This window comes from Syzygium oleosum, unplaced genomic scaffold (assembly GCF_021117445.2).
Source record: "Syzygium oleosum isolate NSW1041296 unplaced genomic scaffold, Sole_v2.1 Sole_v2.13, whole genome shotgun sequence".
NCBI lineage: Eukaryota > Viridiplantae > Streptophyta > Magnoliopsida > Myrtales > Myrtaceae > Syzygium > Syzygium oleosum.
Window position 1 is genome coordinate 4790084 of NW_026607497.1, and position 139803 is coordinate 4929886.

Below are 139803 nucleotides of genomic sequence, written 5' to 3' on the forward strand. Positions count from 1 at the left end.
CGACAAATCATGGCCGAAATGCACCGGTGGTGATCCCTCTTCCCCTTTTCCTCATATCGGAAATCATTTCTCTTTTATCTTTTTAATTTCCGGAAAATTTTGGAAAAAAGAAACGAAGAGATTAAAGAATTGAAAAGATCTGACCGACCCGAACCCCTCACAACGCTGTTGCGTGCTGTGCACACCTTATCGTCCCCGCGGTTCTCCATCAAAAGCCGAGAAAAGAAGAAGAAAAGGAGAGAAAGAGAAAGAGAAAGAGAAAGAGAAAAGGAAGGAAGGGGGGGGGAGGTAATGTGTGGCTGCGATTCCCGGAGATGGCGTGGGGAGGTTGGGCGAATTCGTGGGGATTTTGTTTAGGGCTTTTGTAAGTGCGCGTCGCGATGCTCCAGAAGCCGGTATTCCACGACCTACCCACCCACCCACCACCACCTCCGCTGTATTGCTAAGTAGCCCTCCTAGTCCTAGTGGCTTTTCATCCGCGTTTTGATTTGGTGGAATTGGTAGGCTGGTTTTGGTGTCGCTGGGGCGGGGATGAGGATGGCAATGTCGTGCCACGTCCCTTTCTGATCCAGATCTCGCTCCGTTGCGACGTATTTTCTACTTTTTTTTTTTGTAAGAAAAGAGATAGAGCCCGGAAATTACGTCGTTACTCTCCTAAGAACAGAGGAAGCAAATCTATCAGCGGGCTCTCTAATACGTAATTATCACCCCCATTGTTGGGTTGGATAACCCAATTTCGCCGGCCTATCTACATGTGCATTTCCCTCCCTGAAATTATGGAAAATCTTGACCCGTCGAAAATACTTGAGCATGCTTCTAATATGAGAAATGAGTGTGTCGCCCAAAATGAAGCGACGTAATTTATTTCCGAAGCAGAGAAATGGATGCTTGCGAATTCGCTTCCCAAACATATCTACCATTGTTTGTCTAGTGAATTTACTCAGATTATGTCAAGACGTGTAGCTTACTTTACATATTTTACTTTGCATAATGAGATCGATGATGCTTTTATGAAAAGAATTTTCCCTAGTAAAGTGGATCTAAGATAAGTTCACATCAATCGACTTAGGCTTGGCCTAATTAGCTACCCTCGCATTTGGACAGGGCAGGTACATATTTCGATCCCTACCTCTTAGGCTTGAGGGTGTGCCGGTGTGTAGAAGCTAGCAATTGCAAAAAAAGAGAAAGAAACGGGTAATGTCACAATTAGTCATTATTATTAACTCAAAAATCAAAATCATTCTTCTTACTGTTCTTTTTTTACTTTTCGAAAATCGCTCGGCTACTTTTTAAAGAACGTCAAGAGGGTTATACTTTTTTCTTTTGATGGTCGATTTTTGCCGACATAGACCGTCTGATTATTGACTTGGACACACTTATACACATGTCGAGCTATGACTTGCTCAATTTACGTGGCACCAAATTGGCACCACGTCAAGCAATATAAGAAAAAAAAACAAATTGAAAGAGAGAGAGGGAGAGAGATGGGTGAGTCCATTACGACAACCATAACTACCAACTAAAGCTCTAAGCTCCCGGCCACCGGGGCCATTCATGCTCAAGCTCGCGGATGCCATCGCCTACTCAAGCTCTTGACCATGGCCGCTCAATTTGAGCTTGTTGCAACCATGGCAACTTGAACTTTGAGCTCGATGTGATCATGGCCGGAAGATCTTTTCGAGCCACGAAATTCAAGGCCATGGCCACTCGAGCTTCGAGCTCGCGGCCCTGGCCACTCAGTTGGTGGTTGTGAGGTGGTACAAATAATAGTTTTTGCATTGTTGTGGTTGTTAAATTTTGTGAGTGTTTGATTTAGTATGATTTGAGGAAGAAGAAGAAGAAGAATCTGTAGGGGAGAGAGAGAGAGACAGAGATACAGCATTCAAGAAAAGCAAAAGAATACCACGTAAAACGATAAAAAGGAAACCAAAATCCATGCCCAAAGATAGTTGACGCCAAGTCGGCAAATTTCCATCGCCGGACCCAAATAAGTACCACCGATGGCACTTGACGCACCCATTCTATAGGCGCTTTTTCAGCCCGTTCTAATGTATGTAAAGTAAATCCGTCAGAAATCTGCACAATTCGAAATGAGCAAAAATTGCAATTAGATCACGAGCAGAGAAATTTCTCAATAGTCATCGGTCCCAAACTTTTCACGTTAATACTCGTCGTAATAACTTCGCACACAAGACTGATGATTGCGGGCAATTTCTTCTTTATAGCGTGAAATTAGAGTATTGAGTGTATTTTCCCCTATTGAAGTCAAATGGCATCACGTACAAAAGATTATTTCTTGGTCCAAAAGCATCGTCAAAGCAAAAACCATCGAACGCAAATGCTTAATCATCCAGTCCCGGTCATGGATAAAAGCTACACGAATATAATTCACGAGCAATCATCGTGTCTCCAACCTTTAAAATGATTAAGGATCACGCCTAATTCCAACTCAACAAAAGGGTCTTGGAGAATATTGTAAACTCCACAAATCATGACTTGACAGCAAAAATCCGCACCAAACACCTTCCCCAGCAAAATTTCAATCGATGGGCGCTTTCAGATCCGAGCTTCTTCCCCTTTTTCAACCAGAAAAGAAGCAAAGAAAATAAAAAGAAAATTTACTTTGATAGCGATATAACCCACTTCACATATATTCCCGACCTATGAAACAACCCCCATCAACTCGGTTATATTTTCAGTCGGTCCATTATTTCGACACGTTTTCTATGACATACATGAAGAATTATGCCCAATCGTGCATTTGCACGATCGAATAGTAAATGTTCAATTCAGTGTCCCGATATCTTATAAGACCTTATTATATACACGTCGAAAACAAGTAAAGTAATCGGAACACCTAAACTAGCGTACATCCCCATAGATGATAGAGCTTGATTTATCGGTGGATACAACTAGCTAATCAAAGGATGGGGACCAAGAAGATAACTTTGTCGCTTTCTTCCGCCGTTTCTATTTTAACTACGACCCAATAAATTACGAGTCCATTAATAAATAAATAAAAGGAGGACATGAAATGCACCGAACAAGTAGCCCGTGAAGCGAAAGTCTAATACGCGAACCCCCATACTATGCCAGCATTCGGACACGTGTATTTTGACATTGATTGGCATCCCATTGCTGGCTTCGCTCGCCAACCAGCTATCCATCCTGAATATGGCCCATTACCATATCGACAACAAATCATCCTTCTTCTTTTGTTTTTTTTTTGGTTATTATAAAGCACGACCCCGTTAACGAATTTTTTCTCGGGGTTATTATTAAGCGTGTTAGGGCACGGATGAAAACCATTGTCTTCCTCGGCCCTGTTTCTAGTGAAAAATAGACTTTTCTAATTTCAATTCCCCGGACAAGTTTCTGAACAGAAAGTACACGAAACTTCTTTTCCCAGAAAAGAAATTGGTTTGTTAAGTTATTCTTAAATTTCTATTTCCGACGACAGTGAGGGCGAGTAATGAGAGAGTCGTTATTACCGTTTTCAGGTTCCAGAAATATCAAAGTAAAAAAAAAAATTTACTTCTCAATTATGTTCCGAACCTATTTTCAAGAACAGAAAAATAGAATAATAGGGAAATAGTTATCATTCATGCCGTTAATTTCTATTTTTTTATTTTATATTTTATTTTGTCTAGTGCGAGAAACATCAAAATTTGTTTTTTTTGCTTTAAATTCGTTTGTTCAAGAAGTGTTTTGGAGGCAGCGTAAGTAGGAACTTTCTGTCCACAAATACAACGACAAGAAAAAAAGGACGAATTCCGTCTGCCGACCGGTCGTCTTCCCCCCCCCGCCCCCCCTTGCCGGTCAAAAAGAAAACCGCAGGAGGCCAGCACAGCTTTCGGGAACGGGGGGCGACGGACACGTGTCGGTAGGCCGGGGGCGGGTGTCCTCTTTCGTTTTGGGAAAGCAAGCGATTCTCGAGCGGCGCGAGCCATTTTTGAGCCGGACGGAGGGAGGGACGGCCCCGTAGATCCCGCGCTTTTGTCCCGCGGGTTACCCGGTAATGCGTGACCTGATTCTCCGGGGCGTTGCCGGTGACCCGGTTCCGTTAGGCCAACCACATGTGGCCAATCTCTAATATTTTGTATGCTCTTGGGCCAAATCAACATTCGGCTTTTTAAGTGCGAGATGTGAATGCAAGTTCCCTCCTTTTTTTTCTAAAGGAAACCCTCCATTCCAACAAAGTAATGAGAATATTACAAAGAAGAGTCACTACCTCTGGGGATATTATTAAAAAGAAAAGGAAGGAATAGTTTCTGCTCGATGAAATGTCCGTTTTGCCAGCCCGTGAACGACGCTATTTCTGATGTGTGCGGGTCTCACGAGAAACTGCGCCGCGAGTTGCTGCGGACTAGAGAGCAAGTGTCTGAGACGACGGGGCGAATGCTCTTATGGAAAATACCCTTTTGTTGAATGGCATCGATTAACGCTTTGCAATTACTTTAGAAAAATCGCGTTGTGGATATCGAGGGACTGAGCAGATTTGCAAGCGAGGAGAAGAGCTGCCGGCTGCAGTTGCCACTCCTGCTGGCGAATTCCATCTTTTGCGTCTTGTCCATGCTTGTACAAATCGAGCTTCTAGCCGATTGTGCAATAATACCAATGGCCCCTTTATTTATGTTCCAAGTGATGCATCTACGTTAAATTTCTTCTTCTTTTTTGTCAACAATCTACATTAAACTTCAACTTTTGATTTAACGAGGGAATCTAGGATCACAGAATTGGGTCCAGCTCAATCGATGATCATGTAAATTTCTCATGAGATCCATATAATTAACGGATCTATTATGATACACTTGATCCAATGCTTTTGAGTCGTCCAAAATCCACTCATGGAAAGGGCAGGGAATTTAAGGAAAGCATTGAGGCTACATTTGGTCATCTTGACATTTTTACCAAATTGGATATAACTAAGATAAGATTCTATCATTCTAATAACCTATATATTGTTTGGCAAATGTTCATGAATGTGCATATACATTACTCAAATTGGTGGTGTACAACGGATATAACTGATTGAATGTAGAATATAACTTTCCTTTTGAGATTTCGAAAAAAAAAAAAAAAGAAGCTAAGGCATGGGTCGTAATAGTGTTCACATCACTCCCCAAGCTTGGTGTGACCACCTTCGATCGTGCAACACTTACTTGGCTGCTAGTATCGGTTTCAAGATTAGATCTCATATCTGCAGTGATTGAGCACAAGAAATAGGCACAAGGTTGCCTCAACGACCAAATCCCAAATCTGAGGTTGGCCAGGTGTTGTGGCGGTTGCGTAACCAGCGTCGACATGACTGAACAGTGACTATGCAAGGTCACACAACCGGGGGGAATGTGGTCACATAGCTAGCATCGGTGGCATGACCGGCACCAATAGATCACGAATCTAAAGAGAGAGATAGAACAAGCAAAGCGGTCGCTGAGCTTGTCGAATGACCGTGACCACCGTCACCATGGCACTCCCGAGATGGCAACCGCCGCACTTGTGGTCACCATTCATGGCGGAATCCACCATTCTCTCTCCTTCTCCCTCTTTCTTCCAGGACATGGCTCGGTTTTTCTTTCGTGTTCTTTTTTTCCTATTATTTTCCCTTGATTGTACATATCCTTACCGGGTGTATCCCTATAATATAGTGTTACATCCGATTCACCCAACATGCCCTAATTAATTAGCAGAAAGGGATTACAGCGGGGCAAGTCCAATAGAGCATTTAACTGGTCTTTCAAAACTTAATAGGGTTTAAAGTTCGGAACGAATTTTCTATGCTGAGTCACGAGACTATTCGAATACCAGCGACAAATCCGTATAAGTGCGGAACGAGTTCAAGATTTCTTGGGAATAACTCGGAAAATTTGAACATGAAAGACATTTTGCCATAGGATTTTCAACCGCTAGAAGAGTAAGTATCATCTGATTCGTCCGGTTTGGCGAGATTTCATCGCGTATTGCGGTCAATATGAATTTGGTTGCGCGCATCATGTTCATCATCAAAGTAAATATTCATCACGACAGATAGAGAGCGAGAGAGAGAGAGAGAGAGAGAGAGAGAGGGAGGAGAGAGAAGTGCGGGGTGCGTATGGCGGGCCCACGTGGGGTCATTGGGTTGGCAAGTCAGAGATCTGTGGGGCCCACTTTCTGGCGTGATTGGGGATTTTCTTTTTCTTTTTCCCTTTTTTTTTTCCTTTTTTCACTTCGCAATTGAAGCGGCACGATGATGGATCGCAAATTGCGACCGTCTTTGTCCAAATTGACAACAAAAGCGAACATTATAGATGTGCTAATTCCTTAATCCGTCTTGAACACCGCTAATTTGTCTCCTTCCTTAATCTGTCCCCATGACAGAATACATAGAAAAAAAGTTAAAAATGCAGTCGGTCAAAGCTAATTACATCCATAAAAAAAAATATCATGAAAAAAAAGAATATGAGATCGGTATAGATTTCTTTCACATCAAATGCATAATCTTTCTACTAATAGAGATTTGGCCTTCAAAGGATTGACCGAGTAAATAAAAAGAAGGAGATATCGGTTATCAAGAATGTTGGAATGCTCGGGCTACAATAAGTTTGGAAAATGGGGAAAGTTACAAGCTTTAGTTACTAAATTGAAATGAAATGCTTCATGTTCACATTCTTTGGACCGTCTGAAATTGGAAACTGCATTAACGCACCTTTATGATTGTTTTTTTATGTTTTTGTTCCGAGGCATTAAGGACACTTTCGAACCAAGGTCCTCGACATTACTTGGATTTATATGAATTTGCCTTGGCATCGTGTTCGTAGGACCTATTTATTCGTAATGACTTTGCTATAGATACTTGATATATCGATATATGTTCAATGGCCAAATGAAGGGTTAGTAGCTAAAATTACTCTAAGTCTTTTCGAACTTTGTTTCTGCATTTGTGTTATGATTAATGCAAAGCAGAAAGTTAATTTTTACGTTTATCGTCAAGTACTTAAAATATTATTTGAATTTAAGAAATTATGAAAAAGATTGTACATGCATGCATATGTAAAATACAAAAAAAAATCAAATTACTTGCTCTATGAGATTCGAAGAAAAGTAGAACATGAAAAGCGAAAAATCGCTTCGAACAGATCATAATGTGGCGATCCAACAAAATAATACTTACTGATTTTTTGAGATGCACATTTAATGAATCATCATCACGGTCTGTGTCAAGGAAAGAGGGAGAGACAAGGAAATGAAGAAAATATTAAAGATTTTCACAAAAGGGGAAAAGGAGTGAAATTTCGAAATTTCTTTTTTTCGCCGGGTCCATTTTCCTTCATTGTTAACCTAAAAAAACAGAGAATCGGCCATATTCTCGTTCGCGAAAAAGAAATTCAGAAACTCGTTCGGCGAGAGAGAGAAGGAGCGAAAGGAACCAAATATAAAAAAAAACCAACTCCACGAAATTAAAAAAAAAAAAGAGCGAGAGAAATAAAAGAAAGGGAAAAGGAAAGTGGTCGGAGGAGTAGGTTGGTGGGGACAAGCCAAGAAGGTAAGGACGGTCGAGAGAGAAGAAGACCCGGCTGCAATGCAACAAAAGAAGGAGCCATTTCTCAACCAGAAGAAGACCCCCAAAATAAAAATAAAAAACGAAAAATCATTTTCTTTTCTTTTTTCCAAAAAAAAGAAGGAAGAAAGAGAAACTCTCCACCCCAAAGAAAAACAAATCGAAGCCATCTCCTTCCTTACCTTCCTCTCTCTATCTCTCTCCCCCACACCACACCCACCCACGAAACCAGAGAAAAGGCCAAAAGAAACCCCAAAAAGAAAAAAACGAAGGAAAGAAAAACACGTAAAAAGGCCCGAGAAACGAAGGAACAAAGAAAGGAAGAAATCACATAAATCCATCCCCCATCTCTCTTCGCAGAGAGGAAAGAAGCAGCAGCTCCGGCCCTTGTTGCTCTTTCCTCTCCCATCCACCCATCCATCCATCCATCCCAACCTCTCCGTCTTTCTCTCTCTCTCTCTCTCTCTCAGCATGATTCCGACCCGAGCCGCTGCGACGCCGGACGACGCCCCGGAGCTCGCCGGATCGGCCCCGAAGAGCCACCAGCAGCAGCCGCAACAAGAACAGCAGCTCGGCGCCGGCGAGCCCAAGTACAGGGGCGTGCGGAGGCGGCGGTGGGGCAAGTACACCGCCGAGATCAGCGACCCCATCAGGAAGGCCCGCGTCTGGCTCGGCACCTTCGCCTCCGCCGAGGATGCCGCCCGCGCCTACGACCTCGCCGCCGTCCGGTTCCGCGGCTCCAAGGCCAAGACCAACTTCCCCATCTCCCTCTACGAGGGCGGCGGCGAGGAGGCCCGCGCCCAGGCCCCCCCGCCTCCCCCGGCCCCGGCCCGGATCCGGCACCGCGGCGCGGTGCGGGAGGACCCCCAGCAGAGCCGGCGGGCCTTCCAGCAGAGGCCCACCTGCAGCAGCCTGAGCAGCACCGTGGAGTCGTTCAGCGGGCCCCGGCCCCCGCCGTCCGCCGCGATCGCGGCGCCGCCGCCGGCGGAGAAGAGGTACCGGAGGTCGCCGCCGGTGGAGCCGGAGGACTGCCAGAGCGACTGCGATTCGTCGTCGTCGGTGGTGGACGATTGCGGAGGGGGCGTCGAGGAGGGGTCGTCGTCGACGTCGTGGTTTAGGAGGAGGGGGCCCTTGCCTTTCGATCTGAATCTGCCGCCGTCGGGCGGGGTTGACCTCGACGGCGAAGATCTGCGGCTGTGCCTGTGAGTTGCTCGGCGGCCGTAAAGAACATCAAAGCCTCGTCTTGAATTTATTTTTTATTATTTTCTTCAAATATCCTGGTGGTATTCTCATTGCGGAAATGGAAAGAGATGTGGAATGCAAAAAGATGAGGTGGGGGTACGATTAAAGATGAAATGAAAAGAGAAAGTCTTTAAGCTGATGCGTATTGCTGGGCGATTTGTGCTTGAAAATCGACTGGTTCCTGTGGTATGAATATGGTGGATGTGGCTGTTTCATCTTCTTGCTTCTTCTGGGCCTATGAACTGATGCGTCTTTGCCGATGCCTGAAGGTTACCTGTGCATATGGATCTGCAGGGGCGGGGGATGTCTCTGTGGTCTGTCCCTAGATTAGATTAGCAAAGCGTTACTGCGAAATTTTTCATTTGTTTGGTGAAATAGATTCGAGTTTCGTGTTCTTGGGCATTCGATGCCAAATGGGTTCTTGTTGCTCGTCGTGGATAGAGGTCTATTGCGTTCTCCGATCTGAAATGTGACCAGATGGGATCGATTCTTGACAACCCCTTATACCAAAAACAAGAAATGGTGATGTTTTTTTGGAGTTCGCAAGTGTTGTATTTGCTTGCACTGCCTTGCCTTGCACGAGTTGCTCTCTGCTGATGATGTACCTGCAAATGGGTGGGGCTCGATGCGTGATTTCGTTCCGGGACGTGAATGCAGGAATTGAGATTCGGTCGGAAAGCGAGTTAGGGAAATTCGGATCGAACGTGTTTGGCTGTCGGTTGAGCTCATCGAACACGGTCGCATTATGCATTTGGCAAGACAAATCGTTCCGGAACACGTGGGATTGGCCATTAGGAAGTTCATCATGAGATGGAGTAGATTTCTGGGGAGGTCGTCTCTGGGCTGTTTTCAACTGAATTTCGATTTTGATTGGGGGCAGATGCCATTGCTGACACGCAAAATTTTGTTTTTTTTACATGGAATATGCTCAACGTAACCTAAACCCCAACACCAGTTTCCAATCCAAACGAGAAAAAGATCCCTCAAGAGTTGACCGCCTGGATGCAATTGCTGTTTCAGGTAAAATATAGTGTTTGCACAAAATTACTCGGCAGAAAAAAATGAAGTTGCTGATTTCATTTGGGAATTTAGCAATCTTTCTATAGCCCTTACAAAACTCAGCACACAGATTTCTTCTCTATCGATATCTCCGGAAGGCACACCAAACGCCAACTCCCGAATACTCGTTCACAGTCGTCGTTCCGACATGCCCCCCAATAAAAACCTTTTCTGTTTTTTTTATCATTCTTCTTTACGCTCGCGCGCTTAAAAGGTGTTACAATCAAGGTGCTAAAATTGCGAATTGGGTTGTGCCAAGAAGATTTCACGATGGGCATCGGTTCGGTTCACATGCGTGTTAGATAGAAAGACCGGCGAAGCTATGAGCAACAGAGAGGGAATAAGTGGCGGGGTGGTGGATGGTGGTGCCGGCTCACGGGTCACATCAATTCGCTCACTCGGTTGCCATGTTTGAATTGTGGACGAGGGAAGGCGCTCGGAAACCGGCTGAATGGGTCGTACTCGGGATCGACTTTTGCCTTACAATTTTTTTTTGGTGCGGGGGGAGGCGTGTCCGCGTATTCTGTTCTCCTTGTATTATTGTATTGGTTGCTTCCACTTTTGCTCGAGTGGGACAAGGCCCTTCTCTTTCGCTTCTTTTTGGAGAAGGCGGGGGGGGCTGAAAGATTCCAGTTTTGGGGGGGCGGGGTGGGGTGGGTTGGGTTTTTGAGCTTCGTGTTGATCGAGTGCTGCTTCGGCTTGGTGGGTTGGATGGGTGATATGATGTGGCAACTCTTCGGAGAGCGAAAGGTCATCCGGCATAAGGGGGGGGAACGTGGGTGGCACGTTTGACCACCCTCATTTGAGACCCCGCAAGACTTTGGAAAATGCATTGTGTGTTAGGTCATTATGATGGCAATTGGTGCTTATCGTCTTGCGGGAACAGATCGGGCCGGACCGAGCTAGAGCTAGAGGTAGAGTTGGTCAGGCCGGGTTTTCTCGTGTAAGAGTGCTACTCGAACCCCTTCATTTACCTCTTGAGATTGGGCGAACCTTCACGCTCGTTTTCTCATGTAACGCCTGGTTTTGTATACAGTTGTAAAAGAGAGGAATAAAGGACTCTGTCGATCAACATTCATGCTCAAAATTATTTATTAGCCAACAAAAGTGTGTAAAGTTATTGCCCATATGAATAATATCGGTTTTAGGTATTGTTTTTCAAATTTGATTGTTCTTTTGATATATCAACAGGTGTCCGAGACTTCTAAAGGTGAAGCCAAGAGAATGTATAAGTGTGGTAATTCGTACTCGAGTCTTGAGCGAGAGGAACGAACACGCTTATCGCTTGAGCAACCCATTAATCATGGGTTCTGGCTTCTTCTCAAGGCTGGCATATAGATGACTATCACTTATTATTATCAGCCGAAAAATTTAAGTCAACATTGGCAATTACGGGTGACTTTGCTTTGGTTAGTAAAAAGGCAGAAACAACTTTTTTTTTTAAATTTCTTGCTGAAAAAATATATCCAACTATTGGGGAAACAAATTATATCCGAATGTATGCACATTTCTTAAAGGGGGCGGCTAGCACGACCGTCCACTGCCAAATGACAGTGTAACGGTCCGAGGGTGGCCACACAAATTCATTCTGAGGAAGCTCGTAGACTTCTTAAAACGGTTTTAATTTTTGACTCTGTTTCCTTTTTTTTTTTTTTAACTTCTGTATTTCCTTATTGCAAGCTTATTTAGAGATAAAAATCAGAAAATGGCCCATAGAATCAATATTCTTGAATATGAAGAAAGAGAAAATAAACTAGACACCAAAATATAAATAGATACTAGTAGAAAAATATTATTAATTTCTAAAAAGAAATCGTTAATGCCATTAAATAGATTTATTAAATTTTTAAAGATGAAAATACGCTTGAAACGTTAGCTTTGCAACTAATAACAGACTCATTGTGCGAAGAAATGGCTCCTCAAACCTTTCGGTCAAATCAAATTGCTCTGTAAGAACTTTCCGGTGATCTAAAATTGAGATCAATGATATTGATTATGCATGAAATAGGAACGATTTTCTTGTATTATTTAAAGAAACAAATCAAACTAATAATATTCAAGAACATTGATTCCGTGGGCCCTCTTCTGATTTTTATCTCTAAATTCAAGCTTGTAAAAAGGAAACAGAGTCAAAAATTAAAAACGGTTTAAGAAGTCTACAGGTTCCTTCAAAATGAATTTGTGGCTGCCCTCCCGTTACAAATGTCATTCGGCAGTCGACGGTCATGCAAGCATTTCCCTTTCTTAAGGGTGCATACGAAGAAATTTCACATTCCGGGGGCAAAAAAGGGTAAGTTTTATTTGATGCTACTTAATAGTCACGTATAAAGAAATTTCATTTTCCCTCGGTGAGCTTGTTCCACGGCGACGCAGAACAGTTCGGGCCGTCGCTGAAAACGAGGGCTTTAAGGCCCGTTGTGAAGAGGCAACGGAGGAACGCTCTTGGACCGCGACGAACGTCGCATTTCGTACTTCGCAGGTCGTTTCTGCTGGCCCAATATGGAGCCGCAATCTTCTAGTCAACAGCACACTTCACATTCGTCATACCTCATGTCTCTCTTGTGCCGAACCTCCGGAGTCGCAAACACCAGACGTTGTCCAAAGACTCCAAACTTCATAGTTCGAGCGTGCCACTCGTTATCTTTCTAAATTATGGAAAGCATCGAGATGTCATGTCTCGATGCGTACGGGATGTCATGTCTCGGTGCACTCCGTACGCATCGAGTGACTTGCGATCCCGACACGGCGTTGCACAAATCGGCTCTCGACTTTTAATTTATACACTTTTCGTCGGCCATGAATTTCGTTTTTTCGAAACTAGTAGCGTAATCACATAATCCCGCCATGAAAGGGTGTTTGATTAGAGAGGCGATCTTTTTCTAATGTCTTAGAATATTTAAATATGAAACCACGCCTTCATCTATCAATTTAAGCTTTTAGAACAGTCGGCACTGGTTCCACGAAATCTCGCATGATATCAGACCTTAGGTAACTAACAAGTCTTGACCCAACAGTCAAGGGTTGTTGCTGCTTTGACCTAAACCCGATATATGAGGGGGAAATTGTTGGGGTTATCCCACATCAATTATAGAAGGGATTGGTGATCGCTTTATAGATGTAAGGGAAAATCTCATCTTTGATTTCTTTTAGCTAGTTTTTGGGGGTGAGAGAGGTCCAATACTATCCAAGTTTAAGCTTTTTAAAGCAGGCGGTCAGCCAGCCACAAACTCACACGTAGTGAAACAAACCGATTAGCAGCAGGTAAACTCAGGGAGACGATTTGGTTAATGATAGGTTTTCCTTTTGTTTTTTTCCCCGATGGACAAGTCACATGCGTCGGAGCCAGGCGGAATCCAATCTCCTCGCATATGCAAGCCACCTAATCGAACCTCGATCCCGCGATTCACAGGCCGCCACCTCCACCTCCGCCGATCGCCCAGCAACCCCGTTAACCCATTTTTTTATTGGAGCTTCTTCTGATCTCCCCCCGCGATGTCTTCATTTGTCTTGGGGCTTTGGTCGCGGCTGTTTTCCTTCGTCGTTTGTGTGCGTGTCATTTAATGTTTCGTTCGAACCGCCACCGCCAGGAAGTAACGTGGGGGCGGGCGCCACGCGTGGCGGTCTCCCATTGTCGGCCGCGACCGTGACTCGCGGCTCCTCCAGCGTACACACGTCGCGTGCCCCCGCGGGGCCCCACCTCCAGCTGGATCAGCATACGGTGGTGGCACGATGATTTGGATTCTATGAGAATGAGCTCTTTTTGCTTTGAGTGCCAACTCCGAAACGCATCATGGAATCATCGCAAATCTTTAATTTTTTTTTTTTCTATTTTTCGTTTTATTGCTTTTTTCTCTAAATAGATGGTTAATTGAAAACGTAAAGTGAAAGGAGAATCCGACCGGATTCGAAGCCTTGCGGAGCGGGAGGTAGAGAAACATGCTGAGTTTATCGACATGTTATTATTGCCTATACATGACGAAAAGGAAAGGCACCCTCACCCCATTTCTAGTCGATATGGTAGGTAAAAAAAAAATCTATTTTTTCTTTTAAAAAAACAGTTAGACCGGCTATATATACTAGGATTAATATCATGAAAAATCCAAACCGGTACACCTGTGATAAATTCACCAAAAACTATTTTTTTGATCACGAGAAATCCCAAACTGGTATACCTGTGACAAATATGCCAAAAACTAATTTTTTGACTACCAAAAACCTCAAACTGGTACATTTGTGACAAATTTATCCTCCGTTAGTTTCCATTAAATTGGATTAATATTACGAAAAATCACAAACTGGTACATCTGTGATAAACGAAGGGTAAAACCCCAAACCGGTACACCCATCAACTATCACGTCTTATCCAACTCAGCAATTTAAGAGTAGAATTTAACAGAAACTAACGAAAGGTAAATTTGTCACATGTATACTAGTTTGGGTTTTTTTGTGGTAAAAAAATTAGTTTTTGGTAAATTTATCACGGGCGTACAAGTTTGGAATTTTTTTGTGGTCAAAATATTAGTTTGGCGTAAATTTATTACAAGTATACTGGTTTAGAGTTTTCGTTGTATCAACCCTTAAATAAATGTAGCTCGATGCACATATAACTCAAAAAAAGTGTCCAAAGCAATAGATTTCTCCATGAGTTGGTCTATTTGGTCCAAAATCTTGTCATAGGTTCGCTCGACCTTGATCAGCATAAAATATATACCAAACTTGACAATAATGGCATCCGAAATTAGAAGAAAAAAAAATTGACCAAAAAAAAATTAACAGAACAAAGGAAAGAATCCGTGACGCGACACTTTTGCGCCACCACATATATCAACCTGAACCTGAACCCGAACGTCATTCAGAACCAAAACTCCGGATTTGCACATTTGTCTTGTCGCCCCCCGCTTCCTCGGAGGAGGAGAGTCGCCCTGTTCCCCGTCGCCATCCGCCATGGCAGACGACCGAGAGGCTCTGATCAGCAGCAACAGCGGCAGCCGCAACCGGAGCGTCACGTTCGCGCGCTGCGCCTCGCACCCGCAGGACGAGCTGCAGAGCTTCCGGTCCTACCTCCGGTGGATGTGCGTGGACCAGTCCGACGCGTGGTCCGCCTGCCTCTCCTGGTCCGTGTTCTTCGTCTTCGCGATCGTCGTCCCCATCGCCTCCCACTTCCTGCTCGCCTGCGCCAGCTGCGACGGCAAGCACGCGAGGCCCTTCGACGGCGTCGTCCAGCTGTCGCTCAGCAGCGTCGCGGTGCTCTCCTTCGTCTGCCTGTCGCGGTTCGTGAGGAAGTACGGCCTGCGGAGGTTTCTCTTCTTCGACAAGCTTTGGGACGAGAGCGAGACGGTGAGGAAGGGCTACACCGAGCAGCTCAATGTACGCTCTCGCTCTCTCTCTCGTGATTTCCGTGTCTGTGACGGTAATGACGTTCTTCTGGTTTCTGTTGCATCAGATTGCGATGTTTACCTTGATTAGCTGCATGCTGCTTTCGTGACATGTGATTAATCTTCCAATTCAGTTTTCCTTGATTTGCCATTGGAAATGTTAACGTATAATTGACCAGAGGATTCGCTCTAATTTTTGAACGACAGTAGTAATCGATTTTCGCGGGTTTTCCAACGCTCGTAGCTTCTGGAATGCGTTGCTAGCTGATGAACAGGGTGATGAGCATAAGAAGGTTCTAGGCCAACGCGATGGGGCCGGCGTTTCTGTTTTTCATTATACTAATCATGAGCTTCGATGTGTTTGACTGTAAAGTTGATAAGCATGAACTTGGACTAGTGTAGCATTACAGGATTGGTGGGGACAGATATCCATCAGCGAGGGAGAGAGAGAGAGAGAGAGAGAGAGAGAGAGAGAGAGAGAGAGAGAGAGAGAGAGAGAGAGAGAGAGAGAGAGGTGACGATCGATGATAGGCAAAGAGATCCCGTTATCTCCCGGCAACCGGGAAGTTACTGATGGATTCTTTTTATTAGATCAAGCTGATCATGTATCAAGAAAACAGCTCGCCGCCGCCTCGTTTTCATATGCTTAAATTGGCTCTGTCTGTCACAGTATGATGATAATGAGTATACATCGAGTGCCATGTTGGAGCATAGGGACTTTCGGGTGTGGTGTCATGTGATCTGATTCTTGCAAGAGCCTGGCTCGATTGAGCTGCACCTAAATCACTAGATTATAGGGGATCCACGTGAAGCCCACACGGTCCAACAGTTCAGATTCCTGGATGAACGGTTAACCAAATAAGTAAATATATATAATGCTGGGAATCTCGTACTTCTAATACTTGATCGAAGATGAACATATTATCTTGTCATCAGATGATCAAAACATCCAATGCAGCTCTCCACTAAGAAGGTTAAAACTCTTCCCATCTCTGGCAATCGGTGGGGCAAGCACTTATAATTCATATCAGAAGTATGTGTTGCCACCAATTAAGTACTATAATAGATGTGCAGATCTTATTTGATTCTCCAAGAGGAAATTCATTAATGTCAAGTCATCTGAACAAGCAGGGATGAATGAAGAGTATAACTTATATTAGGTTCAACTCACAAAAATTGCAGTCTTTCGCATGAGTTCAAAAATGAACAGAACACGGTGATATGGGGTTGGATCCCATAAAATACGATAGAAGAGAGAATATGTTAAATGATGGCTTGCAGGATTGTCAAATTTACAAGTATAATCAGCTGCACTTGATTGAATGTCTATTTTCGGTGATTTGTAAGCTCGACTATTGATGCTTTACATTCTGACGATCGTGTTGTGAGTTTGAGCATTGGGTTGACCTCACATCATCATAGAAACTTGGATGATCACTTGCTTGACATGAACTTTTCATGACCGTTGGAGTAAGGATCATACTTTTAGGTCTTTTCTCTAGAACAAATAGGAAAGGGGTCTAAGAAAGATTGCTCTTTGTCATATGGTAGGTTTTTGCTAGCTATACTGTTATGACATGCTAGATTTTTGCTAGCTATAGTGTTTTACCTTACATGTACAAACATGTCATCGTGTATGCAGAGATCATTGAAAATCCTCTCCATATTCGTCATCCCCTGCTTTGCAGCTGAGAGTGCTTATAAGATATGGTGGTATGCCTCAGGAGCCTCTCAAATACCCTTCTTGGGGAATGTTTACCTGAGCGACACCGTCGCTTGCATGATGGAGCTCTTCTCATGGCTCTACCGCACAATGGTCATTTTCTTGGTGTGTGTACTGTTCCGTCTGATCTGCTCTCTCCAGATCTTGCGACTGCAAGACTTTGCACAGATGTTTCAAGTAGACTCAGATGTGGCTTCGGTCCTATCTGAGCATCTAAGGATCAGGAGACACCTTCGGATCATAAGCCATAGGTACCGTGCGTTCATATTGTGGGCTCTAGTTTTGGTCACTGGAAGCCAGTTTGCCTCTCTGCTCGTCACTACCAAGTCCACTGCAGATGTTAATATTTTCCGAGCAGGAGAATTGGCTGTAAGTTCCTTACTCTGAACACTAAGAAAGGGGCTTCACAAACTCATTTGCATCTTTCTTGTTCGTGAGGAACTCTAATTCGGAGATAAATTTGCAGATTTTCATGCCAATTAAAAAATTATTAATTTGTGACATAATGAAATAAGTTTGTGCACGAGCACCTCTCTTTTAGTACTTTCCAGCTTTAAGCGTACTAAGTGGGGGTAACATTTGTATTGTACAGCTTTGCTCGATGACTCTGGTTGCTGGGCTCTTCATCTTGTTGCGCAGTGCAACCAAAATTACACATAAAGCACAGTCCGTGACATGCCTTGCGGCAAAGTGGCATGTATGTGCAACACTTGATGATTCTTTCGAGACAAACGATGGCGAGACACCGGTGGCTCAGGCTGCCCATGGCCAAGCCTTTCCTGTAAGCAGTACAGAATCAGATAGTGACGATGCTGGTGATGAGGAAGATGACTTGGACAATAACAACTTGATCCCAGCGTATGCTTATAGTACTATCTCATACCAGAAAAGAGAAGCCCTTGGTAAGTCCTTTTAACCCTTTACTTTAATTCGAAGAATGATTTGCTTAACCTTAACTTGAATGGAAGCATGTCCTAGTAATAATTTTGACAAATAGTACAAAAACGACTCTAATAACTATGAGTGGAAGCAAATATTAGTGCAGAAAGGCTTATCATCGACTTATTGACCTTTTGTAGTAACTGATCGCTTGGTAGTCCTTGTCATCCTGATATGGGGAGCTAGAATTCACCTGCCACTTATGTTGAGGTTGAGCGTAATTGTCGAATGAATGTCAAAGTACAGCGAAGAAATCTTTGACATTCACGATCACTGTATGGTTTTTGCACATTTACACAGTCGGCAGCAACAAAAGTGATGGTATCAAGGGACCATTATGTCCCCATTGCATATCTCATCTCACATTAGAATTGATGCTTTTAATAGAGCGCAGGATGGTTGTTTTGCTGACCGAGTTCCTTTCCTAATGGCAGTGAAATACTTCGAGAACAACCGGGCGGGGATAACAGTGTACGGATTCACGTTAGACAGGAGTACTCTGCACACCATATTTGGCATTGAGCTCTCCCTAGTGCTTTGGTTGCTCGGAAAGACCATCGGCATATCTTGAGAAAATCGAGCATTCGGGTTTAAGAGAAACTTATGCCGCACCAGTTGCAGCGCAGAGGGAGACCATTGGCATTATCTTGAGGAATGGAGCATTCGGGGTTTGAGAGAGAGAGAGAGAGAGAGAGAGAGAGAGAGAGAGAGAGAGAGAGAGAGATGTGCATGTAAAGGCGTTCTGTTCATTTTCTTCCTCCCTCCCTATTTCCGACCTGTAATATCCACCCATGTAGTCCGGCCTGTAATATCCACCTATGTAGAATATGATCATCTTATTACATTCTTTTTGTAATTTATCTTGGGTTTATGATCACGTGAGTTCAGCTCAATTGGGTGATGATTGTCCAATGTTTACTCAAGTATCATCTCATCGGAGATTGTTCGACGTTAAATTTCTGAAATTCTCACTTTGAGTTTCTAAACGTTTATTATTCGTGATCGATGAATCGATTGAAATGAATCCATTCAGGTAAACTCCATGTTCAATGGGGTATTCGATTGAAGCCCTTGCAGTTGCTTTGGAATCAAGTTAGCTTTGAAATCTGATGGACGAACCTTGAAAGTTAGGCCGTCAGAGATGACCCCAGCCTCCAGGTTATGGACTGCCCCGCACATGTTGTCTCCAGGGGGGAATGTTCTTTGTTGGGCTGTCTCCTGTTATCTGACATGGACATTTCCGAGGGATTTCATTTTCCGGCTTAACTAGTAACTCTATCATCGCAGCAAGCATGCTGTTGCTGCTGCGTTTTTTGGAAAAGTTCGAGGTAGGCGTGCACAGAAGAATCGGACCGAACCGGATGATTCTGGACAATTTTTCATTCCTAAAATTTAGGACCGATGAATATCAGCCCGATTTCCGATTTCGGTTTCAGACCGAACCGACAGACCCCTATCGACCCGACTCTTCCATTTTACGGTTCTAGTTCCACCTTTAGAAATGACAAATCTATCATTAGTTGGTTTTGCTGTGAGCATATGCACACGTGGTGTCCTTCATATCTAGTGGCCTTCACGCTCCGTTTCCTTCTTTTCATCTAAACCCATCCGCCCCTCCATGCACGAGGCGGCAAGCCCATTTTTTTTTTCTTCTTTAAATCCAAGGCCAGCCTATGCGAAAGCCATTAAAAAAAAACTTTTTCTTACTTCCACTAATTATTTCTTTTTCTCTTTAAAATTTGAAAATGAGAAGATTTTAATCCTATGTTTAGAATTCTGAGGCAACAAAAAAAAATTGTCTTGGGTATTTTTGGTGAATTAAAAGGTAAGAACTTTGAGAAATTTAAATGTGAAAACAGACCCGTCCGCGAGCCGACTCTCAATTAACCTCTAATCTCGCGAGCGCTAAACTGGCTGGCGCCGCCTCTCGCTGCGTGGGGACTGCGAGCGAAGGAGAAGGGGAAAGATGTTACCGCAGAGGATGAAGAAGGCCGTCGCCGACAACCCGAAGAGGCTCGCCAGCCTCATCGACCTCGTGAACCTGCCCTCCACCGTGCGCGACTTCGTGGGTCAGTCCCAAATCTCCCACCTCGGCTGCTTCATGCGCGTCTGGTCTCACATCAAGTCCAACAACCTCCAGGTCAGTCGCTCGCTCCTCCTGCAAGTACGGGTCTCCTGTGAAGGGAAGCACGTGCTAGCGTTCATTCGGTGTGTTGGACGACTTTCGGAACGAGTCCCTCATGTTTATCATGCGATTCGTGCAGTGAATTGTCAGTTAGGAGTTGGATTTGGGTCTGTTCGTCTAGGGCTTTGTCCTGTTTGAATTGGATGGTGAAGTCACTATGAACATTGAAGTATCTGGCTGTGAGTAGTTTTGGTCAGGGGGGTTAGTGTCCATGCATTGATCTTGATGAAGTTTAGCTATACTCGATAGTTTTCCTTTTTCAGGCGAAACTATTGCTTGCGAGCAAATGGGGTATTGGTGACTGACTGCGGGCAAGCAATTGTTTTTTGGGATCAAGCAATTTGCGTGTGACTGATCGGATGTGCAGCTTCTTGGCACTGCTTGAATGTGTAGAGAAACTTTGTAACGCGTTAATTATTCTGCCGAAATTGCCGCGAGTTTGTGCTGCTGAGTGAAACTTCGTCGCGTTTGGTGGTCGTTTTATCTGTTTTTGGAGTCCTGCTTTAATTGAGATTATGTCTTCGCTTGCGTGAGTTGTGCTGTATTGGTTATCTGAAATATGTGTCGATTGTTTCTGTGAGCAGGATCCTAACAACAAGAATGTGGTGAACTGTGACGAGAAGTTGAAAAGGATATTGTTAGGCAAGCCACAAGTTGAACTCGCTGAGCTTCCGGCCTTGGTCAAACTGCTCTTTCCGAAAGTGCCCAAATGAATTCATGAGGTTTATTCTGAGGATCCATATTGATCCCCTGTGTAATTGCGTCCTCTGTGGGCATTTGCCATTTCGTTCTGTCACTCCTATTCATGTATGCATGATGAAGTGGCTATCTCTTTCATGTGGCTTGAGTTTGAGCATCTGGAAAGTGAAGTGTCCTCAACTGGGGGGAACTTTTGTTTTCATAGCTAGCTTGACTGAATATGATGGCCCAGTTCAGAAACGTGCTCTTCGAAGAGGCGATTTTTGCATCTCTACTGAGACTCGATGTATTTGTATGGACCTCCTGGTTAAGTCTCTGCTATTTGTAGCTTGAGATTTTCGAGAAAAGATAAATATGAAGCCGAGATGTGCATAGGGTTCAAATCTTTGTTATGTGAAGATCCTGCAATGTGAGTCAATTATGATAGCAATGACTAAAAGCGAAGCAATTAGTCAGAAACTTCTCTAGTCTAGTTGTGGGGAAACATTAAGGGCTTTATGGGGGACAAAACAAATAAACGTTGAGTTTAATAGGTGAAAAGCAGGAATGCATTACACATTCAACTCTTAATACTTTCTAAGCTTCACAATTGCTGTATCTCGTGATGAACATTATGTGCCCAGAATTGACCAATATGATGGGTTGCATATGCACCGGATTTTGTGATGTCATTCGATCTTTAATGTGCGTGTAGATGCATTGATATATCTGGGCAACTTACTTTTTTAGTGTAATCGATGACTTTGGTGTATTCAACGTTCCTTGTGATGGCTCACTCTTGCTGCACATTGCATGTTTGTGATAGCGATATGGACCCAGTTCGTGTGTGAAGCAGAGTGAATCCATCCTGTTTCCATGGGGTGTGGTGACAATCTGAGTTGATTTAAAGCAGACATTTTCGTGAAAAGGGTGATTTTGGTGATGTAACCTAGCATCGTTGGCAACGGGAGGAAGTCAACTGGCTCGCATTTCTTTTTGTAAATAATCTCGATGGAGCTTTAGACTCAGCTTACTTAGCGATACCGATGGAGGATCTCTTGTCAATCTTTTACTTTGTTGATACTGTTTCCATCAAATGCATCTTTGCCGGTTTGGTTGCTACAAACTGAAGGTGGGAAATCTTCTATGGATGGTTGGTTTTGTGCAAACAAGGTTTATGTCTGTGTTTACTTAACGCATGCCATTCCGGTGACATGCAATGTTTGGCTCATTCAGCCATGTCAGATCAATTTTAGTAATGGTTAGCTGTTCTCCTGAAGAAGTATTACGGTAAAGCTCGACCAATATTAACATGAAGCTCTGTGATTCTTGGGGTTCTAATTGACAATCTTTTCGAGGTTCGCTTATCTCTAATTCTAGTCCATGGTATCGCCATTCCAAACCTAAACAGTTCATGCCGCTTTACCATTCATGAGGCGATCACATCAACATGCCATGTGGGACGGATAGATACCTCGCCTGGATGATTGATCATCAACTTGATCCCTGATCGTGCAATTAGCATTGAATTCATGCAAGAAATGGATTGGAGAAAGCAGGGGAAAACTTGTAAGGAATGAAGTTGTGTTGGGATGAGTTTGGTGTCTCCCATTCTACATTTGGGTGCATTATTTGGTTCGAATAAAAAGCGCATTCTGTTAGTAATGCTTTGTTTGAAATGAAAAGTTTACTTCTAGCCCCCAAAAAAAAAAAAGCCCGAATAGAAAGTGGAATCGAACCAAGTAGTTTTATGCTCCGAACTTCCTAAGTGCCGGTCCACTTCGCGGGTGCAATTGATTCCTAATTTGGTTTTTGTCTAGTAAGTCTCAAAACCATGGCAAATGAGGAACTTAATTCTTTCTCATTTACTTAATTCTTTTGACTAACCAAATAAATAGGTAAAGAAAGTAGTTTTCAATACATGGACTTTTCTATATGATAACGGAAGTGAAGTGGTTTTGGCAAATCCAATCTCTCCTTGTTAATTTTAACGGTGTCAACATGATCACCACGAAAATTTGTCATGAATTGTGCCTTTGATTTCTCGCTTTTTGAAAAAATGTAGCAGCTCGCATGATTTAATCTTTTTTTTAGGGTGGAAAACCCAAAAATTTTTTGAAAGACAATAGTGTTTGACACATTGATCCAAATATTACATCTTTATAATCTCTTCAAAATATAAGTAATAATTTGAGTTTTGATGAAAAAGCCAATAACTTTATGTCATTTTTTTTTTTATCTATCCTCTATCCAACTCTCCTCTCTTTCTATCTCAGACTTTTGCTCTGTCTCATACAGAGAGCAGAACTCGAACTCCGCACCAGCCCGCATCAGTGATAGTCTATTAATCGAATCTCGCACCAATCCGCACTAGTAATACTAGTGTCTTCATCTCCCAATCTCTTTATCAACAAAGCCGCATGTCTATTGGCAACTTTTTGTAATAATTAAATACATGCAAAATTGCGACGGCGTTTTTTCAGTTTCGTGGAGAGAAAGGTTCTGGAGACTTCCAACGGAGACGCAGCTAGCTACTCTTGGATATGTATAAATCCAAGTGGCCACCTCTTCTACTTGGCCTTGTCCCTCCACAACGCAAAGAAAACGACAACGTTTCGCACGAAGAGCAGTTTGATGATGTTCAGTTGGTTTTTTTCCTTAAACCCTCCGTTGTCTTGTCGTCCACGCACGTTCCGCTCCGTTCGAAAACCCCCACCGTCTCTCGTCCTGCACCGCTCGTTCCCTAGCAAAAGTTCTCGGCTTCCGGAATTTGTCCTTCAATCGGAGCCAGCAAAAATGTTGCTGTCGAGGATCCTGTCCCGCTCTTCCCGGAGCGCGAGCCGGACCGCCTCCCTCCTCCTGCCTTCTCCTCCTCCTCCCGGAACGCGTCCCCCGCCGCTCGTCTCCGATCAGTGTCGCCCGCTCGCGTGCGGTCCTCCGAGCAAGGTAACTCGAGAGAACCCGTCGGCGTCTGCGGCTGTTTTTTTTAAATGGTCTTCTAGTTTCAGTTCTTCGTGTGGCTTCCTTCAATTTCATTTGATTGTGAATTTGTCGCGCTTTTAGGATTTCGGTCTCCCTTCGTGGATTGATTGATTGGATTCTGATTGATTTGGAGTGGCGGTCTGTAAGTGGCTAGGGTACAAACTTATTGGTTATTGCGTTATTGGGTTTGAGCATTATGATACGGGACTCCATCCGCTCGCGAGGCTAAACAAACGATCGACTTCTTGTGTGCTTCATGTTAGTTGAGTTGCGTTTAGTCGAGCTCTGGCAGTGCCTTATCGACAAAGCTCAAGGCTGTCGTGGTTGAGTTGAGCACTGGGAATTTATTTTGTTAGTTGGGGTCGAGTGGTGTAATAATTGTCTCGAGTAAGGTTCGGTCGTCGTCCTTGTGTCTATTAATTGTTGAAGATGGCACCTTTAGATGGACGGAATTCTCAGCGTCTGTTTCAACTACTGGTTTTGTGCGCTTGTGCGACCATTCGATGTCCTCTATATTGCTCTGTCAGAGAAAAAAAGAATAGAAAGAATGGATCTTGTAGGATTCCCCAGAAATAGTTTGATTTCTCCTTCAGTGACATAAATCTCGAACTACCTGACATTTTTTTTCGAGTTGGTTTCACATCTAATCTTGGCTCCATCAGGCGGTACCCACTAATCAGTTCACCTTCCATGCTACTCCATTTCGGCAGTATGGAATCTCGTCATCTGCTTCTCCTGAGAATATAGAGAGGGTTTCAAACTCTGAGGCCACAAAAGCAAGTGGAAATGCTGAAAATTCGAATGGATCAGGAGATAGGAGTGCTGGAGAGTCGAAAGTGTCCGGCGAAACAGAAACATCAGGCACCAGATTAGAAGCGGCTCGTGAACCTAATAAGACGAGGAGAAAAGCTGCAAAAAGGACGGCCTTTTCAGATTCAGAATCGGAGGGTGAGAAGGAACTATCTATGGATGACTTGGCAAAACTTGTGGCAGAGAAGGAAGAACTTTTGAAGTTGAAGCACAAAGAGATTGAAGGAATGCAAGATAAAGTCCTTCGAAGTTATGCAGAGATGGAGAATGTGATGGACAGAACCAGGCGGGAAGCTGAGAATTCCAAGAAATACGCTGTACAGGTATGGTATACATGGTCATTGCTATCGACTTAACGTTTCACTAATTTATCATAAGTGGTACTCAAGAAGTTTCATTTGGAATTTTCTGCAGAATTTTGCTAAAAATTTATTGGATGTTGCAGACAACTTGGGGAGAGCATCCTCGGTTGTCAAAGAAAGCTTCTCTAAGATTGATGCAAAGGATGGTGATGGAGCAGTGCCTCTCTTAAGAACTCTTCTAGAAGGCGTTGACATGACGGAGAAGCAGCTTGTTGAGGTAGGCTTTTCTTTCTTTTCGAGGGGCTTCATTACAAAGCAACCCAACTGCACATATTCCGGGCTTCTGTGTGATTTATCCAAAATGAGTGCCACATGTCAGTATCTTCGTCGGCAAAGGAGGAGAGAACCCTTTCATTTAGACTCTATCATTTCCTCATGCTAAGATCTTGTTATGGAACAGTTCAGTTGATCTCTGCATAACACAACTGCTACTTCACTACCCAGCATGACATATGCTACTTCCACAGCAGTCTCAGGTTTATACATGTAGCTGAGGTTTACTTTTATTTTGCCAGGTATTTAAGAAACACGGCATCGAAAAATATGATCCTACTAATGAGCCGATTGACCCACATAGGCATAATGCAGTATTCCAGATGCCAGACAGTTCTAAGCCCCCAGGCACTGTTGCTGCTGTGCTAAAGGTATATTTCTCACTCCATTTCTCTCTTTTTATGTAGTGGTACTTTCTAATTGGAAAACTGTTTTCAGCAATTTTTTCCTGGATTTTGCATTTCTTTCTGCTCTGTGCCCCTACCCCTGCCCCAAATCCACCCAATGCATGTCATCTCGCAGACATACAGGCTGAAACAGGGAAAAAAGGGAGGTAGAAGGTTCATAGAAGGGAGTGAAAAGCCAAATAAAAGATGATCTTTTTCCTTTCTATTTGTTTCAAATGCAAGAAAAAGTATGATGTCTTATGAACTATAGTTGTGCTGCATTATATCGCTGGTTTCAGTTATTTTGCCTAAAGGAGCAGCAAATAAGATGTCATTTCTTAGCTTTAATCTTATGAGATGACCTACTCCATACTTACTGTAATTCTGGAATAATGAAGCAAAAACCTGAAATTTGTTATGAAAGGTTTCAGAGTTGACCTAGAAAGACCCTCACAACTTGAAGACCCAGTTGACTACGTCAAGTTTAATTTGCAATACGTTAAGCCTGTGTGTTCAGAAACTGAGTTACGAGCCTAATATGGTCAATGCTGAAGTAATAATCACTGCATTTTCTCATTGGCATCTTTGGTGGACTCTGTAGTTTGGTCCTCTATAGCCTAAGATGCATGGATTCTCTCTTACAAGACAAAGCTCAACCGTGGTTTTGGCAAGGATTATGCAATCGTCATAGCAAATACAGAATTATGTCCGACTATATATATGGTGCTATTATTTGAATTCCTCCCAGTTTATGTTTCAACAGTAGTCTCAAGCAGTCTCAAGAGGGCATTAGTGTGGCCAGACCAAGCTTATCATCTTTAATGCGTCCATATTTGACACTTAGGTAGCTTCGGTTAGGAATAGACTCTCCTGTTCTTGGTTGGGGCCAAATCAGTTTTTCCTCATGTCGCCAGTAAAATTATGCAGGAGACAGTCATCATTGCCTTGAGCCTAGTATTAGTTGTATAATGGCTCTATTCTATCATTATCTGGTTAGGTTGCCTAAGTAGTTATTTAGATTTTCATGTTGGGAAGGTTTGTTTTTAAAGATGGGGATAAAGCTGGTTGGTCAATTTGCTGTTTTAATGTTGATATATTTTCTTGCATGCTGCAGGCTGGTTACATGCTCTACGACCGAGTTCTTCGTCCTGCGGAGGTCGGTGTGACTCAAGCGGAGGAAAATGATGCAACAGCTGAGAAAGGCTCTTAAGCTTCTGCAAAAGCTTTAGGAGGCATGGGGTTTGTAGTTTGACAGGAAGCCTCAATCAATGTGGAGACACTTAACTTGATTACATCATGTCTGGAGCTTTCTCCTGATCGTTAGAGGAGAACGGACTTATAGGAGGATCTTGAATACAGTGCAGAGGATGTCGATTCATCTTTCCCCATTAACTTGCGGCATTACACAATTCAGTTTGGATATGTACGACGATATAATGGCACTTTCATGCCTCAAAATTTTGATACTTGTTACGTCAATAATCATACTATGTTGTGTTCAAGTGTGCTTGTGGTGTATTTTCTCGGAGGGTTGATGGGAAAAGAAATGGTCTATGGACCCAACGGAAAAGAAGGATCTGGATAATTAGTAATCGATCTGTAGTAGATAACAAACAATAACTCGTCCTCCTCTCTCATTTATATTGGGATCAGAAGCTTGTGTGCGAATTGGCTTGAACAGAATCAAAGAGATCTACGAGGAGAATGTTCGGCTGTCTTCTCATAGTTTGAATCACACAAATTGCAACTTAAACGTGCGATGCAGTTCACCCGCGTCATTTTTACCAGAAACTCTGCGAAACTAGTTCTTCATGGTTCTATAGCTTGTGGTCGAGCACATAATTTCCGTCATTTCTTGAGTACTTTCCTGATCTGGGTTCATCTTTTGTTTGAAATAGAAAATTCAAGTGTTTGGGCCAACGGACAGCATTAGTACTCGTTTTGCCACCAGCTTCCCCAGCACCAAAACGGCCATCATATACACAAGCATGTTCTCAATTCTGCCTACACAGTCCATCTCGATTAACTCTTCCGGTGAAGATCATCGGAGCATGGAACCAAAACTAATAGATCATTGATACCCACTCATGACATATATCACACTTCGATCGATCGATCGATCAAGAGAGATAGAGAGCGAGAGAGGAGCACATATTGCCCAGCAAAATATTTACAGGAGCAACTCGAGTATGCCTCGGTGGATTTATACATACTGACTATGCTACACCTACTAGATACAGATGCCCTAGATGTCAAACTCAAGCTATTATCTAGACAGGAAATCAGTTGCCAAATCTTACCCCATTACAACACAGCACAACAGCTTCTCACTTGCTGTTTTCCATCTCCCATCGAGTGGAAAAGCCTCATCCCATTGACCAGAATCCGCTCGTGGTTGTTTTCGGCATGGTTGTGCTCTTGTCTTCGACGTCATCATGACCATTCTCAGGTTCATCCAGAGACACACCCAAATCTAAACCGCCCTTGCTCGAATTCTGCAGAGAAGATCCATTGTTATTCATATTAACAACATCGCAATTTTAAGAATGTCACTATTTGGAGGCAAGAGCAAAGTTCTGCTAATCCTATCTTCTATGGTGGATGCTGGCAAGTAGTTCCTGGCTTCGTGATTAAGAAAGTATAGCTGGGTTTTCGACTCTAGATAAGGCACCAGCACTTTAAAGAAGTCTTGTTCTACATATAAAGCTAAAACTTCAACGCGCATGAGTTGGCAGGAAAAGAAAATGTGCTGTTTGTGTATTACTTTTACACTTTTCAAGTTACTGGTAGCCTTCTGATCCAAGTTCCCTTCTCACCCTTCATCCACTGGAAATAACTTCGCTTCATTTTTTTGGTAAAATGGGAAAAACACGGGTATGTATGTACGTAACTAGAATTGCTTAAATAATTTCAACTCCCAAAACTTATGCGACTGATCATCATTGGCACATGAGCCTACTTCCATGTGATTGAAATATGATTCGCTTGTCCCATCACTTTTTCTCCGTAAACAAGAGGATAACCTCTCAGCACTTCAATGTTTCGACATACTCAACATCCCCAGAGCAACACTCAAAATAACACAAATTCTCAACCCAACGCAATGAAAATTATGGCGACAGAGGGAACAGAAGGCCTACTAAAACAACAGTTTACTGTACATTCATTAATGGGAATCACCTTAATTTCTTTCTCCTCATCCTCAGAATGATCAATTTTCCCATATATATCGTCATTCTCGACCATAGGTCCACCAGTGCTTGGGTAGTTTTCACTTATTTTGCCTCCATCTGCTTTTCTTGCAGCTGTCTTAGTATGATCTTCAAGCACAGCAATCTATACAGGAAAGACAAATTAAGCAAACTACGGAAATAAAGATAGAAAAGATGCTGAATTGACATGCACGAGAAATCACCTTCATTAAAAACAGCGAACGTAAACATCTACATAATAAGCGATACCCAATATCATAATATTCTGAACCCAACTGACGTTTATAAGAAACCTCCAAGCCTATACAAACACCATAAGATCAAATACCCACAACGCGACTACTTCGAATCATAAACAAGAAGCCATTGAAACCTTTGAAGCAAAAGCAAACTTCCATTCCGCATATAAGACAGCGAGACCACACTTCCATACACAAATTTAAACCTGAAAATCATTGCTCTGAGTATCAACTAAAACAGGGTCAGAACAGAGCTCGTGTTCGATCGATTTAACACACCCAAGTTTTCACAAATCAAAGTCAAACTGCTTCCAAATTTTCTCCTGAAATTTACTAAAATTTAACAAAGCGACAACTGAAAGCAGGGCGAGTAGTACCAAGCTCGAAGCTTTCTACACAGTCCAAAATCATGGCTGCTAGGTAATTTGAAGTCGACAAAGCTTGTGCTCAGATAACGCACGACTTAAACTGTGGTTGCTACGAAGCCATGACTGAAAGCAGGAGTTGAGCTCACATGAAGCGCGACTTAAACCCTAGTTCTCAAGCAAGACAAACCCCACCAAGTCAACCATAACCCATCAAAAGGAAAAATCAAAACCTCGCTTCATCTTCCCGAAGAAAGGTTCAAATTTCCACAGTAAGAACACTTAAACCCCAGCTCCATACACACACGAACATGTACAAACGAAAGAGAGACGCGGAGAGAGCGAGAGAGAGAGAGAGAGAGGAAGAACGTACCGGAGTGTAGCGATACTTGCGCCTGGGGGTCTCCTCCGCCGAGCCCGAGCCGTCGTCGCCGTCGGGGGCGGCGGAGGCGCCGGAGGAGACGGGGGTCCAGCGGCAGAGGAAGAGGGTGGAGGAGGGGTGGTGGTGGTTGTTGGGCTGGAAGTGGTGGGGCTTGTGGTGGTGGGCGGGGGCGGCCGACGGCGGCGGCGACACGTGGACCCACCTCTTCTTCCACTTCCGGACGGGGCCGTTGAAGACGGTGGCCGTCGGGCCGTACCGGGAGGAGGCTCGGCTCAGTCTCGACCCGGCTCCTTCCATTCCCTTTTTTCCGTGCGCCCCCGGACGCTCGAAAACGATATAAAAGGAGAGAAAATTTCTGCCGTGCGTGCGGTGTTGCAGCAGCAGCGAAGGATCGGTTCTGATAAACAGTGAAAGAAGTTATGATGATAAAGTGTAGTTAGTTTATGACAGGCATTTAATCAGTTGCTTGATGCTGACAGTACTAACTAGCTTTTTCATCCACCTCGTACTATGAACACATCTCATTAACGAGTGTTTTCAAAACACTAACTAAAAAGCATTCGTATGCAATAGTGATATATTTCATGACGAGTATATTTCAATATCCAAAATATTTATCAGAGTGGGTTCTCACCCTCGAATTGGGAACCGGATTGAACGGGATCGATTCTTGACCAATGAAATCGAGAACTGACCCTGTCCATCGAGGAACTAGATTGGATTGAGCTAGTTGATTGCCACTTGCAAATTCATTTTTAGAGCTAACTGAAATACTTTATATATTTGCTCAACTCCCCAGATTAAAGTGAGTCTAAAAATGGCAAGAAAAGATGGGTTTTTCCTGAATATACGCAAATGTTCTAACAAGGAAAATCAAAAGAAGGATCTTTTCCAATACTAATGGGATATACAGGGAAAAGTAATAAAAAATTTCTAAACCTATTACATTGGTATCAATTCAATCTCAAACCTTTCAATTGAACCAATTTAGTTCTAAACCTTTTACATTTGTGCCAATTCAATCCACCCCACCAATTCAAGCCCGAAAATCTCTGATGTGGATATCAGAGGTCTTACGTGACACTGCCAACGCTAAAAATTTAAACCTTTAATCGAAGGGATGGTTTAATAATCAACAATCCAAAGTCTCTTTATGAAATGTAGCCCATTTGTTTAATTGAAAACTCCATGATGAAACAAAATATTTTCCATGGACATTTTTTTTTTTGGGTCTGAATCCATGGACATTATTTTCAAGAAAAATAATTAGTTTTCATATGTTCGGTGATTTAGGAAATATGATTTCTTTCTTATCAAAAGAGGAAGTCATTCTCCCCAATTTAAGCTTGTTCTTTTCGGTTTGTGGAAAACCTTTTCCGTAATTCGACAAGTTTTACACATCCAAACATCGAAAAAGTCAAAAAATAATTTCTCGAAAATAGATTTATTCGAACAAACCGACCCCTTGATGGCAACTCACAAAGGGAATGTAATGCTGTGGGGTTTTGACCCATGTGATTTGGGTTCAACACGTGTATGGACACACTGATTGGGCCCATATGCTCCAATAGATGGGCATGGAGGTTCTGGTTCGCCGTCAGCTTGGCCCTTCACTGTCTCATCTTATAAGGGAAGGAGAACAAATCGATCGGGCATAGACCTGTCAAATGGGTAGGTCGGGTCGGGTTTGGATCGGGTCATAAATTGTTCGATCCAAATTGACCCATTAACCCGTTCATTACCCATTTATGCGCAATGCAATTTTCTTGACCCATACCCGACCCGACCAACCCATACCCGATTAGACCCATAATTTTAAAACACTTTCATATTTAATTAAATATAACAAAATTCATATCCAAGCTGAAATGAGAGTGCGGAATGAGTGAGTGCAAGATTGAGTGAGGGCGAGAGAAATGCGTTGAGTTTAAATCAGTTGTAAACTCATTTATGACCCATTTGCGACCCATTTACGACCCATTTAACATCAATATAAAACTTCTACCCATTTATGACCCATTTACTAAATATAACTAACCCATTTTGACCCATTTATTAATATATGGGTTAAGAAATGGGTTTATGACCCATTTTGACAGGTCTAATCGGGCATGAGCGAGATTGTGTTCAACCATGCAATTAGGAGCTAATTTAGTATTGTCTATAGACTTGAAGTCTAATATTAAGAAATGACGAGGCATGCATTAGACCCACATGTAAGTACGAGTTTCCATGTTCTGCATCGTAGTTAGTTTCGTTAATCGCATCTTAATAGATTTCATTCGATATAGGATTGCTGGTCTGGTGTCCATGGGTCACATGCGTATTAATAAGATTTCCCTCCGCCGAGCCGGTAAATATGGATCCGCCGTAATACAATTCTAGTGCGATACGGTCAAGTTGTTTGATTGGCTCCTCACTTCGCTCGACTTATTTCCTCCTCTGTGACCGACTTAGGCATCGGAGGTTCCGAATCGAGTCACGTTCCGGGGACTTCTTCGCCTTGTGGTGTGCAGATTCGAGGCGTTCGAGGTCCATGATCGGCTGGATTCGCGCATCGACGACGCTGTCGGGTCGTTTTTGTGGGGATGTAATTGCGGGCCTTGTTCGTCCGACCCGAAGAAGCCCGACACGGTCGCAATTGCTGAGGTTCTTCAATGAACTGTCTGGAGTCTGGACTCCTTAGAAGCTGCAATAATGGGTACTGTTAGCAGTACATGGGCATTGTCCCTCCAAGGTGAAAAACGTTGGAACAGATAGACCGATGGTGAAACTTGGGTGTACTTTGCATCTACCTAAATTTAGCTGACGAATTGGAGACTCAATCAGAAGCTTGTTAGAAAGTTCAATCAAAAAATTTAAGCTGATAAATGAAGAAAAATCACATAAATATAAAGAGTATTTAAGATCCGATATCAAATGACGCGGGACAATGTTTCAACAGATCCCTTCAATTGCTGCCTTGGAATTGAGAGTTGCGCTCCACTAGCTCGTCACGGATCTTTATGATACATGCATGTATGGTCGGTCGTATTTAGGAATTACGATCAGAGAATACGCTCGGCGATTCAGGGAAACACAGAGTCAAGAGTTACCGAGTTCCATTCCGGAACGAAGACCTCACGGGACTGTCCTGTCACACATCTCGAGAGTCAGTCAAGCCAAGCGCTCGGCGTTCTCTGGTCTCCATTCCGAGCTTGACTCCAACCCAGGCATGGCCTACTCTTCGAAGGTAGGTTTCATTACGCAAGCACATCTGAATAAGCCATGGAAATATCTCACTTGACATAACTAGACATAACTAGATATAGTGCACAAAGTTTTCTCTAATGATTGCGTAGCAGCCTCATGGCACGTCTCAATAGCGCTTACGCGACAAAAAACATGTGACCCACCAACCAACCCAGTGTCTTAAGATCAACTATCTACATCATTCTCTTTCCTGGAAATTACGCATTTTCTTGAAAATAATCTTAAAAAAAATGAGGTGCAAAACGCAAGAATTGTAGCCAATCATATGCAGCGGGGCACGTGGGGCATAAGGTTTCCCTTCGATTTTTCAAAAAATTAGAAACTGCTCCGAAATTTTTTGAATCGAATCCACTTTGAATTTCAGGACATTTAGGTTGGTGTTGGAACGAATTAAAGAATGGGAGTGGAGGCCCATGTGTGTGGATCATGATAACACCTTAGCCAATGATCACGACCTTTTCATTTCGCAGTTAGCATCGTCATGGAAAGAAAAGAAATGCATGAGATCCCATTCCTCCTCGTTTGGCACGCCCCCGATGTCGACGTGCACGTGACCTCCTCCTCCCCGATCCGAAAGTACGTAATTGCCCCCCCGCTCCCTTTACCACTTCCCCTCCAATTTTTTCTGTATTTCTTTTTCCGACGAGAAAACGGCATAAATGATTTTTAAACTTCGATTCAACGTGAAATATGATTTTTGAACTTCTAATTTATTCAATATGGCTCACGAACTTTAGTTTATTGTGCAATATCATCTATAAACTTTCAATTTGTTTAATTTTGTTTTTGAACTTGAATTAATTGAAAAATAATATTGAACATTTTCATATAATTCAGAGACTAAATTGAACATGTAACAAAAGTCTAGGGATCACATTGAATAAATTAAAAGTTCAAGGGTTACATTACACATTGAGTTAAATTTTATAGATTATTTGTGTTGTTATCCCTTTTATATTCTTTAGCTAAGTTTGTCCCTTTTCAAGAAGAAGAATTAAGGAACGCAGATGTCATTAACATGTCTCTTTCTTGCATAGTCACAAAGTTGAGGGGGCTTCCTCTGCCCATCGAGATTCCTCTATCGCAACAGATGGTAATCACGTGCATTCTATTATAATTTCTTCTTCGCAAAGTATCGTAACATATAAATACTTAAAATTTTTAAGATCCACCGATGAGAATTGCTTATACTCGGTCTTTGATGATTGTCAAGTTTTCGAGGAATGATTACATAAGGAATTGCAAATGCTCCCCGAGTTTGAAATGGTATGCTGAAGAAATACCCCTCCGAACACATTTTGTTGCAAGGAAACGTCGAGTGGTTGGGAGAAGTTGCGGCGCCTCGCGACTTGCTATTCGGTATAAGTTTAGCAGATATAGACATATTATTTTTGTAAGATTTATATATCTCATCTCCTAACTATCGTATTGCACTTTTTTACCTTTCTCCCTTCTCTAATCGAATATTTTGCACCAATCAGTCTTCGATTGTATTCATTGTTTTTTGGGTTAAAAAGGCTAAACCATTAGTAGATACCCCGAATCAACTGGCTAACAGGCAATCGATTCTATTTTTACAGCTTCTTTAAGAGCTCGAGAACGGAGGTGACATATACCCAGTTTTAATCGAAGTGACAACGGTTAACTCGTGACTAATTTTCGCAATTCTCCATACGGCCCGTCATTCAAATGCCATCGCAACACTTCTTATTGCAGCACGAAGACCAAATTAGAAGATTAGGGAGTGCGCGTGCTATTCAAATGCTTGCCCCCATGCTGTAAAGCGCGCTTAAATTTCTTAAGTTGGATAGAAGACAATAGACATGGCACGATATTGATGCGCTCCCGCTACAGAATTGCTCTTAAATTATTAATTTAATGGAAAAACACGAATGCTTTTTCTTGGAAAAGGAAAAGAAAAAGGGAAAAAAAAATGGGAGAAGAAAAAGCGGAGAGGAGGAGCGGGGGACCAGGTCGGTCAAGTCAAACCATCGACGCTCCCGGTCAAAGCGGAGGGACAGACCGGTCAATTCTCTCCCTCCCCCCCACGCGCGGCGGTGTCGTGTCAATGTCCGTAATTAACCCGCGAGCCGCGGTCATAGTAATAAGATTACCTGTTCGTTTCTTGCTACATAGAACATTGGTTAAAAAGCCAAAAAAAAAAAATAAAAATTCCTAAACTATGCTGATTGCCGTTACATGTTTGCCTTAAACTTTTTTCTGCATCACTAAAAAACCCGAAATTTCTATTTATCTGACATATTTACTCTCCGCCAAAATTCTGTTAATGTAAATCGTAAAGAAAATGCCAATATGAAAGGCATACTGTAAACGGTGTTGACATGACTCATACGTGACTTAATTGAAATAAAAACGATGCCGTTTTTACTGAAAATTCATCTAACAATTTTACACGGGTACAAGCTTAGAGTAAAATAAGTCGAAACGATCATAATTTGAGATTTTTTTGTGGCGTTTTCCGATATATATATTTTGGCAAGACTCGTTATATTAAAGAGAAAAGAGTAGTTGTTGATAAAGCGACGAGAACATAGACCATCACATATATAAAAGGGCCCCACAACACACACTCTCTCTCCATCTCCCTAAGTCTCTTGCTCTCTGTCCTTTGTTTGCTTCCTTCGCTCTCTCTCCATCAACAGTGACTCTCTCTCTCTCTCTCTCTCTCTAGAGCCTCTCTCGCAGTAGTGTGACGCCGTGAGCAGCAGAAGAAGCGCTTCAGATCTGAAGCCACGAAGCTCGCAGGTTTCGCAGCTCCGAGGACGATCTGGGTAAGGCATTCCCCTCCGCTTCGCGGAACCCCTCTCTGTTTTGGCTCGCGTGCTGCAAATGCAGCTCGTCGTGCTCGTGACCGTGTCTGTTTTCGTGTTCCGTGCTGATTTTCAAACGACGGGCGAGATCCAAGTGACTGTGATGTCGTTTGCTTTTGCCTTGTCGGGTGAAATGTGGCGCTAGTGGTCTCGGATTGCTCGCTCTTTGCTAGCTGGTCGGAGTGAGGGTTTAGCTTAGTTACTGCTGGAGTGGAAGTCGGTGTTTGATATGGAGGGAGAGATTGATGTTCATGTTTTAGTTTGATCGTCGCGTGGGTTACAAGATAAATGTGAGCGAGTGAAGTGCGGCTGACATGGTCTGTGATTTGCTGGTAAAATTTGGAGGAGGAGGGGGAGGAGGAGAAGGAGATGGGTTTCAGTTGGATGTGGCTGGGAAATAAGAAAACGGAAAGCTATAATCTGATTTCTCCATACTTCTTATGGTTCTGCTATAAAAAAAAAAGGGAATGGAAAGGGAAAAGCAATCTTAATTCTTGCTTGAGTCGTGGTTGTTATGGTGCTCATATCATGCCTTTAGTGGAGATTGCGTGTGTCGTTCTGATGAATGTTTTTTCCCTGAAAAATGGAACCCGTATTTCTTTAAAGTTGAGATTTGTTAACCATCTATGTGGCGCAGCTAGATTGTGGGAGTAACGTGAATGGCGGTGGCGAGTGGTCGGGACCCTCTTCTCGGGGAAATTACTTGCGGTTCATTGTTGCAGAAGCTGCAGGTACTCTACTTTCGCAGATGCGCCTTGTTGGTTTCGATTCCTCATTGCCTATCGGGTACTTGTTCTTTGGTAAGAAGAAGCTCAGACTCACATGCTGAATTGCTTTAGGAAATATGGGACGAAGTTGGCGAAGGCGATGAGGAGCGGGATAAGTTGCTTCTTCAAATAGAGCAGGAATGTTTAGATGTGTACAAGAGAAATGTTGACCAGGCTGACAAGTCGAGGGCCCAACTTCTTCAGACTCTTTCAGATGCCAAGCTTGAACTCTCCAGTCTTCTATCAGCTCTTGGAGAGAAAAGCGTGGTCGGAATTGTGAGTAGCATGGCTGTATCCTTCTTAAGCTGGTTAAGAAAAGCAGTAACACTAAAAGCTCTAATATGCTGTTATTTCCTGTTGATTCACGCGATTATTTTGTGGTGTTACCTGCATTTTTGAAATCCCTTACGTTGTTTGGTTGGTATTGCAGCCTGATAAAGCTTCAGGAACAATCAAGGAACAACTTGCATCAATTGCACCAGCACTGGAGCAGCTTTGGAAACAGAAAGAGGAAAGACTTAAGGAATTCTCTGATGTGCAGTCTCAGATTCAGAGGATATGTGGTGAAATTGCTGGAAACTCGAGCGTCACTGAGCCAGCTCCTGAAGTTGATGAGGCTGATCTATCACTGAAGAAGCTGAATGAGTATCAAGCCCAACTCCAAGAACTTCAAAAGGAGAAGGTAAGAGCTCGGTTCCAGCGAGGTAGTTCATAGATATTCTTTAATATAGATATTGCTCAACCGTAGTTTCTCTTTCCCCTCGTCGCATCAAGTTGATGGGTTTTATCTGTTATATGATGCAGAGTGATAGGTTGCGCAAAGTAGTTGAATTTGTGAGCACTGTGCATGATCTATGTTCGGTCCTGGGGATCGATTTCTTCAGTTCAATTACAGAAGTTCACCCAAGCTTAAATGACTCCGCCAGTGCACAATCCAAAAGCATTAGCAACGAGACACTATCTAGGCTGGCTAAGACAGTATTAGCTCTTAAAGAAGATAAGAAGCAGAGGCTGCATAAGGTAACTATGTACCTTTCTTTCAATGCGGTATTTTTTAAACTTCTCTTCATGTTTGATTGTTGGACTATTGAGCATTGTCATTTGACAGTATGCAGCCAGTCGATTAGGAAAATTGAACTTTTGGTGATAAAATAAAAAAAAAGAAACTTCGCCTCAATATCACACTGTGGTGGAAAAATGTATGGCATATTATTTCTTCTCAAGGGAGGTTATTATTTTTGGGGTGAACTTCATTTATCGTCAGTTTACAGGTAGACTTCTGATACCCCTGATGGTCGTGGAAAAGCTGCAAGAGGAACTAGACATTTGTTAGTAAATCTCTATGGTTCTCCTCAATGTTAATGTGTAGTCATTGTCAATGAAAAGTCTATAGCATCTCTAACTCAAGTATTATTTCTCGATACATTCTATGCATCTAGGATGTGCCTACATCAATCTTCTATAGAATGAATGCATGCGTGTTGGATATTACTTAATAGTTTTGTAGCGTGCCTTGTCATTCCTTCTGTTGTTTTGACGAGATTCCATGTGTGCTGTCTTGTCCAATAAATTGAATTCAAAGTCTTAAATATGCCTATGCTCTGTGCAGCTTCAAGAATTAGCCACCCAGTTAATAGATCTATGGAATCTGATGGACACTTCCGAAGAAGAGCGTCAACTGTTTGACCATGTGACCTGCAACATCTCAGCTTCTGTTGATGAAGTAACTGCCCCTGGTGCTCTTGCTATGGATCTGATTGAGCAGGTATATGAAATTTCAATTTATTCCCATATACATATAATCTTCACTTTAGAGTATTTGATGGGTCTTAGCTCACTCACACTAAAATTACTCATTCCTGTGACTAAGGCCGAGGTGGAAGTCGAAAGGCTTGATCAGCTTAAAGCTAGCAGGATGCAGGAAATTGCATTTAAGAAACAAGCTGAGCTTGAAGAAATATTTGCTCGTGCACACGTGGAAGTAGATCCTGAGGCCGCTAGAGAAAAAATTATGGCGCTCATAGAGTCCGGGAAAGTTGAGCCTGCCGAATTAATAACAGACTTGGACAATCAAATTGTAAAAGCACGGGAAGAAGCTCTCAGCAGGAAAGAAATATTGGACAAGGTTGAGAAATGGATGTCAGCCTGTGAAGAGGAGAGTTGGCTCGAAGACTATAACCGGGTACTCTCTCTCTACCTATCCACGGCATGTGCATGCTTGAGTTTTCCAGTGATAAGACACCCTTCTAAAATCTCTAGTAGTTGCTCGGATAAGATCAATGGCCAAACTCATTGCATGAAAAGTCATTAATTTGTGTTGCTATAAACAAAAGCTATTCAACTGAATCATTTAGACTGTCATTGCATCTGATTGTCTAGCTTTCTAATGTTTCTCTTAGCTATTCAAAAAACTATAATGTCTGTGGGGTGCACCCCAGTATAGGAATTTATATTTCATTGAGAGCGAATCTCATTGTATCTAATCGGTGTCCTGGGTGGATTTTAATTGTCCTTCTGTCGTAAGTTATAACAAAGAGGAGAATATTGACTGAGAGTGGTTTCAGATATCTGCACCATGCTTTCGTTACATGATTCCTCCACTCACAAAATTGCCTTCGTGAGCAGGATGATAACAGGTACAATGCTAGCAGAGGTGCACACATAAATCTCAAGCGTGCTGAAAAAGCCCGGATCCTTGTCAACAAAATACCCGGTACTATTTATTTAAAGCAGCATGATGACTACTTTGGACAACAATCATGGGGATAGTAAGATTTTCTCTAAAGTGCACGTCTATATGTTAGAGAATGCATGTTAGATTTAAGTCTAGTCAAGATTTTCTTGCTGATTCTTAGATCTCTGCTTTTTCTCTTTTACCCAAATCAAGGAGGGTCTAGGATGTCCGGGATGGTGGGTCGTGCTCATCTGTGGGGGCAATTGACCCCACTGAAGTTCATGCATTCTTTAACTATATTCAGTTTTTCTCTAAGCAAAAAAGATATCACCTCAAAATTTTTTACGAGATGACCCATTTGACCCTGATTCCCGTAACAAAGAACTCCATTCTTTCTGATTTACTCCTACAAGAGAATACTACCAATGCAGTTATACTTATTTTATGTTTGATATATGATTACCTGTAATATTTTACACGCTTATAACATCTTTCTTGTTGTATGGCACAATTACATACAAATTATGTAGTCAAAACTTCATAAAATTTCCAACTCATTGAGAATACACTGTATAATTATTCCACTGAACCGATTGGCTGAATCCCCTGGCTCTGCCCCAATAAGGATGACGGCTGCTTCTCTTGTTCCTTGATCATTGTGAATTGAGTAGCGATGCTGTTGATTGCGACAAATTTCACTGAGGGGTTTCTAGATTTTGGCCTCATAAAAATGAAGTTAATATACTGATTCCTCTGTACTTAAATTTGACATTGTACACGACTGAAGTTTGTGGTGTCATAAGGGGAGATTTAAGAGTGATGCCTGTCAGACCCCATGAACAATAGAAACTTAAGACACTTCAACCAGATACTGAGATGATTGTCTATGTGCAGCTTTGGTTGATTCCTTGGTTGCAAAAACTAGAGCATGGGAGGAAGATCATGGCATGTCATTCACATATGACGGGGTTCCTCTCCTCGCCATGCTTGATGAATATACCATGCTGAGGCATGAAAGAGAGGAGGAGAAGCGGCGCTTGAGAGTAAGTTACACCTTAAATAAGATGGCTTGATCATGCATATACTTTTAGCTGATAAACCATTACACATGGCTTCAATATTAAATAAAAAACAAGCTCTGTATTTGCTCATCTGCTCTTGTTTGCTAGGTTTGGTTCCATTTTGAATCTTCTTGACTCTATAATCTGTACATTAATAGGACCAGAAAAAGTTCCATGAGCAGCAGAGCACAGAACAAGAGGCAATGTTTGGTTCAAGACCAAGCCCCGCAAGACCAGTTGGGACGAAGAAGGTTGTAGGCCCTCGTGCAAATGGAGGTGCCAATGGAACTCCTACCAGACGATTATCTCTGAATCCGCAAAATGGTAGCAGGTCGAATTCTAAGGATGCAAAAAGGGATGCTAGGCTATCTGCCCCGGCTAACTATGTTGCCATGACGAAGGAAGATGCTGCTTCACATGTTTCTGGCACTGAACCATTTCCACCATCTCCCTAGCCATAGAGATTCGTAGATTGTTCACCAATCGTTGTGCTAAATTTCTTTAGCTAGGATGTGATATGTGTAATATTAGCGAGTGACTTCAAGAGAGGACTCTGTTATAGAGCTGCGAATGGTATAATGACATCTTAAATTTTTTCATTTGTGGTCACATTTTGCAGGATACAATATTCTAGTCATGACAGTTCACCAGTCCCTGTTTCAGTTGGCACCGCCAACAAATTGGGCTGCTGTGAGCCTCTCCATGCATTTAAACGTCAATATGTGGTTGCGGGTACTAGTAGGATTTTGCTTATGCCTGAGCTTATGTTTTGTCCCCGACTCTCTTAGGAGCGCGTGTTTGAACTATTATCGATGTTTTGTCATCTTATTTTACTGATGCACAGAATATCCAACAATGTAACAAATATGTCCAGAATGGAAGTTGGCAATTTCTTTTCAGCTCGAACTCAGCATTCTATCAGTTCTTCCTGTTGAGCTCAGCTTTCGAGCTGTCATTCAAATTTTTCGACAGTTTGGCGTGTGTTGGTGGTGTTAGCAAGAGCATCCCATGATATAGGTCTCCCTTCTGAATGAGTGGTAGTACGTGTCATATCGAATGGGCCAAAATTGCAGCTACGCTACTCGACAGTAGACAACTGAGGCCTCATCTGCATCTCGTGCTCATGAAGTAATCTCAAGGCACGATCCTTCGTCTTCAATGTTACCGAAATGGGTCTATCTATGGAATAACTTTGTGTGCTCAGCCTACCTTTGAGTTTGTCACCAGAGATTGCGATGCAGGTCTTCTCCGGCATAGAGGTGGATGAGCCCAAGTGTCTTTTGTCTTCTTCCCCACAACTCCATGTATCTTTCGATGAGTTATCCCGAAGTGCTTACAATTCCAGTAGCTGACAAACTCCATAAACGATCAAAGGATCGATAATTACGAATGAATTCAAAGATGAAACCAACCCAAGATGGAAATTATTAGTTTTACGTGATTCACTCAAAAACCATGTTTTCGCACCGATGAGAACTAGGCCAATACTCCTCAATCCTTCCTTCTTGATGAACCCGTCTTAAGCGTATTATATAGTGTAACCTATAGATGATAATCACTTGCTCACAAACTCACAGTATCACGTACAATTTGACGCATTGCTCTCCATTGTGTGATCAAGAGATGGGAATTGGGCAATGTTGCTTTGGGCAACCATCAAGCCCTGAGAGATTACGCAAGGCAAGTGATTATAATAAGGAAGAAAAACACGGGGGTTTAGCAACTTCTGTCATTAATTCGATGAAGGACAAGTGCTTATTGAGCACGAAAAGGAGCAGCAGGAACTTCCATCCACTCAAGAAGCAAAATGAGCAAGAAATCATTACAGATGATCCCAATGCCAATGGGCAGTACACTACCCTTGAAGAATGGCTCTTGTCGTCGCCGGTCTCGGAGAAGAGCTCCGCAAATAGCGAAACCTACTTGCTCAAGCATTTCTCCAACAGGGTCCACCCGGCGTTGCTCGACCATATCAAATCGTCTTCAAATAGGCAGTCAAGTTTCTCGGAGGACAAATTACTCATGGAACTCAATGGTGAATTGGCGGACGGGTCGGGCGATGCGCGAGAGATTCCTCGTTCTTCCTCTGGCCGGAGCCAAAGTGAGAAGACGAAGAAGAGGGTCAGCTTCAGATTGCCAGAGAAGGATGAAATCATCATCTATTCTTCACCAGAAGTGGAGGGACATGATGCAAGTGATTGAAGCAGCAACATCACTCGGTGATAGAATTTGAATTTTCAGCCTATGTAATGACTGCCTCAAGAGACCCCCACTCTAGATGCGCGGTACTCTGCAGTGAGCACTTTCTATAGACTTGTGTTCTAACACAATGAGAATGAGACAATAGTGCTGTGCTGTTTACCAAAGCATTACTTAAGCTATGTTGGTAGCAACTAAAGGCCTGACGAATCATTCACATAAGAAGCAAAATAAGATCAGTGTTCCATTATTCACTTGGCATGGAATTAGAGGGAACACAGGGACACTAACACGCGCATATTATTTGTGAAGATAACTACAGTATGGATCAATATCACACAAAAGCACACAGACAATGTCAAAATGAAGGAAAGAAAGCTGCCTGCTTCTCTCACCGAGTCTCACTACGCAAAATGTTAGTACTTTAACCCAAAAGAGAGGCACAGAAAAGTGGAAAAAGACAAAAGTACTGAGAAATCCCAAATTCCCCTATTTTCAAGAGCCCTGTTTGTTTCTCTAAGCAAAGGATAGCGAAGCAACAATGTGAAAGAACTGTAGCTGCTCTAGTAGCTCCTTGGCGTGGCTCGTGGCTCGACGCTCGACCTGTAGGAACAGCTTCTCGCTGAGCCGATCACCAATGTGGGCATCGACTAGGACCCCGGCCACGCTCCGGCAGCTGGTGGCTAAGGCCCGGCCCACCTCGGCCGCGTCGTCCGGCTCGCTCACCACTAGAGGGCTCCCCCCTTTGAACACCTCGAGCTTGTCTATCGCGAAGGAGCCGTCGGCTTCGACTACTTCCTTGAAGTCCTGGAGGCTCGGCGCGTACACCGGAATGTTGAAGCTGTCGCGCTTTTCGCTGCTGATGAGGCCCTGTAATTACATCCATACTGGTCAGTTCTAAGTAAAGGCATGCAAAACAATTACCAAACTTTGATACGTAAATGGAACTTAATATGCCCAAGATTTACTGACGTTTTATTACATGAACACTAGTTATGGGCTTATACAATGCAATTTTATCAACAAAAATCTTCTTTTTTTCCGGGGGGACAGGAAAAGGATCATACTCGATGCATCCTTGCACTCAACCTTATCAACAAAATTTTCCTTACGATTCGTCCTTCGCATCGCAGCATCTTCTGACCGACAATAATCACCGTTGAACTAAATGAAACTTTCTTGTCTTGTTCCAGCACATGATCACGTTGTCGTTTGACTAAAGTTCTATCCTTTTCCTTTTTCGTAACAATGTCTCCAATAGTGGGTCAATGGTGTGGTGTGGCGTGGCCCGCCAAAACTGGCCTTTCGGATATGATATTGCAGGCCTTCTGATCAGCAGAGCTCCACAATCGGATCAAGATCAGATGGCCTACAATTCACAGAGCTAAATCATGGTCGCTGACATTTCATCATGCGGTCTCATGACGCCATGGCGACACCTAATCAATCACCATAGCCTTATTGCAGTAGTACTCAATGCACATTGCACTCCCAACTGTTCACACAAGCCCATAAGGAAAGCACGAGTTCGGATGTCGACGCGATGTTTTTCGATTACCTCTTGGACGAGATCGTCCCAAGCGTCTTGGAAGTGGGTCCCGAAGAGGAGGCCGGCCCCGCCTTGGTCGGCGGGGTCCACGGAAGTCCGGCCCAGACAGACGAGGAACATCGATCCGGTCCGCTTCATTTCTGGTGATCTTGATCTCAAGAAGCTCGCCAAATCAGCCTGGAACCGCTTCTTGTATGCATTTGCTGTGATCTCGCTCGCGCCGTGGATGAACACCCTCCCTTTGTTGTATGCTGGCGATCTCTTGTCCATCACTGCCTCCGGCACCTGTGTAGACGATCAAGTCATTTCTTTACAATCTTTATGGAAATGAAAATTAGGGGTTTATCGTAGTCGTTAGGGATTCTTAAGTGTGGCGCCGTGGTGGTGGGTCTTGCGCTAGCGTCACCCCGGGTTTGCGTCGCCGGCTGTCGGCTGTACGGCGGTTCCCGGGTCATAAAAATAAAAAAATAAAAAAATTAAGGGTTTATCTTGTTTTGTTCTTTGCAAAAACAAATAGAATGCATTTCATCCGGAGCATCGTTCAAAACTTGACCAACACATTACGTAGTTCTACAAAATGGTCTGAAACTTATCGATCAAACTTATGACCGCATGTCGTTTCGCGATCAATTCGAAGTTGCACTTCACTAATTCCAGTTCAAATGGCTGGGATTCAAAATGATGGAGGGCGATCGAAGATCTGTCTACAAAACTATGGATCAAAGCATCACAAATCATTTTTTATCAACAAAATGAAGAGGTCCAGAGGCTGACTATAGCAAGGCAGTGAAAGCATAATTAACAAATGCCTTTCCACTGTTTAGTTTCAGAGTTTGAGCCTGAAAGTCCAAAACTGCTTTTCCAACGTCGGCCCCGGTCGGTAGCATTTTGGTCCGATCCATGTGGGAAATCCTTTTCGAAGGCCGACGACTTCCAAGCTCTCATCATGACCTTTTGAGTCCCTTTGTCGTTTACCCAACCATCTCTCGTGATAAACTGATAATTTTGACGGTCGTTCAATTTTTCAATTTTTTTACATGAAAAGTCGCCAATTTTTCAAGTTTTGACCAGAAAAGTCGCAAATACTTGGCCGAAAAAAGGAGTTCATGTTTTGCTCATATAGTCTACTCACCGTCTAGAAAACGATATCATAAGCTATATAGAGCCAGCCATCAATGACTGCTTAGAACATCCACTTCCCATTTTAATTTCTTTGCTAATTAAGATGTTTCCAAAACAATCTTGTGCTTAAATTTAACAATTCGTAGGATCCTTTCGTGATTTTATTGTCCTAGCTTGTGCTTAACGCTAGTCATGTGTGATAATACACCGCAAAAGATAGCAAGTAATGCAGAGACGCACCTAAATGGAACTTAGTTAGAATATTTACAAGATCTTTACCTGAGAGAGCCAGTGCAAGGAAAATGCTGAATGGAACACGTTGACTGATCTCGCTGGGAACAGCCGGCGGTAGAAAGACCCGGGAACTCCGGCGGCGAAGTAGGAGCGGTGGTGGTCGGCGGCGAGGCACTCCTCCATGCTGCCGGAGCCGTGGGCGGCCAAGGGTGGGAGGAGCTGGAAGAGAGTGTTGAAGTCGTTGCTCGGAAGGTCGGAGAAGAAGGCCGAGAACTCAGGCGGCTCGATCCCGAGGGCTTCGAACCGCTTGGTGATGTGCTTGATGATGACGTCGACGATGTAGATGGTGTTGTTGCCGCTGGAGCAACCCAGGTCGACCACCACGAAGGGGACTTCTGGGGAGGTCATGAGTTGGACCCTGTCTAGGGTTTCTTCAAGGAGGTGAAGCATGGAACGAGCATGTATGGCCTGCATGGAAAATAAAACCTTTGTTCAGAGTTCATTCTTTTCTCGAAAACTTTCAGGAGATTAAAAACATTGGTTCCTTTTGAAGGTTGAATGAGTACTTTAGGCATTAATAAGAATTTGATGAATAGATGTACAAGGAAATCGGTCTAGCTCTCGGACCAAATGAAATTTTGCCGCTAAAAGCTCCGACTTTGTCGAGGAGAGAGGAGAGCTAGATCGATCTTGTTTTCTCAAATCATGGAGAGAGATCCGGTTTACGACACAAGATGGAGTTACGTGACGGCTTAGATGATCGGGAGAGAAGGAGATGGATATAACTAAGATGAGCGAAGTAAGCCAAACCTGAGCTTGGGAGTTATTAGCATAGCTGTTCTCTCCTTTGCCCCCTTTCATGGAGAGCAACCTCTCGAGCTTGATGTTCGAAATGACAACGTTGTCTCCCTTAAAATCCATGGCTAGAGTGCGTGATGAAGAACGTGATTCTTCGTTGATATATTTAGTTTGTTGAAGTGAGAAGAGAAGAGACAAGAGTTGGAAGAAGAGGCTGGTGAGGTTGATACTATATATAGAGAATGAAGAAGTTGAACTCCTAGGGTACGGTTAAATAGGGCAGGAAAGCTATCAGAATTAGGTTGTCGAGTAATTAGAAAGGACCATGGATCGTGGGATTTGGATCACTACAACATTAAGATGTTAATTAGTGAGCAAATCGAGGTTTTGACTCTAACATTCCTTTGTTTTGCAGAAAATGAGTGATTTGAAAATCGTTTTCCTAATAACGATTTCTTGTATATCGTCCACGAAAATGTTTAGACATAGATTGTTATCGATAATGAAAAGATTTTTCATTGACTAATTATTTCAAGTAATACAAACGATTATTTTTAGTAAAATATTTTTCAAATAATTTATTTTTCGCGAAATGAATGGAGACCCTACAATTGCTAAATTATGAGGCACTTAAATGCAATATGTTACATAATCATAATCAAACATTCTGTAATAAAATCTCATATTTATTTTATCTCTAGATCCTTTTGTACACCTTATCTAGCTTATCAATTTGTTGTTTTAATTGTGGTGGGTTAATGGATTAACGAATGTGAGTAAAAACGAGATACGTCTCTTCAGTTCATGTATATTTTAGATTCGTGTATCTACTTAATTCACGTATTTCTCGAGTTCATGTATCTCTTGGATTCGTATATCCACTTAATTCACGTATTTCTCGAGTTCGTGTATCTCTTGGATTCGTGTATATACTTAACTCACGTATTTTTCGAGTTCATGTATCTCTTGGATTCTTGTATCTATTTAATTTATAGTAATCAACTCTCACAAGAGAAAATAATTAGCACATTAAGACGAGATAACTAGAGAGAGAGAGAGAGAGAGAGAGAGAGAGAGAGAGAGAGAGAGAGAGAGAGAGAGAGAGAGATTATGGATAACACTTTTTTTTCATATGGGTGTTTATTTTGTAAGTAGCTTTTGTTGCAGTGTGATGGGATATACACGAAATCACACAGACATGGAGATCACATGCAGCGACAAGGCTGGCCCAAGATTGACGCCTGATATCCATCTCGAGACACTGTCTCTATCAATGATGTCTGTCCCCACAGAGAGAGAGAGAGAGAGAGAGAGAGAGAGAGAGAGAGGGAGAGTTAGGGTTATTACAGAAAAACACATAGATTTTTGGACAATTTTCTTTATAAATTCAAGCTCAAGTTTAATGCAGCAAAAGAAAAAAGAAAGGGTATGCAAATTAAACCAAAGAGGCCTTTGCTCTTTATCTGATGTTATCTAGAATTCAGCAAAACTTCGAGGAGGTGCTTAACAAGCTACAAATTATTAGAAAAGGGTGGTTTTGGCATGACCGAAAATATTAAGAGAAACTCAATAATGTTAAAGATTCGAGTGTCTAATATGATTCTATTTATAAGCTGCAGCTACATCACTCGAAATTTCAATTCTATATATCGTTTTTACTATCCCTAACTATTATGGTTATTTGGCATATCAGGAAATCATAAACTTTGTACATTATTAGCTTTTTAATATGTGGAAAAGGTGCCAATAGTATTCAGTGTCCCTATAACCGGTCATTCCAACAAGACGAATCGTTCAGTCTAGATCAAACACAATGCCGCCTATATGTTTTTCATTTATTTTTTGTCTTTTTGTCAGAGCAAAGCACTTACCCAGCAATAAAGTACGCTGGGTTTTTGTTGCATCTCAGTACAGGGACAATCACTACAATATGTGGGGGACTATGTCCTTTGTTTTGTCTGGTTGTGATTATTTCATCAAGAGGTGTTTTGAACGAAAACTTTTGCTGTGCGATTATCGTTTGAGTTTCGAAGTTGTCCCAAAAGAAAACCTTAAGTTTCAAAGGAACCAGAAGCATACAACAGCAGGGTTTGGCTTCATTGTGGACATATGTCATGCATGTACACCAGCTGTCTTCTGAAGCGGAGACGAGCCAACCAGCAACAAGACAAATGAAAACCAGCACCAAATGATTAGTTGCCCATTATGTTGCTGGGTCCTTTCCTATGTGCAATGGAACCGCATTAGATAGACCGCAGCCACACACACACAGAAGCCGTCGGCATAGTGTCGGCACTGGTGGAGGCCATGTGTGGTCTGAGGCACGACAGCAGCAGGGGCGACGGCGGACAACTGAGGATTAAGAGATAAAAGCGCAGGAGAGAAATCAACTCATTCTTGAACTTGTTGTGTCATATTGAAATGATATGTGTTGGAATTTGGTGAATGGGAAAGATGATGGGGGAAATCAACGAGGGTAGATGATCCTCATCCCTTATTTCTTAGTATATGCGATCGACTTAATTTAATGAATTACGTGCAAGAAGTATCTTATCGAGTGCAATTATGATGCAAGTTCCTTTACCTAACAGACAAATTGCCGGATTATCGGATATCAAGTTAGAGATAGATTGTGTAAACAGCCATACTTGAGCTAACCCGATTTGACAATGGCAAAGACGATACAAGCATACTATTTTTCTTTTTCTCCTTTACAAAAAAACGAGGTTAAAAGAAGAATAAGTATAGTATCATTGAAAGTAAATTACAAAAGATAATTGAGGATCATGTCGAAAGTCGCTCGCAAAGTGATTAAATGAAAACTATATACAACTTTATGTCACTAATAGTGCAGTTCACTAGTTGAACCTGAACATAAATTACGTTTGAGAAATGATTAAAAAGCTTCGGTTAGAATGGCTTTGAACCAAACAGTAAGCAAGCTTTTCTTCCCATCATCATGCTTCTTTTTTAAAGGAGAAAAGATCGTCCTTATGCAAGGACATACTGAGATCATGGGAATGGAAAGAGATCATATTCCAAGACAAACAGAGATGATTTAAATATTGCTTGATTCAAGTCATCATCCCAGAAATCAAGTTAAGTTTGTATACCTAACCCCCTTTTAAGTAGTAATTAGACTCCTAGTCTTTGTTGGATTGATGTTTGTGTTGAAAGCCACCAATCCCTCGAACAAGTTCAGCCCGTGTGACACACTTGTGTCCAATCACATGACAACCATTACTATGTCAAAAAAATTAGCTCTTATAACCTTCATCATTAGTGTAAATCACGGTAATCTAGCTTAATTTCTAATTTAGATTCTTTTCTGCATCAAACTTACTAAGTGCATGTTGTCGAAAAATTATCTTTATGCATGCGCTGGTAATCAATTGGCACAAGCATATTGATTTTAGGTTGCTTAGGCAATCGAGTAAATAGAAACTTCACAATACATCGGTCGATATCTTCTTTTTTACAACAGAAAATATCTAAATCCTTTGGTTCGATTAATCCCCAAGAACGCATTGAGTGAGGCTCCACCCATTGTGTGGATGTGGCCTTCGGGTCGATGGAGATTTACTTTGCCCTCATATCTCGTTTCCCGCAATACCGAAAAAGAAACAAAAAAGAAGAAGAAGAAAAAGGATCTTTGCTTGTAATTTCACGCATATAATCATGTTATCCTACCACTAGAGTGAAAAGGAAGTGATTGCATCACATGCTAGGAGGGAGGGGCCGTGGAGTGGAGAAAGAGCCAAATCCAGAGACCGGAGAGCACGATGATAAGAATATGAAATCAGCTTTAATTCACTCGAAAGACCCGGAATTCTGTTCTCTAAATGTTCTTTCGATTGAAGTCCACAACCCCTTTTCCCAGGGAAGTCCACGACGCCGTGATAGTCGCCGGTTCACGTGAATCTAGGCCGGACTGTTTCACCCCTTTAACGACCAACTACCCCTATAAAGACTATCATAGCGTGCTTTGCGTTTGTTGTATTGCCTGCTGCTGCTAACCCTAGCCATGCAGAAAGGTTAAAAAATGAGAGAGCTATGAGTCGAGTCAAGTCGGTACGTAGAGTCGCTTTCGGTTACCGTGGCGTTCCCGTGCTGTGTGTTTTTTTCTATTGAAATGATTACGGCCCTTGACATTGCGAGGTACTGTTTCATGATTTCGACCGATGAAGGTCTTCTTTGAATTTGGGAGAGTCGGAGAAGAAAAGTGGAGAGAAAAGGGGAGAAGAGAGAGAGAGAAGCTGGTGGAATGGTCAAAGAAGATGCTAATCATGCCCTTGTCCTTTAGCATTTTGTCGAGTGAGAAAAGATGAAATGTTTTGGATTTGGGAGGGTCAATCGCCTCGAAACAAGAAGAAAAAAGGCACTGAGGGCCTGTTTAGTAACCGATCAAATAGTGCTTGATTTCATTATTTTATTATCGAAAATAAAAAAAGAACAGAAATTCGTTTGGTAAATTTTTTATTCCGAGCACAAATTTATTCTTAAAATCAGTTTTGGTTGATTTTTGATTCTGGAAACAGGAATTAGAAATAGAAGATAATTTTTTTTTTCTTCTTTCCTGGCCGGTTCATCTTCTTTTCTGGTTTGTAGCCAGTGGGCCAGCGAGGGCTGGACCCTCGCAGCTTGGGTAACAGTAGCCCTCTCCGGCCTTTTCCAGCCCTCGCCTGAGCCGACGAGGGCTGCCCTCGCAGGCCATGGGCGAAGGAAGGAGAAGAAGAAAAAAAGAAAAGAAAAAAAAGAGAAAGAAGTATTAAAAAATTTAAATATTATTAATAAAAAAAATTTTTGTGCAGTTACTAAATGCATTTCTGTTCTTTTTTTATTCCAGGAATAGAAATTTTGAGCCGTTACCCAACGCTTTCAAATGCTCACAGATTGTTTCAGGGAACAAAATGAAAAAAGATTATTTCTGAGCAAAATTTTTTTTCGGAAACAAAAAAGTTACCAAACGCATCCTAAACTGTTGTTTCATTGTCGAGGGTTGTTCAGTTTTGGCCCTTGTCTTGGCCTAGACCCTCAAGAGCAGTCATGCCAAGTTGCCGACAAGTGAATTTTAAAGTTAAATGTTTCATATTGAATTGACCGAAGATGAATATGCAGTCTTACCTGCTCTTTTGGTTTGGAAATGGATAACAACTCCAAGCAAATTATGCTGCCGGATAGCAACATCAAACTTCGTGAAATCCAAATTTAATGAAACTACTTGGAGACTCATTTACCAAGAAACGACTAAACAGGATTTAGTAGATTGTGGTAGCTGTGTATGTTTACAACTTATTTGATTGCATATGTACTGACTCTCACGGGGGAGTTTATGGTGTAGAAGCTTGATAGGCGACTACCCGTCAATTTATTTGTGTCGGACCTATATGAAGAGTACGTAATATCGAGCAATTACATCAACCTATGCAAGATGCAATGATCCGATGTTCGCGCAATCAACGATAAGATAGATTTGGCTCCCGCGATCCACTTGGTCGTCCTTGTAAAATGTGGTCGTCGAGCAATATTCCGACCTCCACATAACTCCTTGCATGAAGATACAGTAGCTTCTCAATCTTTGGGAACCAAAAACGAAAAGAGAAGCTTCTAAGTGAAGCCCAGACATATTGGAGGCTTTTGGAGATCGTCTGGTGTGCCCTTGCTAGGTGGATTCACTACAATAGATCCATGATCTCTTAAGGTTGTCTATAACTATAGGTACATCGTATTAATTGTCCTAGACATTGTCTTATTCCGAGCGTACATTGAGCTGCTGTTCCACTTACCATTCATTAATGTTTGATTCTAGATTCGTGGGCAAGATCAAGCAAAGAGTTCGCCCCCGTGAGTGAAATCAAAGACAACTTTAATCTATAGGTCATAGCCATAGAATAGAAACTAGGGGAAAAAGAGAAGCTTTAATAGCCAGGATTATAGCCTATATAGCCTCTTGGCATGTACCGTTTATTTATATGATCGTTCTGGTACCAGGAGAAGCGTGGGACTCGTGCAAGGACTCATTGAAGCCGCGAAGACCCAGGCTCACAAAAAGGATTTGAGTTCATGCATCTGTTGAATTGCATTGCAAGACATTGTTACTACCCCGATACTATGCTTGAATATGAGGCAATGTTTGAGGTTGAATCCTAACGTATCGATGTTGAATAGCTCCGGAGAGCGCTCTAGTTCGCGACATTCTTGGTATTTGGCGAAACTACAACGATTGATTCACTTAAGCGCCGATTTTTGCCCACCGGTTTATAATGTTTAGTATCGCTGATGATTTTTATTTTTATTTTTTCGAAGAAGTTTTTACTTTTGCTCTAAGTGTGCTGGCTAGGATTGTAATTACTTATAAAGACCTCGCATGTTTAAAGGAGACTCTATGCACGGAAGCGAAATACACTCCATATATATAATTACAATAGAGTCTCCTTTTAAGTGTTCTCCAAAAAAGGGTGCCACCAAAGATTTAATATTATTAAAATACGCTTTGCTTATTGCAAAAAATAAAAGATTGTGATGCTTCTAGACATCATCTCAGTAAAATTAATAATTTACTTAATTGCGAAATTGAGTATTAATTTTACTTTCTTTTCTCCCATTACATCTATAATTCAAATTGTCGAATTAAATTTAATTGGTATTAAATTTTTTTTGCCTTTTATGATACATCTTTGTTATATATTTTTCATATAAGTCTATAGATCTACAAGTATATTCAACGGTAATACATATAGCCATCTCTAAATCATTCGAGAACAAATAACAGAATTTTTTTTGGAGCGTTACATAGAATTTTGTATAGTTTATACAAATTGTATGTACTGTAACTTTCATGGAGTTATTTAATTTAAGTTAATAGCATTATTATAAGACCGTGGACTTAATGGCATACTTCATTTTTTTTTCAATTATGATGGTAATTCTTGAATCAATTTCCATAAATATTTCCTACATTTATATAATTTTCAATAGATTTCTCTTTGTGGTTTGAATCTATTTAAGTTCACATTGATTGGTATTTTTCTTTTTTTTTCCTAAATTTTTTTCTGTTTCGACTTTTTTTTTTCCAACCATCTTCGAGGTTCAAATAAGGCTATTAATAAGAAAATTGATATTGAGACATGCATTGTATCTAATTTTGTAGCTTTTTTAATACAACGTTCCAACTAAGAGAATGAAGAATCCAAGTTACTAGACTTTCTAAACTATAATCTACATAATTTGTCAAACTTTTGTTCAAGTAGTCCAATACTATAAGCAACTTAAAGTTACAAAATTTGAGGAATTCCAGATAAAAAATGTATCATGCTATAAGGACAGGAGATGAGGAAATATAAGTACCTAGTGACTTATTGCACAAGAAATTTTGGGCTTTTTCAACTATACTAGGCTTTACCAATCTACGACATATATTTTCCCAACTGTACATGACCAAATTGCACCCTTCAAGAAGTGAAATAGCTGCTACAACTAAATCAAAACTGACGTCTTGTAGCTCACGTTGCTGCAGATCAGGATGCCCGAATCAGCATACCGGATTCTTGCATTCTTGAGAGCGAATCCATGAGGGAGTGGCAGTGGGAATCCCCTCATAAGGTGTAGGTTCACGTAAGGAACAACCACGGTTTTGATGACTGTCGACATTACCGTCTGCACAGAATGTAGTAGCAGGTGATTTCAGTGACAAGTTCTCCACTGGACCAGTAGAAGAAATCAATACACATAATGGGAAACATCCGTATTCATTGCAGCACTTTTAGATCCTGTCCTGATGTATTTACCGTGGCATTAACATGAGCAAATGCAAAAAGAAAGTCTCGATTTCTATGCGGGATGCCATGCCAGTCCTTAGATGAGACTGGACAAGCATGCACAACGACGTGAAGTACTGGTGCCCAATAACAACTAAGGGATTCAAACCACAGAAAAAGTTATAAAGAAGAGAATCTTGATGGCCGCACAAGCACCATGACTTTCGCCCACATGCTAAATAAGGTTTAGGCTTCCGTGATTGTTGACAGGATCCCTCTGTCGGTTCACTTTGTAATCTAAGAGTTTAAATTAATATACCTGAACCAGAAGCATGTGCAGATTACCAATATTGCTCCACTTCAAAGAGGCAGAGAGGTGCTCCACTCTAATGCTTCCAGCCAAATTATTCTGCAGTATATGTGCCGAACCCGAAGTATCTATCACCTGATTCAATAGGGAGGTTACTACCATCATTATTACAAAATGTTTATCATTTCCAACAAACCACTTGAGCCAAAAATAAAGGGAGAGAAAGAGCGACAGAAAAGGTCAATTCCTCCAAAATAAATCATAAGCTTATCAATTTCTGAATTTTATAATAGCCAGGATTTTGAATTATAGCGAGTGTCTAATTCAGGTCAATGGGATGACGGCTGTTAGCATCGTACAAACTCTTCTTTCATACTCTATGCAAGCTTAATCTCTGGCACCAGTTTATTTTAGGTGTTTCATAGCTTGAAAACAATAGCGAATTATAGCGAAGTCCATATTTAAGCACAACCACTATGACAAATTGACACAAGGATGCTATAGATTGCAAGAGTTGTTGAATCAACACACCAGTGAAACGCAGGCAACTGGTATGACTTCACCGGCATCCAGAACATCAACTATGACATCTGCGTAGATGGTAGCACCAATTCCCTGGTTAGTAACTTTTGTAAGAGGTGGAGCAGATACGGATATGTTAAGGTCCATGTCGTCATTTGGATACTGCTTGTACAATTGAGGCACGATGTGTTTCCATCCAGCCGTGTTCAGTAAGGCTTGATCTGGTATCTTGTCCACAAGCCAGTGCATATAATCTGCCTGACCGAAATAAAATAAAAAAAAGAAAACATTATCCAGTAAACCAACGACACCGATCAGCCTTACATAAAAGCCTAAACATACAAATAACCATATCAAGCTTTTAATCAGTTTCATTACTGGAAAAACAGGAAACAGAATGGGAACTTACATTGAAGTAGACCATAGATGCTGATTTAAGTACATTTTCATGTAAGGAAATCTTAATCATTTCATTGGCACCGGTGCAGGTAACTGAAGTGGTTTGTTGTCGGTGAGGATAGTTAGATGCAACGATCTCGTCTTCTGCTGTGAATAGTCCATTGACCTTGAAGTCAATGGAAGAATTACTCAACACTGGATCACTCACAAAAGTAACATTCAGAGAAGCCACATCACCAACTGGAATTTTGTTTGGAAGATCTTGCAGTAAGGCATCTAGCTTCAGTATTTCTTCCGTAATCTTCCTGGGAATAGCTTCCTCAACTGCCGATACTATTTTCCCTTGGAAAGCACCCACTACCCTGAGATTAGAGAAGTGAAGCAAACATAGTAAGTAGCAGGTTTCATGCAGTAACCAGAAAAAGGGCAGGTCCAAGCAAAGCTTTTACAGGCAATTTACAGAAGCAAATATTATTTCTCTAGACATGTAATCAAATCATTTTCAGTGTTGGCAAAGGCAAATAACTGTTAAATCATCTGTCAAATTACTGCAAAACAGGACTGACTTGGAGAAACCCAACCTTTTCAGCATAATATAACTAGGTGTGGGTGTCTCTCAAGTCATTAACCAATGCTTTTGACAGCTTTCAGTTCATTGAACACCACGCTTAAGTTTTCATGATTTGTTAACAATGTACTTGTTTTACCTGGAGAGAAATCAATGGGAGACACATGCTAACACTTTTCCATCAAAAACTCAAAGATCAGCTAGTGACCCCAGAAATAGTGGATAAATTATTAGCCATTGAAAATTCAGAGAGAAAAAAACTTATTCAACATGATTGCATACCCTTGATATAGCCAAGATGACCCACCATCTATTTTGATTGAGATGGCTTTCACATAGCATCCACATTCAAGGACAGATAGCTTTAGGAAACCACCCAGATCCTTCAAGTCCAACGTAAGCCCCACTTCCATATCTTTAACCTGTCATTTGCAGCACTTCTTAACACAATCTTTCACAGCATATTCATGATTAAAAAATGCCTAAGAATCAGAGAAACAATAACATGAACTTATAAAAGTTGTGCTGCAATTGACTGAGTATACTAATGAGAATGAAGCATCACATTCATAGGAAGCGAAACATCATCCCATTTCACAAGATTGACAAATCTTTTAAACTTCCATGAGATAAAAGACACAGAAATATGATGAGATTTTTACGACAAGCTTTCAAAGAGATTAGGAAAAAGAGAAGCCGGAAAAATTGAAGGAGAACTGAAGAAACTTAGTAAGCATCGGTTAGTCCTAACTGCATAGAATCATCGAAGTTCCAGATGAACTTCAGCACTTTCTGTCATATAAAAGCTTAGCTTACCCATCATCCAAGCAACTATCCCCGACTCAATCGCAGATATTCACAATGCCAGGTACAATATCCTCTCTTCATCATGTTTGAATATCATAAACTTTTCCCTTTCCTTTTGACTACTATGTTGGAAAAGCAACTGCACCCAGATCAACTTATGCTCTGGAATCTAATTAAGTTCAATATTAAGACTTTCTTTTCAATAAGCAAATACTCAAGTTAGACTGTCAAAACTGTTACTACTGTATAATCCAGCAATTCATCGAATTGTACAGAACAAGACTAATCAAAGAAGACATACTAGAACCAATAAAATTCAAGCTCATACTTCACTAATTCAACAAGAAATCGTGAGAACAAATTCAATAAGAGATCTTTACGGTACCTGCACAGAAGCACTACCTTCATCGGATATTGGTATAGGTACCAGCCACGTACTATAAGAATACTGCCAATTCATGCTCAAATTCGCAGTAGCACCAGAAGCTATTAGCACAATACCCTCTTCACCAGTCTTGACATACGAAGAATCTATCTCGACCCCATCGATACTGATGTTCCAAAGAACAACATCAACTCTGCCCACAACTGGGATTTTCAGATATTTCTCAATTTGTGGCAGCTTAAGCGGGATAATTGAGTACACCGCTCTGCGTATGAGCAAGTCTTTAGCAAAATCAAGACCCTTGTCGGACACGAGTGTAGAAATGAAGCCTTCTTCATTAGCACGGACCTGGGTACTCGCAGTACTCAAAAGAAGCGAAACAACGAAGAAGAAGAAGAAGAAAAAGAAGGACGAAACCTTGAGCTGTGATGAACAACACATGTTTGTTGATAAAATCAAGCTCGAAGAGGTGCCGCGGATTGAACAAGAGGAGTTTTTAGCACCTGGGTAATTGATAACGTGTTCATCGGGGACATGGGCAGAGAAAGCTTCAAAGCAACTGGCGGTCTGTTAATCAAAATATTGGCAACCAGAAAGAGAGAGAGAGAGAGCAAGCCAGAAAGGAACAGGTGGATTGGTCGATACAGAGGAACGGAATTCACATCCGTACAAGTTGCAAGAGAGTGATTGAAGTTTTTTGGAAGCTTGTTCATTAAAGTGAACAACAATCGGGATGAATCTCTCAGATATGATGAGCAACGACAACGAACGGGAGATGAGGCTGCGTTTACAGGGCGTGAAGTTGGTGATTGTGGAGAGGGATAAGATGAGACGGAAGCACGAGATTCGCATCTAGGGGGATAGAATCTCCCCTGTTCCTTTTCCTTCTTCTGTTTTTCAGGTTTTACGGCGGGCTTGGAGAAGAAGGTATTCGTACCTGCGCTGCGATAACATACCTAACTCTAGTGGAATTCTGCATATTTTAATGCTTCTATTCCTTAAAAAAGGGTCCATTTTTCACTACTTAGGTTGCTTTATTTCATTGAAAATTTCATGATATAAAAAAATAATTTTCATGAAAATAAATTTTAAGGAAAATAGTTAGTTTTAATTTATTTGGTGTCTATTAATAGGGAAAATGATATAATTATTCTTGAACTTTGGCTCAATGTGCAATATAATCTTTGAGCTTTAATTTGTTTAATGATGCATAGACTTTTGGTATATGTTTAACTTAGTCCATGAGTTATATGAAAATGTGCATATTGGGTTAAGTTCAAGGACTATATTACACATTGAATCACAGTTCAGGGATCATTTGTTTCATTATTCCTTCATGAGGGTGAATTCTTTCTTGCAAGATTGGGAAGTCGTTTTCTCCCAATCTAAGCTAAACTGTTTTTCGTACATTGATTAGTTTTCAGTCATCAAAACACCGGAAAGTCGAAAAATAATTTTTCGGAAATAATTTTTTTAAATAAATGGACCCTAAATATATTTTTAAGGAAAATTGAGAATTGCTCTTATTTTTCGGAAACCTTTTTGCAAAACCAAGCTGGCCCACTCGATTATGCTGTTTTTCGTCTTCCCTTTTCTCTTTGGAATTAACAAGTGGTTCATTGCTGGCCCACCTTGCATGAACTGTCAAATGATCGATGAACTTTTCTTTTCCATATCGGCGTTGTCGAGACGACGACGTGGCCGGTCTGAATGCCGCCGGTGACGTGCGACCTCACGTCGATAAATTACTGCATTTCTATCAATGAATATATGATGAAATAATTTTCGTGATTTTTTTAATCTATACGATTCTATACTATTTTTCAAAGAATCTCAATATTTCCTTTTCTTTTCCAAGTACCCCTTATCTGCTCATTTTATATATATGTTGTGCCCATGCATAAATGTGTAAATTAATACTTTTATCTTATATCCCACACGTTTCATTTTTTTAGTTTAAATCTATCTATATATATTTGACAATAATCTTTTTAAGACCATCAAATCTGGAAATATCTTTCCGATTCCGTGTACATACATATAACTTCTCAGTATTTATCAACAATTTATTCCCATTAAATATTTCTAATAAAGCGAATTTGATTAATCCTTTTCTGGTCAGGTTTTTGCTTGATCTTGCTAAGGTTAATTTAGTGCAAAATCTTTTTAATCTGTTCAAAACTCGAGAGTTAAAAGTCAGTTTTCCTTGCTCGCCACATTTTAAATTATCATTCAGAATTCAAAAAAGTTATAAAAAGATATGACTGTTATGAAATACATGAATGAATATTCATTATATTCAATGTACCTATTATGGCACATTCGTAACCTACATACATGAATGAATATTCAATATACCTATTATGGCACATTCGTAACCTACATTCTACGTATGAATGTCCATCTCCCTATTCAATGTATATATTCAATACATTGACATTAATGATATGTGCATCCTTGTTTACTTATAAATAGGAGCTTATATTTGGTCATTGGGTAAGAAATCATATCAGAAGAAGAGAATGAAAGAGGAAAATATACACGCAATATTTTACAACACGTTATCAGCACGAAGATCTACCAATTGAGTAAATAATTTTTGCAAGGTAAGTATATATTCTCTTTTTTTATTAATCAACTTATACTTCATCTTCTTCTATCAATTTTTTTTCTTTTGCTTGGCCTGAAGCCAAATTTTCAACCTAAAAGTATCCTTCTGCTCCTGAAGTGGCGGTGGATATTTGGAAATCCTTCTAATTAATTTAAGGATTCATTTGTTTTGCAAGAATTATGGCAAATATTGAAAAGCCCAAATTCCACATCCTCGAAGTGAGTGGAAATAATTATCTATCCTGGTGCCTTGACATGGAAATGCACCTCCAAGGGCAAGATCTTGCTAACGCAATTACAGAAGACGGAACCTCAAATGCAAAAGATAAAGCAAATGCACTGATTTTTATTCGTCGTCATTTGCATGAGAGCCTGCAGACTCAATATTTATCCGTTCGAGACCCTCAGACCTTGTGGAAGAGGTTGAAGGATAGGTATGATCATACCAAGACTGTTATCCTTCCTCAAGCACAATATGACTGGCAAAATCTCATACTACAATATTTTAAATCAGTGTCTGACTATAACTCCGCTTTATTTGATATTGTTTCTCGGCTTGAGTTATGCGGTATCAAGCTCACTGATGCGGAACTGTTAGAGAAAACTTTCTCCACCTTCCATACTTCGAATATTGTATTGCAACAGCAATACCGGCAGCGTCAATTTGACACATACTCTAAATTAATTTCTGTGCTCCTCACTGCTGAGCAAACTAATGAATTGCTGCTAAAAAATCATGATCTTAGACCTGCTGGCTCAAAAGCATTGCCTGAAGCACATGCTAACTCTGAGAAAATTACTGACCATTTTAAGGGCTACAAGCGCAGGCAAGAATATAATCTTCGAAGGGGTGGCAGAAAATTTAACCGCCCTAGGAAATCTAATTTGGCCCGAATCATGACAAAGAAAAGAAGCCAAAGAAGGTAACTAATGAAAGTATTTGCCATCATTGTGGCATGACTAAGCACTGGTCACGTACTTGTTGTACGCCAAAGCACTTTGTTGATCTATACCAGGCATCTTTAAAAAATACGGGCAAACGTGGTGAATCTCACGCCATTGAAATTAATCCTGCTGCCATAACCACTGTTGAGGCCAACAATATCTCTGTTGGTGGGACTCCTCTTGCTCCTGAAGTAGCAAATGCATCCCTGGATGTCTCTGATTTCTTTGAGGACCTCTGATTACTTTGATGAAGCATCAGACTGGTGGATGACATCTTAGACTTCGAATTTTATGATTCTAATAATTTCTTTTCTAGTTGTTTTTCTTTAAATGTATTACCTTTTATTGTTCTTTAATATGGTTATGCAATGAAATGCTTATGAACTTGACATAATATTTATTATTTTGAAATTTCCTATAACTAATATGAAAATTTTATGATACTTGACACCTAAAGTTGTCAACATAAATGCAAATGGAAAACACCGAGAAAAAGGAAGATGTTTGTTTGCTTGATAGTGCATCAACGCATACCATATTTCGTAGTAGACACTTTTTCTCGAGTATGACATTGCGTAAGACACATGTCCATATAATATCTGGTCCTATTCCGATTATTGATGGTTTCGGGAATGCCACAATTGTTTTGCCAAAAGGCACCATCCTGCATATTGAGAATGCATTTCTAAGCAGTAGATCAAAAAGGAATCTGCTTAGCTTCAAAGATGTACGCCGTAATGGGTACCATGTTGAGACTATTTATGAGCAAAATAAAGAATATATTGGCATTACCTCTTATAAGATGGGCCTGAAGACCATCCATGAGAAGCTAGAAGCTTCTTCTATGGGTTTGTATTGTGTCATGGTTAAGGCCGTTGAAACCTACTCCACCATATCCTGGAGATTGGTAAACCCTGATCAGTTTGGATTATGGCATGATCGCCTTGGTCACCTTGACGCTTCAATGATGCGTAGAATAATTCAAAATACAAAAGGGCACCCTTTAAAGGATACAAAGGTATTATTGTCCAAAGATTATAATTGTGAAGCTTGTTCACAAGGAAAACTCATTATCAAACCTTCTATAACAAAGGTTGATCTTGAATCCCCTTTATTCCTGCAAAGAATTCAGGGTGATATTTGTGGACCAATACAACCACCAAGTGGACCGTTTCGATATTTTATGGTATTAGTGGACGCATCCTGTAGATGGTCCCATGTTTGTCTATTATCTACGTGCAAATGTCACCTTTGCACGTTTACTTGCGCAGATTATAAAGCTCCGGGCACAATTCCCTGATTATCCAATTAAAAGCATAAGGATGGATAATGCTGGTGAATTTACATCAAAGAGTTTTGATACGTATTGTACTTTACTCGGAATCGAGGTCGAGCACCCGGTCGCATATGTTCATACTCAAAATGGATTGGCAGAATCATTGATTAAACATATCCAAATCATTGCCCGCACTCTATTATTGAGAATGAATCTCAACGATACAGCATGGGGTCATGCAGTTTTGCATGCGGCAGCCTTAATAAGATTGCGCCCCACTACTAGTCTCTTACAATCTCCCCTTCAAATGGTTCTTGGTTATGAACCTGATATTTCACATTTACGCACCTTTGGTTGTGCAATGCAGGTGCCTGTAGCACCGCCAAAAAGAATGAAAATGGGTCCCCAACGCCGTTTGGGCATTTATGTTGGGTTTAATTCACCGTCCATCATTAGGTTCTTGGAACCAACTACTGGTGATCTTTTTACTGCCAGATTCGCAGATTGTCATTTCAATGAGACTATGTTTCCATCGATTGGGACACCTAAAACTGACATGGCTGTGACGCAAAAATCAGTTAAGGTTTTCTCTTGGAATGAGAAAAAATTATCTCAATTAGACCCAAGAACTTCTGAGTGTGAAAACGAGGTGCAGCGCATAATCCATTTACAGGCTATAGCCAATAGACTTCCTGACGCATTTAATGATGCTACTAAGGTAACGAAGTCTCATATTCCAGCTACAAATGCTCCAGCTAGGATAGCTGTTCCCGAAGGACAAGCTAAAATGGATCAAAATCCCCCACATTTGAAGCGTGGTAGACCGATAGGATCAAAAGACACTGTTCGTCGAAAACGAAGGGGAAAGAATCAGGAATCCACTCCAGAAGAGCCCGGTGTTGTGCTTACTCCTAAAGAGATTAATGCCCCTGAAGAGGCACAAACCCATGAAAAGATCACCAACCCTAGGAATACTGAGAATTCCATTACATATTGTAATGAGATTTGGAATCGGAATGAAATCATCATTGATGATGCTTTTGCATTCTCAGTTGCTCATAAAATTATGGATGATGATTGTGAGCCGCAATCTATTATTGAATGCCGTCAAAGACAAGATTGGTCTAAGTGGGAGGAAGCAATTAAGGCTGAATTGGCTTCCCTAGCTAAACGAGAGGTTTTTGGACCCATAACTTGCATCCCCGATAATGTAAAGCCCGTTGGATATAAATGGGTATTTATCCGGAAACGAAATGAGAAAAAAACGAGGTTGTCAGGTATAAAGCCCGACTCGTTGCCCAAGGATTCTCCCAGAGACCTGGGATTGATTACGATGAGACATATTCACCTGTGATGGATATGATTACATTTCGTTTTCTCATTAGTCTGGTACTCTCTGAAAGATTGGAAATGCGTCTTATGGACGTTGTGACGGCATATCTATATGGCTCATTAGACTCGGATATTTATATGAAAATTCCCGAGGGATTCAAAATGCCCGATGCATGCACTCCCCGCAACTTATTCTCAATAAAATTGCAAAGATTTTTGTACGGGTTAAAGCAATTCGGTCGCATGTGGTATCAACGCCTAAGTGAGTACCTAATTAAGGAAAGGTACAAGAATGATCTTATCTGCCCATGCGTGTTTATTAAGAAATCAGAAACCGGATTTGCTATTATAGCAGTTTATGTCGACGATATAAATTTAATTGGAACTCCAGAAGAGTTAGCTAAAACTGCTGAGTATTTGAAAAAGGAATTTGAAGTTAAAGATTTGGGTAAAACCAAACTTTGTCTTGGTCTAGAGCTTGAGCATAAAGCAAATGGAATAATCGTCCATCAATCAGCATACATTGAAAGATTACTTAAACGCTTCAACATGGACAATACTCACCCATTAAGCACTCCTATGGTTGTAAGGTCTCTAGATCTTCAAAAGGATCCGTTTCGTCCTAGAGAATCTGATGAAGAGATACTTGGTCCTGAAGTATCATATCTCAATGCAATTGGGGCTTTGATGTACTTGGCACAATGTACGAGACCAGATATCGCTTTTGCGGTAAATTTATTGGCACGTTTTAGTTCTGAGCCAATTCGGAGACACTGGAATGGAGTTAAACATATTTTTCGTTATCTCCGAGGAACCATAGATTTGGGATTATATTATTCCAAGGATTCCACTACCTCTGGTTTAGTTGGATATGCTGATGCTGGATATAGATATGATCCACATAAAGCTCGCTCTCAAACTGGTTATTTATTTTGTTATAATGGCACCGCCATTTCTTGGCGTTCTACGAAGCAATCGCTAGTAGCTACATCTTCCAACCACTCTGAGATTATTGCTTTATATGAAGCTCGAAGAGAGTGTGTTTGGTTAAGATCCGTTATAACACATATTCACAATTCTTGTTGCTTAACACCGGTTACAAATTATCCCACTATAATTTATGAAGATAATGCTGCTTGTGTTGCACAAGTTAGGGTAGGATATATCAAAGGTGATAGGACCAAGCATATCTCGCCGAAATTTTTCTATACTCACGAACTCCAAGAAAGTCGACAAATTGATGTTAAGCAGATTCAATCCATAAACAATCTTGCAGATCTTTTTACCAAATCATTGCCAACGTCAACTTTTGAGAAATTAGTATATGGCATTGGTATGCGGCGAGTTCATAAGATGCAAGATTAACTAGCCCCAGCAGTGGCTATATAGCTCAAATTGAGGGGGAGATATTGTGAACTATGCATTGCACTCTTTTTCCCTTTTATCCGGTTTTTGTCCCATTGGGTTTTTTCGGCTTAAGGTTTTTAATGAGGCAATTAATGCATCCATAAAAGGGAGAGATCATAAAATTTGTGCCCTGTACTCTTTTTCCCTTTTGTCCGGTTTTTGTCCCACTGGGTTTTTCCGGCTTAAGGTTTTTACTGAGGCAGTATCATTCAATGCACATTCATGAATGCAATGAATATTCAAGGGGGAGTGTTATGAAATACACGAATGAATATTCATTATATTCAATGTACCTATTATGGCACATTCGTAACCTACATTCTACATATGAATGCCCATCTCCCTATTCAATGTATATATTCAATACATTGACATTAATGATATGTGCATCCTTGTTTCCTTATAAATAGGAGCTTATTTTTTGTCATTTGGTAAGAAATCATATCGGAAGAAGACAATGAAAGAGGAAAATATACACGCAATATTTTACAACAATGACATGTGAATCTACAAGTTCTTTTTTTGTTCATTTTCCCCCCAAAAAAAATCTATAATTTCATATTTAGTATTTTTTCCAAAAATTGAATTAACGATGAGGAATGGCGTTGGTATTTTCACTTATGATTTTCTCCCTCCCCCTTATCTAACATTCATCTAATCCTAATCCTAATCCTATAAGAACGAAAAAAACAAGAAGAATAAACTTCGTAATCCCTCTCTCCCTCTCTCTCTCTCTCTCTCTCTCTTTCTGTCTGTGCGTAGTCACCCTTCCTCCGATTTCTCCATAGAAAGCAATTCTTCATCTTCTCCACCACCTTCCCTAACAAGGGGCAACAATCACCGTCGCAGCAGTCGGTACCTCCGTCGGGATCGCCGGGAATCGCGTCTCCGAGTCGCCCCATCCGTTTCCTCGCCTTCTCCGTCGCCACCGCCGGCGAGATCGACAGACGTTAAAAAAGGTGTTTCTCAGTCTCAATTGCTATCTTGTTTCGCTCCTTCAATTCAATTCTTGTACTGGAAGGCGCTCTTCGACTGTTTGTTTCTTTGTTTCGAATGGAAGATATCGGCGCTCAATCGTACCTCGCCTCGTCCGCGGTTTGGGTGAATTTTAAGGTACTAGGTCGTAGGATGCCCCCGTGAAGTGGAAGTGTTTGTTGGACGATAGTACAATGTTGGATAATCTGATTGTTGAGCGGGGACGTGGATCGGTTATGCTAAAGATCATGGTGCTTCACTAGGGGAAAAGAATTGTATGTGTAAGTTGAGATTCGGGTCACAGAAAAGACACAGAAAAGATTATTAAGGCCATACTTCGCAAATCCTTCATGTCCTGTGGCATTCTCCAGGGTACGGTAGCCTTTTCAAAGACTGGAGACCGTATGAATGTGGCCACATTGTAATGGATCAGCAGATGATCCAAGACCTCACGACGGTTCTTGCACATGCATGTAACGTCTGTGACATACGGATATGTGCTCGCGGTGTTCATTCTATAGATTTGAGCTTGTTCTTGAGACTTACTAGTGGATTCTCATGCTTGAATACAAGAAAAGATACTAACTTGGATATGATTCAGGGATATCATACCTTATGCTCTGTTGCTTGCCCACTTTATCATTTTTAGTTATATCTGGTGATTGATTGAGTAGTTATTTTTGCCAGTAGCAATTTGTGGGTTATCCTCTAGTCTGATTCAATGTAGCGAATCACCGTTGGTTGGGTGTACTTTTCAATGGCACGGCAGTTTGTCTTTTAGATGTTCTATCTTACATTTTCACTCTTGTGCCCATTGAAAAGTAGGGATAACAAGTGACAAGCTTTGTAGCTATACTGCATAGCGCTCTCATTTGTTGGCTTTCAGGTGAAGTGATGTGTGTTTTTCGGTATGGTTGAAAGAGTATCTGGGTCTCCCTCACCATTCAGCCTTTAGCTTGAAAGAGCATCTAAGTTGGTTCTCTGGGAATCTGTTGTGCTGATGCCCTATACTCTTTTTTCTAGTTTTAGCAACAATTGATGGTTTTTTTTTTTTTTTTGGTTTGAAGACTGGATTTTAACAAAAAAGCTGTGGATTGAAAATCTTTACTAGTAACTTTCCTTAAGCACTATTATAGATTTGCCTACAGTCTTTACTTTACTGTCATGTCCATTTCTTTCATGCGCGTTCTTTCATTTTCATTATTTATTTATACTGGTGGGCACTTCACAGAAGTCGTACTCCCTTGTATGGTGTCATAGAAGTTATTATTTGTTGCTATACTCAACTGCAATTTATCATTCTTTTTCCTTTAGGAGGATGGCCTCTTCCGGAGATTCATGGATGAAAGAATATAATGATGCGGTAAAACTGGCTGATGAGATCAGTAGCATGATTGCTGAACGCAGTTCATTGCCCACATCAGGACCTGAAAGCATGCGTCATGCATCTGCTACACGGAGAAAAATTACTATATTGAACACTAGACTTGACAGCTTACAGAACATTTTGACGAAGCCCTTCAGCAGGCCCATGTAAGTCCTTTTCATGCCATTGCTTTGATGGTTCCTCGGAAATTATGAACTCTTGGGCCTCTATCGAAGTATCTCCTGGTGATTGTATTGTGTCTATTGATGATTATATCCTTTTTTGAATTGTTTGTGATGATTATATCCTTCAATGAATTGTTTGCTGAATTTGCTGATTGCTGTTTGTTGATGCTATTGCTCTGATGATCTTCCTGTATGTTGATCTTTCTTTATGGCATGATAACTAAGCAACGAATAGACTAATAGCTTTTTGGAATTGTTGCTGGCTAAAATGAGCTTCAGCATATAGTCATTTTTTCATAGTTTCAAGTGTAGAGCTACAAGGAGCCAATTTTCAGCATAAATTTGTACAAGTATATGTATGGAACTTTACTTTGATTGATCTATTTGCAGTCAGTCTTAATGTTTCTCATAAGATTTCTCTCTCATTTCAGGCTAAATATTTACAATGATGTCTAAGCTTCTTCTATTGTTATTATGTTCCTTTAAAGCATACTAAATTTCTTTAGATAAGTTTCTAATCGACTTGGATGGAGTTTTTGGACTCAGCAAACGGCGATTGAATTTCCGTCACGATATGTGAAAGTGGAGTAACGTTCTCACATCAGTCAAGTCTTCTTTGTGTGGTTTGACAAAGAAGCCGAGAGCTTCCGGCTGTTTGAACTATTTAAGCGTATTTAAACTCGTGAATTGTTGTTTTGGTCACTAAAACTGCTGTAGGAAACAAAAGGCTGGTGTTAGTAGGAGTAGTTTCTGCTACTTTTGTGAGGTCAATTATTTTCTGATTTTTTGGCAATGCTTCCTCTTTTCTTACACAGAACGGAGAAAGAGATTAATCGTCGCAAGGACTTGCTTTCAAATTTGAGAACAAGAGTGAACCAGATGGATTCCACGTTGAAAATGTCACACTCTGCTAACAGGGATAGCTTGCTTGGGTCAGAGATAAAGCCGGCGGATGCCATGAGCAGGACTACAGGATTGGACAATCAAGGAATCGTGGTTCTTCAGCGACAAATTATGAGAGGCAAGCTTCTAATCTAGGACTTTTTCACTTGCCACCCTACCCTTGGAATTTAGCAGATGCGAAGTCCTGGACATAGAGTTTTCTGTTCTTGCTGATCTATCATCTATGCACCGGTGAAAAAATTAAGTCTTTGTCTGTGTGTGCCTTTGACAGAACAAGATGAAGGTCTTGAGAAACTGGAGGAGACAGTAGTAAGCACGAAACATATCGCATTGGCAGTGAACGAGGAACTTGACTTGCATACTAGACTAATTGTATGTGATGTGTGTTGTTTATTGTATACTGCATTTTTTTATCCTTTACTATCTCATCTATAGATTGCTGTGACTGAATTTTCCAGTTGGAAGTTTATTTAATTGCCTCTTGTGATCTGCAGGATAACTTGGACCAACATGTGGATGTTACGGACTCTCGTCTTCGGGTATTTTTCTTGCACATACATATCAGCTTTTACGAGCTTGAATTTCAGTGAAGTCAGTTGGTTAGTGTTCAGGATAAGTGGCCTTTCTCCTAGCTACAGTATACTGTGCCCAAGAATTTCAACGAAGGGGATTGAATCTCAATAAACTTAGAATTTGTCATAGTTGTGTGGAACTTTCACAAAAAGAACGTCTTAAATGGGTTCCGAAACATGGAAGAAGGAAGAGACCGGACTTTCTATACTTTCTAGGTTGTTTTGGCCTTGGAGAGCATGCACTAATATATTTCCCTGGATTTTGTTTCCAAATTGTAACGAGGTAGATGTTCAAGGATACATAAGGTCTTTATCTATATGCTTTAAAGGATATAGTTCATGGTTCAAAAATGCTAAAGATATTTAGATAGCTGTTTTAGACATACTTAGGCTGCGTTTGGTAAGACTTTTGGGGAAAGCTTTTGGGAAAATTCAAAGTACTTTAGGCGAAATGGTTTTTTCTATATGCAAATGGTATTTGGCAAAGTGTAATTTAAAAATGCATTGGGAAGCAACTTTGCTTTAGATATTGTTTGGAAAAAAGTATCGCTCTGAAGGACTTTTGCTATTTTTTTTTTACAAAAAGAAAAACCCAGCCTCGCTTGGGTTTCTGCGACCCAAGCGACGCCGTGCTAACCAAGGCAATGCCAGCTGAGGTCTCGCGACTCAGGCGACGCCACTTGAGGTCGCCAGCTGCCAAATCTGGCCTCATAGATCTGGCTTGCCGACAGTGTGTGGCCTCATTGGTGACGCGCGTGATGAGGGCAATTTCGGAATTCGAAATTTTAGCGAGAGCAAAGTTGGAAGAGAAGAAATGTATTAGCATTATGGAAATACTTAAAGCCCAATCGGACTTGCTTTTGGCTAAATGCCTTTAGAGAGCTTTGGAAATGCAAATGTATCTCCCGACAGATATCCAAAAAATTGCCACACGGTACTTGCATTTGCCCAAAAGCCTTTAAAGCCCCAAAGGGCTTTGCCAAGCGCAGCCTTAGTCCAATGGATGTTATTATACTAATACTCATACATAAGAATGCTTTATGCACCGGTGCATTTTTTTGCAAGTTGAGATGTTTTTTCGGTCTGAACTAAACTCTACCTGTTTATTCTCTATCGGAGAGCGTGTGTCTCTTTTATGAATGTCTCTGTTTATGTGTTGCACATTTCATTTGTTAAAAATTTTGAAGGATATTCGTTTTGTTGACTGTTTTGTTGCGAGAACAGCGAGTGCAGAAGAACCTGGCAATTTTGAACAAGCGCACCAAGGGAGGCTGCACCTGCATGTGCATGATTTTGTCTGTTATCGGGATTGTGATTCTGGTCGCAGCTGTATATATGTTGATCAAATACCTGTAAATCGAACAACTGAGAAGCGATTTATATCGCCTGGGTGTGGTTTGTATTTGGCCATGGTGGACATTCTTTCTTTTCTTTTGGGTGTGTTCCACTGTTTGCTTTGTATTTATTCTGAGAATTGAAGCAACTGAGTAAAGTGTGGGCGCGGCTCCATGTGAGGACTGATTGTGAATCCAATCTGCTCTGTTCAGCAAATGAGTAAGTTCAGAGTTTTGAACCTTTTTCAATTTGGATGATTGGTTTTTTGGTCCATGTCCAACTATAGAGAGCCCCATTTCTGGCATTGAAATTGTTCGACGCTCGGGTGACGTATACTTGAGGGTCGAGCTTTTCCTTGCAATGCAGTGTTTATTGGCCAATGAACCGTGTGGATTTCCTGCCGAGAGGTTGACGCCTTGGTCGCATGTCCTCTGTAATCTTATAGGGCGAGGCCAGAAAACTCTCCGGCTGCTTGCAGGAAAGCCCCCTTTCGCCTCTCTCGATCGGCTGCTCGTAAGTTTTTTATTGAATAGTGGGTAGTACATTGTTGAGGGCGCTGCAGAAAATGGGATGATCTCGAGACCTTTCCTTTTTATGCAGAGAGGATAACCTTTTGAGCAGTGTTCATCTATGAAATCGAGTAAAAGATGTGGCAGATAAAAGATGTATAAGATAAGATAGGTCGGATGCAGCTACCAAAATTCCTAATACCGGTGCACCTTTCTTGACGCAAAGCTCTCGTAACTACTAAGGAATAAGAATTCGATCCAGTTGATGGACATGGATTTCCGTACTTCTTTCTTGGGCTCTCCATTCGGAAGCCCAAACAATAGATCCGTTTCATTCGTGCCCGGCCCATAAGGAGCTGTTCCATTCCCGATCTGGGCCCACGTGACAAATCGAAGACCGTGCGCATTGTCAACGCCGATCTCCTTTAATACCTAGGGATGATCGATCCTCGGTCTGGTCCTATCCGGTCCCACTCAGGAACTGGGAACTGGACTGACCAATCTAGTCCGATTCTCAGGCGGTATAATGAAACCGGTGAATTCACATATCTTGATCGAAAGTTTTCGATTAATTGAATTGCCAATTCATATCACAATTCAAAACTGGGATTTCGTCTAAGATTTGCAAAGAAGACCGAGAAATGATAGGGCCGTGATGTACGGGCACGCTCGAAAAAAAGGAGTAGGATTCGATAGATTCTTTTTCATAAACAACGGACTCACAAATTTAAGGAAGATGTGAGTAAGCGAGATAGGTAAAATCAGTGAATCTTTGCAGGAAAAAAAAGAAAGTAAAATAAATGAAGAAGGAGCAAGTTGGATGAATGGGTGCAACAATATGAAAGAAACAAAGCGAAGTGTGAGAGGAGATGACACCGAGAGACAAGAGGTTATGTATTTAATCCTGTTCTCACCCAGAAATTGGGAACCGGATTGAAAATTACCGATTCCATAACCGGCCAGTTTTGGTCCGGTCCGAGCGGCTCATGGTTCGGGCGGTCTTCTATTAATACCAATCTCCTTCCTGGATCGGAGTTCAACCGGAGATTCGTCTCTCAGTATAAACCCTAGAATCGAGGATTCTCTTCCCTGATTCCGAGAAATCGAAGGCACAGCTCGATCGAATTGCGGCAGCATTTCTTCACCTTGGTGTGTAGTTCGCGGTTTCTACCTTGCTCTGAATCGAGCTTCGTGGCTATGGTGATCGCGGCGTGCGGAGAAAGCTCTGCAGGAGGCCTCGAGTGATGCAGCTTTGTCGCCCGCTCGAGTAGAAGAAGATAGAGATGAGGCTCGTGCCGAAGGAGTCTATCGAGGTCCTCGCGCAGACCATTGGCGTCTCGAATTTGTCCCCCGATGTTACCGACGAACTCGCTTCCGATGTCGAGTACCACCTTCAAGAAATCATGCAGGTACGGTCGCCGGATCCATTCGCCTGTTCTTCGACTCTGTTGCCGTACTGCGACGATTTTCTGTGTGGCACGTTGTGAGTCGGTGGCTGGCGAGCTGCCTTTGCCCTTGGCCTTTCGTTCGTAGGATCCCCGATTTTCAACCCCTGCGCACGAAATGCCGCTCGAGCGAATTGGTTTCCCTAATTGGAGCTAATACTAGCGACGATGGTGGTTGATAGCTGTGAGAAATGACGATGGCGTGTTGTTGCTGTGCTGGTGTTTCTGGGGCGCTACTAGAAAGGAGAACTTTGCGTCGAAAGCGGGATGCAATTATCCAGGTTATGAGGGGCTTTTGTTGTAGTGGTTGCAGGGTGAAGCTATCTTTCCGGTCCATGAATCGATGTTGTGGAAGTGTTGTTGTTGGAATACCAGTTCACTGTCTTGATGTGTTGTTGCTGTTGGAACACTAGTTCACTGTCTTGATGTGTTGTTGCTGTTGGAACACTAGTTCACTGTCTTGATGTGTTGTTAATTAGGGATTTTCTGTTTGGGAGTTGCAGGAGGCGATCAAATGCATGCGCCACTCGAAGCGAACGGCACTGACTGTTGATGATGTGGACAGCGCCCTTAAATTGAGAAATGTGGAGGTGATCATCATATGCTACTGCTAATACTTGAAGGAAAGTAGTATTGTCTGTTTGGATAAGAAGATAGCGGGTTAGGAGATTTCTTTTTGCGTTAATCCTACTATGGAACAAGTTATTGTTGCAAATATATGTGAATACAGCCATCATTAAGAATGTCAATTTAACATGGCCCTCATAAGACCTCCAATGTCGCTTTTTAAGTTTTTTTTTTTTTTTCACATTTCTTTTGGATGGACAATGGGATGGCTCTTATGTGAAACCTTTCTTTATAACTTTCCCCTTCATGTACGTGCCAAGTGACGGCGGTCACATTTTATACAGGCATTCTCTCTGCAATGTAGTTCTCTTCATTCTTGTCTGCCATTTCCTTGTTGTAGCCAATATATGGATTCGCCTCCAGTGATGCACCGCGATTCAAAAGAGCTGCTGGACATAATGGCCTGTTTTACATAGATGAGAAGGACGTGGAATTCAAAGAGGTAAGAAATATTTGATTTTGCTATAGATTCTTCCGTCTTTAGTCCTTCACGTAGGTTCTCTAATGAGCTCTAGCTTGAAGGTCATTGATGCACCTTTGCCGAGAGCTCCACTTGATACATCAGTGTCTGCTCATTGGTTAGCGATTGAAGGGGTTCAGCCTGCAATTCCAGAAAATCCTCCTTTTGAAGGTATCCCGGTGAAATTTGGCATCAGCTGGAACTATGCCTTCTTAATTAACCTGATATTAAAACAGAAATAGGTCTCTGCTTTCTGATTTTTAAGGGATTTGTTCCTCTATGGATCCTTATTATGTGAAATGTGTTGGATGAATAACAAAAGATTCTTTGTTAATTATTGTGGTTCTACTTTTTCGTTTATAGCACTTACAATGGCATCGGATGGCAAAAGGTATGAAAACAGGGAAGATGGAATTTCTATTGACATCAAATTACCCATTAAGAGTGTTCCATCTAGGGAGCTTCAGGTAAAGTATCGTGATTCTTTGATGCAGTTATTCTTTTCCTAATTTCCTTGACCCTAGCAGAAAGATCATTTGCTAAGACATTCCTTTCATTCTGCTGAGCAGCTATACTTCGACAAAATTAGAGAACTTACTGTTAGCAAGTCGGACTCTGTCCTCTTTAACCAAGCACTTGTAAGCTTGGCCACTGACTCGGGTCTTCATCCTTTGATTCCTTATTTTACGCAGTTTATTGCTGATGAGGTACTACTTATTCTTCTTGTGTCATATGTTGCCTTTTCACTACAATTTTCTCGAAATGTTTTTACATGTACTGCCTACTCTTAGTTTAGTTCCTTTGTCTGATTACTTAGGTTACAAGAAATTTGAGCAAGATCTCTTTGCTTTTTGCCCTAGTGCGCGTTGCGGGAAGCCTTCTTCAAAATCCACACGTTCATATTGAACCCTATGTAAGTTGCAACATCAGCTGTTTTTCAAATTTAATTCTGATTGGATTTATATTCAAGTGTTCTTGTGATGTTAAATGGACAAAAGAAATGAGTATCCAATGATTCATGCTGAGATCTAAGTACGTTTTCCTTGATCAGTTTGAATATCGAAATACGTGTAATCCTGTAAAGCGGACAGCTATACCATATAGTCATTAGCTTGCAGAATCAAATAACAGCATGAATATGATATGCTGTTTGAGTTCTCTTCTTTTGTTTTTCTCCATATCTTTGCTTTTTACCCCTGGACTAACTAGAGGGCCTTATTTACAATAATTTATTGAGTTTGTGGGATCCAGTTTCGGTTTACTTGCACCCTTTAATCATTCACTGTTCATTTGTTTGAAGTAAAAGTTTTACATTGTCATTGATCGATCTTCAACTTTCTAAATCTCCTCTCTCCAGCTGCACCAATTGATGCCATCTATTATTACTTGTCTTGTTACCAAAAGATTGGGTAATCGGTTGACTGACAATCACTGGGAGCTCAGAAACATGTCAGCAAGTCTGGTTGCATCAATATGTAAAAGGTAGTCATGTTCTTGCTTCATGTTTTATTTTGAGTAACTTTTAAAGATGTTGGGCACCTGGATATACTTACTCCCCACTCTTTTCATGATGCTGAGAGCTTTCATACTGCCTCCGATCTTGTACCTTGGCATTTGGTCCTTGTGCAAGCCTCAAGGATGAGAGGAGAAGCATTCTTCATTAAGTTCTGGCAATTTAGATCATCCACCTCACCGGTGTTCATAATACTCTATGCACTCTTTATTTAATCTTTTAGCTGGTCATTTTTGGGAGAATTAACCTGATAAGAAAACTGTGATGGGATGGAAGAGGAATAATGCCCACTCAGACCTGCATTGAGGCATGTACATGTGCCATGGCTGCTCCTCTGGCTTATGAAAATTAGTGAATCACATTTCCTGGGGGTATTTATTGCAGATATGGGCATGTTTACCATAATCTGCAGCCGCGTGTCATACGGACCCTCGTTCATGCTTTCCTGGATCCAAAGAAGTCATTGCCTCAGCATTATGGTGCAATCAAAGGATTAGCAGCGCTTGGACCTAGTGTGGTATGTTCAGCAGTGGTAAAGATTGTAGTGCCCATGTACTGGATGCTTTAAAATATAAGAAATAGCTTCCGCTAAAACTTTTAAGTGACCTAAGTTCAATCACTTTAGAAGTTCCCTAATCCTTGTAATTTTATGATTTGTGATTTTCATTGCAAAATTTATGAACTTCCTTGAATCTTTTGGCTCTTGTTTAATATGTCGATGTTCACTTTTGGTCTTGTTCATTTGCAATAATTTGTCAGTGCTGGTTTTAAGCAATTTCTCATCTTTGTCAACACAGGTTCGGCTGTTGATAATACCAAATCTTGAGCCTTATCTGCAACTTCTTTCGTCAGAATTGTTGCTTGAGAATCAAAGAAATGAGATAAAGAGGCTTGAAGCCTGGCGTGTTTATGGAGCTCTGCTGGTTAGTTTGTTGTCTTGTGTCATCAGAGAATATGGTATGCTGATTAGTCTAATTGTGTAAACTTGTTGCTTTCAGAGTGCTGCTGGCCTTTGTATGTACAATCGACTAAAGATGCTCCCCAAATTGCTCGCACCCCCAACTCGTGCTGTTTGGAAGACCAACAGGAAGGTCAAGATGGTGATGCCAAGTATGAGCTCAAACCCTAAAGTAGTTGCAGATTATCAATTGAGTGTCCCACTAGCATTGTTTGATAATTAAGCGCTGATTTTGTGGATTTGTAATTGCATGTAAAGCAGTTCTGCACGTGATTGGAATGTTAATATGCTTTGCATCATTAGCCATCTCCTTGTTGTGAGCCCATGAGGCCTCTGCAAATTGTATGTCCTTTTATAGGAATGATGTGACTATTTGCCTGTCTTATCTTATGGTTTTACTTTTCAGTACGGTACGATTCAACTGCCAATGGTCCTAGCATTGCCTGCTGATGTGTTGGGTCCTGAAAATTGAGTGCCAACAGCTAAGAATGGAATGGTTTCTTGTTACTGTCTGGTGTTTTCTTCAAGATAAATAGTTCATAGTAGGCATTACATTCTCTCACTAGATGGGGTTGTGCTGCACGTGGTCTTACTATAGCTAGGATTCAACTGCCAATGGTCCTAGAAATGCCTGCTGATGTGTTGGGTCCTGAAAATTAAGTGCCAACAGCTAAGAATGGAATGGTTTCTTGTTACTGTCTGGTGTTTTCTTCCAGATAAATAGTTCATAGCAGGCATTATTTTCTCTCACTAGATGGGGTTGTGCTGCATGTGGTCTTACTATAGCGGCACTAAAACTTGCTTGTTAATGGAGATCTTATGGTTCCCACGAGCTAGAGTGTTGGCTGATATAAATCTTTTTGAAAGAACCAAATTCAACTAATGTTGTCCGGCTGTGTGTTGTTAGTTTAGTTCTGCTTTTTATGTAATAATCTTTGGATTTTGCTCGTCATGTTCATGTTTTGTTTTTTTACCCCCATTTTAGATAAGCCTATGATAATCTTGCTGCAATCCTTTCAATCGGTTACATTCCTTCAAATCAAGTTGTTGATCCGATTAGTTTATGCCTTCTTATATGAGATGTAATTTCACATGTGCACTCAGATAAACGGAGAGCGAGCTCAGACAACTTAATGCAGCAACCCCCACTGAAAAGGATAGCCACAGAGGGAATGATTGGTGGCATGCCTCCCAATCCCATGCAAGGAGTAGCGAGCGGATTCTCAGGGGCGGTGGGAGGTCCCGGTGTTGCTGTATTGCGTCAATTGCCCAGTGAAGGCACCTCGGGAAGGGATGCCGGTGGTGGTCCAGCTTTAAAGACATCGAACGCCTTAGCCCAGGCTTGGAAAGAGGATGTGAATGCTGGACACTTGCTCGCGTCGTTGTTTGAATATTTCGGCGAAAGCATGTTCTGCTTCACTCCGAAGCCCGAGTTGTCCTTCTTTTTGTGATTAGTGAAGCTTGTGTATCTTGTTTGTCTCGTCCAGGCCCATGTTTTGTGCAAAATTAATGTTTGCCTGTATAATTGAACTGTCTTTATTGTTCTTGTAGAAGTAGTCTATGGAAAGCGTAAATGTTAAGAGCTATTGAGCTGGCCCGTCCCTTTGATGCCGGAAGATGCGTTCTTCTGTTCTGCCGAATTGGACTAAAGGGAAGGGGACGATCCATTCATTTTACCGTAAACCGGTCCCTTAATGAAGCTCCGTAAAGGCCCAATTTGGTGCCCACTTTTGGGCCTCAAATGGGCCATGTGTGCCCGTTTTGATGGACCGGCCCATTAACAAGGCCCATGTTTGAATATTATTGGTCTTACTGTACCGATGATCATCATGACGGCCGCTCCCACTTTGGGGCCCAACATTGGGCCACGTGGTCTATTTTTGGGCCCATTTTCCGTAAACCGGTCCATTATTGAAGCTCCATAAAGGCCCACTTCGATGCCAGCTTTTGGGCCTTAAATGGGCCACGTGTGCCCTTTCGATGGATCGGCCCATCAGCAAGGCCCATCTTTGAATATGATTTGTTATACTGAACTGTTGCCCATCATAAGGGCCGCTCCCACTTTAGGGCCCCAAATGGGCCAAGTGGCCTAATGTTGGGCCCTCATGCGGTGGACGGGCCCATTAGAAAGGCCCACGTTTTAGTTCATTTGGGCTTACTGCATCAATGCCCATTAATAAGGCCCCACTTTGGCGGCCCACTTTAAGGCCTCGAATGGGCCATTTTGTGCCAACGTGGGGCCTTTTCGCGGGTGAAATGGCCCATCTAAAGGCCCACGTTTCAATCTGTCATACTCAAGGCCCATTTTTGGGCGCTGAAATGGGCTACCCATTTGCCGCGGACCGGCCCATTTTAAAGTATCGTTCGTGTCACATTTGATTGGGCCCATATGCAGTGGGCCTTATAGCCACATTCATGGCCCACGGGCTGTCAGATTAGGGCCTTGATTGATTCCACCCCCATGAAAGCCCAATAAGCACGTGTGATTTTTATTTAAGCCTTAATTGAGCCCATGTCACCTATAATGTAATTACACGAAATGGGCCTCAGAGGCACATCTTCGAAGCCCATAGCATGATATTTCAAGCCTGAATTGAGACAACGAAGCCTAAAATGGAACCTATAGTTTAGTCTGGGCTTGCTAAGGCCCATATAATGTCCCAGGCTTTCAGGCAGCCCATAGGTTTTGCGTGGGCCTGGAAGACTAACCCGTTTGGGGTCCTGTTCAAAGCAAAATAACGTTTTTCCCACCAAATTTTCCTCGTGTTTCTAAGACGATAGAGAAATAGACTGGCAAGATTAATTAAGAAGCTGATACATCAACGGGGACTAACAAAGAAGGAAAAGACTCGCTCACACACAAATACTGCAAAAAAAAAATAATTAATAATCAAATGGTCCTGTCGACCAGGAACCGGATACTTCTCATCAAATCCTGGGTCCACCAATAATGGTATATATACTTGTAGAGCTTCATTCTCCATCATTCAGAATAGGGACAATCAGTGGTTTCATTTGAGCGAGATATACAATTGCCCACCTGAAGAGAGAACGAAATGACCAAATTGAGAATAAGATAGAAAATGTGGAAAATTGAAGACATTATTTCCTAAGTCCAAAAACCGTTCTCCTGGAGCATTCGCAGTCAAGATGCAATTTCGAAAAGTATGATCAGAACTCGATATAACCACAATGAAAGCGTTTTCCACTACATGCCTTTATCTAGGGGGAAAATAACACAAACAGTCTCTGAACTTTGACTCGATGTGCAATTTGGTCCCTGAACTTTTAATTTATTCAATGTAATTCCTGAAATTTAATCCAATGTTCAATGTGATCCCCGAATTTTCAATTTGTTCAATGTGATCGCTGAACTTTTAGTACATGTTCAATATAGTTCCTGAACTTTATAAAAATGTTCAATGTAGTCCTTCCATTAATTCAAATTCAGGGACTATATTGTACATTTTCATATAGTTCAGGGACTAAATTGAACATGTACCAAAAGTTCCGGGACCACATTGAACAAATTGAAAATTCAAGACCACATTGAACATTAGGCTAAAGTTCAGGGACTACATTAAACAAATTAAAAGTTCAAGGACCAAATTGCATATTAAGCCAAAATTCAAGGACTATTTGTGTCATTATCCCAATCTAGATTGATTTCTATATGATTAATTGTACAATTGACAGTGACAGAATCTACATACTGCAGAGTCAAAGGCGAATAGCATATATGATCATTTAACCAGAAAATTATATTCTCTTATCTTCCTTTTAAGTAAAAAGACAGGGCTTCTCTCAATCACGATCTCTTATGCAATCGTAAGCATGCCAATAAGATTCCACTCTTATTCAATGGATTTGTAATCCATACTCTCATTGAAAACCTTATCGATCTGTTTTTTCTGGTAGTCGTCACCCTGACAAACTTAGAAGGACAACATTGTAACTTCAATTCATGTGACCAACAATTAATACATCTCAATACGTCCATTTTTATGAGACAGTCCGATTTAGAAAAGGATCTATTAAATGATGCAACAGTTATTGTCCCTTAAACGAATATGACATTACAGAATTCAAAATATCTTCCAAGAAATGAGATACTGAAATAGCTGACTAGCAAGAAAGCAGTCACACGGAACTAAATGCTCACAAAAACTTAAGGAGCTAAATTATGATAAGAGTACTCACATCATCCAACAACATACTGTTGCTGTAATGATCAATGTTAGATAGAACCTGCATCACAAGAACATGTTCATTCAGCACGACAAAAAATCTATACGGTACTTTAAGTTTATGCAAAAATGAACAAGAAACATATCACATGAAGGTGCACATTTTCTTTAGCGCATGCTAAGAGAAAAACAACCAATATATACTACAGGAACCACCACGGTTAGATCTTATTCATTTCTGCTAAGAGAGAGTTGCTGCAGAGTTCTGATATATGTCTTACAATGAGCAGCCACTCTATAAAAACATTTAACATCAACAACTCAAAAGTAAAATTGAACTCTTTTCCTTGGAATACAAAAGAGGTTATATAAATAGGCACCAAAAGGATAGCGCCCTATAAAATCAATCAAAAAAAGAAGATGATCTACTTGATCTAAAGAAGAAATAGTTCAAGGATAATATTATTATTGCATGGTACTGATAGTCTCAACTCGTTATATGATCAATATTACCCCCCGAAAAAAAAGATTCCAGATCCATCCGACATCCACAAAAAAGGGATGGAATTTCTTCCACTTATTATGATAACGGTGCACCTTGTTATTAAGCATTACAAGGCATAAACCAAGAAATATCCGAAAATAGATAAGCTGTCCCAACAAATGCAGCCAGTTCAAGCGATCAAACCGTCAAAGTATCAGCAGATGATAATTGAACATGCAAAATTAAAGAATGTACAAATGAATATACATATTTTATAAACAGTAGTCCTTAAAGAGAAACTCATGCACAATCCAGACATAAAAGTCGGACTTGACATTTTGAAGTTCAAATGAATGAAGTACGTTATGCATCATTCACATTCAGAGCCACTTAGACAGATTCATGGTTACTGGCTAGCAGGAAACAGACACAATCCCCGAACAATGGGGTTCAACTTTTAAGATATCATAGCTCTTTCATTTGCAACAAAACCAAGCACGACAAAATTTGATGAGATTTTTATCAAGTTTTTGAAAACCGATTCATTATTTGACCACGTTGACAGAATTCTTTTCTTGATTTCAGTTTTCCCCGTATGTATCCTACCTTCAGACCTGTTCGTGTTTACAAACGGACTACAATTTTTCATCATATAAACTAAGGCAACTGCTTATTATATATAGGCCACCGCAACCAGTCAACGACAGTTTTCTTCTTTACAGATGCAAATCATAAGGCCAAGCCTACTTCTACCATCAAGTCTCCCACTATGCTTTCATTTCTATTAACTTACCTTCCTCAGCCTTTTCCTCATAATGGACATAGCCATCGACATTCACAGAAGCGAGTTTGCGACAAACATCTGTTCTAATGAGCCGTTCAGAAATAATTAACCATGAACATTCCTAAAACAATATGACAGAAGCCCCAAAATGCACGAAAATCGCGAATCTACTTCGATAGCGACCAAGCATAAGCAAAAGCAAACTTGGCTAATGACCAGCACACTTCACAGGTGATATCATCCCACAGAGAGAAATCAACAGAAGCACTTAGAATGTCATAATTCCTTAAAACCCAAAAACAATCGATCTACTAGCAATTCGGTACGCATCGACTGTTCCATCTGGAAACCACACTACTATCGAACCAGTACAGGAAGAAGAAAAGGACAAAAAAAAACCGCCAGAGCAGAGAGAGCGTACAAGTTCGTCGAAGGCCCTCGGTTGCAGCAGATTCTGGTGCAGAGAGACGCGATGATCCCGATCACGATGAAGATTAGGGTCGTCACCAAGAACCCCATCGATCTCCGGTACCTACGGCCCGAGAAACGCACGGTCCGGCGATCGGAATCGGAATCTGAAGCCACAAATTAGGGTTTCCGATCACGCCAGGAGGCCAAATCACGGATCGACAGGCACGTTCCGGGTAGGGAAAAAGCCACGATCAACCGACTACAACAACAACAACGAAAGGGAAGCGAAATCGCACCTTGGGGATCTTCCGGTCGATCCCGCTCGCGAGGAGGATGGAAGAAGAGAGAGAATCGATCGCGCTTGAAGATCCCGCAGCAAAAATCTGAAATCGGTGGTGGTCGCCGTGGCTGCTTGTGAGTCGGGACTGGCGATGGGCGGACCTTGCCTCCGCTCGATTTAACCCGGACGAGTCGGGTCGACCCGAATTGGGCCCGATTCGGGTTCATAACCGAAGCCCACGAGCGGTGGCACGAGGAGGACTTTACTTGGGCTCACGTCGCGGGCTGTCGAAGTGTGAAGAGGCCGTAAAGAGAAGCGGAGTTGTGCCGCTTGTCTGTTCAATTCCCTACAGGCCCATGAATAGTCTAGTCGGGTCGGGTCGAAATGGATCGGCTCAAATTGACCAATTTTTATGTGATACAAATTTAGTGACCTATATCCAACTCATACCTCACTTGACACATATTAATAAAACGCTTCTATATTTGATCAAATTTAGGAAAATTCATATCCACACTAAGGTCAAAGCACGTAGTGAGAGAGCTCTCGATCGAGTGAGGGCGAGAGAGAGTCATAGAGGTTGGTCGAGTCTAAGTAAGCTACGAACTCATTTAACACCCATATAAACTTAGGGATAATTGTCCAAAAAGTCCTAAACCTATTGTACGATAGCCAATTCAGTCATAAAACTATATTTGTGTCAATTTACTCCTAAACCTTTTAAAAATTGGGAAAAAACCACCAAAAACCCCAAACTTTACTATCTGTGACACATTTACCCCGAACTTTTTTTTGTGACACCAAAAACCCCGAACTTTGCTTTTTGTGACACATTTACCCCAATGTATTTAGTCCATGGGCATTTTCGTCTTTTCTGCTTTTTCTTTTTTTTTTTTCTTTTTTTTTCCTTTCCGGCGAGGGGGGGCCTCGTCGGCGTCGGCCTCGCCGGATCCGGCGAGGGGGGCCCTCACCGGCGTCGAGCGAGGGTGGCCCTCGCCCGACTCAGGCGAGGTCGACCTTCGCCGGCGTCGGGCGAGGGTCGACCTCGCCGAGTCTGGGCGAGGGCCGCCCTCGCTCGCCCGGGCGAGGCGGACCTCGCCGACGCGGCGAGGGTCGCCCTCGCTCGGGCGAGCGAGGGCCGCCCTCGCCCGATCTTGCGAGGTCGACCCTCGCCGGCGTCGGCGAGGGTCGACCTCGCTCGAGTCCTGGCGAGGGCGGTCTCGCTCGCCCAGCGAGGGCGACCCTCGCCGGCGTCGGGCGAGGTCCGCCTCGCTCGGGCGAGCGAGGGCGGCCCTCGCCCGATCTGGCGAGGTCGACCCTCGCCGGCGTCGAGCGAGGGCGGCCCTCGCCGCAGATCCGCGCGGGAGGCCCTCGCCCAGGCTCAGGCGAGGTCGACCTCGCCTCGCCGGCGCGAGGTCGACCTCGCTCGAGCCGGGCGAGGCGGCCTCGCTCGCCCGGCGAGGGCGAACCTCGCTCGGCCGCCGGTGAGGGTCGCCCTCGCACGGGCGAGCGAGGGCCGCCCTCGCCCGACTCTCAGCGAGGTCGACCCTCGCCGGCGTCGGGCGAGGGTCGACCTCGCCCGAGCCTGGGCGAGGGCCGCCTCGCTCGCCCGGCGAGGCGAACCTCGCCCGACGCCGGCGAGGGCCGCCCTCGCCCGGATCCGCGTGGGCCCCTCTCGCCGGATCCGGCGAGGCCGACGCCGGCGAGGCCCCCCCTCGCCGGAAAGGAAAAAAAAAAGAAAAAAAAAGAAAAAGCAGAAAAGACGAAAATGCCCATGGACTAAATACATTGGGGGTAAATGTGTCACAAAAAGCAAAGTTCGGGGTTTTTGGTGTCACAAAAAAAAGTTCGGGGTAAATGTGTCACAGATGGCAAAGTTTGGGGTTTTTGGTGGTTTTTTCCCTTAAAAATTTGCTAATTTAATCCTAAACCTATTATTTAGATATTTGGCCGAAAGGACTTCATTGGCAAATCGTCTAATGATTTCGGACTAAATTGGCAAATCATCAAAATGTTTAGAACTAAATTGGCATAATTGAAATGTTTATGACTGAATTGGCTTTCATATAACAAGTTTAGGGCTTTTCGGATAATTTTCCCCTTAATCTTAAAATTGTCCAAGTTTTCGTTTCATTTGGTCATTGATACAACATAACCAAAAGAGATGAATGTGTAATGTTGCTCTGAACTTTGTCAGATAATAAAAGATGGAGAATGGAGAATGATGAAGGCATAAACTATCAAGGTACCACATCCTATGTATGTCAACTTGGGAAACATGTGTGTGCGCGCTCGCGCGTTTGTGGGTTCCCGTCAATTGGAAAAGATGCTTGCTTTTTTACTTTTACTTCTTCTTGTAACGTTTGAAATCTGAATTCTTTGTAATATCAAATACCTAAAACATTTCAAACATACAAATGTCGGGGAATACTATGAACTAGGAGTTCTTTACTTGGGCTTGCGTGAGCCTTCGAATTGTAAATGGCCGAAAGAGAAAACAATTGAGGTCACTTGTTTATTCAATTGTCTACGGGCCTATGAATATTGAAAAAATTGTCAAATTAATTCTAAACTTATTTTGTCAATCTATTCATAAAGTTTTACGTGAGATTGCATTGTAATTTTTCCAGTCGATTACCGCAAAAAATCGTTGATATAGATCATGCCAAGACCCGAAAACACATATCAACATGCATTTTCGAGACAACAGAAATCACGACCAACAACCATAACACCGAAACAAAAACTAAATTGCGCATTAGGGATTTTCTAGTTGCTCCCGCTCATGAGCGAGAGGATGGAGAGACAATCGATCGGATTCGAAGCTCCCGTAGCAAGCTAAAAATCGGTGGTCGTGACTTGTGAGCCGTGGCCGGTGATGGTGGATTTGCCTCGCTCGATTTTGTGGACGAGTCGGTTCAGACTAGTCTAGGCCAGAGTCGGGTTCATAACCGAAGCCCACGAGAGGTGAACAAGAAGCGCTTCACTTGGGCTCACGTCGCGAGCCTTCGAACTGTTAATGGCCGAAAGAGAAAAGGCATATTTTATTATAGCCTTTTCATGAATAAGTAGAGGTATGGCCTATGCAATGGACCGACTAATTAAATTAAGGTGAATGATTTTAGTGATCAGAATAAAATGAGTAAATTTACCAAAAAAACCTTCATTAATGGATCGAAATAATTGTTTGCAATATCTCGTCCTTTTCCCTATTCTCCTAATTTGTTCCTGCTCTTTTTTAAAGGGAAAAGGCCACAAAAAATCCACATTATGTCCACTGTGATACATTTACCTTGAACTTTTTTTATAACATAAAAAATCACAAACTATGCCCACTCTGACACATTTACTCTAAATTTTTTCTTGTGACATAAAAAATCCCAAACTTGTATCTATGCTATGTGACACATTTACCCTCAATTAAGGTTTCGTTAGATAACGTCGTTTTTTTTTACTTAAGCCACATGGACGTCATGTTAACACTGTTTGATTTCTGGCATTCGTGTAAGTAGATTTTTAATGGTTCTCATTGACAGAATTTTGACGGGGGATAAATGTAATATATAAGTACAAATTTGGGATTTTTGGTGTCACAGAAAATAGTTGAGAGTAAATGTGTCACAATGTACATAATTTAGGATTTTTTTTATGGCTTTTGTCCTTTTTTAAATTGGATTCTTAGATCTTGCAATAATGCGATTCATCCCATTTGTCCACGTGGTTTTTCTCGAGCTTTTATTTTATTGTTTTGGGGATATTGCAGAAACTTTACTTCGCAATTTTATATTATTAGTATGACCCTACGAAAAAGAGTATCCAATTATTGCCGCAATTATCAGCTTTATAGCCCAATTACTTCACGATTGCCATGACATTATTCTGGAACTTTAGACTTGATAGATCAACAAAAATATGATCTCATGCATGCTTTGTGAACAACATGTCTAAAGGCGGTATGTATATCTAAAAACAAAACCAGTGCTGTAAAGGTTCTTATTCCTCATCGATCATATAAGTGAATAATCGTGACTACCAAGAAAGTTTAGAGAGGAAATTGGCTTTCCCTATAATGTATGTTATGGTGAATTACAAAGGATGAATACTACCCACATATTAGAGTTTAACTAATAGAAGAACTCATATATATAGGTTTTCTAAATATCCCTTCCATGCATTGAATTCGGGAGAGTTCAATGCATCCAGAGTTTCGGATCAACTGGGACTCTTCTGCACTCTTCAGATCCCCCCATGAGCTCTCCCATGCGTGCGTTATGTTCACGAAGTGGACAGCGTTGTCACGTGCTCGAGAACCCTTGCTTGCATGGCTGGTTGGGCGACGTCCGTTTAGGAGACAGACAAGTGGACGAGGACATGGAAGTGACGCGAGACAGGACGTAACCCATGCCAACAAAAACGACACAACTGATAAGAGAGACACGAAGACACGATCCTGCAGGTTACAATTGCCCCTGTCAGGACGAGATGGCGTGGAAAGTCAGTCGTCTGGGGGCACCGACGCAGAAAATATTGGGTAGAACTCTTGCGGTGAATGTGACGTGAGGAGGGACATGTGCGACTTTGGCGTTCTTTTATGTTAGAGGGTTGCTTTGGTATTGCCATTAATGAAGGGCACAGCACGCACAAAGATACAACCCGAAGAGGGACCTCAATAATTCGACCAATTATTGTTTGGAAGGATAGTTGCTTTCCCGTGAATTGCACACCGAAAGACCGCCAAAATGCTTGAGCTCCGTGGCAGTGTTTGTGTGAATCGAACTCCTTTCTTGCTAATAATTCCATCGCCGAGTACGCATCTAGGCCGAAGGAGAGATCCAATGTCATTGCAAACAGAGCGGACTTCTTGATTGAAATTTAGCCGCGAGCAACATCGACTTGACCCGGTGTGTGCATGTTTCTTGCGCACACTGCGACCTATATTGCTCTTGATCGGACAGTCAAACGAATACCGTTGTGGCTGAACGATCATCATTCTCAAGTACAGTACAGGCTTGGACGTTGATGGTCTAAACATTAGGTGCCAAATTTGTAGCTCAAGCTCAAAGCCTTGCCTTCATCATCTCGATTACTTGTATATTTATTTATTCTCCTCAAGTATTTGTTTATAAATATTTCCAATTTCATAATCCCTATAGGTAGATATTAGAGAGTTCTATGACTTTATAATCAGATTATCATTCAACTAAGGCAAAAGAGAGATTCTGCAGAGCTGCATCACTTGATGGTCAACTGCAAATCACGAACCGATTTGCCACATCCTTCGGTTTTCCGTTCCGACTATCATCTAATGACTGTATAGATGTTGTCAACCAAAAGGGAAAAATAATTTGGGGATTTTGGACTATCTCGTTACCATCGACTTTATCAGTCAATAACTAGTAATTTAACATTATCTTATCATAGCATTTATTCTGTTAGATTAAAGAAGTTCACAGAACGTAGTACCCAAATAAGTTAGTCGAATGGCCACGTGATATGAAAATTTATAGAGATCAATCTCGAAGGACTCTGGCCGAAGACATAAACAAATAAAGGAAAAATAGAACATTTGTTTTTTTACAACCCACTCTCTTAAATCAATCAATGGTGCATGAGGCTGTACATGTAACATTTTCTTAATACTAATGATATATATGGTAATTTGTGATCGCGGGTCCCACCTCTCTATACATTTTTTTGGGGTGTAAAATGTCAGTATTATAGAGCAAATGAAGTACAGCAGCTTAGGGATATGTCCTAGCATTACAAATGGTGCTAATAGCTTGAGAAGATGGAGGTGGGAAGTTTCCACATAGTAGCCAATACAACATTTGTCTGAGAAGGTCTAATGTTTTGATAGAGTGAAGCTATACCTCTTACATTTTTATGCACGTTGGCCAAAATAATATAGATACTAGTTGACTTGTTTTGAAACCATTTTCGATTGCGCTTCATCCATATGCCATAAATGGTTGCTAGAAAAGATACCTTAAGGAGTCTAGCTGCCAAATCCTTGCCTTTTGTTGCCCTAATCATTCATTGAAGTTCTTCATCCCATCCTCCCAAATGATGCTTAATCCCTTGTTGTGCAAGGATACTGTGTCATAAGCTGCCTATCCACTCATACTGGAAGAATAAATGTGTTGTGTCTTCTATACCAGCCTTATAGAAGTTACACTGGATATCAATTGAGGTCATTCATTAGACGACGATTTCTGCCGTCGGTAGTCTGTTTTTGCAAATGATCTAGCCAATAAAATTGTATTTGCTAATACCGCTGGTCCAGATTAGGTCATACCACTCCACAACCGGTCCTGCATGTCTGAGTTCATCATAAATTTCTCGACAACAGTACCTTGAGTTATGAATAACCGAGATTAAAACATGTCGTAATTTAAGGAGACATCGCCAACTTCAAGCCATACTGGCCGTAATGTTGATATGCATAATTGGAGTGCCTCTGCATTTGGTGCTGTGAACCCATATACTCCAAAGGGAAGAGGATGGACGGTTGATGAGGTCCCACAGCATGCGGCCTAATAATACTTTGTTCCATAATTTCAGATCGAGCAATCTTAATCCTCCTTCCCTTTTAGGTGGGCAAACTACATGCCATAAATTGACTCTTAAGTCATGAACACTTGGACACTCGTCGATCCACCATCAACGTCCAAAAACCATCTGGTCCCACCACAATTCACCCTCTTGCTTCTTCTCCTCCTGTAAATATGGAAGCGAGGTCACTACACAATCATCACTTGCAAATTCACTTACCTCGAATCGAAATGGCGTCCTCGAGGACTATTGTGCTCTTTGGCCTACTCTTCGCCATTGTTCTCCTCGTCTCCTCTGACGTCTCGGCACGTGAGCTCGCCCAGGACACTCAGTCTCGTGAGTGGCTCCTGATTAAGCTATGTAATTACATTATTTGAACTTTATTTCGTTCGAATTAAATTGTGTAAAGTTTAGATTTCTGCTAACTAATCTAGGTCGATTTAAAAACTACATTTCTTAGGATTGGAAACAACTTCCTAAGTAGTCAAATATGCACAAAACTTCCAAATTCCAATATGCATGTGCAGAACAACGCGTGAAGGACCATTTTTTTTTTAGGAGCTACGCAAGAAATACCTATCCTTTTTTTCTTATTTCGTCCAATGAAAACAGATGTATTAGCATGTTAATGGTTTTCCAATTCATTGTAGAGAAGAGCGGGGAGGAGGCTAACTACGGTCACGGATATGGACCTGGCTACGGCCACGGAGGTGGTGGCAGCTATGGCCGCGGTGGTGGTGGCCAAGGCGGCCATGGTGGCGGTGGCGGCTACGGCCCCGGTGGTGGTGGTGGTGGTGGTGGTGGCCAAGGCGGCCGTGGTGGTGGTGGCAGCTACGGCCGTGGTGGTGGTGGCGGTCAAGGCGGCCGCGGTGGTGGTGGCCAAGGTGGTCATGGAAAGCCCGGTCACGGTGGTCACCCTCCAGAAGAAACTGAAGATGTCAAGAATTAGATGATGCATGGATTCTCGTTGATCGTCCCCCTATGTTGCGCTACTTTATGTTTGGAATGTAATGTATCCTGCAACTCCTAAAAGCTTAAAGCTCTTGTGTATCGTTGAATAAATGGTGAATCCACCTTTATGAACAGCTCTAGAGATCTAGCCTCCAATCAATATATGAAGTTCTCGTCATAGCTAGTTTTCTTAAAGTTAATCGCATAGCGGAAGTCATATCCTGACTAGAATAATTGGCACACAACACGCTCTAAATGTTTTGACCAAGAAAAATAAAGTCTCTAAATATATATTATTACTTAATCAAAAACTGTATTACCTCCTTAAGCATGACGAATAGATATATCAAAAGCCCAAGAAATTTCTGAACGAACCAGAAGCAGAAAGAAAAGAAAGAAACCCGAAAATTTCAAGTGAAAAAAAAAGAACAATCGTAAACAGTGAAGAAAATGGACTTGAAAATAGAAAACTGGTCCGAAACTCAGGAAAAAAATGGATTTTGAAGACGAAAAAACAAGCTCAAATGGGTTCTCTCGCTTATGGCACTGTGGACGAGTTGCGTGGATTGATCTTAACACGCTCGTAACTCTTTTTGAGTCAAAAGTTATGGCTCTTCTAACAATATTGATGTTTTGATATTACATTTACATATAATGTAAAATTAACGTCTAGTATCGTTGTTTTGAATAGTTGGTAAATTTACTATAACTTTCCATGTCAATTGTTATCTATGTGACTTGTGAAATAAATGGATTCCGCTGTTTGCATACTAAAAATAAATCCATAATTAAGATAATAGTAACACCTAGTGGAAGTTATAAAATTTGGCTATATTCAAACTGGAGGTGCACTTAGACAAGATACGAGTCTTTGTACATTCAAAATCAACTGGTATGTGATATAACCATATGACCATTTCGCTTTTCTTAGGAAAAAAAATGGGGATAGTAATATTTAAAGTCCTTCAAAGCATCGTAATGTCTAAAATTAGCTTTGAACGAAGATCAGAAAGCAACCATATTTTTCGATCTTGGTTCTTGATATGTTACATCAGAAGTTAAAACACGTATAGCTCACTCTGTGAACTCGAGTGCAAAAATCTACAAAAAAAGATTATTGGGATTCTTGATATAATAAGCTTTGGCGTACCGTTCTCTCTCGATCTTAGACTGTTCGAAGTTTTCTTTTCATATGGTCGTTGATATAGCATACCCAAAGAAGTTGAATTTGTAATGTTGCCTCCGAACTTTGCTAGGTCACGTAATTCGAAGAAAAATGAGGCATAAACTATCGAGGTCTACGTACTATACATGTCAACTTTTAAATATGTGTCTGCTCGCATGTGTTTGGGGTACCGTCAATTGAAAAAGATGTTTTTTTCTTCTACTTCTACTTTTTTTTGTAACCTCTGAAATCAGACTTTTGTGCACTACCAAATACCCAAAACATTACAGACATACAAATATTGAGAATATTATGTTAATGTGGAACTTTTCATTGAGACTTAATCATTTTTTAATTTCAGAATTTTGGGAAAAGGAGAAAGTAACTTAACTCTTTCTAATCCACAACTGGTGAGACACCAACTATACCTTTTTAAGCACATATATCAATCGAAACAGAGGGACGGTGATGAAACCACGGGAGAGCACTGTCATTATGCATGAACAAGATGTAAAGACATAGATTCACTTTCACATCCTTATAACTAGACTTGTCAAATGGGTGGATCATATAAAAAATATCCTACTCAAATTGACCTACTTAATCCGTTTTGATCCATTTTCACGCAATACAAATCTCGTGACTCATAACGATGCATACCCGACTCATATTACTAAAAACACTTTTATATTTAACCCAATTTAGGAAAAAACATACTCAAATTAAGGTGAAAGCACGGAGTGAGTGAGTGCAAGAAAGTGTGAAAAGAGAGTTATAGAGGTAAGTTGGGTTTAAGTAAGTTGTGAACTCATTGAACACCCATATACCCATAGGGTTGAGTTTACCTATTTATAACACATTTACTAAATATAACTAACACATTTAACAACCAAACCCATCAAATATGAGTTAATAAATAGATGTATGACCCATTTTTGATAGATCTACTTATAAAGTGATCGACAAAATCAATCACTCATTTTTGAAAACGAATGGGAATTCATATTCTTTTTTCTCGTAGATTCAGTATAGGTCCAGCTCTCTCGAGAATATCTATTCAATTATTCAAACTTTGATGTCGGTAATTTCATGTCCTGTGAGTGAGAGAATCGTGCAATGCATGCAAAAATAAGACGAACACCTGCAACCAGTTCTTGCGGCCTGGGGAGAGTAAGGATCGAACATGTGGGGTGCAACAAAGCCCATCCCGATCCCACTAGGACAACGGGCGACGTAAGGAAGGACGTAGGCATTTAATGTTGGATACAGTACGCACAAAAATACACCGACGAACGGTCCCTGAATATATTATTTCAATAAACTAGTAGTACATAATTCATCAAGGCGATGAGAGAGAGGGAGAGTCGTGTTGCTTTCGCCTTGTAAATGAAAAGTGGTAACCCTTTATACCTACGATTTCTGGTGATGCTGATTCAAGTTCAATGTCTAGGATGTTGCATGTTTAGTCCGTTTATTTTGCGGCAAATGAATGATTCAAAATCGATCGCTTGTATGATTTAAAATAATTAATGAATGGAAAATATTTTCACTATAAAAAATAATTTATATCTAAACATTTTCTTGGACGATGAAAATATTTATCGTTCATTCATTATTGCAGACGATACAAGCCATCGATTTTAGGAAAATTGTTCGAAATCATTTATTTTTGTGAGATAAACGGAGTCTTGATTTGTAACTCTATTTAATTTTTTTGTTCATATTCTTTTCGACCCTTTTACAAGCTATCTCCATCTTCTTTTAGCAGGAAAAGAGGCTTTGGCAATTAGTCAACCGTGAGTAGTTGGGGTGCTATAGAGAGAACACACAAGATATAAATGACTCGATGTGCCACATCTTTGAATTTTTCCCCAGATTATGACTAGTGCTTCGTAGCGAGGTCGAGACGTTACTGATCTCGAAGACTTTGGGTGGCAAATCGTCAACTTTCACGAGCCACGGCACTCAAAGGCTAGATCACAAGCTGGTCCCGACCACTCGATCCAATCTCTGACTCTTGGACGTGAATCCTTTTGGATGCATCTCCTCCCGATTTAAGCAATCACAACCGTACAAAGTCAGGTGGGTCCCGCCACAGCTCATATCTTCTTGCCTGTATGTTGGGAAAATAATAACAATTCGAACAATATCGAATTAGCACATCGAAATAAAATAATCTCTCCTCTTATATAAATCTAATAGGAAAAAACTGAATCGAGGAATATAAATATCAAGCACGCAAACATAAGGCGATTTTTTTACATGGAAAACCTCTTCGGTGTGAGGAGATAAAAAAATCACGGGACTAGAGTCCATAAAAAAATCTTCACTATCAGCAAAACTGGGTGAACAAAGTTCTTCTCCAGTAAATACTAGAGCTATATAGCAGCAAAGACATCAAGAACATCATTCTTGGCAATAGACATGGACTTCACAAGAGATAAAATGATAAATCTCACAAAAAATGCACTTTTGGTGCAACCCACGAAAACCTGATGTAGGGAGCTTCAATTGAAAATCAAACCGATTAGATTCGAGAAGAATGCAATACAAACACACTGACAATATTTCAGCTCAATTGGACCACGAATCAACCTCCAACATCAACATTAGATATATCTTCAAACCCAGATTTTCTGTTTTCTCTTTCTCTCTTGTTACTGTGTCTCTCAAAAACGTTCTTTTTGCGGCCACGATATAATAATTATGGGAAATTCTATTTCTCCATATTAATAGACATATGGGCTCAAGCCTTGTGCTTACAATTCATTGGGTTTCCTCTACATGGGAGTGAACCTAGCCAACAAATCTCCCCTCACGAAGATATGGAGGGATTCACCATCCCTGCTATAAATCTGCAATGTTGAAGCTTCTCCCTTAATAGAGTCTTTGTCATCATATCGGAACCATTATGGTCCGTATGGATTTTCTCAAGTTCCAACAACTTCTCATCTAGAACATCCCTTATCCAATGATATCTAACATCAATGTGTTTCAATCTAGAATGAAAAGATGAATTCTTACCAAGATGAATCGCACTTTGGTTATCACAAAATAACTCATACCTCTTTTGCTTTAACCCAAGTTCTTCCAAGAACTTCTTTAGTCATAGCAACTCTTTACTAGCTTTGGTCGCCGCAGTAAATTCATCTTCTGTTGTAGCAAGCGTAACACACTTCTGCAACCTTGACTTCCATGATGCAGCCCCACCTGCAAAGAAAATCAAATAACCAGAAGTAGATTTACGAGTATCAATATCTCCAGCCAAGTCAGAATATGTGTATCCAACTAACTCAAGTTTCCCAGTCCCAAAACTGAGTTTCAAACTGGAAGTTCCCTGAAGATACCTCATGATCCACTTCACTGCATTCCAATGCTCTCTACCTGGATTTGATAAATAACGACTAACAACGCCAATTGCATGCGCCAAGTCTGTCCGTGTACATACCATCGTATACATTAAGCTTCCCACAGCCGAGGCATATGAAACACTTTCCATGTCTTTCTTCTTTTTATCAGTCATGGGACTTTGCTTTGTATTCAACTTAAAGTGGGCAGCAAGAGGAGTGCTAACCACTTTAGCCTTGTTCATGTGAAATTTCTGAAGAATCTTCTCAATGTACTTCTCTTGCAACAAGAACAACTTCTTAGCATTTCTGTCTCGAGTAATTCTAATGCCAAGAATCTGCTTCGCCGGGGCCAAGTCTTTCATGGCAAAAGACTTGCTCAATTGTTTCTTCAACAACTCAATTCGTGAAGCATTCTTGTCGACAATTAATATATCATCAACATAAAGCAAGAGAATAATAAAGTCATCATCAGAAAATTTTTGGACAAACACACAGTTATTCGAGAAAGTCTTCTTATAGCTTTGCTCTGTCATAAATGCGGTAAACTTTTTGTACCACTGTCTCGGTGCTTGCTTTAGGCTATAGAGACTCTTCTTCAGTTTGTACACATAATCCTCTTTTCCTTTCACTTTGAAACCTTCTGGTTGTTCCATGTATATCTCTTCCACCAAGTCACCATGTAGGAAGGCCGTTTGGACATTCATCTGCTCAACTTCCAAGTCTAGGCTAGCTGCCAAGCCTAGAATCACATGAATAGAAGATATTTTTACCACCGGAGAAAATATATCATCAAGGTCAATACCCTTTCTTTGACCAAATCCCTTAACAACCAATCTAGCTTTGTATCGTGGTTGTAAAGTATGTTCATCTTGTTTCAACCTGTATACCCACTTGTTCTTCAAAGCTCTTTTACCTTTAGGTAACTTTACCAGCTCAAAAGTATGATGATCATAAAGTGACTGCATTTCATCTTGTATTGCATCGAACCATTTGCTTTTGCACTCGTCTTCTATTGCTTCTGCATAGCACTCTAGTTCACCTGCATCAGTCAATAATACATACTCATCTGCAGAATATCTGGTGAAAGGTCGTCGGTCTCTGACGGATCTCCGAATTGGAATATCTGGTGGAGCATTTAATGGAGTCTCTGATTCTAGAACGGTATCATCTGGCTCAACATGTTCAGGAATATGTGCATTGTCTGGAACATTCACTTCCTGCTGCTCCTCATCAACATATGCAGGAATATGTGTATGAGGAACTGGATTTAAGTCAATCAAGTCATCACTAACCTGTGGCACTGAAATAATCTTTGATTTCTCAATATCCTGTATTGTTTGATCTTCCATAAACACAACATCTCTGCTTCTTATAATTTTCTTCTCAACTAGATCATACAACTTGTAGCCAAACAAATCATGTCCATAGCCAATGAATATGCATTGTCGTGTTTTCACATCAAGTTTAGACCTCTTATCTTTAGGAATATGCACAAATGCCTGGCACCCAAAAACACGCAAATAATCATAAGAAATATCTTTGCCTGTCCAAACTCTATTGGATACATCAAACTCTAAAAGAACACATGGAGTAAGATTTGATACATGTGCAACTGTACTCAAAGCCTCACCCTAAAAGGATCTCAGTAGCTTTGTTTGTGAAAGTAAACATTTTACCCTTTCAACCAGTGTCCTGTTCATCCTCTCAGCTAAGCCATTTAACTGAGGTGTCTTGGGAGGTGTCTTTTGATGTCAGATACCCTGTTGCTAGCAATATTCATCAAAAGGTTCAGTATACTCTCCCCCGTTATCAGTTCTGATGCATTTCAACTTCTTTGCAGTCTGTTTCTCAACTGAAGCCTAAAACTGCTTAAAAGAATCTAATACTTGATCTTTAGTTTTCAAGGTATAAACCTAAATTTTCCTTGAATAGTCATCTATGAAAGTAACAAAATAAAGAGTCATTAAGTGATTTGGTCTTCATAGGACCGCAAACATCATAATGCACTAAATAAAAAATACCTGACTTTCTTTAAGGAGGGGTGCTTTTGAATGCAACTCTATTTTGCTTTCCTGCTAAATAGTGAGCATAACACTTCAGTGATGAACTTTTCATTCATGAAAGGAGCTTCTTCTTGGTCAATATTGACAAACCAATCTCACTAATGTGATTGAGCCTCTTGTGCCATAACTCAATTGTTTATCCGTTGTTTACTGCATTAATTTTGTCTGTGAACAACTTTGCCTGCATAATGTATGACGAAGAACATTTTTTACCTCTAGCCACAACCATAGAACCTTTAGTGAGCTTCCATCGACCATCACTGAAAGTGTTGCAATACCCCTCATCATCCAACTTACATGTGGAAGTCAAATTCAAACGAATATCAAGTATATGCTTAACATTATTCAATATTAACCTCGTGCCATTGCTAGTCTCTAGGCACACATCACCAATGCCTACAACTTTAGCAAGTCCATTGTTTTCTATCTTTACAGATCCAAAGTCACCTGACTTGTAAGATGTAAAGAAATCCCTACGAAATGTAGCATGAATAGATGCACCACTATCAATTACCCAACTGGTCTCATGACATACAAAATTCACTGCATCACCATCAAAGACAATGAGAAGGTCTTTCACAACTACAGTAACACGATTATCATCGCTGTCATTATCACTTTTCTTCTCTTTACTTTTCTCTTTCTGTTTCTCTTTTTTCATCTGACGACAAAACCTCTGAATATGTCCCTTTTGATGGCAATAATGGCACTCAACACTCGCAAATTTATTGTATTTGCCTTTGCTTTTATCTCTACTCTTATCTTTATTTCTAGACCTCGAGTTTCACTTCTTCCCCTTTTCTCAACAACCAAGGCATCAGAATGTAAAGAGGAGAATTCCCGTGTCTTTCTTTTCATCTCTTCATTTAAAACACTACTCTTGGCCAAATCCATGGTAATTGTACCATCTAGGGTTGAATTAGACAAAGACGTTTGAAACGTCTCCCACGAGTCCGCCAAAGTACCAAGCAACCATAATACTTGTATCTCATCATCAAACTTGATACCCATCGCAGCCAACTGATTTATAATTCCTTGAAAAAAATTTAAATGATTAGTCAAACAAGTACCATCTTGATATCTCAGAGCCATCATTTGTTTTATCAGAAATAACCTATTATTCCCAGTCTTTCGAGCATATAATTGAGCTTATTCCACAAATTGCGTGCATGCGTTTCCTCAATGATATGATTTAAAACATTATCATCCACCCACTGCCAAATGTAACCACACGCTTGACGATGAAATATAGCCCATTCAACATCAGTTTTATTCTTGGGTTTCTCAACAACAAACACGGGTAAATAATAATCCTTCACGTACAAAAGGTCTTCCATCTTTCCTTTCTACACGTGATAATTCGAACCATTCAATGTAACCATTCTACTTGTATTCATTTCCATCATTTAACACAAGGCAGAAAAATCTAGCAATAACCAAAGCTCTGATACCGGTTTGTTGGGAAAACAATAACAATCCAAACAATGTCGGATTAGCATAGCGAAATAAAATAATCTCCCATCTTGTGTAAACCTAATAGGAAACGACTGAATCGAGGAATATAAATGGCAAGCACGCAAACACAAGGCGATTTTTTTACGTGGAAAACCTCCTCAGTGTGAGGAGATAAAAAACCACGGGACCAGAGTCTATCCAAAAATCTTCACTATCAGCAAAACTGGATGAACAAATTTCTTCTCTAGTAAATACTAGAGGTACAAAGCAGCAAAGACATCAAGAACATCATTATTGGCAATGGACATGAACTTCACAAGAGATAAAAGGATAAATCTCACCAAAAACGCACTTTTGGTGCAACCCACAAAAACCTGATGTAGGAGCTTCAACTAATAATCAAACCGATCAGATTTAAGAAGAATGCAGCACGACCATACTGACAAAATTTCAGCTCAATCGGACCACGAATCAACCTCCGACTTCAGCATCAGATATATCCTCAAACCTAGATTTTCTTCTCTCTTTCTCTCCTGTTACTGTGTTTCTCAAAAACGTTCTTTTTGCGGCCACGATATAATAATAGTGAGAAACTCTATTGCTCCATATAAATAGATATATGGGCTCAAGCCTTGGGCTTGCAATTCATTGGGCTTCCTCCACATGAGAGTGAACCCAGTCAACAAATAAACTGACCATCACCCCTATCACAACCGATGTAGGACAACCTCAACACTGTACTCCCGACTCTCCACCATATAAATAGGGCATCATGGTTGCACTGCAACCACGATGCTCGCTTGCATAGTTTTCCTTGAGATTTCTTTGGCGATCCACTAGCCTTCGACGATGAAAATGGCTTCCTCTAGGGTTTTTCTTCTGTGCGGCCTCCTCTTGGCCGTTCTTGTTCTCGTGGCCGCACAGGTCTCAACTCGTGAGTTGGCTGAGGAGAGGAGACTCGGTCACGTGAGTGCTACTGCTCTCACCATTTAAGTCTTCCTTAATTTACTTCTCTAGTTCTCTTTAGCTTGATAGAAAACATGGAATCGCATTCTCATGTTTGATGTGTATATTTGTTTCCATGTGATTGTCCGTTGTGTGTGCACTCGTGTTTGTTAAAGACTATCAAACAAATAATCACGGAAAGCTATGTCTGAAAATGTTTCTAATGAGGCAATGGACGACGTGAATTGCAAGACTTAATTATAAGCGGTCCGTCAACCTCTCGCGAGCTTCAGTTGTTCATGGCATATTAAATGGTTATGAATTTTGACGAGATAATGTTTTACAATATCAAGATGTGGTGTTCATCACAGAGAGGTCAATGAAATGTTAGCATTATTAGATAGTTTCATCTTAACTTAGTACTTTATGTATTCATACACAGTAAACTAGATCACATGTAATCTGTTAGTGTACACAAATATAATCATACACGCTGGGTTTATATTTCAGAGGAGAGCGTGAAGGAGGCTAACTACGGCCACGGATATGGACCTGGCTATGGCAAGGGTCATGGCAGCTACAGCCATGGCGGAAAGGGGTATGGAGGCGGCTATGAAAAGGGTCATGGCGGCCACGGCTACGGTGGTCACGGCCACGGTGGTCATGGCTATGGCGGTCATCACGGTGGTCACCCTCCGGAAGAAACTGAAGATGTCAAGAATTAGATAATGGACTCAGTGGGTCCATCATCCTGTGGGGAATGTATGAGTATGCCATGTAACTCGTGGAAGCTTAAAAGCTTTTGTAATAATGGTCGAATAAAACGGTTTCTTCACTGTTGTGAGCAGCTTTCTTGCATTTCAGATGGTTCTTTTGGTGATTTCAAGCACGAGTCGTCTCAGATGTCTACTGATGTTTGCACGAGTTGTCTCGTTTGTTTTATTTAAGTTATATAAAAAAAAGCAAAAATTTTAAAAAAACACAAAAAAAGAAAAAAATTAAACAGGCGAGAGCTTAGCCCTCGTTGCCACCACCCCCACCATCGCTAGGAAGGGCCGACAACCCTCACTCAGATCTGGCGAGGGTCGACGGCCCTCGCCCAAGTTTGGATGCGGGCCGCTAGTGGCAGCCCTCGGCCAAACCTGGGCGAGGGCCGGTGAGGGTTGTCAACCCTTAGTCGGGGACCGGCGACTCCCGCCAACCCTTCCCCCGCCATCGCCGGTCCTTCCTGGCAATGGTGGGTTGGCAGCGGCAGTAGCGGGGACTGCAAGCCCTTGCATGCTTCTTCCTCTCTCTTTTTTTTTCCTTATTTTAAATAAAATTTATATTAAAAAATTCATATTTCAACCAAAATGACGTCGTTTTAGCCACGTAGGAGAGAGAAAATAAAAAAGTTATATAAGCATTTTTCATTAGCCAAATTGGACGGAGTTAACGGAAGGACTTGATTATACTAATTTGATAAGTTTTAGGACTTAATTACTTTTTTCGAAAGTTTCAGGATTCAATTGCACTTCATGACAAGTTTTAGGACTTTCAGTGCACTTATCACTTTTTTTTTTCAAGGCGATCTTTGCTTTGAAAGTATAGAAAAAAAAGGCATATTCTATTCTAGTCTTTTCATGAATAAGTGGAGTTATAGAATATATAATGGACCGACTAATTAAATTATGGTCTGATTTTAGTAGTCATAATAAAATTGAGTAAATTTACCAAAAAACCCTTTATTGATGGATCGGAATAATTGTTTGGAATATCCCGTCCTTTTTCCTATGCTCCTAATCCGTTCCTGCTCTTTTTTTCAATTGGGTTCTCAGATCTTGCAACAACGCAGCTCATCCCTTTGTAGACGTGGTTTTTCTCAAGCTTTTATATATTTTTTGGGATATTGCAGAAACTTTACTTCTCAAATTTATATTATCAGTATGATCCCTACGAAAAAGAGTATCCAAAAATTACCGCAATTATCAGCTTTATAGTCCAATTACTTTACGATTGCCATGACATTATTCCGTAACTTTAGACTTGACATATTGACAAGAATACAATCTCAACCATGCTTTGTGAACAACGTGTCTAAAGGCGATATGTGGTACCGTTAAACTTCTTATTCCACACTGACCATATAAGCGAATAACGGGAAAATTACCAAAAAAGTCTTAAACCTATTGCAATTGCCAATTGAGTCCTAAACCTTTTTCTTTGCCAATTGAGTCCTAAATCTTTTGCATTTATGGCAATTTAGTTCATCATGCCAAGTTTGGCTGGAAATCACTGACATGGACATCAGTTGTCCTACATGGCGTGATAGGCGCTGACGTGAATAATTTTTAATAATATTTTAATATTTTTTTCGAATTTTTTATTTTTTATTTATTATTTCTCTTTTTTTTCTTTTCTTTCTCTTTCTTTCTATTTTCTTTACTTCTTCCTCTTGCCAGCCACCGGCAAGGCTTGCCCTTGCCATTGCTGGGTTTAGGAATCAATTAGCAAAAAAAAAAGATTTATGACTGAATTGGCATAATTGCAATAGGTTTAAAACTGTTTTTGGTAATTCGCCTGTGAATAACTATGACATACCAAAAAAGTTTCGTCGGTGGAGACTATAATGTCCATCAATGGTGAATTACAAAGTATGGATACCACCCACATATTAAAATTTAACCGATTATTATAAAAGATCAGAAAGGAACACACACACACACACATATATATAATTTTTCTAATTATCCCCATCATATCCCTTATTTAACCAAGTAGCACGTGAAAAGTATTCCATGCATTGAATTCGGGAGAGTTCAATGCAATGCATCCAGATTTTCGGATCAAGTGGGACTCTTCGTGCACTCATCAGAGCCCGCAAGACCTCTCCCGTGCATTTAGTTCACGAAGTGGACCGCGTTCTCACACGCTCGACAACCTTGTTTGCAGCATGGCTGGTTGGCCGACGTCCGTTTAAGAGACAGACAAGTGGCTGAGGACATGGAAGTGACGCGAGACAGGACGTAGCCATGCAAAGAAAACGACACAACGGATAAGAGAGACACGAAGACAGGAACTTGCAGGGTACAAGTCGTTGGAGACGCCTGTATCTGGAGCAGATGGCGTCGAAAGTCAATCGTGTGGGGGCACGCATTATCCTCTCTTTGAGGACTCTTGCGGTGAACGTGACGTGAGGAGGGACGTGCGCGACTTTGGCATTCTTTTATGTGTGAGGGTTGCTTTGGTATTGCCATTAATGAAGGGCAGGCACAACTTGCACAACGATACAACCCGAAGAGGTGACCTCAATACTTCGGCCAATTGCATACCAAAAGATCGCCAACATGCTAGAGCTCCCTGGCAGCGTTTGGAGAAGATGGGCGAATCAAACTCCTTCCTTGCTAATAAATCTATCATCGAGTATGCATCTAGGCTGAAGAAGAGATCCAATGTCATCTCCAACAGAGCAGACTTCTTGATCGAAATATCGGTGTAGAAGGATCAATGGTTGTGAGATTGAAATTTAGCTGCGAGCAACATCAACTTGCCCCGATGCGTGCCTGTTTTGTGCGCATGCCATGATCTATAATTCTCTTGATTGGATCACAAATTACCAGGGAAAAGTGCCAAAAAAGTCCTAAACCTTTTGCATTAGTGCCAATTTAGTCCTAAACCTTTTTTTTGGTGCCAATTCAGTCCTAAACCTTTTGCATTGGTGCCAATTTAGTCCTAAACCTTTTTTTGGTGCCAATTAAGTCCTAAACCTTTTAAATTGGTGCCAATTCAGTCCTAAACCTTTTGTTTTTGTGCCAATTTAGTCCTTCCGGCCAATTTAGACCGGAATTTGCCTACGTGGACGCCTGCCGGCCGGCGGCCGGTCACCGGCGCCGACGTGGCGCCGACGTGGACAACTTTAATGTTTTTTTAATATTTTTTTGAATTTTTATTTTTTTCCTTTGTTTTCTTTTTTTCCACTTTTTTTTTTGGTTGTCTTCCTCCTTACTCGGCCGGTCGCCGGTCCGGCGACCGGCCGCAGGCCGAGGCCGGCGAGGGCGAGCCTCGCCTTGGTCGGGCGAGGCTCGAGCCTCGCCCGGAGGCCGCGGCGAGGGCGAGGCTCGAGCCCTCGCCGGAGGCCGCGACGAGGGCGAGCCTCGCCATGGTCGGGCGAGGCCCGACCTCGCCGGATCCGGCGAGGTCGAGCGTCGACCTCGCCGGATCCGGCGAGGTCGGGCCTCGCCCGACCAAGGCCAGCCGCTCGAGCCCTCGCCGGAGGCCGCGGCGAGGCGAGCCTCGCCATGGTCGGGCGAGGCCCGACCTCGCCGGATCCGGCGAACGCTCGACCTCGCCGGATCCGGCGAGGTCGGGCCTCGCCCGACCATGGCGAGGCTCGCCCTCGCCGCGGCCTCCGGCGAGGGCTCGAGCCTTGCCTTGGTCGGGCGAGGCTCGCCTCGCCGCGGCCTCCGGCGAGGTCGGGCCTCGCCATGGTCGGGCGAGGCTCGCCCTCGCCGCAGCCTCCGGCGAGGGCTCGAGCCTCGCCATGGTCGGGCGAGGCCCGCCTCGCCGGATCCGGCGAGGTCGGGCCTCGCCCGGCGGCCTGGGCGAGGCTCGACCTTGCGGATCCGGCGAGGTCGAGCCTCGCCCGACCATGGCGAGGCTCGGCCTCGCCGGGCGAGGCCGCCCTCCCCAGTGGCCGGCGAGGTCGAGCTCGCCGGCCCAGATGAAGAAGAAACCAAAAAAAAAAGTGGAAAAAAAAAAAAAAAGGAAAAAAATAAAAATTCAAAAAAATATTAAAATATTATTTAATTTGTCCACGTGGCGCCACGCGCGCCGTGATGGCCGGCCGCGGCAAGGCCCACGTAGGCAAATTCCGGCCTAAATTGGCGGAAGGACTAAATTGGCACAAAAACAAAAGGTTTAGGACTGAATTGGCACCAATTTAAAAGGTTTAGGACTTAATTGGCACCAAAAAAAGGTTTAGGACTAAATTGGCACCAATGCAAAAGGTTTAGGACTGAATTGGCACCAAAAAAAGGTTTAGGACTAAATTGGCACTAATGCAAAAGGTTTAGGACTTTTTTGGCACTTTTCCCCAAATTACCATATATATCAACTTGCCCGAATACGCTCCGATTGAGGCATGAATGATTATCATTCTTAATTTCAGTATAGGGTTGGACGTTGATGGTCTAAATATCAAGTGCCAAATATATATCACATGCCATGCCTATAATACTTGACTTTAAGTTGTAGCTCAAGCTCAAAGCCTCGCATTCATAATCTCCATTACTTATATATTTATTTATTCTCCTCACGTGTATGTCTATATATGTTTCCACTTTCATGATCCCTATATGTAGAGATTAGAGAGTTCTATGACTTTATAATCAGATTATCATTCCACTAAGGCAAAAGAGAGATTCTACAGAGCTGCATCACGTGATAGTGAACTGCAAATCACGAACCGATTTGCCACATCCTTCAGTTTTCCACTCCGACTATCACCAATCACTGTATAGATGCTGTCAACCAAAAGGTAAAATAATTTGGGGATTTTGGTCTATCTCGTGACCATCGACTTTATCAGTTAATAACTAGTAATTTAACATTATCTTATCATAGCATTTATTCTGTTAGATTAAAGAAGTTCACAGAACTTAGTACCCAAATAAGTTATTTGAATGGCCACGTGATATGAAAATTTGTAGAGATCAATCTCCAAGGACTCTGGCCGAAGACATAAACAAATAAAGGAAAAATAGAACATATGTTTTTACAACCCACTCTCTTAAATCAATGGTGTATAAGACTGTTTATGTAAACTTTTCTTTACACCGTAATTACCCACTTGCTCAAATCAATCATTGGTGCATGAAACTGTACATGTAACATTTTATTAATAGTAATGATATATATGGTAATTTGTGATCACGGTCCTACCTCTCTATCCAAAGATTGCACACTTGGACAATTGTCTATCCACCACCACAACCGTACAAAAACCTTCTGGTCCCACCACAAGTCACCTTCTTGCTTCTTCTCCTCCTATAAATATGGAAGCGCTCCAATGCAAGGTCACCACACAATCATCACTTGCGAATTCACTTACCTCGAATCGAAATGGCGTCCTCGAAGACTATTGTGCTCTTTGGCCTACTCTTCGCCATTGTTCTCCTCATCTCCTCTGAGGTCTCGGCACGGAAACTCGCCCATGATACTCAGTCTCGTGAGTGTCCAATTCATCCTGATTAAACTCCTTAGTTATATCATTCAAACTTTATTTCGTTCGAATTAGATTGTGCAAAGTTTAGATTTCTATGAACTAATCTAGGTCGATCCAAAAACTACATTTCTTAGGACTGGAATCAACTTCCTAAGTAGTCAAATATGCACAAAACATCCAAATTCCAATATGCATGTGCAGAACAACGCATGAAGGACCGATTTTTTTTTTCCGAGCTACGCAAGAAATAGCCAACCTTTTCTTATTTCGTCCAATGAAAACAGATGTATTAGCATGTTAATGGTTTCCCAATTCATTGTAGAGGAGAGTGTGGAGGAGGCTAACTACGGCCACAGTGGTGGTGGCAGCTATGGCCACGGTGGAGGTGGTCGTGGTGGAGGCGGTGGAGGCAGTAGAGGCGGAGGTGGTGGAGGCGGAGGTGGTGGAGGCGGTGGAGGCGGAGGCGGTGGAGGTGGTCGTGGCGGAGGTGGTGGAGGCGGAGGTGGTGGAGGCGGTCGTGGTGGAGGTGGTGGAGGCGGTCGTGGTGGAGGTGGCCACGGCGGTCATGGTGGTCACCCTCCAGAAGAAACTGAAGATGTCAAGAATTAGATGATGCATGGATTCTTGTTGATCCGCCCCCTATGTTGCGCTACTTTATGTTGGAATGTAATGTATCCTGTAACTCCTAAAAGCTTAAAGCTCTCGTGTATGGTTGAATAAATGGTGAATCCACCTTTATGAACAGCTCTAGAGAAATCTAGCCTCCAATCGATATATGAAGTTCTCATCATAACTAGTTTTCTTTAAGTTAATGGCATAGCGGAAGTCATATCATGACTTGAATAATTAGCTTTCTTGACGAAGATCAGAAAGCAACCATATTTTTCGATCTTGGTTCTCGATATGTTACATTAGAAGTTAAAACACGTAAACCATCACTCTGTGAACTCGAGTGCAAAAATCTTCAAAAAAGAGATTATTGGGATTCTTGAAATAATAGCTTTGGCAGACCGTTCTCTCTCAATCTTACACTGCTCGAAGTTTTCTGTTCATATGGTCATTGATACAGTTCTAAAGGAGATGAATTTGCAATGTCGCTGCCGAACTTTACCAGCTCAGGTAATTCGAAGAACAATCTATGCATAAACTATCGAGGTCTGCTCACTATACATGTCTACTTTTGATCTGCTCGCACGTATGTGGGGGTACCGTCCATTGAAATCAGACTTTTGTGCACTACCAAATGCCCAAAACATTACAAACATACAAATATTGAAATTATTATGTTAATCTGAAACTTGTCATTAAGACTTAATCATTTTTTAAATTCATAATTTTGGGATAAGGAAAAAGTAACTTAACTCTTTTTAATCCACAACTGGTAAGACACCATCTACTCCTGTTTAAGCACATATATCAATCGAAACATATGGACGGAGATGAAACCATGGGAGAGCACCGTCATTATGCATGAACAAGATGTAAAGATATAGATTCACTTCCACATCCTTATAACTAGACTTGTCAAATGGGTGGATCAGGTAAAAAATATTCGACTCAAATTGATCTATTTAATCCGTTTTGATCCATTTTCACGCAATACAAATCTAGTGACTCATAATGACCCATACCCGACTCATGTTAACCCAATTTAGGAAAAATTATACCCAAATTAAGGTGAAAGCACGGATTAAGCGAGTGCAAGAAAGAGTGAAAAGAGAGTCATAGAGGTAAGTTGGATTTAAGTAAGTTGTGAACCCATTTAACACCTACATATTTATGACCTCTAGGGTTGAGTTTGAACTCATTTATAACCTATTCACTGAATATAATCAACATATGTAACAATCAAACCCATCAAATATGAGTTAATAAATGGATTTATGACCCATTTTTTTTTATAGATATACTTATAAAGTGATTGACAAAATCAATCACTCATTTTTGAAAACGAATGGGAATTCATATTCCTTTTCTCGTGGATTCAGTATAGGTCCAGCTCTCTCGAGAATATCTATTCAATTATTCAAACTTTGGTGTCGGTAATTTAATATCCCGTGAGCGAGAGAATCGTGCAATGCATGCAAAAATAAGACGAATGCCTGCAACCAGTTCTTCTGGCCCAGGGAGAGTAAGGATCGAACATGTGGGGTGCAACAAAGCCCTTCTCGATCCCACTAGGACAACGGGTGACGTAAGGAAGGACGTAGGCATTTAATGTTGGATACAGCACGCACAAAAATACACCGACGAACGGGCCCTGAATATATTATTTCAATAAACTAGTACGTACATAATTCATCAAGGCGATGAGAGAGAGGGAGAGAGAGAGAGAGGGAGTGTTGCTTTCGCATTGTAAATGAAAAGGGGTAAACACTCCATCCTTACGATTTCTACTGATACTGATTCACGTTCAATGTCTAGGATGTTGTATGTTCAATCCGTTTGTTTGGCGGCAAATAAATTATTCGGAAAATATTTTCCTAAAATCAATCACTTGTATGATTTAAAATAATTAATGAATGGAAAATATTTTCATTATCGAAAACAGTTTATCTCTAAACATTTTCCTGTACGATGAAAATATTTATTGTTCATTCATTATTGTAGACGATACAAGTCATCGATTTTAGAAAAATTATTCAAAATCATTTATTTTCGTGAGACAAACGAAGTCTTGATTTGTAACTCTATTTAACTTCTCTGTTCATATTCTTTTCGACCCTTTTACAAGCTATCTCCATCATCTTTTAGCAGGAAAAGAAGCTTTGGCAATTAGTCAACCGTGAGTAGTTGGGGTGCTATAGAAAGAACCCACAAGATATAAATGACTCGATGTGCCACGTCTTTGAATTTTTCCCCAGATTATGACTCGTGCTTCGTAGCAAGAGATAGAGACGTTACTGATCTCGAAGAATTTGGGTGGCAAATCGTCAACTTTCACTCGCCCCGGCACTCAAGCTAGATCACAAGCGGGTCCCCGCCACTCGTTCCAATCTTTGACTCTTGGACGCGAATCCTTTTGGACGCATCTCCTCCCGATTTAAGCAATCACAGCCGTACAAAGTCAGGTGGGTCCGGCCACAGCTCATTGTTAGACAACAAGGCTACGGCTCAGAAGAGATATCACTACAAAAAAATAAGGGTTTTGCAACGAATTTTACCACGAAAATTTTTGCAAAATTCGTGGCAAAACGAATTTCCAACGAAATTAGCGACGAACAAAAATTCGTCGGTAATTCGTTGTCGCAAATTTTTGCGACAAAAAATTTCAATTTTCGTTGGTAATTTGCGACGAAATTTTTTCATCGCAAAATTCATGGCTAAATTCGTTGCAAAATTCGTCGCTAATTATTTGTTGCAAAAATCGTGGTAAAATTCGTGGCAAAACGAATTTCCGACAAATTAGCGACGAAAAAAAATTCGTCGCTAATTCGGCGTCGGAAATTTTTGCGACAAAAAATTTTAATTTTTCGTTGGTAAATTGCGACGAAAACAAATTCGTGGCAAAATTCATAGATAAATTCGTGGCTAAATTTGTTGCAAAATTCGTTGCCAAATTCGTTGCTAATTATGCGTTGCAAACATCGTGGCAACATTCGTCGCTAATTATTCGTGGCAAATGAATTTCCCACGAAATTAATGACGAACAAAAAAATTCTTCGCAAATTTTTTTTCTCAAATTTTGGCGACAAAAAATTTGAATTTCCGTTGGTAATTTGCGACGAAAATCAATTCGTGGCAAAGTTCGTTGCAAAATTCGTGGCAAAATTCATCGCTAATTATTCGTTGTAAAAATCGTGGATAAATTCGTCGCTAATTATTCGCGGCAAAATTCGTGGCACAACGAATTTTCCACGAAATTAGGGACGAAAAAAAATTCTTCGTGTAGCGAATTTTTGCGACAAAAATTTCAATTTTCGTTGGTAATTTGCAACGAAAACAAAATTCGTGGCTAAATTCGTGGTCAAATTCGTTGCAAAATTCGTTGCAAAATTTGTCGCTAATTATTCGTTGCAAAAATCGTGGGAAATTGCGAATTTTTCCGACAAAAAATTTCAATTTTCGTTGGTAATTTGAGATGAAAACAAAATTCGTGGGAAAATTCGTTACAAAATTCGTTGCAAAATTTGTCGCTAATTATTCGTTGCAAAAATCGTGGGAAATCGCGAATTTTTCAGACAAAAAATTTCAATTTTCGTTGGTAATTTGCGACGAAAACAAATTCGTGGCAAAATTCGTCGCTAATTGTTCGTTGCAAAAATCGTGGCAAAACGAATTTCCCACGAAAACAAATTAGCGACGTCGCAAATTTTTTTGACGAAAAAGAATCTGTGGCAAAATTTGTCGCTAATGATTCATTGCAAAATTTGTCGCTAATTATTCGTGGCAAAATTCGTCGCCAATAATTCGTGACAAAATTCATTGCTAATTTTCCACGAACTGTATTCGTGGCTAAATTCGTCGCTAGTTTGCCAAGAAAGTTTTTTTTTGGGTCGCTAAATTGCGACGAAATCTATTCGTGACAAAATTCTTCGCTAAGTTTGCGACGAATTTTGTTTAGGGACAATTTCTATTTTAAATCTAATTAGTAGCAATATTAATTTCTACAATGTATAAGTTGCAAAGTCTCACATGATGGTATTTGATATTTAATCTCATAATACATAGAGGTAGCGAAGTACTAATGAACATCATGTAATACATTCAAAACATTGAAAGGACGCGGGACAACCATAAAACGTTGGCAGCTTTGGTACTCGGCAGGACATCAGGAACAGTCACCTTTATCTACACCTGATGAAATATGGATACATAAATAAAGATATCGAATTTTGTCCAAAATATAAAAAAAAACATTTATGCATGGACGTGGAACTAGCTATAAAAAAATAAGTAGGAGGATTTTAAAAAAACGTCGAAGGACCAATGTTCTTACATTTGAATATAACTCAACTTTAACATCCATTAGAAGAACATATGAAACCAGCAGCAACGTCACAATTCTAACTCCTAAAGCCGAGAGACGAGGACGTCACCTGAAGCTTGTCCTCGGACTGACGAGGCAGCTCGCCGCGAGGGGACAACCACAACGACTGGTCGGCCCCGAAGAGAATGAACTAGGAAGGACTGACAATAAAATCATCAGCATCATCATCATCATCACCAATCGCCGCATCATTGTGTGGCTCATCATTATGCCCATCACCTATTGGATTAATATGAGGTAGAGGAGGAACCTCATTGCGATCGATGTCGAGGTGTCGCATGATAATTTGCATTTGTTGTTGCAGCACCCTTATTTCTTCGTCCTTCTGTCCAAGTAAATGCTACAGTTGTTCGTCCTTCTGTACAAGCAACTGTTTCAGTTGGCTCAATTCTTAAGTCATTTGCTCCTCATGTCGTGTCCTCCTTGAAACAGCCGCATTGGAAGATGAAGTTGCAGCAGCCTTCGTTTTGTACATCCTTGACAAGGATCCCATCCCAAATATTTTTCCTCCTTTCATCCCACCCGCTGCCTCCACCCATAATGCCATACTGTCAACCGATGGCTCAGACACAGCAACACCATCACCACCACCACCATCATCACCACCACCATCACCACCATTACCACTAGCAGTGCTTATTAAAAGTTCATCATATTTTTCCTATATTAACAATATAGATGGAAATAAAATAAATTCATATATATTACCATAAATATTAAAAACATTCATAATTTTCATTCTAGTTTCCATAAAGTCCAAACTATAACTTTACATACCTTAATAGCTTTTGCTCGAGCGCCAGTCCATGTCTTATCCTTTTTTTGAAATGTGCGTTCAAATGTAGCTGTAAATGTGGGTTTCGTCCCCAATTCATATGCCTACAAAATATAAACATAAATGAGTAATCATTGAATTAAATGAACCGACATGTTTAAACAGACTTACCATTTTTCTTTTATGCTCCCTGATGCTGATAGAGCCCCCAGCATATGTGGCAGACGCTAGACCCGTCACTAGAACTAGAAGCTCGATTCTTCTTGTTCTGTTCACACCTTTGCTTATGCTTCTCAGTTTCCCAAGTTCTCGTAATTTCCGTCCAATTGTCAGCTGTAATGAAATCCGGCTTTTCTTTTGTTGTCTTCGCTCTATTTATCACATATCGCATGTGATCACCGACTTTCTTCTTGAAAATTCTTCTAACCTCATCCTCTTCCATTTCATCCCACATGAACTTACGCTACAATCAATAAAAAAGCAACTGAAAGTTATTATGAGGGTCACAGGTCACATATCCATTACAATGCACCAGACAATTCGTGACAAAATTCATTATTGACCATAAGTATGCTACACCGAACTTAGTTTGTGAGAAAATAGAAGGACAACACTAACCTTGAACTCATTCCACCACAAAGTCTTTACTTCTTTAGGAGCGCTGCTGAAAGTAGTAAACTGCCACATCCAATAGTTATTAACTATTCTATTAAGTTCCCTCACAACATACGTAGAATCTGTGAATCTGAAAACATGTTATAACAATATGGACAATGAGACAATGAAGCATACGGATAATTCGCAATATGGACAATTTTGTTTACATCCATAATTTACATATACGTAAAAAAATGAAGTACTTACGAATCTCCACATGGGCATATAATGAATCGGCTATCTTCTTCATCATTCGAGTGTTGCACTGAAGAAGAAGGTGGAACCGAAGGAGATGGAATTGAAGGAGATGGAATTGAAGTAAATTCAGTTCGCATGTCCCCAAGTTCTCCCCTAATATGTTGTTGAGGGTCGGAGGATGGGCCAATGTGTCTGTGTTGTCCATGAACATGTAGTGGTTGAGGGTTAGATGAAAGGGTAGGGGAAGAGGAGAGGGACGGGGACGAGGACGAGGAAGCGGAAGGGGCTGGTCTTCTTTGTGAAACCGTACCACGCATGTGACCTCCACGTTTATACTGACAAGTAAGAAGGTTAGATAAATATATTAAAAAATATGAACATATATTAGGGACAGAAAATGACGTAAGTCATTTTGCTTACCATTTTGTTTCAGAGAGTAAGAAATAAACTTGAGAAAATGAAACAAACAGACTATCGCCTCTGATAAATAGCAATCTCTGGCCCTCGTCGGAGGAACCTATTAAAATTTTGACCACATCAGATTCCACGAAAATAAAAGGAAGCATATTAAATGTGCAAAACGAATTACAACAAGTATCAAGTCTGATGCCACACTTGTGCAAATATATGCCCCGAATATCCCATTTCGGAAAGTTCTAGTACAGACCTAGAAAAAAGATCACAAATTACGTTCAACAAGCAAATTTGCCACGAATGCAACCCATTAATTTGTTCCCTGTTTAAGCTTCCTTTTACCTAAGTTTAGATCTTAGCAGAAAAATCATTAAAAAAAAATCGACAACAGTGCAGGTCGTGCAAAATCAGCAGGTGCAGAAGCCAGATTTCATGAGAAATCTATTCTGAATTAGCTATTCTGCAGGCGAAATGTAGAACTAGACCTCCTCCTCCTCTCTAAGCCTACCTTCTTTCCACTGACCCACAAAAACAAAACAAAAAAACAGCAACTAATTGCGCCCAACAAGGCAAAGCGCAATCCCTCCTCTGCAGAAGCAAATTCCAGCCAAAGACACAGCCAAGAACGCAATCCCACCCCCCGGAATCACGGCTGCGACCCCCCCTCCGGAATCACGGCCGCGACCCCCCCTCCGGAATCACGGCCGCGACCCCACCCTCCAGAATCACGGCCGCGACCCCCCCTCCCCCCTGGAATCACGGCCGCGACCCCCCCTTCGGAATCACGGCCGCGACCCCAACCTCCGACCAACTCGGCCGCGACCCCCCCGGAATCACGGCCGCGACCCCTCCGGCCAACTCGGCCGCGACCCCCCCGGTCTCGACGCAAATATTGTACAATGTATAATTTTCGTGGCAAAATTCGTGGGAAACTTGCCACGAATTTTGCCACGAATTTAAAAAAAGACCGCGATGCCGGACATCTTTATTTTCGTGGAAAAATTCGTCGCAACTCGTGGCAAATTTGTCACGAATTTTGCCACGAAATTCAAGTTTCCGGGCAATTATTGCACTATATACTATTTTCGTGGCAAAATTCGTGGGAATTTTGCCACGAATTACGACAACAACAATAATAAAAATTATGACAACAACAAAAAACACATGTCGCAATAATAATAATTACACATAATTAGTAAAAAGTCTCAAAAATCATAATCTTCATCTTCATCTTCACTTTCATCTTCACCTTCATTTTCGTCTTCATCTCCGTCTTCGTCATCATCTTCTTCATGAGCATCATCTTCATCCTCTGTCTCAAAATCAAATTCTGTACCCACTTCAAAATTTGATTCGCGAATTTCAGTTGGATCCACATCGATCATCGCTCCACATGGATCTCGTAAAGTTGAAATGTTATATTCATCAGTTTCAATCGTGTTACGAACTTCCTCTTGTTGATATGCCGTGTCCTTCCAGTGTTCCTCGATTTTTGTTTGCGCTTTGGTTTTACATACAGCCCACCAATCGGCTTTGTCACGTTTCAAACTAGGATATGATGCATAATATACTTGAATTGCATGTTGTGTCAAGACAAATGGTTCATATTTCATATATCTTTTCTCGTGATTCATTTCAACCAAATTAAATTTCGTATGCACATTCATTCCTTTGACGGGGTCGAACCACATGCACTTAAATAACACAACCCGCATTATTGGTCCATGGTACTCTATCTCTACGATTTCATCCAACAAGCCATAAAAATCATCTTTCGAACTGTTACCATTGGATGATTGAATACACACACCACTATTCATTGTGGCTTTTCCCATTCCATATTCTCGAGTGTGAAAATTATACCAATTTATGAAATATGCTGGCCAACTTCGTACTCTTGACTTTGGACCCCACGACAGATGATATAGCAATCCTTGCTCTCCAACATGATCATGATTACTGTGAACCTAAGGTCACACACGCAATGTCAATAATATATATTTTAATATATGATGTATAAAAAATTCGAATAACTTGGATTTCGTCCATATGCAACTTACATATGTTTTGAACCATGTTGCAAATTATTCCTCGCACAAACGGTCAAACTCATTTGGTGGTAGTCCATACAATGAATTTTGGAAAATCCTATTAACAAATACCATTTATATATTAGTAAATGTTTGACACACAATACATATACTTACAAATGTACACTTACTCGAAGTATGGCTCAACTTCTGGACAGTTCAGTAAAATATATGTATGGACTGCCTGCTTTTCTTCGCCTGTTAAGTGACGAAACTTACATGCGCCGCTTGGTCGACCCAAATAATTGAAAATAGAGAATGATTTGCAATTGGGATCAATGGGGCCTTCATCATTTCTTCCTGCTCTCCGCCTCTTGCACTGCACGTGCGGCTCAAAATAGTATGATGCAAATGTTGTCACTTCTTCCACAATATATGCATTACAAATTGAAGCTTCGACACATGCTTTATTCTTCACTTTTTTCTTCAAATGATATAAGAACCTAGTTGCAATAGAAAAAAGTTTATCGGAATATAATATATAATGAAGTAATTTCAAATTTATTTTAAAAAAAAACTTACCTCTCAAATGGATACATCCATCGAAATTGGACGGGACCTGCAACTTTGGCCTCATAAGGCAAGTGAACTAAGAGATGCTCCATTGAATCAAAGAACGATGGAGGAAATATCCTTTCTAAGTTGCAAAGAATAATTGGAATATCTCTCTCTAGTTTCTCCATGTGTGATGCTTTCAACGATGTTGAGCAAATATCATGCAGGAAATTACTTAACTTTGTAATGGCGCCCAAAAAAAAGTTTGGTAGAAGTTCCTTGAAGGCTATTGGAATTAGTCTTTCCATAAATATGTGACAATCATGACTCTTCAGACCTGTCAATTTGCATTCATTCAAATCAACGCATCTCTCGAGCTTCGAAGCATATCCATTAGGAAATCGCACCGATTTCAACCATTGACAAACGACCCGTCTCTGCTCCTTGTCCAATGTATAAACTGCTTTTGGTTTTGGTCCCCTGCTGCTTGCATCCGCATCTAGTGTTGGCCGATCGCAAATATCCCTCATATCTTTTCTTGCATTCAAGTTGTCTTTTGTTTTTCCAGCGACATCCATCACAGTATTTATGACATTGTCGAAAACGTTCTTCTCTATGTGCATGACGTCAAGATTATGATGAATAAGATGGGCCTTCCAATATGGTAGATCCCAAAATATACTGCGTTTAGTCCACTTATGTGTACTTCCGTACGCAATAGTTGTGCCGTGAGGGTTTTCAACAACAGTTGGAAACTCCTGCACTCGCTCCCAAATTTGATCACAGTCAACCTCAACGGTGGATGTGTTCTTTCGATCCTATTCTTGATGAACTCTTTTTTATTCCTTCTGAATGTATGATTTAGCGGCAAAAATTGCCTGTGACAGTCAAAATAGCTGGGCTTCTTACCATGTTTTAATCTGAATGACTTCGATCTCTCCATAAATATCGGACATCCTAAGATCCCAGCTATACTCCATCCAGATAACATTTCATAAGCTGGAAAGTCATTTATCGTCCAAAGAAGAGCAGCCTTCATTACAAATATTTGATCGGTAGAAACGTCATACGTAGGGACACCTTCTTCCCATAGCCGTTGTAACTCTTCAATCAATGGTTGCATATAAACATCTATAAACTTTTTTGGATTTTGCGGGCCAGTCACATTCAATGTCAAAAACATATAATGTGTCTTCATGCACATACCGGGTGGAAGATTGTACGGAGTTAAGATAACTAGCCAATATAAATAACTTTTTCCCGATTTCCCAAATATGGCAAATCCATCAGCACACAGACCTAACATGATGTTTCGAGGCTCTATCGCAAACTCTGAGTATGTTCTATCAAAATATTTTCATGCCTCTGCATCTGAAGGATGACACATTAGACCCTCTTCTGTTTCATGATTTGCATGCCAAGTCATGTGTTCAGCAGTGGCTTGAGGCGCATAAAGCCTTTGCAACCTGGGGATTAAGGGCAAATAAAACATTTACTTCCATGGTCTATGCTTCTGATTATGACTCTGCCTCCTGTTAATCTTGTACCTAGATTGGCTACAGAATTTGCAAGATTCTGCATTTTCATCATCTCTCCAATATAACATACAACCCCTACTCCATACATCAATCCTTACAACTGGAAGACCTAAGTTATCCACTAGCTTTTTCATATCGTAAAAGTCACTTGGCATGATGTTATCACGAGGCATTGTTTCTCGCATTACTTCAACAAAAGAGTTGAAGCAATCCACAGACACATTATGCTCTTCCTTGATATTTAACAGTCTTGCTGTCACTGATACCTTCGTGTGGTTTTCACAACTTGCCCATAAAGGTTCATCTGCTGTTTTCAACACTTCCCAGAACTGATTAGATTGAAAAGTTCCATCACACGCATTCTCATCAAAACCTGTAACTCCTATCTCTTCCAATTGTGATGCATGACTAGTTCCCACTTGTTCAAGTATAGGAGTAAAACTAGTACTTGCATGATTCGATTCTAAAACAAAATTATGACCGGCTTCATCAAACACCATCCTCTGGTATGGGTTCAATTGGTCATAATAGCTATATTCTTCCCTAACTAAAAATTGATCGCTTCTTTGATATCCGTCATCAGATATAAATGGTTCACCATGGCAAGTCCAATTATAGTAGTTCGGAGTTAACCCAAATCTACAAAGATGTTCTCTAACTTTATCAATGTCTTGAAATTTTCCATTACTGCACTTTTTACATTGACACCTTAACTTATTTCCATCCATGAACTTATATTTACTACTAGCAAAGTCCAAAAATAGTTCCAATCCGATACGAAACTCATCGATCAATCCTCGACGTCCAGGTAAGTTCTTATTATATATCTAACCCCTGTCTCTTTGCATTGTGTCTGTATAAAAATAAAAAAATTCTCGTAAAATATTAAAAATATCATATCTATTGTTTAATATTGTTAATTAAAACCATAAATTTCTAAAAATTAAAATTTTGTTTTTTACGAAACAATTACTTTCAAAGTGAAAAAAAATGAAAAAATTACCATGTCAAGAAGACTTACCAAGTATTTGACTGAAATCTTTGTAGTAGAAAGTGGTCAATTTGATGAGAATTACAACGTTCACTTGGATTGCGAGACCTTCAAATGGACACGTACCTAAAATAAAAACAAATTACTTAAGATGCATTTTTTAATTATTTTTTATTTTTTTATGTTTCTTTTTCTTTTCCTTTTCTTTTTATTTTTTTTCCTTTCTTCTTGGCCGGTCGCCGGTCCGGCGACCGGCAAGCTCAAGCTTGCCATGGCCGTCGAGCTCGCCTGGGCAAGTTCTGGGCGAGCTCGAGCTCGCCGGCGGCGAGGCTGGCCCTCGCCGTCAGCCCATGCGAGGCTAGCCCTCGCCGGCACTGGCGAGGACCGAGCTTGCCATGGCTGGCAAGCTCGAGCTCGCCCAGATCTGGGCGAGTTCTGGGCGAGCTCGAGCTCGCCAGCCATGGCGAGGCCTATGCGAGGCTAGCCCTGGCCGGCACTGGCGAGGGCCGAGCTCGCCATGGCCGGCGAGCTCGAGCTCGCCAGCCATGGCAAGGCTAGCCCATCTGGGCGTCGGCGAGGTCGACCGACGGTCATGGCCAGGCCGTTGGACCTCGCCCCATGGCCGGCGATGTCTCCGGCGACCGGCCAAACCAGTAAGGAAAGGAAATTTTTTTTTTTCAAAAACACCAAAAAATACAAATCCAGCGATGAATAGTTTTGCGAAGAACCGTTTTCGTCGCCAATTAGTAACGAAATTAGCCACGACACTTACCGGTAGAAAAGCTTTACCGAGATTGATTTGCGCATGCGCAGATAGGTAAATCGAGAGAAACGAAAGAGAGAGAGGGAGAGAGAACAGTGAGGGGGATATGAGGAATCAGTGGAGAGAGAGAAATTGGGGGTGGGGATGGATATCACAAAAATTATTTTTCGTGTCGCAAATTAGCAACAAATTTTTTTTCCGTCGCAAATTTGCCACGAATAACTTTCAGTGCCAAAATTCGTTGGAAATTTGCGACGAAAAATTTTTCGTCGCAAATTTCCAACGAATTTAGTTTTCGTAGCAAAAGTCATCGCTAATTTCCGACGAAAAATTTTTCGTCGCAAATTTTCGTGTCAAAATCCTAGTTTTTTTGTAGTGTATCCTCCATGATTATTTTCCTGATCAGTCTCTGTATATTTTCTATTCTATAACTAAATTTGTTACTATAATTGGAGCCCTAGCACTGCTCCTCTTCCCTGTATTTATTTTCATTCGTTCTCTTACTCAAAAATATTATTAAACACAATATACAGGAGCAATTATGGCTATTTTTAGCCGCCACTCTTGTTGCCTTAAGATATTAATTTCTTGAGGTTTTGCATGGTATCAGAGCTATCAATTGCGAAAGCATCATAGCCATGAGTTCCGATCTAAGTTCCTCAACAGAATCGAGTTCTGCGACTCCCGCTCCTGTTAGCATCTCAATGCCGTCGAGTTCAACAATCTTGTCTCTCACCAGCCCCGTCATTCAGAAATCTCATGGGGTCATCCGATTGTCCAAATCTTGGGGTGAAATTCTCTGGGGACAACTACGTGGTGTGGAAAGCTCGAACCTCCCCTTCCTTCGAGCAAATAAACTGATTTAGAACGTTGATGAAACTCTGTCATGTCCTCCACAACATATTACTCAAACCAATGCAAATGGTTCTTCCAATATTGTGCCCAATCCCGAATACGATAACTGGGATACACGGGACCAGATTTCTCTCGGGTGGATCTTAAGCACAACAGCTGATTCAATTGTTAGTCAGTTATCTAATTTGAGCACCTCTCTTGCCGTGTGGAATTTCTTCTCTGCATCTTTCGCTGCCCAAAACAGTGTGCGAGCTACTCAATTGCGGCTGCAACTTCAGACGATGCAAAAAGGTAATCAAACCGTGACCGAATTTCTTCAACAAGCTACTTTTATATCTGATCAATTGGCCTCCATTGGTGAGATTATCTCACCACAAGAGTACCGAACGCATATCTTCCGAGGCCTAGGAGCTGAGTTTCAAAGCTTGGCTGTTGCAATTTTGGTTCACACTTAGCATCAACAAATGACCATGAAGTCTTTTCATGGCCTTCTCTTGGCTCATGAAGCACTGTTAGAGCTCTAGCAACCACAAACCACCCAACCAGCTGCCTTCGTCACGCACAACTCCAGCTTGGGCCAAAATTCGCATTCACAGTGTGGCCCCGCTTCCAATTTCAATAGCCCCAACTCAAATACGGGGCAACAAAGGAATTTCAATCCTCATGGATGGCAACCCAACTTTAATAATCCGGGCAACTCTCAGTACCGAAATTTCAATGGCAACAAAAATCAAAGACGCAGCAATGTGAGATGTCAAATTTGCAATTGCCCAGGACACAAGGCCGTTGCTTGTCACAATAGGTTCAACCAACAATTTGGGTTCTCTAGAGGCCACACGCACCAGCAACAGTCACTTCCACCACAAGTTCAATTGGTTGAGATACCTCCTCCACCGTCGGTGCTTTCTCCTGATGCCTGGTATCCCTACTCAGATGCCACACATCACATTACCAACAATCCTCATCAGCTGTCCTTAGTTTAGCCATATCATGGCACTCAGTAGGTCACCATAGGTAATGGGTCAAGTCTTCCCATCACTCACACAAGTACCCTTATTACCCATGATTTTCGCATGTCTAATATCCTAGTCGTTCCATCTGTCATTAAGAACTTAATTTATGTTCGTCAATTCTCTGCTGAAAATTTATGTGACTTTATTTTCTCCCCGAACTGTTTCTTTGTGAAGAGCTGTCGTACGGGCAGGATCCTTCTCCGGGGGGCATTAATCAAGGCCTCTAAGCACTCTCATCATTGTCACCTACGTCTCCAACATGCTTCGTTTCTCAAGTGGAGTCACTCACCAATTGGCATCGTCGTTTTGGTCATGGCACATTTCCTACTATTTCAAGAATCTTCAATAAGTCGTTAAGTCTCGTTCTAGTTTGTTCAACTTGTCTTTCCAGCAAGAGTCATAAACAATCTCATCCACCAACAACTAATAGGTCCAAGGCTCCCCTAGAACTAGTTCACTTTGATGTCTGGGGGCCTGCTCCTGTCACGTTGTCCCAAAACAATAAATACTATGTTTGTTTTACGGATGATTACTCTAAATTTTCTTGGTTTTATCTTTTTCACTCTCGTGACCAGTTTTTACCCATTGTCACTATTTTCCTCACCTTTGTTGAAAATCAACTCAACACTAAGGTCAAAGCTTTTCAATCTAACCGTGCAGGAGAGTTTATCTTTACACCGTTTGTTCAATTGTTGCAAGCGAACGGTATTTTTCACAGGACCTCCTGTCCATGCCTACTCCTTTAGAATGGCTCAGCTGAGTGCAAACATCGCCACATAGTTGAAATGGGACTCGCGATGCTCTATATGCTTATGTCCCCTATCATTATTGGGACTTTGCCTTTGAAGCAACTGTACACATTATCAATCGGCTGCCCACACCGGTTCTGCATAATAAATTACCATGGGGGATCTTATTTCAAATGGTTCTATCTATTGCTCATCTCACAGTTTTTTGCTGTACAGTGTATCTCAATCTTCGACCCTATGCAATGAACAAACTGCAACCACGATCACATCGGTGTATTTTCTTGGGCTACCCATCAGGATACAAAAGATAGCGATGTTATTCCCCTTAGCATCGACGGTTCTACATTGTTGTTGATGCAGTGTTTGATGAATTAGATCTCCCTTATGCTCAAAACACTCTGCAATCATCTTTGGAGGCCGCCGCAATCATTCAACCGCTTATTTCTGCTGAGTTGTTTGGAACTCCTCTGCCATAACAACCCCCATGTCAGCCCTATTCTCCCTTTAACTGCGATTTGTAGTTTGCTAATTCTTTGCTGCAGAATTAGCGCAGTTCAGGTATGTCCGAAACCTCACTGTATGAACCCGCTGATGGGTCTCCCTCTCAGTTCGCAGCTTCACCAATCCTACCAGCAGCTTCTCTGCCGAATCCACCAGCTCAGCTGACACATCCTACGGTGACACGCCTTTGTGATGGCACTTTAGCCCGCAGACACATTCGCACTAATCACATTTATGCATTGGCCACCTCTACGTCAGATATTGTCACACCTTATTGCTTTAGTCAGGCTGTGAAAGATGCAAACTTGCGTGCGGCTATGGCGGATGAATACACTGCCCTCATAAAAAAATTAGACCTGGATATTAATGTCTCCTCCTCTGAATTGTAAACCTATCGGCTGCAATTGGGTTTTCCGGGTTAAGCTCCGTGCCGATGGTTCTCTTGAGCGGTATAAGGCTCGATTTGTTGCAAAGGGATTCAATCAACAAGAAGGCATCGACTACAATGAGACTTTCAGCCCTGTCATCAAGCATGTGACAGTTCACACTTTCGTCTCTGTTGCTTTTTCTCGTGGGTGGCAACTCTGACAGTTTGATATGAAGAACGCCTTTCTTCATGGTCACCAAACAGAAGAAATTTTCATGGAGCAGCCCCTTGGCTTTGTTGATTATGCTCATCCTCGATATGTTTGCAAATTACAGCAGTCTCTTTACGGTTTCAAACAAGCTCTTCGCGCCTGACATCAATGCCTCAGTGCTTTTTTGGTTCAACTGGGCTTCATTCCTTCAGTTGCCAATTCCTCACTCTTTATTCTTCATACAGCTCAGCATAGTATCTTCCTTCTGGTTTATGTTGATAACATTATTATCACCGGGTCACCTAATGCGCCCTTGTCGGCTCTCATTAAATCTCTATAGCAGGAATTTGCTATTAAAGATATGGGAGAGCTTCATTACTTTCTTGGCATTGAAATACAATGGACAGATCAAGGCATTATTCTCCATCATGCTAAATATGTTGTAGATTTACTTATGCGGGCCAAAATGACCGAGGCTCGTCCTATTTCCACGCCGTGTACCACTTCGGCTGGTGCCCTGTCTGTTCATGTTGGTGCACTCTTCTCCGATCTGCCGCTATATCGCAGCATTGTAGGGGCTCTATAGTATCTCACGCTTACTCGCCTAGATATCGCAAATGCTGTCAACACAGCTTGTCAGTTCATGCGCTCTCCCACTGAGATCGACTGGTAATTTGTTAAAAGGATCCTTCATTTCATCAAAGGCACTCAACATCATGGTATTCTCTTCACTCCCGGCTCTTCTTTTCAGCTGCATGCTTTTTCCGATGCGGGATGGGCTGGTGCTATAGATACTAGTCGCTCTGTTGGTGGGTTTGGTATCTTCTTGGGTTCAAATCTATTTCGTGGAGCTGCCGCAAACAACGGACCGTTGCCCGATCCAATACTGAACTGAGTTCAAGTGTCTTGCTAACACCACTGCAGAACTTATCTGGATAGAAGCTTTGCTACGCGATCTTCATGTTCATCTGCCTGCTCCTCCTGTCCTTTGGTGTGATAATCTTTTTGCTATCTATCTTACTGGCAATCCCATCTTCCATGCTCGCACTAAACATATAGAGATTGACAACTACTTTGTGTACGAGCATGTGGCCAAAGGACAGCTTCATGTTCAGTACATCTCCACTAATGATCAACCAGCCGACATCTTCACTAAAGGCCGCTCCACTCCCCGGTTCCATCTTCTTCAGATCAAGCTTTCTGTGACTCCTGCCACATCAGCTTGCGAGGGGATGTTAGACAGCAAGGCTACAACTCAGCAGAGATTTCCTCCATGATTATTTTCCTAATTAGTCTTTATATATTTTCTATTCCATAACTGAATTTGTTACTATAATTGGAGCCCTAGCACTGTTCCTCTTCCCTGTATTTATTCCCATTCGTTCTCTTACAAAGAGATGTACAAATATATTATTAAACACAATATACAAAAGCAATTATGGCTGCCTTTAGCCGCCACTCTTGTTGCCTTAAGATATTAATTTCTTGAGGTTTTACACTCATATCTTCTTGTCTGACGCCCACTCTCCACCTTATAAATAGGCCGCCCCAGTTGCAGTGTAACCACGCACTCGCTTGCACTGTCTTCCGTGAGATTTCTCTGGCGATCCACTAGCCCTCGACGATGAAAATGGCTTCCCCTAGGGTTTTTCTTCTGTGCGGCCTCCTCTTGGCCGTTCTTGCTCTCATGGCCGCGCAGGTCTCAGCTCGTGAGCTGGCTGAGGAGACTCAGTCAGGTGAGTGCTAAAGATCTCAACATTTAAATCTTCCTCAATTTACTTCTCTAGTTCTCTTCAGTTTGATGGAAAACATGGAATCGCATTCTCACGTTTGATACGTATATGTGTTTCCGCACAATTGTCCGTTGTGTAAGCACTCGTGTTTGTTAAAGGCAGACAGACAAATAATCATGGAAAACTATTTATAGAAATGTTTCTAACGAGGTGATGGACGACGTGAATTGCAAGACTTAATTATAAGGGGTCCGTCAATCTTTTGCGAGCTTCAGTTGTTCATGTTAGATTAAAAGATTATGAATTTTGACGAGACAATGTTTTACAATATCAAGATGTGGTGTTCATCACAGAGAGGTCAATGAAATGTTAGCATTATTAGATAGTTTCATCTTAACTTAGTACTTTATGTATTCATACACAGTAAACTAGATCACATGTAATCTGTTAGTGTACACAAATATAATCATACACGCTGGGTTTATATTTCAGAGGAGAGCGTGAAGGAGGCTAACTACGGCCACGGATATGGACCTGGCTATGGCAAGGGTCATGGAAGCTACAGCCATGGCGGAAAGGGGTATGGAGGCGGCTATGAAAAGGGTCGTGGCGGCCACGGCTACGGTGGTCACAGCCATGGCGGTCATGGCCATGGCGGTCATGGCCATGGCGGTCATCACGGTGGTCACCCTCCGGAAGAAACTGAAGTTGTCAAGAATTAGATAATGGACTCAGTGGGTCCATCATCCTGTGGGGAATGTATGCCATGTAACTCGTGGATGCTTAAAAGCTTTTGTAATAATGGTCGAATAAAACGGTTTCTTCACTGTTGTGAGCAGCTTTGTTGCATTTCGGATGGTTCTTTTGGTGATTTCAAGCACGAGTCCTCTCATATGTCTACTGATGTTTACACGAGTCGTCTCGTCTGTTGTATTTAAGTTATATAAAAAAAAGCAAAAATTTTAAAAAAACACAAAAAAAGAAAAAAAATTAAACAAACGAGAGCTTAGCCCTCGTTGCCACCACCACCACCATCGCCGGGAAGGGCCGACAACCCTCACTCAGATTGGGTGAGGGTCGATGGCCCTCGCCCAAGTTTGGATGCGGAGGGCCGCTAGTGGCAACCCTCAGCCAAACCTGAGCGAGGGCCAGTGAGGGTTGTCAACCCTTAGTCGGGGACCGGCGACTCCCACCAACCCTTCCCCCGCCATCGCCAGTCCTTCCTGGCAATGGTGGGTTGGCAGCGGCAGCAGCGGGGGCTGCAAGCCCTTGCCTGCTTCTTTCTCTCTGTTTTTTTTCCTTATTTTAAATAAAATTTATATTAAAAAATTCGGATTTCAACCAAGATGACGTCGTTTTAGCCACGTAGGAGAGAGAAAATAAAAAAGCTATATAAGCATTTTCCATTAGCCAAATTGGACGGAGTTAACGGAATGATTTGATTGTACTTATTTGACAAGTTTTAGGACTTAATTACTTTTTTCGAAAGTTTCAGGATTCAATTGTACTTTCATGACAAGTTTTAGGACTTTCAGTGCACTTATCATTTTTTTTTTCAAGGTGACCTCTGCTTTGAAATTATAGAAAAAAAAAGCATATTCTATTCTAGTCTTTTCATGAATAAGTGGAGTTATAGAATATATAATGGACCGACTAATTAAATTATGGTCTGATTTTAGTAGTCATAATAAAATTGAGTAAATTTACAAAAAAACCCTTTATTGATGGATCGGAATAATTGTTTGGAATATCCCGTCCTTTTTCCTATACTCCTAATCCGTTCCTGCTCTTTTTTTCAATTGGGTTCTCAGATCTTGCAACAACACAGCTCATCCCTTTGTAGACGTGGTTTTTCCCAAGTTTTTATATATTTTTTGGGATATTGCAGAAACTTTACTTCTCAAATTTATATTATCAGTATGACCCCTACGAAAAAGAGTATCCAAAAATTACCGCAATTATCAGCTTTATAGCCCAATTACTTTACGATTACCATGACATTATTCCGTAACTTTAGACTTGACATATTGACAAGAATACAATCTCAAGCATGCTTCGTGAACAATGTGTCTAAAGGCGATATGTGGTACTGTTAAACTTCTTATTCCACACTGACCATATAAGCGAATAACGGGAAAATTGCCAAAAAAGTTTTAAACCTATTGCAATTGCCAATTGTGTCCTAAACCTTTTTCTTTGCCAATTGAGTCCTAAATCTTTTGCATTTGTGGCAATTTAGTTCATCATGCCAAGTTTGGCTAGAAATCACTGACATGGACATTAGTTGTCCTACATGGCGTGATAGGCGCTGACGTGAACAATTTTTAATAATATTTTAATATTTTTTCGAATTTTTTTATTTTTTCGAATTTTTTTCGTTTCTTTCTCTTTCTTTCTTTTTTCTTTACTTCTTCCTCTTGCCAGCCACCGGCAAGGTTTCCCCTCGCCATTGCTGGGTTTAGGACTCAATTAGCAAAAAAAAGATTTATGACTGAATTGGCATAATTGCAATAGGTTTAAGACTGTTTTTGGTAATTCGCCCGTGAATAACTATGACATACCAAAAAAGTTTTGTCGGTGGACACTATAATGTCCATCAATGGTGAATTACAAAGTATGGATATCACTCACATATTAAAATTTAACCGATTATTATAAAAGACCAGAAAGGAACATATATATATAATTTTTCTAATTATCCCCATCATATCCCTTATTTAACCAAGTAGCACGTGAAAAGTATTCCATGCATTGAATTCGGGAGAGTTCAATGCAATGCATCCAGATTTTCAGATCAAGTGGGACTCTTCGTGCACTCATCAGAGCCCGCAAGACCTCTCCCGTGCATTTAGTTCACGAAGTGGACCGCGTTCTCACACGCTCGACAACCTTGTTTGCAGCATGGCTGGTTGGCCGACGTCCGTTTAAGAGGCAGACACGTGGACGAGGACATGGAAGTGACGCGAGACAGGGCGTAGCCATGCAAAGAAAACGACACAACTGATAAGAGAGACACGAAGACAGGAACTTGCACGTTACAAGTCGGTGGAGAAGCCTGTATCTGGAGCAGATGGCGTCGAAAGTCAATCGTGTGGGGGCACGCATTATCCTCTCTTTGAGGACTCTTGCGGTGAACGTGACGTGAGGAGGGACGTGCGCGACTTTGGCATTCTTTTATGTGTGAGGGTTGCTTTGGTATTGCCATTAATGAAGGGCAGGCACAGCTTGCACAACGATACAACCCGAAGAGGTGACCTCAATACTTCGGCCAATTGCATACCAAAAGATCACCAACATGCTAGAGCTCCCTGACAGCGTTTGGAGAAGATGAGCGAATCAAACTCCTTTCTTGCTAATAAATCTATCATCGAGTATGCATCTAGGCTGAAGAAGAGATCCAATGTCATCGCAAACAGAGCGGACTTCTTGATCGAAATATCGGTGTAGAAGGATCAATGGTTGTGGGATTGAAATTTAGCTGCGAGCAACATCAACTTGCCCCGATGCGTGCCTGTTTTGTGCGCATGCCATGATCTATAATTCTCTTGATTGGATCACAAATTACCATATATATCAACTTGCCCGAATACCCTCCGGTTGAGGCATGAATGATTATCATTCTTAATTTCAGTATAGGGTTGGACGTTGATGGTCTAAATATCAAGTGCCAAATATATATCACATGCCATGCCTATAATACTTGACTTTAAGTTGTAGCTCAAGCTCAAAGCCTCGCATTCATAATCTCCATTACTTATATATTTATTTATTCTCCTCACGTATATGTCTATATATATTTCCACTTTCATGATCCCTATATGTAGAGATTAGAGAGTTCTATGACTTTATAATCAGAATATCATTCCACTAAGGCAAAAGAGAGATTCTACAGAGCTGCATCACATGATAGTGAACTGCAAGTCACGAACCGATTTGCCACATCCTTCAGTTTTCCACTCCAACTATCACCTAATCACGCTATAGATGCTGTCAACCAAAAAGGAAAAATAATTTGGGGATTTTGGACTGTCTCGTTACCATCGACTTTATCAGTTAATAATTAGTAATTTAATGTTATCTTATCATAGAATTTATTCTGTTAGATTAAAGAAGTTCACAGAACTTAGTACCCAAATAAGTTATTCGAATGGCCACATGATATGAAAATTTATAGAGATCAATCTCGAAGGAATCTGGCCGAAGACATAAACAAATAAAGGGAAAATAGAACATATGTTTTTTTACAACCCACTCTCTTAAATCAATCAATGGTGCATGAGACTGTAAATGTAAGATTTTCTTAATACTAATGATATATATGGTAATTTGTGATCGCGGGTCCCACCTCTCTATACAGAAATTGACTCTTAAGACATGAACACTTGGACACTTGTCGATCCACCATCACCGTCCAAAAACCATCTGGTTCCACCACAATTCACCTTCTTGCTTCTCCTCCTTCAATAAATATGGAAGCGAGGTCACTACACAATCATCACTTGCAAATTCACTTAACTCGAATCGAAATGGCGTCCTCGAAGACTATTGTGCTCTTTGGCCTACTCTTCGCCATTGTTCTCCTCATCTCCTCTGAGGTCTCGGCACGGGAACTCGCCCAGGATACTCAGTCTCGTGAGTGTCCAATTCATCCTGATTAAACTCCGTAGTTATATCATTCAAACTTTATTTCGTTCGAATTAGATTGTGCAAAGTTTAGATTTCTACGAACTAATCTAGGTCGATCCAAAAACTACATTTCTTAGGACTGGAATCAAATTCCTAAGTAGTCAAATATGCACAAAACATCCAAATTCCAATATGCATGTGCAGAACATCGCGTGAAGGACCGATTTTTTTTCCGAGCTACGCAAGAAATAGCCAGCCTTTTCTTATTTCGTCCAATGAAAACAGATGTATTAGCATGTTAATGGTTTCCCAATTCATTGTAGAGGAGAGTGTGGAGGAGGCTAACTACGGTCACGGATATGGACCTGGCTACGGCCACGGTGGTGGTGGCAGCTATGGCCACGGTGGAGGTGGTCGTGGTGGAGGTGGTGGAGGCGGTCGTGGTGGAGGCGGCCACGGCGGTCGTGGTGGAGGCGGTCGTGGTGGAGGTGGCCACGGCGGTCATGGTGGTCACCCTCCAGAAGAAACTGAAGATGTCAAGAATTAGATGATGCATGGATTCTTGTTGATCCGCCCCCTATGTTGCGCTACTTTATGTTGGAATGTAATGTATCCTGTAACTCCTAAAAGCTTAAAGCTCTCGTGTATGGTTGAATAAATGGTGAATCCACCTTTATGAACAGCTCTAGAGAAATCTAGCCTCCAATCGATATATGAAGTTCTCGTCATAACTAGTTTTCTTTAAGTGAATGGCATAGCGGAAGTCATATCATGACTTGAATAATTAGCTTTCTTGACGAAGATCAGAAAGCAACCATATTTTTCGATCTTGGTTCTCAATATGTTACATCAGAAGTTAAAACACGTAAACCTTCACTCTATGAACTCGAGTGCAAAAATCTTCAAAAAAGAGATTATTGGGATTCTTGAAATAATAAGTTTTGGCATACCGTTCTCTCTCAATCTTACACTGCTCGAAGTTTTCTGTTCATATGGTCATTGATACAGTTCTAAAGGAGATGAATTTGCAATGTCGCCTCCAAACTTTACCAGCTCAGGTAATTTGAAGAACAATCTACGCATAAACTATTGAGGTCTGCGCACTATACATGTCTACTTTTGATCTGTTCGCACGTATGTGGGGGTACCGTCCATTGAAATCAGACTTTTGTGCACTACCAAATGCCCAAAACATTACAAACATACAAATATTGAAATTATTATGTTAATCTGAAACTTGTCATTAAGACTGAATCATTTTTTAAATTCAGAATTTTGGGAAAAGGAAAAAGTAACTTCACTCTTTTTAATCCACAACTGGTAAGACACCAACTACTCCTGTTTAAGCACATATATCAATCGAAAGATATGGACGGAGATGAAACCACGGGAGAGCACCGCCATTATACATAAACAAGATGTAAAGATATAGATTCACTTCCACATCCTTATAACTAGACTTGTCAAATGGGTGGATCAGGTAAAAATTATCCTACTCAAATTGACCTATTTAATCCATTTTGATCCATTTTCACGCAATACAAATCTAGTGACTCATAATAACCCATACCCGACTCATATTAACCCAATTTAGGAAAAATCATACCCAAATTAAGGTGAAAGCACAGACTAAGCGAGTGCAAGAAAGAGTGAAAAGAGAGTCATAGAGGTAAGTTGGATGTAAGTAAGTTGTGAACCCATTTAATACCTACATTAAACTCATTTATGACCCCTAGGGTTGAGTTTGAACCCATTTATAACCCATTCACTGAATATAACCAACATATTTAACAATCAAACCCATCAAATATGAGTTAATAAATGGATTTATGACCTTTTTTTTTTATAGATGTACTTATAAAGTGATCGACAAAATCAATCACTCATTTTTGAAAACGAATGGGAATTCATATTCCTTTTCTCGTGGATTCAGTATAGGTCCAGCTCTCTCGAGAATATCTATTCAATTATTCAAACTTTGGTGTCGGTAATTTAATATCCCGTGAGCGAGAGAATCGTGAAATGCATGCAAAAATAAGACGAATGCCTGCAACCAGTTCTTCTGGCCCAGGGAGAGTAAGGATCGAACATGTGGGGTGCAACAAAGCCCTTCTCGATCCCACTAGGACAACGGGTGACGTAAGGAAGGACGTAGGCATTTAATGTAGGATACAGAACGCACAAAAATACACCGACGAACGGGCCCTGAATATATTATTTCAATAAACTAGTACGTACATAATTCATCAAGGCGATGAGAGAGGGAGTGTTGCTTTCGCATTGTAAATGAAAAGGGGTAACACTTCATCCTTACGATTTCTAGTGATATTGATTCACGTTCAATGTCTAGGATGTTGTATGTTCAATCCGTTTGTTTCGCGGCAAATAAATTATTCGAAAAATATTTTCCTAAAATCAATCACTTATATGATTTAAAATAATTAATGAATGAAAAATATTTTCATTATCGAAAATAATTTTTCTCTAAATATTTTCCTGTACGATGAAAATATTTATTGTTCATTTATTATTGTAGACGATACAAGTCATCGATTTTAAGAAAATTATTAAAAATTATTTATTTTTCGTGAGACAAACGAAGTCTTGATTTGTAACTCTATTTAACTTCTCTGTTCATATTCTTTTCGACCCTTTTACAAGCTATCTCCATCATCTTTTAGCAGGAAAAGAAGATTTGGCAATTAGTCAACCGTGAGTAGTTGGGGTGCTATAGAAAGAACCCACAAGATATAAATGACTCGATGTGCCACGTCTTTGAATTTTTCCCCAGATTATGACTCGTGCTTCGTAGCAAGAGATAGAGACGTTACTGATCTCGAAGAATTTGGGTGGCAAATCGTCAACTTTCACTCGCCACGGCACTCAAGCTAGATCACAAGCGGGTCCCCGCCACTCGTTCCAATCTTTGACTCTTGGACGTGAATCCTTTTGGAGGCATCTCCTCCCGATTTAAGCAATCACAACCGTACAAAGTCAGGTGGGTCCCGCTACAGCTCATTGTTAGACAATAAGGATACAGCTCAGCAGAGATTTCCTCCACGATTATTTTCCTGTTTAGTCTCTGTATAATTTCTACTCCATAACAAAATTTGTTACTATAATTGGAGCCCTAGCACTGCTCCTCTTCCCTGTATTTATTTTCATTCGTTCTCTTACTCAAAAATATTATTAAACACAATATACAGGAGCAATTATGGCTGTCTTTAGCCGCCACTCTTGTTGCCTTAAGATATTAATTTTTTGAGGTTTTGCATGGTATCAGAGCTATCAATTGCGAAAGCATCATAGCCATGAGTTCCGATCTAAGTTCCTCAACATAATCAAGTCCTGCGACTCCAGCTGCTGTTAGCATCTCAATGTCGTCCAGTTCAACAATCTTGTCTCTCACCAGCCTCGTCATTCCGTCATTCGAAAATCTCATGGGGTCATCCGGTTGTCCAAATCTTGGGGTGAAATTCTCTGGGGACAACTACGTGGTGTGGAAAGCTCGAACCTCCCCTTCCTTCAAGCAAATAAACTGATTTAGATCGTCGATGAAACTCTGTCATGTCCTCCACAACAGATTACTCAAACCAATGCAAATGGTTCTTCCAATATTGTGCCCAATCCCGAATACGATAACTGGGATACACGAGACCAGATTGCTCTCGGTTGGATCTTAAGCACAACAACCGATTCAATTGTGAGTCAGTTATCTAATTTGAGCACCTCTCCTGCCGTGTGGAATTTCTTCTCTGCATCTTTCGCTGCCCAAAACAGTGCGCGAGCTACCCAATTGCGGCTGCAACTTCAGACGATGCAGAAAGGTAATCAAACCGTGACCGAATTTCTTCAACAGGCTACTTTTATATCTAATCAATTGGCCTCCATTGGTGAGATCATCTCACCACAAGAGTACCGAACGCATATCTTCCGAGGCCTAGGAGCTGAGTTTCAAAGCTTGGCTGTTGCAATTTCGGTTCACACTTAGCATCAACAAATGACCAGGAAGTCTTTTCATGGCCTTCTCTTGGCTCATGAAGCACTGTTAGAGCTCTAGGAACCACAAACCACCCAACCAGCTGCCTTCGTTGTGCACAACTCCAGCTTGGGCCAAAATTCCCATTCACAGCGTGGCCCCGCTTCCAATTTCAATAGCCCCAACTCAAATACGGGGCAACAGAGGAATTTTAATCCTCATGGATTGCAACCCAACTTTAATAATTCGGGCAACTCTCAGTACCAAAATTTCAATGGCAACAAAAATCAAAGACGCAGCAATGTGAGATGTCAAATTTGCAATCGCCCAGGACACAAGGCCGTTGCTTGTCACAATTGGTTCAACCAACAATTTGGGTTCTCTGGAGGCCACACGCACCAGCAGCAGTCACTTCCACCACAAGTTCAATTGGCTGAGATACCTCCTCCATCATCGGTGCTTTCTCCTGATGCCTAGTATCCCTACTCAGGTGCCACACATCACATTACCAACAATCCTCATTAGCTGTCCTTAGTTTAGCCATATCATGGCACTCAGTAGGTCACCATAGGTAATGGATCAAGTCTTCCCATCACTCACACAGGTACCCTTATTACCCATGATTTTCGCATGTCTAATATCCTGGTCGTTCCATCTGTCACTAAGAACTTAATTTCTATTCGTCAATTCTCTGCTGAAAATTCATGAGACTTTATTTTCTCACTGAACTGTTTCTTTGTGAAAAGCTGTCGTACAGGCAGGATCCTTCTCCAGGGGGACATTAATCAACCCCTCTACGCACTCTTATCGTTGTCACCTACGTCTCCAACATGCTTCGTTTCTCAAGTGGAGTCACTCACCCATTGGCATCGTCGTTTTGGTCATGGTACATTTCCTACTATTTCAAGAATCTTTAATAAGTCGTTAAGTCATATTCCGGTTTGTTCAACTTGTCTTTCCAGTGAGAGTCATAAACAATCTCATCCACCAACAACTAATAGGTCCAAGGTTCCCCTAGAACTAGTTCACTTTGATGTCTGGGGGCTTGCTCCTGTCACGTTGTCCAAAAACAATAAATACTATGTTTGTTTTACGGATGATTACTCTACATTTTCTTGGTTTTATCTTTTTCACTCTCGTGACCAATTTTTATCCATTGTCACTGTTTTCCTCACCTTCGTTGAAGATCAACTTAACACTAAGGTCAAAGCTTTTCAATCAAACCGTGCAGGAGAGTTTATCTTTATACCGTTTGTTCAATTATTGCAAGCGAAAGGTATTTTTCACAGGACCTCCTGTCCATGCCTACCCCTTTAGAATGGCTCAGCTGAGCGCAAACATCGCCACATAGTTGAAATGGGACTCGCGATGCTCTATTATGCTTATGTCCCCTATCATTAGTGGGACTTTGCCTTTGAAGCAACTGTACACACTATCAATCGGCTGCCCATATGGTTCTGCATAATAAATCACCATGGCAGATCTTATTTCATATGGTTCCATCTATTGCTCATCTCACAGTTTTTTGCTGTACAGTGTATCTCAATCTTCGACCCTATGCAAAGAACAAACTGCAACCACGGTCACATTGGTGTATTTTCTTGGGCTACCCATCAGGATACAAAGGATACCGATGTTATTCCCCTTAGCATCGACGATTCTACATTGTTGCTGATGCAGTGTTTGACGAATTAGATCTCCCTTACGCTCAAAACACTCTGCAATCATCTTTGGAGGCCGCCGCAATCATTCAACCGCTTATTTCTGCTGAGTTGTTTGGAACTCCTCTGCCATAACAACCCCCATGTGAGCCCTATTCTCCCTTTAACTGCGATTTGTAGTTTGCTAATTCTTTGCTGCAGAATCAGCGCAGTTCAGGTATGTCCGGAACCTCACTGCATGAACCCGCTGATGGGTCTCCCTCTCAGTTCGCAGCTTCACCAATCCTGCCAGCAGCTTCTCTGCCGAATCCACCAGCTCAGCTGACACATGCTACGGTGACACGCCTTCGTGATGGTACTTTAGCCCGCAGACACATTCGCACTAATCACATTTATGCATTGGCCACCTCTATGTCAGATATTGTCACACCTTCTTGCTTTAGTCAGGCTGTGAAAGATGCAAATTGGTGTGCGGCTATGGCAGATGAATACATTGCCCTCATAAAAAATCAGACCTGGATATTAATGTCTCCTCCTCTGAATTGTAAACCCATCGGCTGCAATTGGATTTTCTGGGTTAAGCTCCGTGCGAATGGTTCTCTTGAGCGGTATAAAGCTCGATTGGTTGCAAAGGGAATCCATCAACAAGAAGGCATCGACTACAATGAGACTTTCGGCCCTGTCATCAAGCATGTGACAATTAGCACTTTCCTCTCTTTTGCCTTTTCACGTGGGTGGCAACTCCGGTAGCTTGATATGAAGAACGCCTTTCTTCATGGTCACCAAACAGAAGAAATTTTCATGGAGCAGCCCCTTGGCTTTGTTGATTCTGCTCATCCCCGCTATGTTTGCAAATTACAGCAGTCTCTTTATGGTCTCAAACAAGCTCCTCGCGCCTGACATCAATGCCTCAGTGCTTTTCTGGTTCAACTGGGCTTCATTCCTTCAGTTGCTGATTCCTCACTCTTTATTCTTCATACAGATCAGCATAGTATCTTCCTTCTCGTTTATGTTGATAACATTATTATCACCGGGTCACCAAATGCGCCCTTGTCGGCTCTCATTAAATCTCTGCAGCAAGAATTTGCTATTAAAGATATGGGAGAGCTTCATTACTTTCTTGGCATTGAAATACAACGGACAGATCAAGGCATTATTCTCCATCATGCTAAATATGTTGTAGATTTACTTATGCGGGCCAAAATGACCGAGGCTCGTCCTGTTTCCACGCTGTGTATCACTTCGGCTGGTGCCCCGTCTGCTCATCTTGGTGCACTCTTCTCCGATCTGCTGCTATATCGCAGCATTGTAGGGGCTCTATAGTATCTCACGCTTACTCGCCTAGATATCGCAAATGCTGTCAACACAGCTTGTCAGTTCATACGCTCTCCCACTGAGATTGACTGGCAATTTGTTAAAAGGATCCTTCATTTCTTCAAAGGCACTCAACATCATGGTATTCTCTTCACTCCCGGCTCTTCTTTTCAGCTGCATGCTTTTTCCGATGCGGGATGGGCTGGTGCTACAGATACTAGTTGCTTTGTTGGCGAGTTTGGCATCTTCTTGGGTTCAAATCTCATTTCGTGGAGCTCCCGCAAAGAACGGACCGTTGCCCGATCCAATACTGAACTGAGTTCAAGTGTCTTGCTAACACCACTGCAGAACTTATCTGGATAGAAGCTTTGCTGCACGATCTTCATGTTCGTCTGCCCACTCCTCCTGTCCTTTGGTGTGATAATCTTTCTGCTATCTATCTTACTGGCAATCCCATCTTCCATGCTCGCACTAAACATGTAGAGATTGACTACCACTTTGTGCGCAAGCATGTGGCCAAAGGACAGCTTCATGTTCAGTACATCTCCACTCATGATCAACCAGCCGACATCTTCACTAAAGGCCTCTCCACTCTTGGTTCCATCTTCTTCAGATCAAGTTTATTGTGGCTCCTGCCACATCAGCTTACGGGGGGATGTTAGACAACAAGGCTACAGCTCAGCAGAGATTTCCTCCATGATTATTTTCCTAATTAGTCTTTATATATTTTCTATTCCATAACTGAATTTGTTACTATAATTGGAGCCCTAGCACTGCTCCTCTTCCATGTATTTATTTCCGTTCGTTCTCTTACAAAGAGATGTACAAATATATTATTAAACACAATATACAAGAGCAATTATGGCTGCTTTTAGCCGCCACTCTTGTTGCCTTAAGATATTAATTTCTTGAGGTTTTACACTCATATCTTCTTGTTTGACTCCCCACTCTTCACCCTATAAATAGGCCGCCCCAGTTGCAGTGTAACCACGTACTCGCTTGCACTGTCTTCCTTGAGATTTCTCTAGCGATCCACTAGCCCTCGACGATGAAAATGGCTTCCCCTAGGGTTTTTCTTCTGTGCGGCCTCCTCTTGGCCGTTCTTGTTCTCATGGCTGCGCAGGTCTCAGCTCGTGAGCTGGCTGAGGAGACTCAGTCAGGTGAGTGCTACAGATCTCAACATTTAAGTCTTCCTCAACTTACTTCTCTAGTTCTCTTCAGTTTGATGGAAAACATGGAATCGCATTCTCACGTTTGATGCGTATGTGTTTCCGCACGATTGTCCGTTGTGTAATCACTCGTGTTTGTTATAGGCAGATAGACAAATAATCATGGAAAACTATTTATAGAAATGTTTCTAACGAGGTGATGGACGACGTGAATTGCAAGACTTAATTATAAGGGGTCTGTCAACCTTTTGCGAGCTTCAGTTGTTCATGGTAGATTAAAAGATTATGAATTTTGACGAGATAATGTTTTACAATATCAAGATGTGGTGGTCATCACAGAGAGGTCAATGAAATGTTAGCATTATTAGATAGTTTCATATTAACTTAGTACTTTATGTATTCATACACAGTAAACTAGATCACATGTAATATGTTAGTGTACACAAATATAATCATACACGCTGGGTTTATATTTCAGAGGAGAGCGTGAAGGAGGCTAACTACGGCCACGGATATGGACCTGGCTATGGCAAGGGTCATGGCAGCTACAGCCATGGCGGAAAGGGGTATGGAGGCGGCTATGAAAAGGATCATGGCGGCCACGGCCACGGTGGTCACGGCCACGGCGGTCATGGCCATGGCGGTCATCACGGTGGTCACCCTCTGGAAGAAACTGAAGATGTCAAGAATTAGATAATGGACTCAATGGGTCCATCATCCTGTGGGGATTGTATGAGAATGTATGCCACGTAACTCGTGGAAGCTTAAAAGCTTTTGTAATAATGGTCGAATAAAACGGTTTCTTCACTGTTGTGAGCAGCTTTGTTGCATTTCAGATGGTTCTTTTGGTGATTTCAAGCACGAGTCGTCTCGGATGTCTACTGATTTTTGCATACGAATGAATGAAACCCACTGCAATTAGTGACGAATTCTGTCCCTTAGCTCTGTATAGCAAGTGCTATTTCTCGAGTTTCCCACTTTTTTTCTTATTGGAGACGTCGGATGCATGTAGTTAACAGAATTGGAAGTGAATGCACGGTTTGAGAACGTATATCAGCAGACATGAAAACTCCCCAAGTAAGTGCAAGTTATGCACGCACGCATGATTATGTTTTAATTCAATAAATACTAGCTAGGTATAGTATTGTGCGCTTCTTAGAATAACCCACCGTAAAATCAACATCCGGAACATGTGAAAGTACTTCAAGTAACCGTTACATCAAGTATCATTAATCAGGATTTCCAAAGAGATCATGTTATTTCCCCAACCCTGGTTTCAGGAAAATTCCTCCAACTAATCTTCTGATTAGTGCTCTCATTCATTTTGTTATGTGGTGATAATGTTTATAATATCATGACTTGTAAGGTGAACCCACAAATCAAAGGTACAAGCAAAGGATTTTTCCTTTAATCAAGGACCAAAGAAAATATAGCCCACCACCCGCCTGGGTGGCACTGCTGGAGCGCGCACTCTTCCTCTCGCAAAAGGTTGAGTGTTCGAATCCCGGGTGCCGCAGGGTGACTTAACCGGTGCACGTGTGTGGTGGCTAGCACGTGTCGCCCCCAGGGTTTACCTCCCGGCTGTCGGCCGTGCGGGGGTTCCCTGGGTCATCAAAAAAAAAGAAAAAAAAAGAAAAAGAAAATATAGCCCTTTGTATATTGCCCTATGGTGGTTTGTCTCTAGCTCAATATAAAACCAGAAAGGGACATTAAGGTACAAAAGTCTTCTTGTTTACTCAGTCTATCACGTGTGTCTCCAATCGAAATAAAGTTGTAGTTTAGAAATGAAAAACGGTACATGCATGCATTTCTACTCAACCTATATATCCTTCTGTTATTATATATTATGGGTACTCTTTCTTTGTTTTCTTTTTTCTAAGAAAGTAAAATTAGGATGTGAGAAACAGCGAAGCAATGATTGTATAGCTAATGTTTATGTCGAGCCAATTCTTTTTTTAAACTAGGAACACCTAAATTTTGAAAAAAAAAACCTACTTTTGAATTAAAATCTTGAATTCTTGATGTTTGCGTGTTGCTTTCAACTGAATAATTTAGATTGCCATTTTGTAAGATCATTACCTAATCCTATAGAAATAAAGGAAGTTAAGTTGACTGAATCAAGTCGCACAACTTTATCCACAGACACCACGGTGCTTTACTTGTATGTACATGTTTGGGATACCAATCTAACCCTAAAAGATAGCTCCAACCACAGCCGATAAAGTGACAAAGAAGTTAAAGCGATGAGACCATTTTTCAACAAGGAACCGTTCTATAAAAGAATTTTTTTTGGGACATCATGTATCTTGAAGTCATTGGTTGAGTATGCAATAATTTTAAAAGCATTGAGTTATCAACAAACGATACAAAATATACGTGTATCCAATATGGTCTGGTAATTGTTTTTGCTATAAGACTGATATTAGATAGCACATGTTGAAGAATGATCTATAATGTATGATCAAATTCATCGCACTATGGCATATATCGTAAATTATTTCTGAGGGATGTCATATAATTACTATTTGGGTTGTCATATGTCTGAAGTTATGAAGAACATTTAGAGCCCTTCACTACTCAAATTTGTATGTGTGTTTACATGAATGTGGTACGGTGGAAAGCGATAGATGGCCTAAATCTAAACCAATTTGCCACATCCCTCTCAAGTTCCCCAGTGAAGCTGACTTGTATGAACTTCTAAATCTCGAAGCTAGGATAAGATTACATACATGAATGTGGTACGGTGGAAAGCGATAGATGACCTAAATCTTACGACAACACGTCACTACCTAATCTTGGAGGCATTTTTTATTCATCATAATGTAAGAATAACACTGAAGGATTCTAATCATGCATTGAAGAACAAAATTCAATCATAATTAGAATCAAATGCGAAAAACAGGATAAAAAAAAAAACTGACCTCTAGCCATTGTTCAACTTTACTTTCGTTGAAAATCCACGGTAGTTCGACGTCAATTCGAAAGCGATTACGGGCGCACTCTACTAACCCAATCCCCTCGTGTACTGATGGTATATTACCGAATGAGAGGGTTTGCGTTAGACCTTGTGTTAACCCTTACGAAATGAACGTTCATCTTTATAAACTGCTTCTCATCAAGGCGGTTGTCGAAAAGGGCGGTTGTCACCGAACGGGTACGAAACGTGGAAAAAATCGTATGTAGATAACCGTCACTTAAAAGAAAAATGTGGGTCATAACCCAACGGATAAGTTTTATTTCAAAAACTATATCCCTAAATGTGGGATCACATTATAAATATAACATTCTCCCACTTGATCCCAACATTTTCATCATACGGATTACCAAATCCACGAAAACCTTATGCTTAAGAAAAGAAACAAGACACATGAATCATGGCGACATGTCCTCTAAAAGCGAGTAATATCTTCTATGTATCACAATGCATCTTATTCTTTTAATGTTAGCCCATATGTGACAACACATCTTAATGAATAAACCCTATGTTTATTCCAGAACCAAGGATAATTGTTATTCTCATAAACAACCGAATGTCTACACCAGAAATTGAGAATAACATTACAGTTGAATAAGAGTTTCAAACAACAAAAGTCGTACATACGACGATAAATCACATTATGGGAACTATTCCCATACTAGCCACATGATCCTTATACTTCATTGGTGGCATGCCTTTAGTTAAAGGATCAGCTATCATCAATTCAGTACGAACATGTTCAATGACCACTTTATTCTCCTTAACACGTTCCCTTATGGCTAAATACTTAATGTCGATGTGCTTACTTCGATTGCCACTTCTGGCATTTTTAGCCGTAAAAACCGCAGCTAAATTGTCACAATATATTCTTAATGGCCTAGAAATAGAATCAACAATTTTAAGCCCTGAAACGAAACTCTTCAACCATACACCATGCGAGGTAGCCTCAAAACAAGAAACGAACTCAGCCTCCATAATGGAAGTAGAGTCAAAGTCTGCTTCGCACTCCTCCATGACACGGCTCCGCCAGCAAACATAAAAATGTATCCTGATGTTGATTTTAGAGAATCAACGCAACCAGCATAATCTGCATCCGAATAACCAACTACTTCCAAGTTGTCAGTCCGTCTATACATAAGCATGTAACCTTTAGTACCTTGAAGGTATCTCATCACTTTCTTTGTAGCTTCCCAGTGGTCCATCCCTTGGATTACTCTGATATCTTCCCAACATTCCCACAACAAAAGCAATATCAGGTCGAGTGCAAACCTGAGCATACATCAAGCTTCCAACAGCAGAAGCATATGGGATGTTCTTCATTTGTTCCCTTTCTAGATCGTTCTTCAGGCACTGGTTCAAATTGAACCTGTCACCCTTCATAATAGGTGCTATACTTGGTGAACAATCTTTCATCTGAAATCTCTCCAAGACCTTATTGATATAAGTTTCTTGAGATAGTCCTAAAACTCCTCGAGTTCTATCTCTATGGATCTTAATGCCAATGAC

The 139803-nt window shown here is 41.3% G+C and overlaps 15 protein-coding genes across 25 annotated transcripts; 11 read left to right on the plus strand and 4 right to left on the minus strand.

Moving 5' to 3' along the window:
• The first annotated feature begins 7788 nt into the window (after nt 1-7788).
• Nucleotides 7789-8918, plus strand: LOC115664943 (ethylene-responsive transcription factor 3-like). Its single transcript, XM_030586823.2, has one exon. It carries the CDS (start codon nt 8009-8011, stop codon nt 8741-8743), a length of 735 nt encoding a protein of 244 aa, XP_030442683.2. The 5' UTR covers nt 7789-8008; the 3' UTR covers nt 8744-8918.
• A 5786-nt stretch (nt 8919-14704) lies between these two features.
• On the plus strand, nt 14705-18867 carry LOC115675202 (uncharacterized). 3 transcript variants are annotated; one of them, XM_056317378.1, is made up of 4 exons: nt 14705-15248; nt 16902-17305; nt 17529-17838; nt 18310-18867. In XM_056317378.1, the coding sequence occupies exons 1-4, from the start codon at nt 14783-14785 to the stop codon at nt 18444-18446; spliced, it is 1317 nt and encodes a 438-aa protein (XP_056173353.1). In that variant the 5' UTR covers nt 14705-14782; the 3' UTR covers nt 18447-18867. The 3 variants fall into 3 exon arrangements, with proteins under 3 accessions (XP_056173353.1, XP_056173354.1, XP_030453663.1); XM_056317379.1 differs by having other exon boundaries at nt 16938-17305; XM_030597803.2 differs by having other exon boundaries at nt 14705-15205; nt 16856-17305.
• An 859-nt stretch (nt 18868-19726) lies between these two features.
• LOC115675024 (upstream activation factor subunit UAF30) lies at nt 19727-21033 on the plus strand. The gene is made up of 2 exons (XM_030597615.2): nt 19727-20015; nt 20645-21033. The coding sequence occupies exons 1-2, from the start codon at nt 19842-19844 to the stop codon at nt 20771-20773; spliced, it is 303 nt and encodes a 100-aa protein (XP_030453475.1). The 5' UTR covers nt 19727-19841; the 3' UTR covers nt 20774-21033.
• Nucleotides 21034-23303: 2270 nt separating this feature from the next.
• Nucleotides 23304-27033, plus strand: LOC115675022 (grpE protein homolog 2, mitochondrial-like). 2 transcript variants are annotated; one of them, XM_056317169.1, is made up of 5 exons: nt 23304-23684; nt 24383-24853; nt 24945-25109; nt 25408-25536; nt 26666-27033. In XM_056317169.1, the coding sequence occupies exons 1-5, from the start codon at nt 23373-23375 to the stop codon at nt 26759-26761; spliced, it is 1173 nt and encodes a 390-aa protein (XP_056173144.1). In that variant the 5' UTR covers nt 23304-23372; the 3' UTR covers nt 26762-27033. The 2 variants fall into 2 exon arrangements, with proteins under 2 accessions (XP_056173144.1, XP_056173145.1); XM_056317170.1 differs by having other exon boundaries at nt 24431-24853.
• Nucleotides 27034-27681: 648 nt separating this feature from the next.
• LOC115675023 (uncharacterized) lies at nt 27682-30162 on the minus strand. The gene is made up of 3 exons (XM_030597612.2): nt 29741-30162; nt 28732-28887; nt 27682-28046 (listed from the first exon to the last, which is right to left on the minus strand). Exons 1-3 carry the CDS (start codon nt 30044-30046, stop codon nt 27918-27920), a joined length of 591 nt encoding a protein of 196 aa, XP_030453472.1. The 5' UTR covers nt 30047-30162; the 3' UTR covers nt 27682-27917.
• A 5463-nt stretch (nt 30163-35625) lies between these two features.
• Nucleotides 35626-40943, plus strand: LOC115675066 (65-kDa microtubule-associated protein 1-like). 2 transcript variants are annotated; one of them, XM_030597672.2, is made up of 10 exons: nt 35626-35793; nt 36470-36563; nt 36672-36875; nt 37030-37281; nt 37404-37619; nt 38209-38364; nt 38470-38781; nt 39225-39312; nt 40168-40316; nt 40493-40943. In XM_030597672.2, the coding sequence occupies exons 2-10, from the start codon at nt 36492-36494 to the stop codon at nt 40787-40789; spliced, it is 1746 nt and encodes a 581-aa protein (XP_030453532.1). In that variant the 5' UTR covers nt 35626-35793; nt 36470-36491; the 3' UTR covers nt 40790-40943. The 2 variants fall into 2 exon arrangements, with proteins under 2 accessions (XP_030453532.1, XP_030453531.1); XM_030597671.2 differs by having other exon boundaries at nt 38209-38781.
• Nucleotides 40944-42815: 1872 nt separating this feature from the next.
• LOC115674923 (indole-3-acetate O-methyltransferase 1) lies at nt 42816-46467 on the minus strand. Its single transcript, XM_030597446.2, has 4 exons — nt 46249-46467; nt 45484-45906; nt 44092-44367; nt 42816-43403 (listed from the first exon to the last, which is right to left on the minus strand). Exons 1-4 carry the CDS (start codon nt 46357-46359, stop codon nt 43050-43052), a joined length of 1164 nt encoding a protein of 387 aa, XP_030453306.1. The 5' UTR covers nt 46360-46467; the 3' UTR covers nt 42816-43049.
• A 7065-nt stretch (nt 46468-53532) lies between these two features.
• On the minus strand, nt 53533-57950 carry LOC115674950 (putative BPI/LBP family protein At1g04970). Its single transcript, XM_056317375.1, has 7 exons — nt 57655-57950; nt 56985-57551; nt 56075-56214; nt 55235-55586; nt 54835-55083; nt 54313-54438; nt 53533-53892 (listed from the first exon to the last, which is right to left on the minus strand). Exons 2-7 carry the CDS (start codon nt 57423-57425, stop codon nt 53713-53715), a joined length of 1488 nt encoding a protein of 495 aa, XP_056173350.1. The 5' UTR covers nt 57426-57551; nt 57655-57950; the 3' UTR covers nt 53533-53712.
• A 7326-nt stretch (nt 57951-65276) lies between these two features.
• LOC115674952 (syntaxin-51-like) lies at nt 65277-70106 on the plus strand. Of its 3 annotated transcripts, XM_056317457.1 has the most exons (7): nt 65277-65513; nt 65615-65901; nt 66844-67062; nt 67896-68101; nt 68255-68355; nt 68478-68522; nt 69780-70106. In XM_056317457.1, exons 3-7 carry the CDS (start codon nt 66848-66850, stop codon nt 69909-69911), a joined length of 699 nt encoding a protein of 232 aa, XP_056173432.1. In that variant the 5' UTR covers nt 65277-65513; nt 65615-65901; nt 66844-66847; the 3' UTR covers nt 69912-70106. The 3 variants fall into 3 exon arrangements, with proteins under 3 accessions (XP_056173432.1, XP_056173431.1, XP_030453339.1); XM_056317456.1 differs by lacking the exon at nt 65615-65901 and having other exon boundaries at nt 65277-65515; nt 66847-67062; XM_030597479.2 differs by lacking the exon at nt 65615-65901.
• Nucleotides 70107-71402: 1296 nt separating this feature from the next.
• On the plus strand, nt 71403-76982 carry LOC115674951 (transcription initiation factor TFIID subunit 6-like). Of its 3 annotated transcripts, none has more exons than XM_056317343.1 (12): nt 71405-71808; nt 72348-72434; nt 72812-72913; nt 72994-73102; nt 73295-73398; nt 73501-73638; nt 73749-73844; nt 74289-74413; nt 74829-74976; nt 75242-75367; nt 75443-75554; nt 76507-76982. In XM_056317343.1, exons 1-12 carry the CDS (start codon nt 71683-71685, stop codon nt 76851-76853), a joined length of 1620 nt encoding a protein of 539 aa, XP_056173318.1. In that variant the 5' UTR covers nt 71405-71682; the 3' UTR covers nt 76854-76982. The 3 variants fall into 3 exon arrangements, with proteins under 3 accessions (XP_056173319.1, XP_056173318.1, XP_030453337.1); XM_030597477.2 differs by having other exon boundaries at nt 71406-71808; nt 74829-74961; XM_056317344.1 differs by lacking the exon at nt 75242-75367 and having other exon boundaries at nt 71403-71808; nt 74829-74961.
• Nucleotides 76983-78180: 1198 nt separating this feature from the next.
• On the minus strand, nt 78181-81723 carry LOC115675096 (V-type proton ATPase subunit e1). Its single transcript, XM_030597714.2, has 4 exons — nt 81565-81723; nt 81279-81432; nt 79603-79650; nt 78181-78442 (listed from the first exon to the last, which is right to left on the minus strand). The coding sequence occupies exons 2-4, from the start codon at nt 81374-81376 to the stop codon at nt 78376-78378; spliced, it is 213 nt and encodes a 70-aa protein (XP_030453574.1). The 5' UTR covers nt 81377-81432; nt 81565-81723; the 3' UTR covers nt 78181-78375.
• Nucleotides 81724-88299: 6576 nt separating this feature from the next.
• On the plus strand, nt 88300-98892 carry LOC115675093 (cold and drought-regulated protein CORA-like). 2 transcript variants are annotated; one of them, XR_008817832.1, is made up of 2 exons: nt 88300-88436; nt 88751-88842. XR_008817832.1 is itself a non-coding variant. In XM_056317349.1 (2 exons), the coding sequence occupies exons 1-2, from the start codon at nt 88331-88333 to the stop codon at nt 98752-98754; spliced, it is 321 nt and encodes a 106-aa protein (XP_056173324.1). In that variant the 5' UTR covers nt 88300-88330; the 3' UTR covers nt 98755-98892. The 2 variants fall into 2 exon arrangements, 1 of the variants encoding a protein (XP_056173324.1); XM_056317349.1 differs by lacking the exon at nt 88751-88842 and adding an exon at nt 98540-98892.
• Nucleotides 98893-122414: 23522 nt separating this feature from the next.
• LOC115663363 (cold and drought-regulated protein CORA-like) lies at nt 122415-123353 on the plus strand. The gene is made up of 2 exons (XM_030585373.2): nt 122415-122574; nt 123064-123353. The coding sequence occupies exons 1-2, from the start codon at nt 122463-122465 to the stop codon at nt 123291-123293; spliced, it is 342 nt and encodes a 113-aa protein (XP_030441233.1). The 5' UTR covers nt 122415-122462; the 3' UTR covers nt 123294-123353.
• A 3710-nt stretch (nt 123354-127063) lies between these two features.
• On the plus strand, nt 127064-127877 carry LOC115663361 (cold and drought-regulated protein CORA-like). 2 transcript variants are annotated; one of them, XR_008817833.1, is made up of 3 exons: nt 127064-127203; nt 127521-127637; nt 127686-127877. XR_008817833.1 is itself a non-coding variant. In XM_056317350.1 (3 exons), exons 1-3 carry the CDS (start codon nt 127098-127100, stop codon nt 127742-127744), a joined length of 282 nt encoding a protein of 93 aa, XP_056173325.1. In that variant the 5' UTR covers nt 127064-127097; the 3' UTR covers nt 127745-127877. The 2 variants fall into 2 exon arrangements, 1 of the variants encoding a protein (XP_056173325.1); XM_056317350.1 differs by having other exon boundaries at nt 127521-127622; nt 127671-127877.
• A 7251-nt stretch (nt 127878-135128) lies between these two features.
• Nucleotides 135129-136139, plus strand: LOC115675094 (cold and drought-regulated protein CORA-like). Its single transcript, XM_030597713.2, has 2 exons — nt 135129-135311; nt 135799-136139. Exons 1-2 carry the CDS (start codon nt 135200-135202, stop codon nt 136011-136013), a joined length of 327 nt encoding a protein of 108 aa, XP_030453573.1. The 5' UTR covers nt 135129-135199; the 3' UTR covers nt 136014-136139.
• Nucleotides 136140-139803: the final 3664 nt, after the last annotated feature.

Bases quoted from the DNA above. Each gene is read 5' to 3' on its own strand.
- LOC115664943 (XM_030586823.2), top strand. From the start codon at position 8,009: ATGATTCCGACCCGAGCCGCTGCGACGCCGGACGACGCCCCGGAGCTC.
- LOC115675202 (XM_030597803.2), top strand. From the start codon at position 14,783: ATGGCAGACGACCGAGAGGCTCTGATCAGCAGCAACAGCGGCAGCCGC. The intron at 15,206-16,855 runs GTACGCTCTCGC...TCGTGTATGCAG, and splicing joins GCTACACCGAGCAGCTCAAT to AGATCATTGAAAATCCTCTC. The intron at 17,839-18,309 runs GTAAGTCCTTTT...TCCTAATGGCAG, and splicing joins CCAGAAAAGAGAAGCCCTTG to TGAAATACTTCGAGAACAAC.
- LOC115675024 (XM_030597615.2), top strand. From the start codon at position 19,842: ATGTTACCGCAGAGGATGAAGAAGGCCGTCGCCGACAACCCGAAGAGG. The intron at 20,016-20,644 runs GTCAGTCGCTCG...TTCTGTGAGCAG, and splicing joins TCAAGTCCAACAACCTCCAG to GATCCTAACAACAAGAATGT.
- LOC115675022 (XM_056317169.1), top strand. From the start codon at position 23,373: ATGATGTTCAGTTGGTTTTTTTCCTTAAACCCTCCGTTGTCTTGTCGT. The intron at 23,685-24,382 runs GTAACTCGAGAG...TGGCTCCATCAG, and splicing joins CGTGCGGTCCTCCGAGCAAG to GCGGTACCCACTAATCAGTT. The intron at 25,110-25,407 runs GTAGGCTTTTCT...TTATTTTGCCAG, and splicing joins CGGAGAAGCAGCTTGTTGAG to GTATTTAAGAAACACGGCAT.
- LOC115675023 (XM_030597612.2), bottom strand. From the start codon at position 30,046: ATGGAAGGAGCCGGGTCGAGACTGAGCCGAGCCTCCTCCCGGTACGGC. The intron at 28,888-29,740 runs GTACGTTCTTCC...TTTCCTGTATAG, and splicing joins GCAAGTATCGCTACACTCCG to ATTGCTGTGCTTGAAGATCA. The intron at 28,047-28,731 runs GTGATTCCCATT...TCTTCTCTGCAG, and splicing joins ATGAGGAGAAAGAAATTAAG to AATTCGAGCAAGGGCGGTTT.
- LOC115675066 (XM_030597671.2), top strand. From the start codon at position 36,492: ATGGCGGTGGCGAGTGGTCGGGACCCTCTTCTCGGGGAAATTACTTGC. The intron at 36,564-36,671 runs GTACTCTACTTT...GAATTGCTTTAG, and splicing joins CATTGTTGCAGAAGCTGCAG to GAAATATGGGACGAAGTTGG. The intron at 40,317-40,492 runs GTAAGTTACACC...GTACATTAATAG, and splicing joins AGGAGAAGCGGCGCTTGAGA to GACCAGAAAAAGTTCCATGA.
- LOC115674923 (XM_030597446.2), bottom strand. From the start codon at position 46,359: ATGGATTTTAAGGGAGACAACGTTGTCATTTCGAACATCAAGCTCGAG. The intron at 44,368-45,483 runs GTAAAGATCTTG...TCGTCTACACAG, and splicing joins CCTTGCACTGGCTCTCTCAG to GTGCCGGAGGCAGTGATGGA. The intron at 43,404-44,091 runs GTAATCGAAAAA...ATGTAATTACAG, and splicing joins GGGACGATCTCGTCCAAGAG to GGCCTCATCAGCAGCGAAAA.
- LOC115674950 (XM_056317375.1), bottom strand. From the start codon at position 57,425: ATGTGTTGTTCATCACAGCTCAAGGTTTCGTCCTTCTTTTTCTTCTTC. The intron at 55,084-55,234 runs GTAAGTTCCCAT...TATTTCGGTCAG, and splicing joins CATCTATGGTCTACTTCAAT to GCAGATTATATGCACTGGCT. The intron at 53,893-54,312 runs GTATATTAATTT...CATTCTGTGCAG, and splicing joins TGCACATGCTTCTGGTTCAG to ACGGTAATGTCGACAGTCAT.
- LOC115674952 (XM_056317456.1), top strand. From the start codon at position 66,848: ATGGCCTCTTCCGGAGATTCATGGATGAAAGAATATAATGATGCGGTA. The intron at 68,102-68,254 runs GCAAGCTTCTAA...TGCCTTTGACAG, and splicing joins TCAGCGACAAATTATGAGAG to AACAAGATGAAGGTCTTGAG. The intron at 68,356-68,477 runs GTATGTGATGTG...TGTGATCTGCAG, and splicing joins ACTTGCATACTAGACTAATT to GATAACTTGGACCAACATGT.
- LOC115674951 (XM_056317343.1), top strand. From the start codon at position 71,683: ATGAGGCTCGTGCCGAAGGAGTCTATCGAGGTCCTCGCGCAGACCATT. The intron at 71,809-72,347 runs GTACGGTCGCCG...TGGGAGTTGCAG, and splicing joins ACCTTCAAGAAATCATGCAG to GAGGCGATCAAATGCATGCG. The intron at 72,435-72,811 runs GTGATCATCATA...TCCTTGTTGTAG, and splicing joins TTAAATTGAGAAATGTGGAG to CCAATATATGGATTCGCCTC.
- LOC115675096 (XM_030597714.2), bottom strand. From the start codon at position 81,376: ATGGGGTTCTTGGTGACGACCCTAATCTTCATCGTGATCGGGATCATC. The intron at 79,651-81,278 runs GTACGCTCTCTC...CTTGTGATGCAG, and splicing joins CGAGGGCCTTCGACGAACTT to GTTCTATCTAACATTGATCA. The intron at 78,443-79,602 runs GTGAGTACTCTT...TTCTCTCTTCAG, and splicing joins ACAGTATGTTGTTGGATGAT to GTGGGCAATTGTATATCTCG.
- LOC115675093 (XM_056317349.1), top strand. From the start codon at position 88,331: ATGGCGTCCTCGAGGACTATTGTGCTCTTTGGCCTACTCTTCGCCATT. The intron at 88,437-98,539 runs GTGAGTGGCTCC...TTTATATTTCAG, and splicing joins CGCCCAGGACACTCAGTCTC to AGGAGAGCGTGAAGGAGGCT.
- LOC115663363 (XM_030585373.2), top strand. From the start codon at position 122,463: ATGAAAATGGCTTCCCCTAGGGTTTTTCTTCTGTGCGGCCTCCTCTTG. The intron at 122,575-123,063 runs GTGAGTGCTAAA...TTTATATTTCAG, and splicing joins GGCTGAGGAGACTCAGTCAG to AGGAGAGCGTGAAGGAGGCT.
- LOC115663361 (XM_056317350.1), top strand. From the start codon at position 127,098: ATGGCGTCCTCGAAGACTATTGTGCTCTTTGGCCTACTCTTCGCCATT. The intron at 127,204-127,520 runs GTGAGTGTCCAA...AATTCATTGTAG, and splicing joins CGCCCAGGATACTCAGTCTC to AGGAGAGTGTGGAGGAGGCT. The intron at 127,623-127,670 runs GTGGTGGAGGCG...GTCGTGGTGGAG, and splicing joins TGGAGGTGGTCGTGGTGGAG to GCGGTCGTGGTGGAGGTGGC.
- LOC115675094 (XM_030597713.2), top strand. From the start codon at position 135,200: ATGAAAATGGCTTCCCCTAGGGTTTTTCTTCTGTGCGGCCTCCTCTTG. The intron at 135,312-135,798 runs GTGAGTGCTACA...TTTATATTTCAG, and splicing joins GGCTGAGGAGACTCAGTCAG to AGGAGAGCGTGAAGGAGGCT.